The sequence below is a fragment of the Gorilla gorilla genome, chromosome 8, assembly GCF_029281585.2.
Source record: "Gorilla gorilla gorilla isolate KB3781 chromosome 8, NHGRI_mGorGor1-v2.1_pri, whole genome shotgun sequence".
Lineage (NCBI taxonomy): Eukaryota > Metazoa > Chordata > Mammalia > Primates > Hominidae > Gorilla > Gorilla gorilla.
Window position 1 is genome coordinate 93,108,098 of NC_073232.2, and position 144,179 is coordinate 93,252,276.

General features: G+C 39.8%; 1 long non-coding RNA gene and 1 pseudogene across 1 annotated transcript; one reads left to right on the forward strand and one right to left on the reverse strand.

Moving 5' to 3' along the window:
• Window positions 1-1,854: 1,854 nt before the first annotated feature.
• On the forward strand, window positions 1,855-86,294 carry LOC134759223 (uncharacterized). The gene is made up of 4 exons (XR_010135255.1): window positions 1,855-2,171; window positions 71,489-71,567; window positions 74,671-74,876; window positions 85,617-86,294. It is a non-coding gene; the product is annotated as an uncharacterized lncRNA (long non-coding RNA).
• Window positions 40,704-42,360, reverse strand: LOC101124267 (phenylalanine--tRNA ligase beta subunit-like; annotated as a pseudogene).
• Window positions 86,295-144,179: the final 57,885 nt, after the last annotated feature.

Sequence of the window (144,179 nt, forward strand, 5' to 3'; positions counted from 1 at the left end):
GTGTCATGGGCCATGGTCACTCATATTTGGCTCAGAATAAATCTCTTCAAATATTTTACAGAGTTTGACTGTTTCCATCAACAAAAATAAAAACACAAAGCCAAATTAAAGTTCGGTTGTAGACCATAAAGAACAGAAATGACACTGAAAAACAGTGATCAGTGATGCAGAGAACAGTTTTGGCAAGTTCCCCAACAATACAGAGGCAAATGGGTTTGCATGGTTTCTTGACCTTGGTAGGAGCTTAAGATAAGGTTTTCTTTCCTCTTCAGGTCAACATTTCCACTTTACCCTACTCACAACCACAGCTAGAGCAAGGAGGAACTGTATGGGAAATACCGCATGACAATGATTTCGTAGGGAGAGGCAGCTGGCTCACACTCACCATTATATTAGTAGAGACAGACTAGAATCAAGCTCTCAACTGTCCTTCTGGAAAAATAAAGTTCTAGAAAAATAGATCACTTTTCTGAGGACCTGCAAGCAAGATGATCACCAAAGCTTGTCCTGGAAGACTGTGACATCAGGAGCATCATGAAGTCTACATTTGTTCATTCTTCCCCATTCCTCCTCCCATCTACGCATTGATACCTGGAATTTTTGGGATTTGAGAATATAATGTTATTTCCTGATGCACAAGATTTCAGTGTCTCCCTTTGCCGAAGAATACTGTGGCAAGTCACGTAAGACAGTCAAACCCTCTCTAATTTTATAAATCCCATGTTCCCCAGGTTCCTCAACATTGGGTGCTTTTGTCCATTGCTAGCGGCCCAGTCCTACCCATTCCTCCAGACTCAACTCAAATGTCGCCTCTCCCATGAAGGCTTCCTTGATCTCCTTCCATATTTCATGGGTTCTCTCTCACCTTCTGTGTCTATTTTCTCACTCTGTTTTGAAATTTTACAAAGCCTGATCTGTGTTTCTCAAATGGTATTGGCATGTTTCACCTGGTGTTTATGTTGATGGATAATCTTTTCTACTAGGTTGGGGCTTTTGTGTTATATTATTGGATGTGTACTTCTAATAAGCAGTATATGTATGTGTGTGTGTATGCACACATATTTGAAAAACAAATGATATGTTTTCTCTCTTGGCAAATTTAATACATTTATACCTTGTATGATTACTGTTTACTTTTATTTTTATATCTAATTTTGTTTTTTTGCTTACCATACTTTCTTGTATTTATTTTTATCTGCTTTTCTCTTTTATCTGAACTGAAAATTTGAAAATCCCTTGTAGTCTCTCTTCTGTTTGGTTAGTTAATATTGGCTATATTTCTTGTAATATTCTTAAAATGTTAACATATACTGTATATTTCTTATATATTTATGTAATTTACTATCTCTCTTCTCTGCCTAACACAAAAAAACAGAAAAAGGCTTCAGCATACTTTACTACACACCGTTCTTCAATTCTGCCTCTTTTGTTGCTATTATCTAATACTTTGGGTCGGTGGGATATGGTGAGGTTTCTCTTCAAATAGCCTGATCAATCCTTTATTCTTTAATTCATAGTACCCCCGCCCCTTTTTCCTTTTTCTCTTTTTTTCTTCCTTTCTGCCTTTGTTACATGCCGAGACACGCCACAGTACCAGGCGTTATCAGTACCAGCTCACATTCCTTTCCTTATTTGGAAAGAAGACTAGCTCTCTAGCTCATTGCAGACACCCCTCCCCCTTTCCCCTCTCTCCCTTATGTGCCCACCTTATCTAAAAAAAGTTAAAATGTTTAGCCAACCAGGATTAGTTTAGATTGTATGGCCTGACTCTGGCCAATGGGGAAAGGGTACAGGGGCCGGACTTGCATCAGGAATAAAGGCTCTCAAGCCCCTTTGTTCGGGTGTGCTCTCATGGCGACTGGCCAAAGAGAAGCACCCCTCTGCGCAGAAGTAAAATTGCTTTGCTAAGAATCCTTTATTTGAGTGTTCAATTTCCTTAGGATTTTGAACGTTATTCCCAACAATTCTGGTGCCCAAATGTGGGACTCAAATATTCTCCTTCGGGAAGGGGGTCTTCGCTCACCCCACCCAGGGGGGATGCATCCCACTGTCTAGTTACAGTGGCCTGAGGGTGAAGGGAGATCAGGTCCCACGTGTTGTGACGAATAAATCTGGGTTCTCAGCAAAGTGGACAGGAGAGGCTTGCAAGACCACGGCAATAAGAGGACCAGGTAATTCTTGTGCACAGAATAAGATAGGAGACTTCACAAAGGCGACAAAGTATTTCCTTGGTGGTCGGGATAATTTGGAGGTTGAAAGTGTGTGAATGGGGCTAAGCATTATGGTTGTGTGGAGTGAGTGAGTCTTCTCTGTGGTTTTGTGCTGCCGTCTGTCGACTAGGAGCAGGAACAGTCAGAGTAGACAAAGAGAAGGGTGTAAGGAACCTCCAGAGCGGGTGAGCTATAGGATATGCAGGAAACCCTAACAGGAGGGGCTAAGCCTCTAGAAAGGGGGAGGTAAGACACCTCTAACACAAGAGGTTGAACCCCCTCTTAAAGCCTCAGCCTCTGGAAAGAGGGGTAGACACCTTTAACAGGAGAGGTTGACGCCCCCCATAACTCCTAAGATGGGGAATGTTTCAAGTAAGACAGGAAAACTAAAGAGTCAAGAGTGATGAAATTCCTTCTGATAGCCCCTTGAGGCTTATGCTAAAGTATTGGAAAGATAATGAGAAAACCAAGTATAAACGAAAACAGCAGATGATAAAATATTTTTGTTTTATTTGGGTTCAAGAACCCAACCTTAAACCCTCACTTTTCTTGCCAAAATTTGGGTCTAATGAGGAGCGAATTTGTCAGCTCTTAATTGAGCATGTTAATGATAAGAGCCCTGTCTCCCAGGAAGAAATTGATTACACCCTCTGCTGGCGGCAGGGACCTGTCCTCCTTTACCCTTTAGATTCCAGAGGGAGAAAGCCAGAAGCCAACCCCTCTGGAAGGGAAAGAGTTCCCATGTCTAGACAACCCACACCCACTAACACGTGGGACCCTCTAGATCATCTTCCTCCATTCGGTGCCCCCAATCCCGCCCTTCTGGGTCCCATTTCAGGTCCCTGCCCTGCTTGCATCACTCTTCTGGCGGACCCCGATCCCACCCCTCCAGTTCCCGTTTCCGTTTCAGGTCTCTCCCCTGTTTGCGTCCACTCTTCTGGTTGCCCCCAATCCCCCCATCTGGCTCCCATTTCCATTTCAGGTCCCTCCCCTGCTTGCGTCACTCTTCAGTTGTCCCCGATTCTGCTCCTCCGGGTTCCATCCCTCCAGCTGCGGTTTCGGGTTACTCCCCAGCTGTTTCAGGCCACTCCCTCACCTGTGTCACTTGGCCGTGTTCCATCCCCCCAGCTGCTGCTGCAGATCCCTACTCCACTTGTGGTGCCTCTACTCATATTGTTCCTCCTCCCTATAATCCCAACTTTGCAGAGTTACCAACTTGTGAGCCTGCCTCCCACTAACCTATTAAGTATCCCTCTTTAAAAGGGCTTTCTTGTGAGATAGAGCAATGTAAAAAAGATATTCAAAACTTTCCATTTCCCTCCACACGTAAAGAGCCAGATCCAACTTTCTTTCCTCTAAGAGAGGTTCCACAAGGGGGGTGGGGGCTATTGGGCTATTGGCTTTGTAAACGCTCCCTTGACTAGTTCAGAAGTCTGGAATTTAAAAAAGGAGCTTAAGCCATTACTGGATGACTCTTACGGAGTAGCAGATCAAATTGATCAATTTCTAGGGCCTCAGATATACACTGGACCGAGTTGATGTCCATCTTAGGCACCCTATTTTCAGGGGAAGAATGAAGTATGATTCAGAGGGCTGCTATGGCGGTTTGGGAATGCGAACACCCTCTCGGTCAAAATGTTCCTCCTGCCCACTATAAATTTCCCACCCAAGACCCTCAGTGGGACAATAACAATGCAAATCACCAGGAAAACATGCAGCACCTAAGGGAAATGATAATAGGAATTCAAGAATCAGTACCCCAAACTCAAAATCTTTCTAAAGCATTTGATATTCAACAGGAAAAAGATGAGGGACCTGCTAGATTCTTAAATAGATTGAGGGAGCAGATGAGACAATATGCAGGCCTTGATTTGGAAAACCCCCTTGGACAGGGAATGTTAAAACTTAACTTCATTACTAAAAGTTGGCCAGACATTTCAAGAATTTTCCAAAGATAGAAAATTGGAAGGACCGTCCCCTGAGTGAACTACTCAGGGAGGCTCAAAAAGTATATGTAAGAAGAGACAAGGAAAAACAAAAACAAAAGACAAAACTTATGTTATCTACCTTCCAACAGATGGCCCCAAATCCATATATCTCTAAGCAGGGCTTTCAAGGGGCCAGAGATTATAAGGGGCCTAAACCCTGCTTTAGAGGACCCAATCCTCCATCTGGAGGGTTGAGGTCCTCATTTAATAAACCCCCTAAGGGGTATAGGGGAGCAAGGGCAGAGAATGCTAAGACTAAGAAGGAAGAAGGACAAGATAGATGCTACAGATGTGGAAGAACAGGCCACTTCAAGAGTGAATGTCCTGAACTAAAGAGAGAGAAACTTTCACACTCATGACTTTTGAAGAACAATAGGGGAGTCAGGGGCTCTGCCTCTTTTATTATGAATCCCACCAGGAGCCCATGATAAATTTGGAGGTGGGACCTAAACATGAATTTACCACATTTTTAGTCGATTCAGGGGCTTCACCCTCCTCTGTTTGTTTCCCTCCACCTGGTCTTACCTGCTCTTCAGAAGAACTTTTAGTCTCTGCGGTAAAAGGAGAAGGATTTAAGGCAAAAATTTTAGAAAGCACAGAAGTCAGATATCAAGATCAATTTACTCATATTCAATTTTTATTCCTGAAGCTGGGACTAATCTATAGGAAGGGACTTAATGTTAAGGCTAGGTATAGGCCTTCAAGTGGGCCCTAAAGGATTCCTCACTTCACTACATTTACTCACTGCTGTGGATGAGAAATATATTCATCCTGATATCTGGTCAAAGGAAGGAAATAGAGGGAAACTCCAAATCCCTCCAATATATATCAAACTAAAAACTCCTGGAGAAATAGTAAGGAGAAAGCAATACCCCGTTCCTTTAGAGGGTAGAGTAGGGCTAAAGCCTGTAATTGAAGAGCTCATTAAAGATGGGCTTCTTGAACCCTGTATGTCTCCTTACAATACCCCAATCCTGCCTGTCAAGAAATCAGATGGGTCATATCGATTACTGCAAGACCTTAGAGCTATTAATCAAATAGTACAGACCACTCACCCCATTGTTCCTAACCCTTACACCATTCTTAGAAAAATTCTGTAAAACCATCAGTGATTTACAGTGATAGATTTAAAGGATGCCTTCTGGGCATGCCCCTTGGCTAAGGATAGCTGAGATATATTTGCTTTTGAGTGGGAAGACTCCCATTTGGGGCAGAGACAACAATATCAATGGACAGTCTTGCCCCAAGGGTTCACAGACTCCCCCAACCTCTTTGGTCAGATCCTAGAACAAGTACTAGAGAAACTCACAGCCCCTAAGCAAATATGCCTGCTTCAGTACATGGATGATCTTATATCTGGTAAAGATATAAAGGAAGTAGGTGACTTTTCTACACATATTCTCAATCACTTGCAATGCGAGGGATTGCAGGTCTCAAAAGGGAAACTTCAGTATGTAGAACCTGAAGTTAAATACTTAGGTCACCTAATCAGCGCAGGTAGAAGAATAGGACCTGAAAGAGTGGAGGGAATTGTTTCCCTACCCCTGCCTCAAACTAAACAAGAACTCAGGAAATTTTTAGGACTAATTGGATATTGCCATTTATGGATTGACTCATATGCATTAAAAAGTAAACTTCTGTATGAGAAAGTTGCCCCATGGAAGCCTGATCGTCTCTTGTGGAATTCTGAGGAAATCCAGCAAATTGAGGAATTAAAAGAGATGCTCATAACCGCCCCTCTTCTATCTCTACCCTCCCTAGAAAAGCCATTTCACCTTTTTGTTAATGTAAATAATGGGGTAGCTCTAGGAGTGCTTACCCAAGAGCAAGGAGGCCATCGACAGCCCGTGGCCTTCTTGTCAAAGGTCTTAGACCCAGTCACTCGTGGGTGGCCCCAATGTATCCAATCCATCATGGCTACAGCAGTATTAGTTGAAGAAAGTAGGAAGTTAGCCTTTGGAGGAAAATTAACAGTAAGCACGCCCCACCAAGTTAGAACTATTTTAAATCAGAAAGCAGGAAGGTGGATCACTGACTCAAGGATTTTAAAATATGAGGCTATCCTACTGGAAAAAGATGATTTAATATTAACTAGTGATAATTCATTTAATTCAGCAGGCTTTTTAATGGGGGATCCAAACTTAAAAAGAGAGCACACATATTTAGATCTGATTGATTAACATATAAAAGTTTGACCAGACTTAGGAGAAACTCCCTTCAAGATAAGGCGGCACTTATTCATAGATGAGTCTTCCCTGGTAATTGAAGGGAAAAGACATAATGGGTATTCAGTGATTGATGGAGAAATGCTTGAAGAAGTAGAATTGGGAACACTGCCTAATAATTGATCTGCCCAGACGTGTGAACTGTTTGCACTCAGCCAAGCTTTAGAACATTTACAAAACCAAGAAGGTACTATCTATACTGACTCTAAGTATGCCTTTGGGGTGGCACACACATCTGGAAAAATTTGGATGGAGAGGGGTCTTGTCAATAGTAAAGGCCAAGATGTAGTTCATAGAGAACTAATTGCTTGTGTCCTCAACAATCTCCAATTGCCGGAAGAGATAGCTATTGTACATGTTCCAGGGCATCAAAGGGACTTGTCTTTCACAAGTCGGGAAAATAATCTCACAGATCAGATAGCAAAGCAAGTTGCTGTTTCTTCCAAAATGCCTGTTTTTCATATAACTCCATGCCTGCCTTCTCCTACTGCAACCCCCATTTTCTCTTCCATTGAAAAAGAGAAGTAGGCTGGGCGCGATGGCTCACGCCTGTAATCCCAGCACTTTGGAAGGCCGAGGCGGGCAGATCACGAGGTCAGGAGATCCAGACGTTCCTGGCTAACACAGTGAAACCCCGTCTCTACTAAAAATACAAAAAATTAGCCGGGTGAGGTGGCGGGCACCTGTAGTCTCAGCTACTCGGGAGGCTGAGGCAGGAGAATGGCGTGTACCCGGGAGGTGGAGCTTGCAGTGAGCCAAGATCAGGCCACTGCACTCCAGCCTGGGCGACAGCGAGACTCCGTCTCAAAAAAATAAATAAATAAATAAAAAAGAAAAAGAGAAGCAAGTAAGAATAGGAACTAAAGAGAACACAGAAGGGAAATGGATATTACCAGATCAAAGGGAGATGTTGTCAAAACCTCTCATGAGGGAGGTCTTGTCTCAATTACACCAGAGGACCCATTGAGGACCCCAGGAAATGTGCGATGCAGTTCTCTGGGTTTGTGGGTGTATAGGAATTTACACCCAGGCCAAACAAGTTATAGATAGTTTCTTAATATGTAAAAAGACTAATAAGCAGATTCTAAGGAAATCGCCCCTTGGAGGAAGGAATCCAGGGCTAAGATCATTTCAGAGTGTTCAGATTGATTATACTGAAATGCCCCCAATTGGTCGTTTAAAATACTTATTAGTAATAATAGATCACTTTACCCACTAGGTAGAGGCTATCCCATTCTCAAGTGCAACCGCCAATAATGTAGTTAAAGCATTAATTGAAAACATCATACCCAGATTTGGACTAGTAGAAAATATTGATTCAGATAATGGAACCCATTTCACTGCACATGTCATTAAGAAGTTAGCCCAGGTACTAGATATAAATTGGGAATATCATACCCCTTGGCATCCATCCTCCTCAGGAAGATTAGAGTGGATGAATCAGACTCTAAAAAAACACTTAACTAAGTTAGTTTTAGAAACTCGATCGCCATGGACTGAATGTCTTCCTTTTGCTTTGTTAAGAATCCAGACTGCCCCTCAGAGACATATTGGCCTTTCCCTTTATGAAGTGCTTTATAGATTGCCCTACTTACACTCCACTGCTGACATCCCTACATTTGAAACAAAGGAACAGTTCCTCAAAAATTATATACTTGGTCTATCCTCTACTTTCTCTTCCCTTAAGACTGAAGGTCTCCTAGCACAGGTGCTGCCCCTGGAGTTTTCAGCACATCAGCATCAGCCTGGAGACCACGTCCTCATCAAAGGGTGGAAGGAAGGGAAACTCGAACTAGCTTGGGAAGGACCCTACCTAATGCTCCTAATTACTGAGACTGCAGTCCGAACAGTGGAAAGAGGATGGACTCATCACACCCGAGTCAAAAAGGTGCCACCACCTCTAGAATCATGGACTGTCACTCCAAGGCTCACCCGCACCAAACTAACTCTAAAAAGAGCTTAGTAATCACTTGTTTATTTTCTTTTTTTCTTTTCAACAGAAGGTCATCTTGTCATCAATGTAACTCAGGCTAGCCACCCTTTAACCCTTCAGTTTGATGCCTGTTCAGTCATCCCATGCGGAGACAAGCAAGCTCAAAGGAAGCTATCCCATGTTGATAAGTATCTATGTCCATACCGCAAAGAGTCAACCAAGTATAAGTATGGAGCTTTAAAAGGTCCCTGTAGTGACTGGGCAGATGTTTGGTAGACTACTAAGTACAAAGGGTGGACAGCTAGTCCCTCTGCTTCAAATAGGTTATGGGAACTAAAACAAAAACTCCAACTAGTCCGTGGTCCCACCCCACCAAATTGTAAGCCATTGCACTGTAACCCCTTGTTGCTGATTATAAATAATCCCCAGACAAAGGCCCAAGAACCCTCTATAGTCGAACGGTCTGGGTTAGGAGCAGATGCTGCAGGACAGGACCCTGTAGGAATCTTCTCGCTAAGGTTAGTTAAACCACTGGTTAACAGTAATAAAGGAATTCAGACCCAGAGTCTGGGACACACGTGGAACCCAACGCTGTCCCCAAGTATAGCGAGTCCAACGTCCTCCTCCCATCTCCAAAATGACCCAACCAGTTGTGGAGGTAGAAAACTTAAGGCAAACTATAGCTCTAGAGACAGGATATCAAGATGCAAATGCTTGGCTGGAATGGATTAAATATTCCGTCCACACTTTAAAGAAAAGTGAATGTTACGCTTGTGCGCATAGTAGACCAGAGGCCCAGATTGTCCCCTTTCCACTTGGATGGTCTTCCAGCCAACCGGGCATGAGCTGTATGGCAGCTCTCTTCCAAAACTCCTCAGCCTGGGGCAACAAATCATGCCAAGCTCCTTCTCTGCTGTTCCCTGAAGTTCGACACCCTGCGGGTCAGCCCCCGAGGGCCATTCAGTGTCCATCTCCCAATGCCAGTTTTACTTTGTGTCTCTCATGACGGGGAGAAAACTTGGGGTTCCTGGGAGCCTTAACAGAATGCAGTGAGCTTAAGCCCTTCCAAGAGCTTACGCATGTCTGCCCTTAGCCATCCTCGAGCAGATGTGTGGTGGTATTTTGGTGGACCAATACTGGACACTCTGCCAAGTAACTGGAGTGGAATTTGTGCTCTAATTCAATTGGCCATCCCTTTCGCCCTGGCATTTAATCAACCAGAAAGCATAGGAACCAAACAGTGTCAAACAAGAGAGGCCCCCGATAAGTCCTTCAATTCTCATGTTTATATAGATGCCATTGGGGTCCCAAGAGGGGTGGCAATTGAATTTAAGGCCTGAAATCAAATAACTGCTGGATTTGAATCTATGTTCTTCTGGTGGTTAACTGTAAATAAAAATGTGAGTTGGATAGATTACATTTATTACAATCAACAATGATTTATTAATTATACTAGAGATGCTATTAAAGGGATAGCTGAACAATTAGGACCCACTAGTCAAATGGCCTGGGGAAATAGGATAGCATCAGACATGATACTAGCAAAGGAGGGTGCAGTTTGTGTCATGATTGGGACCCGATGCTGTACTTATATCCCTAATAATACTGCTCCCAGCAGGACCATAACTAAAGCATTACAAGCTCTTACTGCCTTATCAAATGAGCTAGCCACAAATTCTGGACTAAACGATCCCTTCACAAATTTAATGAGAAATTGGTTCGGTAGATGGAAGGGACTTATGTCCTCAATCCTCATCTCTCTGGCCATCAGAATAGGGTTGCTTATTCTTGTAGGATGCTGTATTATACCCTGTGCCTGAGGACTAATACAAAGACTTATTGAAACAGCTCTCACTAACACCTCTTAGGATCCTCCTCCCCCTTATTCAAATGAGCTTTTCCCCCTAGAAGACCAAGTAGAACAGTGGAGCCAAATTATGCTAAAAAGATTTGAAGAGAAAGAGTTATAAAAAGAGGAGGAAAGCTGTGGGATATGATGAGATTTCTCTTCAAGTAGCCTGATCAATCCTTTATTCTTTAATTCATAGTACTCCCCCCATCCCTTTTTGCTTTCTCTCTTTTTTTCTTCCTTTCTGCCTTTGTTACATGCCGAGACGCGCCACAGCACCAGGCGTTATCAGTACCAGCTCACATTCCTTTCCTTATTTGGAAAGAAGACTAGCTCTCTAGCTCATTGCACACACCCCTTCCCCTTTCCCCTCTCTCCTTTATGTGCCCACCTTATCTAAAAAAAGTTAAAATGTTTAGCCAATCAGGATTAGTTTAGATTGTATGGCCTGACCCTGGCCAATGGGGAAAGGGTACGGGGCCGGACTTGCATCAGCAATAAAGGCTGTCATGCCCCTTTGTTCAGGTGTGCTCTCATGGTGACTGGCCAAGGAGAAGCACCCCTCTGCACAGAAGTAAAATTGCTTTGCTAAGAATCCTTTATTTGAGTGTTCAGTTTCCTTAGGATTTTGAACATTATTCCCAACAGGTCTATATATTTAGTATGAAAATCTTAATTTTAGTATGTTTACAGTCAATATTTGAGCTCTTTCTTTAGTCAGTGTTGCCTCCTGTGTTCACATCTTTTTGTTGTTGTTGAAATATATTATTTAGTAATTTTCAGTGAGGGTATGTGAGTGGTAAATTTTGTTAAGTCTGAAAATATACTTATTTTGCCATAACTGGTGAGAGGATTTTGTAAATATGAATTCTAAGTGACAATTATGTCCCCTTAACACTGGGAGATTTCAACCCATTGTCTCCTGGCATCTGTTAGAGCTTATTAGAATCTCCGAGCAATTTTGTTACCTTTCGTTATATCTTTTACGCTTTGCTTTCTTGATTTTTGCATTATCACCGCCACAGCTTATCTAGTTGAGGATTTATTTCGGTCCCTCTTGTTTGGCTTTTCACTCAGAAAAAAACAAAAAACCAAACCAAAACAAAAAAACCTCCTGTCTTTTTTAATGCTAGAAAATTATTGGCCATTATTTATTTGTGTATTTCTTCTCCTTAATTCCCTCTACTTTTAACTTTGGGGGTGCTTGTTAGACATATGTTGGAATCTTTTGATCTAGTCTCCATATCTCTTACTTCTTCAGACTTTTTAATCTTATTTTCTCCGGGTAAAGTCTTCAGAGAGCTTCTAATCCACCAATGCCAAGTTTAATTCACTAGTTCAATTGAACTGTCTGCAATCTGGAGTTTATTGTATCTGTCTCCATCCATTTTTAAAAAAATTTCAATGACCAAATTTTTACTATCCAGAATTGCAATGGACTTTTAAAATGTTCATTTCTTCTTCTTCTTTTTTTTTAATGGAAGACTTTTTTTTTTTTTAAATTGGACTACAAGAAGCCTCAAATGAAAACCCTGACCAGTCACCTTCATCATAGGCTGCTGTTTACAGCCTGACTTGGGAACATCCACTCCATGTTGTCACTGCCCTTCCATCAGCTGTAGGTAGGGTATGGGCACTAGAGTATAAGATTATATTAATTATGCCAACACTTTGGAAGAGATAATACAAGTTGTTGTACACGGCTACCAAGGCAACTCCACATTTTGATAACATGGGCTTATTTTGGATTGTCTTTAATTTTAAAAAGTGTGCTTGGACCACCCAGGTCAGAACTATCAAAACATCAATTCATAAATCTACTTATTCTAAGTTATTCCATTTTCAACTGCTGTGGCACTAATTTTATCTATAGGTAACAATCTTACTAGAAGTTAAATTATTTTATGTAAATCCCTGGTTTATCTGTTACTTAACTAAAAATTATAATAATTTGCCAAGCAAATGAAACACATCTGCTGAAGTTCTTTTGTCAGATTTTCTTAACTATAAGAATGTTATTGGAAACATGTCTACAAAATTAATAAAGAATTATGTATCTTCATGATTTTTAAAACTATCAATTGCCTACAAAACTAATCTTGCATTATTTTCAAATAACTCAGAAATATATGAGATTGCTTGTGAAGGCCATAGTTTCAGAAGTAATTTGAACCAAATTTAAGTTCTATAGTTCAGCTAGACTTAAGTAATGTGTTCCTATCTGAAGTTCTTATCTATATTCAGGCCTTTCTGGCCACAGCATAATCTTCAGTCACTGAACACATGAACGAAACATATATCCTGAATTGTATTTTCCTTCTATTTCTTGGCCCTGTTTACCTTCTGGAAACTTACAATCATCACAAACCTCCCTAGTTACTGGCAGCAAGAAAAGGTATCTGTAGAAGGCAATGTTTGAGCTCTGAGATGCCCATTACCTTTTCCATGATCCCACTGAGGTAGGAGGTTGGCAGGACTTGTTCTCCAGACCAGAATGAAGACAGCCTGTATTAGTCCATTTTCACACTACTATGAAGATACTACTTGAGACTGGGTAATTTATAAAGAAGGGAGATTTAATTGACTCAGTTCTGCATGGCTGGGGTGGCCTCAGGAAACTTACAATCATGGTAGAAGGTGAAGGGGAAGCAGGTACCTTCTTCACAAGGTGGCAGGAGAGAGAGAGAAAGAAAGCTCGCAGAGGAAACTGCCACTTTTAAATCATCAGATCTCCTGTGAAGTCCCTCACTATCACAAGAACAGCATGGGGAGACTGCCTCCATGATCCAGTCACCTGCCACCAGGCCCCTCCCTTGACATATGGGGAGTACAACTCGAGATGAGATTAGGGTGGGGCCACAGAGCCAAACCATATCACAGCCCCAAACCAGTAAGTGATGCTGAAGGCCACCTCTAGTTGCCCTTGCTGCCCATCAGCTTAAGACACTCCCACCAGCACCATGACAGTTTCCAAACATCATGGCAATGCCAGGAAGTTACCACCCATTTTCTAGCAATTTCTGAATAACCTGCCCCTTTATTTACATATTATTAAAATGAGCATAAATGCAACTGCCAGCCACCCATACACTGCTACTGTCTGCATGCTGCCTATGAGCTGAACTTGCTCTGCGGGAACAGTCACAGAGTTTACTGCCGCAAACTCAGTAAAGATGCATTCTTCCACTGCCAGCTCACTCTTGAATTTTTTCCCAATGAAGCCAAGAACCTGCCCTGCATCACTTCCTCAGGCTTCTGGGTGCTTTTACTACTTATGGCCATCTTAAGACTTATCTGTGGGCTATGATATAGCTGCCTTCGCAGTAGGCACAGAGAGAGGAAAGTGCCTGGGAGTTTATGCCAATGACTGGTTCGGGAGCATGAAAGCCCAGCTCCCTTGCCTCAGCACAGGAAAATCTCTGAGGTGTAATTTATATGAGATCCTACTGACTAACTTTGCCTGAAATTGCACCCTTGCCCTGTGGCTTCTTTTATTTCTGTGCTGCTCCCCACTCCTTACTGGTCTAGGAGTACTTCCTTAACACATCACTTGCTTATGATCTCTAGCTCAGAGTTGGCCTCAGGGGAACCTAGACCTATGACAGGGACCATCCTGATTGCAAACCGGTGATATTCATTTCTCTTCATATTTGGAATATCTGTGTTATAAGGAGAGGGGTGAGATTTTCAAATTTTATCATCCATGAAAAAAATAGGTGAAACTTGACCATGATTTTGGGAGGTTATCTTTTGAATGCTGTGGAGTGATCCTGCACAGGGCTAAGCACTGCACAGAATGAGAGCTGGAAAACCCAAGTTTCCTAGAAGAAACTTAGCTTCATCCATTTTCTGGGCTGGGGAGATGGTGAGTTTTCTATGGGGACTTTGAGTCAGAAATGACGGGTCCTTTGCTTGGGTACTCTCACTGGTCCGTTGTTGGTAGTGACCTGTTCTGTTTCATATTTTTTTTTTGTTGTTCTTTTAAAAGACGAATGTCGCCAGGCGCAGTGGCTCACGCCGTAATCCCAGCACTTTGGGAGGCTGAGGTGGGTGGATCACTTGAGGTCAGGAGTTTGAGACCAGCCTGGCCAACATGGTGAAACCCCTTCTCTACTAAAAATACAAAAATTAGCTGGGCGAGGTGGCGCATGCCTGTAATACTCGGGAGGCTGAGGCAGGAGAATTGCATGAATCCAGGAAGTAGAGGTTGCAGTGAGCCAAGATGGCGCCACTGCACTGCAGCCTGGGTGACAAAGCAAGACTCCATCTCAAGAAATAAAATAAATAAATAAATAAATAAATAAATAAATAAATAAATAAATAAAAGACGAATGTCATTCCTGCATGAACTCTTCCAAGATCTTAAAATATGCTTATTTTACAGCATTTGTGAGATTGTTTTGCATTGTGTTGGTAGTGAACTCATCCCCTTATTATTAATTTTCTTGGCCACCCTTTGTAGTTTGCGTTTCCTCTGGGCTCATACTGAGTAGGGTTTTTGTTTTCCCACTGTCTACGCTCACTTCTCCCTGCCCAGCAGTTTTATGGCCAAATGGAACTCCACGTGCAGGACTCCTATGCCATGTTGATATCACAGTTATTGTACACACAGGAGTTGGTTCTTCATAAACAGCATTCTCTTCTCCCTCCCAAAAGTGCTGTTGTTGATGCTTCAAGTTGCAGACCCAGGCATGGTTACAATTTGTTTTCAGCCTTCTTTCATCTGAGGGATCCAGTCCACATCCTGTTTTGTGTGGCAGATGGCTCTTTCCCTTAGTCACTGCTGGAGGTGGGTGGATGGGATCTCCATTATCCCTGTGGTGGAACTCTCAGCCACTTCTAGTTTTGACCTATAATCAACAAGGTTATGGGCTCAGAGCCTTCTTAGCATCTGATTAGGTTGGTTTTCTGTTTTTGGACTTCCACTGAGGAATTTCCTTTCTTGAAAAGTGGTATTGTATTAACTTTAAAAACTGCAATTAAAGCTTTTAAACGGAATTGCTCTGTTGAGAGTGTTGGGGTAGTTTAAAGCATAAACCTTGGATTAGAAGTCTAGCTTTGAGTTTCTTGAGGAAAATATTTGCATTCTCTCTTTAATCTATAAACACATACGGTTAGCAGCTAGCCTTGTAATGAGCTTACAATAAAATACTTGCTCAATAAATATTTGGTTGAATAGTTTTCTTTATTTCTTTTATTTAATTGTGGTAATAACGGTTAAAATGAGATCTACTCTCTTAACTTTTTTTTTTGAGATGGTGTCTTGCTGTGTTGTCCTGGCTGGCCTTGATCTCCTGGGCTCAAGCAGTCCTCCTGCCTAAGCCCCCAAAATAGCTGGGACTACAGGTACATGCCACCATGTCTGGCTACTTGAAAAAATTTTAAGTGCTCAATACATTATTGCTGACTATAAGCACCATGTTGTACAGCAGATCTCTAGAGCTTATTTATTTTGCTGAACTGAAACTTTATGCCCATTGATTAGTAACCCTTCATTTTCCTCTTTCTCTGGGTAGCTTTCAAACTTATTTTTCAGCACCGGAGCTTTTTTCTCCGAACAAAATTGTGTGTAAATGTCTTCGATATATTAAAAAAATACAAAATGATATTTTATTCATATGTAGGTATTAAGTTCACAGTTTTGACATTTACTTATTTTAAAGCCAATTATTGAGTTTAAGGAAACTTGGGAAAAATGAACTTTTTTTTCAGTTCCTATGGATGAAAAAAACCATTTTAGCCTCAGCTTCCAATTTCCTTTTCTCTGTTTCCTTTTTAAAACTTGCTTCTCTTTCTTTACTTTTCCCCCATCTCTCTCACTTTCTTCCTTTTTGTTTTTTTAGATGTAGTTCTATTTGTTTGTTTTTGCATTATCCCCTAAGCACTTCCACAAGTGGTAGGTTCTATGAAAATCACTAGAATCACAGTATCCTGGGAGGACAATTGAACACTTTTGCAGGTCACACTGTGAGTCAGTGTCAGAGGTGGAGTCAGACCTGGTCTTCTTCCTACATGGGAGCCTTTTCTCTTACTGTGGTGTCATTCCAATGAGAAAGGAAACAGCCTGCAGAGTGAGGTTTCACCACCTCTCCTGGTCTTACATGATTTGCAATGCCACAGGCAAAGCTTCAATCCTGTCTTTTTCATGCCCCTACTTTTCTCACTTTCCTTCAAGACTCTCTTGCTCAGTGTGAACAGTGGGAACAACAGTGAATAAAAACCAACAGTTCCTGACCTCAGGTGATGCGTGGCTCTGAACATCAGCAGAGGATGAATTTGAGCCCTCCTTCCTATGCAGAGCACACGTGGATAGACTTTGTGGTTAATGCTCAGTGACAGGGTATTGACGGTCATATTTTCTTAATGTTTTCTGTTGCTTTCTGAACAGAATCTGGCAGCAAGTATCCAGGGAGAGGGGAATGTGATGTGCTCATTTCAATGGGATTTCAGCTGGAGAGCAGCAACCACAGCCTGGTGTTGTGATGGGCTGGTAAACATTAACAACCAGTTCTCTGGAAACTAAAGCTTTTGTTTGTAGCATTTACAATTTCCATGGTATAAACACTCCCAGCATGGGCAATTTCAAGCTATCAAAAATTTGACAACTGGTTTTCTCAAGCTGATACAAGCTGGCCCTGACACACCTTTGGCTCAGAGGCATGTGGGTGAAGGGCATCCTGGCCACGTTCTCAGTGCTCTTGTTTTGTGTGGAGTTCCAGGTCAATGTATAAACCTCTAGCTCTTTTATCAGATTACTTTCTAGAATTCCTAGTTGTCCTCAACATCCTCACCCTTTGTCCCCTGCTGCTCCTTGTTGGAAGGTCCTTGATGGCAGGTGTTTAGATAAACAGTCATCACAATTGAATTCTGTTTTAGTTTTTGTTTGCAACTTGGAATGAGGGAAGTGACTTTTTATGAAGAGAAGCTGATATGGTTTGGCTGTGTCCCCACCTGCATCTCATCTTGAGTTGTAGTTCCCATAATCCCCATGTGTCGTGGGAGGGACCCACTGGGAGGTAATTGAATCGTGGGGGCAGTTACCCCCATGCTATTCTCATGATAGTGAGTTCTCATGAGATCTGATGGTTTTATAAGGGGCCTTTCCTGCTTTGCTCAGCACTTTTCTCTCTCGCTGCCATGTAAAGAAGGATGTTTGCTTTCCTTTCTGCCATGATTGTGAATTTCCTGAGGCCTCCAGCCATGCAGAACTGTCAGCCAATTAAATCTCTTTTCTTTATAAATTACCCAGTCTCAGATATTTCTTCATAGCAGCATGGGAATGGACTAATACAGAAACCTTATTTTTTAAAAATAACTTTTTGGGAAAGGGTGAGAGTAAATAAAATCGTACCAATTTGGATTACCCATGATTCTATCCTCTGGCTGCATAACATGGTAGAAGAAAGAGGGAGAAAATGGACTAGTGTCTTGTCACTCCATAAAGATGCTGTCCACGCTCAGTAATAGAGAAAAATTTTGAGTAACTAGATGAATAACATTGCCTTGGGACAATGTTTAACTTCAGGAGTTTCTTTTCTATTTTTATTGGTAGCTCTACCAATGTGTTTACAGAGAAAAACAGTCCCAGAAATCCAGTTGGTCATGGCATGATGGTGGCTTATATATAGTCAGTGACTCAAAGAAAGCAATTCAGGAAATAAAGCAAATGATGACTGGGACACTTGTCTTGAAATTCATTCTTTGCTGGCACAGATCATTTTAGAATTAGGTCTTTAAGTGAGGACAGTGTATTTGATTGTTAGCAATAATAACCAAAGAAAACCCTCATGAAACCTGTTTTCCTAAATTTTTGTGCTGATTTTAAAACACACACAGCATATGTTTATTGAATTTGTTGAAAGGGTACAGAAGAGGAGGTTAGTCTATAATTCTGCAAGATAATGATAGGAAAATTAGGTCATGATCAGGATGATTTCCTATATGTCCTCCACATTGGAAATTAAGAAACACTCTGATGATATTTTTATTATCTTTTTCATTCCATTATTCTCATTCACTGGTTGCAGATGCTATCAGCAAAATCATAGAATGCTAAAATCTCAGAATTGGGAAGGAAAAGGGAGATAGAAATGAAAAGGAAAATAAGCTATTATTTATTGAGCAGCTCCTATGTTCCAGGAAACTTTTACTAATTATATTCACACTATTTTGTGACTGAGGTGTGGAACACTGTACTACCTATTTTATTTTATTGTTTGAGATGGAGTCTCACTCTGTTGCCCAGGTTGGAGTACAGTGGCATGATCTTGGCTCACTGCATCCTCTGCCTCCCAGGTTCAAGCAATTTTCCTGCCTCAGCCTCCCAAATAGCTAGGATTACAGGTGCCTGACACCATGCCTGGCTAATTTTTGTGTTTTTTTTAGTAGAGACGGGGTTTCACTGTGTTGGCCAAGCTGGTCTTGAACTCCTGACCTCAAGTGATCCACCTGCCTCGGCCTCCCAAAGTGCTGAGATTACAGGCATGTGCCCGGCCTGTACTACCTATTTTAAATATTGATGGCCTCCTCCCACCCATGCCCCATTCCTACAGGGGCCCTTACTTAGTGCTTTTTCCATGAGAAGATCTTACAGGTTCTGTCATTGGAGTTAGCCTCAGCTGTGTGATTTGCTTTGGCCAATGCAACATGAGTGTAAATGACTTGTGCCCTTTCTTAGCAAAAGCTTTAAAAGCCATGCTGCTTCTGCTATCACTCTTCTCCATCTGCTATGAGAACAGGAGGGCTCAGATAGGGGCAGCTGATCCTTTAGCCTGCGTTCCAGAATGAAGAACATACCAGGAGCACAGGCACAGCTGATCTGCAGACAGCATGTATATGCATGAGAAGTAAACCCTTGTAAGTCACTAAGATTTTGGGGTTTGTTATGGTAGCAAAACCTAGTAAAAAGTTGACCAATATGGAAATTGGTACCATAAAAGTGATGTTGCCTAACAACAACAAAAACATCAACAAAATCTAAAATATGGGGCAGTGCCCAAACTAATGAACTTGTGGCTTTATGAGGAAAGTGAGAAATTAGAATGTTGTAGCGTGATTTGGTTGTTATTGGAAATGTTCTAAAAGACTGAGGTTAGCTCAGAAAAGAATTGGCCGATATTCAAGCAGAATTGAAAGGGAATGTAGAGGGTCTATAAATTTCAGGGTTTACATGGTTGGAAGATGCAATTGATTTTCACTTGTAACTCATACATTATAAAGTTAAGTGCATTGGTATGATTCAAGAACTGTGGGTGCCACTTTACATGTATTGTTGATTGGATCAAATGATAAAAAGCCACATTTTTGAGAGAGTCCTATAACCAAAAGAGACACTAGCATGTGTTAAAGAAACTGAGACTTTTGAGTATTTAAAATGGCCCTAGGGCCCTCCAGTCTTCTACAAGAAGTAGCTACCCGGGCTGTAACATGGGCGTATTCTCTAATGCCATTTTCAGAGACAGAAAAGAAGAGAGGATTTTCAAGAGGGGACAGCTGTTAAGAATAATGGATTCTAACTTCAGGTTAAAGGGCTTTTAAAAAAAATCTGTCCAGTAGGATTTCAGGAATTTATGTACCAGTATTAAGTGTGACCTCCTAGTCTTTCCCTTTCCACATAGAAATGCCTGTTTTGATCACACTGTCCCTCTTGCACCATTGAATGCTTGGTGAGTATGCATGTGTGTGTGGGAGGGATGTACTTGTGTGTGTGTAGATAACTTTTCTTCAGGTGCATAGATCTGTATATCATGATCTGTATATCAAGAGGAGCCAGGTGGATCAGATTCAGAAACTATTAACGATCTTGGGCTTTGGGTCTGAAACCATAATTAGCTAGGCCTTTGGGAAATATTTTTCCTTGGGGTCTGACAGAGTGTATTTTTAATGCAAAGGGAGGAAAGTGAATATCTGTGATCAGGAAGGCAGATTATGGAAGATTGTATAATTTGTTCAAAGGATTTGCTACCCCGTGCTTGCTGCCTTCTTTCAGAGACCCTTTCTTGTGCTCTTCTATCCTATTCTTTGAACCTATGACTTGCATTGGTCAATGCAACATGAGTAGAAGTGACATCAGGTTCTTCCCAGCTGAAACTTTGAGAACCATCGTAGTTTCCAACGCTGTGTTTACCTCTATTCCAGATAGTGACATATTCCTGTTAGCAATCTGGAACCTAGAGGGAAGAAGACACATGGAGCAATGTCCCAGCTAGCCTACAGCCAACACACATCATGAGTGAGAAATAAAACTTTACTGTCGTAAGCCACTGAGACTTTGGGGTCGTTTGCTACCACAACATAACTGGATGAAAGTTAACAGAAAAGAAGAGTGAGAGTAATATATGTGGCAATTTCAACTGCTAAGAGTGTAAGAAAGCTCTCCTATAACTACAACCATGCCAACCCTGGTATTCATTCTATTGTTTTTATATTTAACATCTTGATAGGCACGCATGTATTTTGTATTTTATCCAAATAGTCTCCATTTCCACAACTATTAGAGAAGCCAAACACTTTTTCACATATTTTCATTTTAATTTTGGGAATTTATTTTCTTTTGTGAATTATGTCAATTTCCTACTTTTATTTCATTACTTGCCTTTCTTAGTAGATTACAAGTGTATTTCAAAAAAAAAACTTACTAAGGACATTATCTTTATTTCCCATAGACATTGAAAATAGTTTTTCCTCATTTGTTTGTAATGATAATTTTTGATACACAGAAGTTTAGACATTTCATGTAGCCAAAAATTGCATGTACTTGATAGTCCCAGTAAGTATGTGCTTAATAAATCAATGGGCTGGGTGTGGTGACTCACACCTGTAATCCCAGAACTTTGGGAGGCTGAGGCAGGAGGATTGCTTGAGCCCGGGAGTTCAAAACCAGTCTGGGCAACATTGCGAGACCCTGTCTCTACAAAAAAATTTAAAAAATTAAAACATTAGCCGGGTGTGGTGGTGCTTTCCTGTGGTCCCAGCTATGGTTGTTGGGGGACTGTAGTGGAAGGATCACTTGAGTCTGGGTGTCAAGGCTGCAGTGAGCCATGATCATGCCACTGTACTCCAGCCTGGATGACAGAGAAAGACACTGTCTCAAAAATATATGAATGAATGAATAAATAAATAAATAGCTTATTTCTTTGCTTTTACATATTGAAAATGTTCCCTTATGTGGACATAAGATATTCATCTATATTTTCTTCTCATTCTATGTTTTGTTTAAATTTCTAGAACGAGAATTTCCACTTGCAGTTGTATGTTAGCATCAGTATAATTTGAGATTTGTAAAAGTATGGCTTTTCATACCTTCTGAGGGTGTGGTTTGGGATTCTATATTTTTATATAGCTTCCTTTTCTTTTTTCCTAGAATATTTGAATGCAGTTAATCTGGAGTTTGGAGATCACTCTTAAACACATTTTAATTTTGATGTAGTCTAATTTATCTATTTTTTCTTTTGTTATGCTTTTAGTGCAGTATCTAAGAAAGCTTTTCCTAACCCAAAATTACAAAGATTTATTCCCATTTTTCTTCTAAGAGTTTTATGGTTTTAGCTCTTATGTTTATGATCCATTTTGAGTTAATTGGTATCAGTTAGGTCTCCATACCAATTATTTTGCATGTGGATATTCAATTGTCCCAGAATAATTTTTCAAGAACTTTCTTTCCCCATTGAAGTGCCTTGGTATCCTTGTGAAAAATCGATTACCCTGAAATGTGAGGGTTTATTTCTTGACTTCAATTTTATTCTATTGATCTATATGTCTATCCTTATGCCAGCAACACATAGCCTTGATTAGTATAACTTTGTGTAGTAAGTTTTTAAATCAGGAAGTGTGACTCCTCCAACTTTGTTCTTTTTCAAGATTGTTTTGGTTCTTCTGGGTCCATATGAAGTTTGGGATCAGTTTGTCAATTTCTACAGAAACCAGCTCTTGATATCTTCTCCTGGCCACCCTGATCACAATGCTTTTGTTTTCCCTGGCCACAGGTACTACCTGACATGTTTTTATCAGCATGAATTATTTCCAAAGTAGATGGTAAGTTTTTCCAGTGTAGTTAGGATATCTTTAAATTCCGTAGTAATATGGAAAACTTAGACGTGTAATCTCTTGGAACTTGCTTTCTTGTCTATAAATGAAGGGGTTGGAACAGATCAGCAAGTCCAAGTGCCAGTGTGTGGACTGACTGGTCTGCACTGACCACGTGGTCCTCTTTACTGCCTTCATCTGTGATTACTGGCAATGCTCTTTCCCCTGCTTTTTTCATTGTTCTTCTCCCTTCCTTTGTGCTGGTGTCCCTTGGACTAGGCCTTGTCTCAGGTTTCTTCAGCTCTTTGAAGACAATGATTCAATGAAGAGGTCTCTGTTCAAGAAAGTCCCCTTTCACAATAATTGAGCTTTTTTTTTTCTTTTGAAAGTTATTTCCAACTATGGGATCTACTCAATTTCTTACTGTTGCATTGCTTGCAAGCCTGATATGCTTGCTTCTATGAAAATATTCATTAGCTGAGGCTATGTCTGTGCACCATTGATTTTAGCTGCATCATGCATTGCAAGAGTAGAGCAAGTGTCAAGGGATAATAGATATTTTATTTCCCCAGCATCGTGAGCTAGTGTGCATTTTTGATGCTTGGTTGTTTCTGAATCACCATAGCAGAGTTAAATCTAAGAGGGATTTACCAACTCAGAAGAGAAATCTCTGACTCAGGATATGCTCAAAGTCACTTTCACTAGGCTCTAAAAGCACCTTTTCAATCTCTTGGTAAGATTAGAATGTGGGAAAAGGTTTGCACCACAGAATCTGGCCTCTACCCAACCTGAAGCATTCCTCTGGCTGTGGACCTCCTGTCTATTGTCACCTCTTACATCTGTGAGAGCAGGGGTGGGATCACTGCCTGGCATCTAATAAAAGCTTAATAAACATTTATTAGATAAGTGAATGATTAATTCTGTGATTGCATCTTACATTTTACCAAGCACTGTGCTGTGCACATTTCACTTCATCTGCACTACAACCCTGTAAGTGCTTAATCTACTAACTGACTTTAATTCTCTTCATCTGGATATCACTTCCACATTCCCTATATTATTCAAATTTCATAATGTGCTATGACAGACATAATTGATTTTACCCCCATTTTACAGATACAGGATATAGAAACCCGGATGATGTTCAGTGTTTTAAATCAGTGTTTCTCCAATTTTAATGTGAGCATCAACCACCTGAGGTTCTGATTCAAAAAGAAATTCTGATTCAGCAGGTCTGGGGTGGGCCTGAGAGTAGCATTTGCAACAAACTCCCAGGTGATGCTGATGCTGCTGTTCTGCAAATTATACTTCGAGCAGGAAGGTTTTAAATAGAATCTTTTCTTTGCCTTTGTGAAGGTGAGAGGTTAAAAAAAAAATAATAAGATAAACAGCCCACCTCACCCCCACCAGCTCTGAAGAATCTAAGGAGCCTAAAATCAAACAATCAAACATGATTCACCAGAAAGAAATTCTGATGATGAAGTTTGATAAGTTAGACTTTCTTTGGGTCTGCAATATACCAAGCATACAGCATACTATAGACTAACGAAGTTGAAAGATTCACACTTCTTATTTCAAAACTTACCACAAAGCTACTTTTTAAAATCTAAAAGCAAGACTATATATAGAAAGCATAAGAAGGCCCTTGTGACTGTCTCCAGAAAAGGTTATTTTTAGTGAATATAATGCAGTGATTAATTTTCATAATATGCCTAGATATTTCCTTAGAGAAAAAAGGAACTTGAAAGCTGTAGTTAAGGGTAAAAATTGTTTTCATATTACATGTGGAAACCGAAAACTAACATCACTCTTGGGAAATCTTGATCATCTTCATGGGCTACCTATGAAAACAAGATTCTCCCAAAGCGTGAAGATAAAGGCTTGCTATTTATGACTGTGCACTTGATCAGTTACTAGGGCTTTTTATGTGGAACTCAACAGACATTCATCACTGCTGCTATTTCTCACAATCAGGATTCCTCATCTACCCAGACCAGATAATCTCATATCTCTTCATGTACTAAAGAGCTCCCATCTGACACAGCCTTTTTCCCTTAAAATGTGGAGATGCTTTGGAAAGTTAAGAGCAGAAGGCAGCAAGGAGATGCAGGCAGCAGATATCCCAGCCCTAGGCTGGTGGATTGTAGCAGAAGAAAGAACACTAAGTGAGGGCCATTGCACTTTGTCTATTAGAGAAAGATTTTAAAGCTAAAGGCCATTGGTTTCCTTTTTTTCTCCTCATAACAGTTGTTAGACGTGCTTCGTGGCTAGTGTTTTCCTAGGCATCGATGCTCCAGATTATGGGTATGTACCTCAGTTAAGCAAAATGGGTATTCTTAATTTTTCTTTTCTTTTCTTTTTTTTTTTTTAAGACAGGGTCTCACTCTGTTACCCAGGCTGGAGTGCAGTGGCACAATCTGGGCTCACTGCAGCCTTGACCTCCTGCTCAAGCAATCCTCCTGCCTCAGCCCCCCAGGTAGCTGGGACTACAGGTGTGCAGTTTTCGCTTTTGTAGAGTTAGGGTTTTGCCATGTGGCCCAGGCTGGTCTCAAACTCCTCAGCTCAAGTGATCTACCTACCTCGGTCTCCCAAAATGCTGGGATTACAGGGGTGCACCACCATGCCCAGCCAAAAGATAGTGGGGACTCTTAAAGAAAACTAGGATTGGAATTTTTTTTTTTTTGGAGACAGAGTTTCATTCTGTCACCCAGGCTGGAGTGCAGTGGTGTCGTCTCAGCTCACTGCCAGCTCCGCCTCCCAGGTTCATGCCATTCTCCTGCCTCAGCCTCCCAAGTAGCTGGGACTACAGGCACCCACCACCATGCCTGGCTAATTTTTTGTATTTTTAGTAGAGACGGGGTTTCACCGTGTTAGCCAGGATGGTCTGAATCTCCTGACCTCGTGATCTGCCTGCCTTGGCCTCCCAAAGTGCTGGGATTACAGGTGTGAGCCACCGTGCCTGACCAGGATTGGAAAATTTTAAAGAATTATTGGCTAAGAGAATGTCAGAGTGAGGAGAATCTTTAGGAATAAAACTTAAACTTCTAATTCAGGATGGCATATGAATCCCATGAAAGCATTCTTCCTGAATCCCTTTAAATGACATAGAATACAATCAACCCTCAAAAGATGCTGTCCATTCACCAGAATGTTGATGAATTTTTGGATGATAAAGTATAGCCAAGACTACAATGAGTGGACTAACTTGTGAGATGCTGCATACAAAAATAAAGCCCACCTGATAATTAATGGATAGGACTTCTAGTTGAAACTTTCTAATATCAAGCAGAGGGGCTAGAAGTAAGTATAGGATGTGGTGCTGTCTGTTGGTGGCAGTTTCCCATGCTAATGATATCCAAGGTTAACATGTGCTGGTGGAAATCCATGCCATGGCTGGACTTGATGGTCACTCCCAGGTTATACTTGGCTCAGCTGGGGTTCTTTGTGAGCTGGAAGCCACAGAAGTGGCTAAGGTGGCATTATCCAAGTTGGAGAAGGACATTACTGGTCTTCAGATTGCAACTATAAATAGGAAGTAAACTTTGTGCACAAACATACAGCAAAATGTCACCCAGTTGCCCTTTAGGAAGACTAGCTCCCTTTTTCCCACAGAAAACTAGACTTCTCATCTGGCAAAATAAAATCACAACTTTTGAGTGTCTAGGTGGAGCTGTGAGAAGGTGACAGAGTGTTTAGGTGGATCTGTTGGACCTCAGAGAAACCTGGGCTGGGGCCAGCAGTATGTGGGTGGTGAATGAAACCATGCTTCTGCGTGAAGTCTTCTGGGTAGAGAATAGGCTTTGAAGAGAAAGGGATTCCAGCATTGAAAAGGATTTCTCTGAAGTTGGACTGGGAAGGATAAAACCTCAAAGCACCCTGAGAAAGCACCTTCTTTCTCTCTGGAAAATCTAGAGAGAAAGAAGGAAAACCAGGATCATGGGGGTGTTTTGGATGCTCAGACATGAGTGTGGAATTGGCTGACATGATTTTGGAGAGTGGCAAGTCCACAATCTGCAGGATAGGCACAACTGGAAGGCTGGAGACCCAGGGAAAAGCTAGTGTTGCAGCTCAAGTCTGAAGGCAATCTTCTGGCAAAATTCTTTCTTTCTGTAGGGATTCAGTCTTTTCTCTAAGACCTTCATCTGGTTGGATGAGACCCACCCACATTATGTCATGCAATCTGCTTTACTGAAAGTCTGATTGCAAATGTTAATCTCATATAAAGAATATCTTCACAGCAACATCCAGATGTGTTTGACCAGATATGTAGATACCATAGTCTAGCCAAATTGGCATATAAAAGTAACCATCACAATGGTTCAGGTTGGATGAGGGTGGACAAGTTCTGAAGTGTTCACAGAAGAGGGTCAGATGTTGGACCAGGGCAGTATAGTCAGAAAGCTCTGAGTGCCATAAGCTCATCGAAGGGAAGCAATCCCAGATTTATGGCATTTCCTATTTGTCCTGTTGTCTGCGTTCTCTGACAGCAATTAACTGCTTGGGTGCAGGGTTAGAAAAAAGGGTCATCATTAAAATAAAATTTTTGTACTTTATTTTTTTGGAAGGAGTTTATCTTTTAACAGGTGTGTAATTGTGAGTGTGTGTGTGTCTTTACTCATCTGAAAGTCTTTCTTTCCATGCTGGTTACCACAGGTCACACGTCTAGTTTCTGCTGTGTTATGTTTTCTTGCTACTTTGCTCCCACTTAATTTTTCCTTCATTGGCTTATCCAACTACTCCTTGCATATCTTAAAGCACATGGAAGAGGTATTGCTATAAAATCATAAATATCTAAAATAAAGCCCATATTTAGTTTCTGCACAAAATGAACACAAAATATCTGCTCCTTTTTCCATGTTTGTTACACCTTTTGTGGGCAGGCAGGGCGGCTTCTCAGGGTTAAAGATGGTTCCTAAGGTTAGCTTTTCAATAACTGACCGGGAAATCAAATCCAAGGATCCCAGCTTCAAATCTTCATTTATCACACTGATTCTTTAAGTCTTATTTAAAAAATTAAACACTCTAAGTTCATTGTCCTAGGGATTTAAAGGTATAAGAATTAGAAAGAAAGGAAGTTGGCCAGGCGCGGTGGCTCACACCTGTAATCCCAGCACTTTGGGAGGCTGAGGCCGGCAGATCACGAGGTCAGGAGATCGAGACCATCCTGGCTAACACGGTGAAACCCCGTCTCTACTAAAAATACAAAAAAAAAAAAAAAAAAAAGCCGGGCGTGGTGGCGGGTGCCTGTAGTCCCAGCTACTCACGAGGCTGAGGCAGGAGAATGGCGTTAACCCAGGAGGCAGAGCTTGCAGTGCGCCGAGATCGTGCCACTGCACTTCAGCCTGGGCGACAGAACGAGACTCTGTCTCAAAACAAAAACAAAAACAAAAAAACCCAAAACAAATGAAAGAAAGGAAGTTGATGAATTCTTCACTCTCAGTTAACTTCCTAGGTTTTTTCCTAAGATTTTTGGGAGCAACAGAGTGTAGGGATTGAGAAGGGGTCTCTTGGCTGTATGGTTTAGGCACGGTTATAATTTCTGCAACTACCAAGTTACAGGTTAATTCATATGAAGGAAAGTTTTAAATTACATTCCTTTTTCACACAGAAAAAGTAAAGATTTTAAAAAGACAGGTAAAGGTTGATATGGGCCAGTTTTCTCTTTCTTGTCCTATTGAGTTTTGTGATATTTTGACAGGAGTAGGAGGAAAAAGACTGAAGGAAGACTGTTGGCATTCTCTCTTCTGGTTTTGTAAAATTTATCTCTGAAGTCTGAATGTCACAGTGTTATAGTAACTTGTCATGCCTTGCTGCACCATCCCTTGAAGGAATCACAATACAATATGTCCAGTTTCTCTTGAAATAGAACTACTTATTCAGAAGGGATAATGCATTATGACTGGCATAAGAACATCAAAGTTGACACTTTTTCATTTTGCAAATATCCTAAACTTCAGAAGAAATGAAATAATGCACATACACATATGCCCTTGTCTGGATTTTTCCTTAAATAAACCCTAACATAGTAAAGCCTATATTGTTTTATAATCAACCAATTAATTAGCTTTGACTGGAAATCTAAGTAGTGGTCTAATAGAGGCCAAAATATGGGATCAACTGTTTTTTTGTCCTAGTCTCAGTTTATGTATTTGTAGGATGGAGATGACACTATGTCACTTCTTCAAAGGATAGGCCACATAGTAAAGCTGTAAAATGGATATGAATTGCATTCAGGGCAGTCATTAGGCTCATATACTCATGATCGGCATAGAAAGCTTTCATGTGTTTGGCAAACCTGGTAATGTCAGCTGTGCCAGGGCAAAGTGGTGGCTCTGGGTGGCTCAACAAGGACTCTGTGCCTAAATCTCCCACGGTGAGGGTCTAGGGTGGTATGAGATGGTGAACAAGTGTGACACTGGGCACCAGTCATGGAACCTGTAGCCTCTGCCCTTGGTGACGACCTACACTGCCCAGTAAGGAGGAGAGGCCTCCTCTATACTTCCTTGTAGGTAGCAGGAGGTCTGGAGGGGCCTGGGGAAATGAAGCAGGGAGGAGGGCCTGCATTCCTCACTTTCCCCGACCTTGTACGTCAAAAATAGAAGCTTAGTTTCAGAATTTCTCAACTTATTTTCTTAAAGCATTGGTTGCAATAAGTTTTTGTTTGGATTTGAATGATGCGTACTGCTTTTGTGTTATTTTCATTTGTTAACTAAAATAAAGTCTTCCAAAATATTTACTACACATTCATCAAACTTACCATTAAAATGTGGGTAGAACAAACCTCAGAAAAGGAACAAATCACACCTGTGATAAATTCCAGTCACGGTGTTGAGCCCCTGGTTGACGAAGTGACCTCAGAAGCAGTGTGTGTGTCATTGCTCATGGTCTCCTCAAATGTGAGGTCCCCATCCACACACACACGCACACACACACACACACACACACAGCCCTCCCCCTCCTGTGTCTCCCCGTGCACTCCCATCTACTGCACTAGAGAAGTTGATCTCTTGGCCCATGGTGCACCTGAGTCTTTGCACCTCCACAAATGTGATCGGACTCTGTCCCTTGTGAGTTCATTTACACTGCCCCAGTTGTCAACATATTCAGCAGAAGATCTTCAAGGTGTATGCCACGTGGGCAGAGCCCTTTCCTAATTTTGAATACTGGTACGGATTCTTCTAACTTCTTGGTGTGTTTGGTCCTAGCATTCATCTTGAGTTGCAGAGGGAGTTGGATTGTCACCATTCCTTTAAGTCACATCAGCCTGTTTTGGTCTCATCCATCTCATGGTATTGTGATTATTTGCTTACTTGTGATCCTGCTGGCAGAGACCCAATCTTGTGCATATATGACCCTCCAGTATAAATCCATCAAAACATGTATGAGACTTGTATGCTGAAAACTACAAAACCCACTTTTGTTTTATTCCTTGTCTCTATTTTCTTTGTTTTCTGTGTCATTGATTTCTGTTCTTTATTATTTTATTCCCTCTGCTTGGTTGCATTTGTTTTGCTCTTTTTTTATAGGTTCTTGGAATGGGAACTTAGATGATTAATCTGAGATTTTCTTTTTAAAAGTTGTATGCATTTAGTGCTACAGATTTTCCCCTTGGCACTGCTGTAGCTATGTCCCACAAATTTGCATATGCTGTATTTTAAATTTATTTCAGTACAATGTATTTTATTTATTTATTTGTTTTTAGATGGAGTCATGCTCTGTCACCCAGGCTGGAGTGCAGTGGCACAATGTCAGTCCACTGCCGCCTCCACCTACTGGGTTCAAGCGATTCTCCCGCCTCAGCCTCCTGGGTAGCTGGGATTACAGGCGCCCACCACCATGGCTGGCTAATTTTTGTATTTTTAGTAGAGACAGGGTTTCACCATGTTGGCCAGGCTGTTCTTGAACTCCTGACTTCAGGCAATCTGCCCACCTCAGCCTCCCAAAGTGCTGGGATCACAGGCGTGAGCCACCATGCCTGGTTAGTACAACGCACTTTTAAAATGTCCCTGTGACTCTTAGAAGTGTATTGTTTAGTTTCTAGGTGTTTGGAGATTTTTCTGTTCTTTCAGTTATTGACTTCCAGTTTGATTCCACTACTGGTGGAGAATGCCGTTTGTATGATTTCCATTCTTTTACATTTGTTGAGGTTTCATGGCTCATATGATATATCTTGGTTTATGTTTCATAGGCACTTGAAAACATTGTGCATTCTGCTGTTCTGTGGTAGTGTGTGCTATAATTGTTGAGTAGACCCTGTTGGTTGATGGTGGTTGTTGAGTTCTTCTATATCCTTGCTGTTTTTTTGTCTAGCTGTCCTCTCAATTGTTGCAAAAGGTGTGTTGAAGTCTCCAACCTTAATTCTGAATTTGTCTATTCTCCTTTCAGTTCTGTCAGTTTTTATTTACTTCATCTATTGCTCTGATTTTTGGTGCATACATATTAAGGATTGCAATGTATTCTTCATAGATTGACCCTTTTATCATCATATAATATTGCTTATTTTCTCTGGTCATTTTCTTTGGTCTGAAGTTTACCTTATCTGATACTAATATAGCCACATCTGCCGCCTTTTGATTCGGATCTGCATAATATATTATCCCTCCCCAATCCCTTTTCTTTCAATGTTCCTATATTATTACATATGAAGCGAGTTTCTCATATGCAGCATATAGATGGGTCATATTTTTAAATCTCTTCTGCTTATCCGTGTATTTTAATTTGTGTATTTAGACCATTTACATTTCATGGAATTATTGGTCTGCTAGGGTTTAAGTATCCCATTTTATTTTTTGTTTTTATTTGTTCACTTTGTTGTTTTTATTTTTCTGTTTTCTTTTCCCGACTTTCTGTGGGTTACTCGAACATTTTTAGAATTCCCTTTTTATGTATGTGTAGTATTTAAATATACTTATGTAGCTTTTTTAGTGGTTACTCTAGGTATTTTGTTATATATATGCATAAATTATTACAGTGTACCGATGCCATTATTTTACCAGTTCAAATAATTATTGAAATCTTACCTCCTTTATCATCATTTTATTCTTCCCTGTCTATAATTATCTTAACTATTTCCTCTATATATGTTTAGAATCACATGATCTAGTAGTATAATTTTTGCTTCTATTATCAAACATAATTTAGAAAACTCAAAGAGAAGAAATGTCTGTTGTGTTTACGCATTTATTTTCTTATTAACTTCTTTCTTCCTGAAGTGCCAAGTTGCCTTCTTTTAATATTTCTTTTCTATTTAGATAACTTAATTTAGCCATTCTTTTGGGGCAGGTCTGCTAGTGAGAAATTTTCTTAGTATTCCTTCTTCTGAGAATGGCTTGATTCTCCTTCATTCCTGAAATCAATTTTCACTGGAGACAGAATTCTGGGCTGATGATTCTTTATTCTCAGCAATGTTAAATACTGTGCCCTTTCCTTTTGGCATCCGTGGTTTCTCAGGAGAAATCTGCTCTCTTTGAAATTGTTTTCCCCTTTAGGTAAAGTGTTGTTTCTCTCACTTCTCTTTTTTCTCGGTCTTCTGAAGTTTGACTATCTGTATCTTGATGGAGATTTGCTAGATTTATTCTCTTTGGGATACATTTAACTTCTTTAAATCTGTATGTTTATGTCTTTTGCCAAATATGGGAAGTTTTTAGCCAAAAGACAATAAAAATTTTCTACTCTTTAATTCAGCAATATTTCTTTCAGAATTTCATTCTGAGAAATTGATTGCTAATGTGTAAAAATTTGTTTATAGATGTAAACACTTACCATTATTTTTATACTGTCAGGAAACTGGAAAATTGTAAATGGTCCAAAACAATGGATTGGATGATGAGTCATTGCTCATTAATTAACTTTTACTTTCTAACGATTGTATAAATCATTAACTGGGATGTAGAATAATAATAATAAATAATGACATACAAATGATCAAAATATTTGGAATTTTAGCCCTACTAATATCTAGTGGTGTAATTTTCAGCCAATAACTTATTTATAATTCAGTTTTCTTATCTGTAAGATGGGGATGATGATAGAACTACTTCATAAGATTTTTGTGAGAAATTAGTGAGTTAATACACATCAAGAACTTTGAACAGTCAGTGCCTGGCACAGAGTAAATGACATACAAAGGTCAACTATTATTGCAATTACCATTATTACTGAAAAGTACTGAAAGTTGCATATCAAGCTGTTTACAATAGTTAGAATGATTTAGAGTTACGATTTCAAGGTGTTTCTTTTTGTGCTTATGTTTTTTAAGGTTTTCAAACAATATTAATAAAAGATTTTCAAATAAAACATGCATAATAAACCAAAATTTGAGAGAAATATTGATAGATAGCATAACATTGTGTATATACGTGTATATATATATATATATATATGCATGTAAGTTGGCAAAATGAGACAAAATCCTAGTTACACGTGAACACCAATGGCTGACTCAGCAATCTTTATCATGCTTCCCTAGCCCCACCTATTTTTTTGGATGAATGTTTGTGCATAGTTATAGACAGTGTGCATATTCATGCTGCCTTTTCATAGCATGCAATACATATTTTAATGTGAGAAAGCATACACATGCTATTTTACATTATAAAATAGTAATTTATAAAGTGGATGTAACCTACATAGCACAAATCACATGGATATGCTCCTATTACTGTAATCTTTGAATACTTCCAACTTGAGCTACTATAATTATCTTATCCTTTTAGCTCTTTTTGTATTTTATATTACTACAAAAATGGGAAGTAGCCTAACTGTAACACTTAAAAACATAGCTGTGAAATTTATTGCCAATTTTTTTTTTCCCGGAAGTCTCTACCAGTGTATACTGCCTGTAGAAAAAGTAGAAGACTACTGGTTTTCACATCTGCTAATGGTTTTGTCACATCTGCTAAGAGAATTGAACATCTTTTCTTAATCTTTTGCTAATTATTAGAAGAAAACCAGGAGCTTGCTATTTACATTTCTTTGTTTCTCGTAAGGCTGAACTTTTTCCCAACATGTTAGTTACAGGTTGTATTTTCTCTTTTGTAAATCTCCTGCTGATACCCATTTACCTTAATGTTTTTCATATCTATTGGCGCACACTCTTTGTTGAATAAGGTTATTTACCCTTGTCATATATCCTGCAAACATTATTTCAGTTTGCTGTTTGTGTTTATATTTTAGTTACTTTTTATGTTCAGAGGTTTTAATTTTTTTGTAGTCAAATCCTTCAATATTGTCCCTTGTAACACAGAAAACACAAGAACTGTATTACTGCTAGGTTGAGAAAATAATCTTTCTTTCAGGCTTTAAAAAATTTGTCATTCTGTTCTCTTGTTTTTCATTGATTTTTTTGAGAAAATATTTAACTCTTTAATCTATTTGAAATTTACCTTGATGAATTGAGAGAGGTGACGGGCAGTCCCACTCCACTCTGACCTACCCAGACCTTCCTTAGAGTGCTATTTTTATTCCATTCTAGATTTACTAGCCCACATTTGGAGGAAAATGCCTAGGATGACAAAAAGGAATGCAGTCCATGTGTTATGAGAAATGGCCTGAAGACCATAAGTTGAATGACAGCTGTTTAAAACCCTTACGTTATTTGTCAGCATGTGCAGTAGTTAAGAAGCTCTGGAGGCACAGGGACCTGGATTCGTGTCCCAGCCTCACCACTTACGGGTATGTGTTTTCTGTTTTGTAACTCTGCTGCTCCTTAAAAACATTAAGAGAAATGGGTAACAGCAGCAGATTTACAAACGAAAAAATACATAGGATAAGATGCAGATCCATGTTAAGCTTCAATTTCTTCATCTGTTAAATGAGAATAATAATACCTACCTCATGGTTATTATATGAAGATTAAATGGGAAAATACAGGTAAGCATTTAGCAAGACACTTGGTTCAGAGAAGGCACTCAATAAATACTGGTTGTCAGTGTCATTAATTTTGGTGTTTATTTTGTTTTGTGCTAGCCCAAAGAGTAAAGGATGCAGAATGACAAATTCCAGCCTCTATGAGGCAGGATTTGCTGATTTGCTGCGTTGTTTAAGGAGATAATGGCTCTTTTTCATGGGACAGTTTCAGGCAATGGCTGGGACAGGGCTGAGGCTTTCTGCGAATGGCTGGGCCACATGTTTTTCACAACCCCCTATGCTGTCACACTCTGAGCCCTGTGGAAGTTTGTGAAAGACTTGCTTCTTCCTGTCCCTGCCTTCCCTTGGCAGATTAGCTCAGAGATATAAATGAAATTGAGGCTTAGAACAGCCAGTGCAGAGTATTAAATGCTAATTAGCTTGTCAACACCACAGATGTTTTTGAAGAGAGGGAGATATGATGCAACCTACACTTTGTGAGGAAATGCATAGGGGATTGCCTGGGAGGGTGGAGATTTGAGGCAGAGAGAGATTTAAAGGAGGTTTGTCCACTGGGAGAGATGGGAAGCCCTCAATATTGGGGGTGGGTATTGGTTGGTGGGGGTGCAAAGAGAGGAAGGGCAGAGTTGGTGACTTGGGTCAGATTCAAGACACAATGAAGAGGAGAGCTGACAGGATTTGACCACTTTTACCTCTGTGTTGTCGAAGAGAAACAAAGCTGGACAGTAGTTAAAAGTGATAAAAACTACTTTATTAAGTAAAACTGACAGTAGCGGGAAGAGCTGAGCTCTGTTCAAATTTGTACAGAGGCGACTGGGCAATTTAAAGGGAGAATGAGGGAACAGGGAGTGGGAGCAAGCAGGGGCTCAGTAGTGTCAGGGAAGTGAAACAAAAAGGGCTAAGAGGGTTAGTCAGTGTAAATATGATGAGGCCAGCTGTGTTTGCTTGCTGGAAATTACTGAAGTTAGGATTCTATCCTCCTCCAGAGACTGGGGGACAGAAGCTCTATTTTTCTTGATAATTACATTTCAAAGAAATAGCTTTCAGGTCCTTGAGAAGGACACACCTAAGTTACAGGAGATACAGATGCTCTTCAACTTACTCTGGTGTTTTGTCTCAATAAACCCATTGTAAATTGAAAATATTATAAGTCAAAAATACATTTAATACAGCTTACAAAACATCATAGCTTAGCCCAATCAACCTTAAGTGTGCTCAGAAGACTTACATTAGCCTACCATTGGGTGAAATCATCTAACACCGGGCCTATTTTATAATAAAGTGTTGAATATCTCATGTAATTTATTGAATGCTGTACTGAAAGTGAAGAACAGAATGGTTGCACCATTCTGAAGTACAGTTTCTCTGAATGTGTATCACCTTCACACCATTGCCAAGCCAAAAAATCACAGATTGAACCATCGTAGGTCGTGGACCATCTGTATCTCAAAGGGACAGAGGGAGGATTTACAATCGTAAGCTATTTTTTTTTAGTAAATGCTCCAGTACAGTGGGAGTATCAGTGGCCTATCATCAGGTGTTGGCTAGATCAAAAGGTAAATTCTTTTGACAGCCTTGAGCAAGTCTTCAGATAGGAACTCAAAGCAGTGCTGGGTCGACCTAGGGATTGGCTTAGGCAAGCAGAAGCCAAGCCAGCATTGTTGGCCAAGTCTCAGTGCAGGGGTGGGAGCCCTCAGCTCTCTGTGCAGGGCATAGGACATTACAGAGAGGTAAAGAATTGGAGTGCTGGATTCTATTCCTTGTTCTGCAATTCAAGAATAGGAAAAACATTGCTTCTCTTTTATTGTGGTGATCAAAAAGGATAATATATGTAAAATTACTTGGACAATAGAAATATTTTTAATACTGAGAACCATAGTTGGAGAACTTGGCTCCCTCTCCTGTCATGAATTAATGTAGCAGCATAAATGGCCAGATCCTTCTAGGGAGGAACCCTGAAGGCGAGACTGGCAGACCTCCTTTTTCATTCCCTTTGTAAAGTGCTTGCTTACAACAGATGCATCATGCTTGTTTCCTTCTTTTTTTGTTTTTTTCTTTTCTCTTTGGACTTGCTTTTTCTGCTTAAGGCACTGCAACCCAAAATCCATTGCCAGCAGGGAAAACGCTTTAAAAGGAATGCTAAGTATGTTCAAAGTGTGACAAAGATTATTTTTTAATTTTAAAGGCTTTTTGGGTATTATTATATTAAAAAAGAAAGATGGAATTTGATAATTCTTACTACTTTTCTGCCCTGTATCCATGAGATATGTTACTTGGAAAATATTCAGTCCTCTGAAAAAGGCTGTGACGTCATTTCTTACTTTACAGGACTGATGGAAATATTCAAATGATGTACTAGTTTATCAACTTGAAACCTTAATTAATGTAAAACACTTTCTGAATTTGGTTGAAAACACTAGGTAAAGTTTCGTTTTTACCTTATGTGTACTTAATCTTCTCTCCCCAGGGGGGTAGTTGCTAGAGCGTCTTGCAGGGAGTGCTAAGGAATCATGTCTTGTTATTATAATACCTTCATCTTTTCAAAGTGCTTTTTGTTATCTCATTTGATCCTCACAACCAACTGTGGAACTTGTTAGGGCCAGGGCTAGCGTGCCAGATGCACGGATGAGGAAACTGAAGCCCAGGAATGTGTGACTGAGTGGTGGAGATAAAGACAGGGGCTGGATCTCCTGTCTGTTAATTGGAGGTGCCACAAAGTACCGCAGACCTGGTCCACAGCTAGCCGTTTTTGAATAGACCATGGCAGGGATGGAGCATTGTAAATCTAGTAGAAATTCATAATTAAGCTCTACGTGTCCAGTCAAATGCTTGGGGAAACCTTGTTTGGGGTTAAATTGAGATTACTGTTCAATGTGTTGTTGAATATCCCATATAGAAAAATTTTGGGAGGTTTAAAACTAAGAACAGTTTCTTTTGATATCAGGATGTTTCATTTTTTCAAAAAAATAGTCTATTAAAATATAATTTAAATACCATATGATTTACACACTAAAAGTGTACAATTTATTTTTTTTACTATATTCACATATATGTACAACTATCACCACAGTGCCCTTTTTTAAAAAAATATATATATATATTTTTAGAGACAGGGTTCTGCTTTGTCACCCAGGCTGGAGTGCAGTGATAACGATCATGGCTCACTGCAGCCTCAACCTCCCAGGCTCAAGCAATCCTCCCACCTCAGCCCATCACCCCAACCCCAACCAAGTAGCTGGGACCACAGGCACGCACCACTATGACTGAGTAATGTTTAAATTTTTCGTAGAGATGGGGTCTTGCCATGTTGCCAGGCTTGTCTCAAACTCCTGTCATCAAGCAATCCTCCTTCCTTGGCCTCCCAAGGCACTGGGATTACAGGCATGAACCACTGTGCCCAGCCTCACAGAACACTTTAGAATATTTTCATCATGTCAAAAAGAAACTCTCTACCCTTTAGTTATCACCCTTGTATTCCCCCATCTACCCCAACACTAAGCTAGAACTAATCTACTTTATGTGTTTGTAGATTTCCCTGTACTAGATTTTCATAGGAATGAAATTGTATAATATGTGGACTTTAGTGAGGGGATTCTTTCACTTAGCATAATGTTTACAAGGTTCATCTAAGATGTTACATGTGTCAGTGTTTCCTTCCTTTTTATGGCTGAATAATATTCTAGTGTATGGTATATCTTTATTAGTTGGTGGACATTTGGGTTGGTTCTACCTTTTGGCTATTGTGAATAATACTGCTTTTCATATTTCTGTACACAGTTTTGTGTGCACATATGTTCTCATTTCTCTTGGCTAAATACTTTGGAGTGAAATTACTGGGTCATATAACAACTTCATGTTTGAGGAGCTGCTAGATTGTTTTCCAAAGTGTCTTCACCATTTTACATCCCCACTAGCAGTGTGTAAGTGTTCCCATTTCTCAACATTCTTGCAAGCACTTGTTATCATATGACATTTTGATTGAGCCATCCTAGGAGACATGAAGTGGTATCTCATGGTGGTTTTGACTTTTATTTCCTTGAGGACTGATGTGAGCATCTTTTCATGTGCTTATTGGTTATTTGTATATCTTCTCTGAAAAAAAAGTCTAGTCAGATCCTTTGCCCATTATTTAGCTAGACTGTTTGCTTTTGAGATGTGAGAGTTTAAAGAATGTATTCCAGAGATAAGTCTCTTAGACATGTGATTTGCAAATATTTTCTCCCATTCTGTGGGTTTTCGTGTGGTGTCCTTTGAAGCACATGGTTTAAAATTTTGTGGAAAGCTACTTTACTTCCTTTTGTTGCTCATGCTTTGGATGCCATATGTAAAAATCCATTGCCAAACCCAAGGTCATGAAGACATACAATTTACTCCTGTGTTTTCCCCTAAGAGTTTTATAGTTTGAACTCTTACATTTAAGTGTTTGATCCATTTTGAGTTAATATTGTATACGGTGTGAAGGAAGAGCCCAGGTTAATTTTTGTGTAAGTGAATATCCATTTGTCCCAGCACTATGTGTTGAAAAGTCTATTCTTTCCTCTTTGAATGGTCTTAGCACTCTTGTTGAAATCAGTTGACTATAGATGTATGGTTTTATTTCTGGACTGACAGTTCTATTCCTTTGATTCATGTCTATCTTTATGCCAGTACCACAATATCTTGATTACCATTCTTTTGTAGAAAGTTTTGCCTGTAATCCCAGCACTTTGGGAGGCTGAGGTGGGTGGATCACAAGGTCAAGAGATCGAGACCATCCTGGCCAAGATGGTAAACCCCGTCTCTACTAAAAACACAAAAATTGGCCAGGCGCAGTGGCTCACGCCTGTAATCCCAGCACTTTGGGAGGCCGAGGTGGGCGGGTCACCTGAGGTTGGGAGTTTGAGACCAGCCTGACCAACATGGAGAAACCCCGTCTCTACTAAAAATACAAAATTAGTCAGGTGTGATGGTGCATGCCTGTAATCCCAGCTACTTGGGAGGCTGAGGCAGGAGAATCACTTGAACCGGGGAGGCGGAGATTGCAGTGAGCCAAGATCGCACCATTGCACTCCAGCCTGGGCAACAAGAGCAAAACTCCATCTAAAAAACAAAACAAAACAAAACCCACAAAATTTAACTGGGCATGGTGGTGCATACCTGCAGTCGCAGCTACTCGGGAGGCTGAGGCAGGAGAATCGCTTGAACCTGGGAGGCAGAGGTTGCAGTGAGCCGAGATCGCGCCACTGCACTCCAGCCTGGCGACAGAGCAAGATTCTGTCTCAAAAAAAAGAAAAAGAAAAAAGTTTGAAATCAGAAAGTATGAATCTTTTTTTTTTAATTTTCAGGACTATTTAACTATTCTTGGTTCCTTAAGTTCTATATGAATTTGATAATCAGCTAATTAATCTCCACAAAGAATTCAGTTGGGATTCTGGTAGTGATTACACTGAATCTCTGTATCAGTTTAGGGAGTATTGGCATCATGTTGTCTTCTGATGCATGAAGATGTGATGTTTTTCCACTTATTTAATGTCAATAATGTTTTGTAGTCTTCAGAGTTTTGAACTTCTTTTGTTAAATTTATTTCTAAGTATTTTATTCTTATTGATGTTATTTTGAATGGAATTGTTTTCTTAATTTCATTTTTAGATTGCTCATTTGCAAATGTACAAAATACAATTGTATAATTGATTTCTGTATATTGATCTTATATCTTGCAACCTTGCTAAACTTGTTTATTATAGTATTTTTTTAATGGGTTCCTTAGCATTTTCTATTTATAACATCAGATAATGTCATCTGTGAGCAGAGATAGTTTTACTTCTTCCTTTCATACCTGGATGTCTTTTCTTTTTCTTTCCTAATTGGCCTGACTAGAACCTCTAGTACAATGTTGAACAGAAGTAGTAAGAGCAGACATCCTTGTCTTGTTCCTGCTCTTAGAGGGGAAAACATCCAGTTTTTCATCAGTGAACATGATGTTAACTACTGGCTTTTCAGAAGCCCTTCATTATGTTGAGAAAATTCACTTCTATTCCTAGTTTATTAGTTTTTATTATGAATGGGCATCAGATATTGTCAAATCTGTTTTTTCATTTATTGGAATGATTAGATAATTTTATTTTTTATCGTATTGATATAATGTATTAAATTAATTTTCAGACGTTGAATCAACCTTGCATTCCTGGGATAAATTCCACATGGTAATGGAATATAATCCTTTTAATATGTTTCTGGATCTGATTTATTAGTATTTTGTTGGGACATTTTACATCTATATTTACAAGAGATATTAGTCTATAGTTTTCTTGTCATTTTTTTCCACCTGGTTTTGGTATCAGGTTAATACTGGCCTCATAAAATAATTTGGGAAGTGCTCTCTGCTGCTTTTTGGAAGAGTTTGTGAAAAATTAGTATAAATTCTTCTTTAAATATTTGGCAGAATTCGCCAGTGAAGCCATATGCGTTTGGGCTTTTCTTTGTGGATAGGTTTTTTGTTGTTGTTTTGTTTTTGACTTTACTAAACATTAAAGCACACATGAATGTTTTCTGTGGAGTAGGACTAAAGGACATCAGGGGAGGAGAAAGGGATACTTGGGAAGAGAATCACACAACAAGGACCTATCTTCACAAAAAGGGCTCAATATTGACTTCCAGGGAGGAACAGGGAATGGTCAGCTCAAATTTGGTGATAACATCAGGATGAAGAACTCCAAGCTTCCTGACATTTTGACTCCTGGCAAAGATCTCTGTGCATTGCCCAGGGAAGAAAGCGGTTTCTTTTGATGATTTGATCACATATCCCCCTTTATTTTCAACAGGAGGTACATTGCGCAGCTGTGTAATTCTGTCCAGATGCATATGGATGACCTTAAACCCAGGATTCTTGTTGTAATGAACAGCAAAGAGATGGCCATAGTTTTTTATACCTACATCTCTGCTAGAATCTTTTATTACAATGTTAGAGATTTCAAATAGTTTCAGAGGAAGGAGCATCTTCTGATTTGTTTCTATGGTCTTCAGAGCACCAAGAAGAAGGGTAATGAATGCCACCTGTAATTGAACTGTTTTAGTTTTACTTATGTGGACTGCTTTTGTTGCAGACATAATCCAAAACAAGTTTATCAGAAATATCCTCTTGGAGCAGAGAGCAAAGGTGAGTGCTTCAGTGAATCCATGTCTACCATGGATTCAGCTACCATGTCATGTCTGATAAATTTTTTGTGCTTATTAAGAGGAAATTGATTAGCTGTGGTGTTTATGGGAGAGTCATCTGAATATTGTTATATCCATAAGCAATAGCTGCATCTTCTACAATATCACATGCATGGATAATGTCAGCTGTGGTCAGAGGGATTTTATTCTTAATGTGATTCCCATTGCCGATGACTTTGGACTTCGAATACATCCTGGTCAGAAGCTAGGCAAGATTTTCTGGAGTTTCTCTGATTTCATTTTTTTGTTGTTGTTGTTAACGAAATCAGCTTTCACTATATCTTTTTGAACAATTTTTAATTAAAAATATTTTTATAAAGATGGGATCTCACTATATTGCCCAGGCTGGTCTTGAACCCCTGGACTCAAGCGATCCTCCCACCTCAGCTTCCCAAAGTGCTGGGATTACAGGTGTGAGCTACCACGCCCAGCCTCACTATCTCCTTTTGGTAAGCTAGTTCTGGAAAAGTATATGCTTTTCCATTAGGAAAATTACCCCAGTTGCTTCGATTGTAAATTGGTTCTCAATATAGTCACTGAAAATGGTGTCAAGATAATATCAAGAACTCTTTTTGCCTTACTAAAGTCACTTCCTGTGCATTTCATAAATACCTTTCTAGTATTTAATTTTGGAGTCATCCTCATTGGTGATGGAAGGCATTGAAAGGACGACACCCTTGCTATCATAGATAACTGGGTACAGGCGTTTATTTCCAATGACATGTTAATAGTGTTTAAGGTGGTTGTCAGTCTTGTACATGTTCATCGGCTCACAGACTATATACTCCTTGGCCTTATTTAGGGCTTGCACTTGATATCTAAAGGACACTTTGCACAGTACAAGTAAATGGGTGACAAAGTGTCCAGTGGGTTCCAGTAGCAACCAATGCTCTTTTCCAGCAAATATCCTGATGTAATTTCTCCTGATGTTCAATGAAGCTGTCATATTGATCTTTAGTAAGCTTTAGATTTTAGAGAACTGCTGCTACTGTAAAGGGCATACCTTAACTATCTTTTCTGTGATAATCAATTTCTGGATTTTTCCATTAGGCATTACCTGTTTATATGCCAGAGCCTTTATCCTTTCTTTGAAGACCTGAAGTCCTCAAATCAATCCTTCCAGATACATGAGGTCATATCTATTGACAGAGATGTCAATTTTGCAAAGAACATTAGAAGTCCCTTCTGCCTTTACATTATCTTGTTCACTACTTATTTCCTTCTCAAAAGTAATGTCATCAACTTCCAGACCAAATTGAAAACATAGTTCATCAAATTCTTCATCAGTGTAGGCCTGGCCCAGGGTTTGGAAGAACAGAAGGTGCTTCTTTGTGGGTAGATTTTGATTACTCATTCAATCTCTTTACTTATTACAAGTCTATTTATATAATCTATTTCTTCTTAAGTCAGTTTCAGTAGTTTGTATCTTTTAAAATTTCTGTCCATCTCATCTAATTTATCTGATTTGTTGGCGTACATTGTTCATAGTATTCCTTTATAGTTTTTTTTTATTTCTGTCAGGTCATTAGTAATGTCCCTCTTTTGTTTTTGTTTTTTTTTTCTTTTTCTTTTTTTTTATTATTATACTTTAAGTTTTAGGGTACATGTGCACATTGTGCAGGTTAGTTACATATGTATACATGTGCCATGCTGGTGCGCTGCACCCACTAACTCGTCATCTAGCATTAGGTATATCTTCCAATGCTATCCCTCCCCCCTCCCCCCACCCCACAACAGTCCCCAGAGTGTGATATTCCCCTTCCTGTGTCCATGTGATCTCGTTGTTCAGTTCCCACCTATGAGTCAGAACATGCGGTGTTTGGTTTTTTGTTCTTGCGATAGTTTACTGAGAATGATGATTTCCAATTTCATCCATGTCCCTACAAAGGACATGAACTCATCATTTTTTATGGCTGCATAGTATTCCATGGTGTATATGTGCCACATTTTCTTAATCCAGTCTATCATTGTTGGACATTTGGGTTGGTTCCAAGTCTTTGCTATCGTGAATAATGCCGCAATAAACATACGTGTGCATGTGTCTTTATAGCAGCATGATTTATAGTCCTTTGGGTATATACCCAGTAATGGGATGGCTGGGTCAAATGGTATTTCCAGTTCTAGATCCCTGAGGAATCGCCACACTGACTTCCACAATGGTTGAGCTAGTTTACAGTCCTACCAACAGTGTAAAACTGTTCCTATTTCTCCACATCCTCTCCAGCACCTGTTGTTTCCTGACTTTTTAATGATTGCCATTCTAACTGGTGTGAGATGGTATCTCATTGTGGTTTTGATTTGCATTTCTCTGATGGCCAGTGATGAGGAGCATTTTTTCATGTGTTTTTTGGCTGCATAAATGTCTTCTTTTGAGAAGTGTCTGTTCATATCCTTCACCCACTTTTTGATGGGGTTGTTTGTTTTTTTCTTGTAAATTTGTTTGAGTTCATTGTAGATTCTGGATATTAGCCCTTTGTCAGATGAGTAGGTTGCGAAAATTTTCTCCCATTTTGTAGGTTGCCTGTTCACTCTGATGGTAGTTTCTTTTGCTGTGCAGAAGCTCTTTAGTTTAATTAGATCCCATTTGTCAATTTTGTCTTTTGTTGCCATTGCTTTTGGTGTTTTAGACATGAAGTCCTTGCCCATGCCTATGTCCTGAATGGTAAAACCTAGGTTTTCTTCTAGGGTTTTTATGGTTGTAGGTCTAACATTTAAGTCTTTAATCCATCTTGAATTGATTTTTGTATAAGGTGTAAGGAAGGGATCCAGTTTCAGCTTTCTACATATGGCTAGCCAGTTTTCCCAGCACCATTTATTAAATAGGGAATCCTTTCCCCATTGCTTGTTTTTGTCAGGTTTGTCAAAGATCAGATAGTTGTAGATATGCAGCGTTATTTCTGAGGGCTCTGCTCTGTTCCATTGATGTATATCTCTGTTTTGGTACCAGTACCATGCTGTTTTGGTTACTGTAGCCTTGCAGTATAGTTTGAAGTCAGGTAGTGTGATGCCTCCAGCTTTGTTCTTTTGGCTTAGGATTGCCTTGGCAATGCGGGCTCTTTTTTGGTTCCATATGAACTTTAAAGTAGTTTTTTCCAATTCTGTGAAGAAAGTCATTGGTAGCTTTATGGGGATGGCATTGAATCTATAAATTACCTTGGGCAGTATGGCCATTTTCACGATATTGATTCTTCCTACCCATGAGAATGGAATGTTCTTCCATTTGTTTGTATCCTCTTTAAATTCCTTGAGCAGTGGTTTGTAGTTCTCCTTGAAGAGGTCCTTCACATCCCTTGTAAGTTGGATTCCTAGGTATTTTATTCTCTTTGAAGCAATTGTGAATGGGAGTTCACTCATGATTTGGCTCTCTGTTTGTCTGTTGTTGGTGTATAAGAATGCTCGTGATTTTTGTACATTGATTTTGTATCCTGAGACTTTGCTGAAGTTGCTTATCAGCTTAAGGAGATTTTGGGCTGAGACAATGGGGTTTTCTAGATATACAGTCACGTCATCTGCAAACAGGGACAATTTGACTTCCTCTTTTCCTAATTGAATACCCTTTATTTCCTTCTCCTGCCTAATTGCCCTGGCCAGAACTTCCAACACTATGTTGAATAGGAGCGGTGAGAGAGGGCATCCCTGTCTTGTGCCAGTTTTCAAAGGGAATGCTTCCAGTTTTTGCCCATTCAGTATGATATTGGCTGTGGGTTTGTCACAGATAGCTCTCATTATTTTGAAATATGTCCCATCAATACCTAATTTATTGAGAGTTTTTAGCATGAAGGGATGTTGAATTTTGTCAAAGGCTTTTTCTGCATCTATTGAGATAATCATGTGGTTTTTGTCTTCGGTTCTGTTTATATGGTGGATTACATTTATTGATTTGCGTATATTGAACCAGCCTTGCATCCCAGGGATGAAGCCCACTTGATCATGGTGGATAAGCTTTTTGATGTGCTGCTGGATTCGTTTTGCCAGTATTTTATTGAGGATTTTTGCATCAATGTTCATCAAGGATATTGGTCTAAAATTCTCTTTTTTTTGTTGTGTCTCTGCCTGACTTTGGTATCAGAATGATGCTGGCCTCATAAAATGAGTTAGGGAGGATTCCCTCTTTTTCTATTGATTGGAATAGTTTCAGAAGGAATGGTACCAGTTCCTCCTTGTACCTCTGGTAGAATTCTGCTGTGAATCCATCTGGTCCTGGACTCTTTTTTGGTTGGTAAGCTATTGATTATTGCCACAATTTCAGATCCTGTTATTGGTCTATTCAGAGATTCAACTTCTTCCTGGTTTAGTCTTGGGAGAGTGTGTGTGTCGAGGAATTTATCCATTTCTTCTAGATTTTCTAGTTTATTTGCATAGAGGTGTTTGTAGTATTCTCTGATGGTAGTTTGTATTTCTGTGGGATCGGTGGTGATATCCCCTTTATCATATTTTATTGCGTCTATTTGATTCTTCTCTCTTTTTTTCTTTATTAGTCTTGCTAGCGGTCTATCAATTTTGTTGATCTTTTCAAAAAACCAGCTCCTGGATTGATTAATTTTTTGAAGGGTTTTTTGTGTCTCTATTTCCTTCCCTTCTGCTCTGATTTTAGTTATTTCTTGCCTTCTGCTAGCTTTTGAATGTGTTTGCTCTTGCTTTTCTAGTTCTTTTAATTGTGATGTTAGGGTATCCATTTTGGATCTTTCCTGCTTTCTCTTGTGGGCATTTAGTGCTATAAATTTCCCTCTACACACTGCTTTGAATGCGTCCCAGAGATTCTGGTATGTTGTGTCTTTGTTCTCATTGGTTTCAAAGAACATCTTTATTTCTGCCTTCATTTCGTTATGTACCCAGTAGTCATTCAGGAGCAGGTTGTTCAGTTTCCATGTGGTTGAGCAGTTTTGAGTGAGATTCTTAATCCTGAGTTCTAGTTTGATTGCACTGTGGTCTGAGAGATAGTTTGTTATAATTTCTGTTCTTTTACATTTGCTGAGGAGAGCTTTACTTCCAAGTATGTGGTCAATTTTGGAATAGGTGTGGTGTGGTGCTGAAAAAAATGTATATTCTGTTGATTTGGGGTGGAGAGTTCTGTAGATGTCTATTAGGTCCGCTTGGTGCAGAGCTGAGTTCAATTCCTGGGTATCCTTGTTGACTTTCTGTCTCGTTGATCTGTCTAATGTTGACAGTGGGGTGTTAAAGTCTCCCATTATTAATGTGTGGGAGTCTAAGTCTCTTTGTAGGTCACTCAGGACTTGCTTTATGAATCTTGGTGCTCCTGTATTGGGTGCATATATATTTAGGATAGTTAGCTCTTCTTGTTGAATTGATCCCTTTACCATTATGTAATGGCCTTCTTTGTCTCTTTTGATCTTTGTTGGTTTAAAGTCTATTTTATCAGAGACTAGGATTGCAACCCCTGCCTTTTTTTGTTTTCCATTGGCTTGGTAGATCTTCCTCCATCCTTTTATTTTGAGCCTATGTGTGTCTCTGCACGTGAGATGGGTTTCCTGAATACAGCACACTGATGGGTCTTGACTCTTTATCCAGTTTGCCAGTCTGTGTCTTTTAATTGGAGCATTTAGTCCATTTACATTTAAAGTTAATATTGTTATGTGTGAATTTGATCCTGTCATTCTGATGTTAGCTGGTGATTTTGCTCGTTAGTTGATGCAGTTTCTTCCTAGTCTCGATGGTCTTTACATTTTGGCATGATTTTGCAGCGGCTGGTACCGGTTGTTCCTTTCCATATTTAGTGCTTCCTTCAGGAGCTCTTTTAGGGCAGGCCTGGTGGTGACAAAATCTCTCAGCATTTGCTTGTCTGTAAAGTATTTTATTTCTCCTTTGCTTATGAAGCTTAGTTTGGCTGGATATGAAATTCTGGGTTGAAAATTCTTTTCTTTAAGAATGTTGAATATTGGCCCCCACTCTCTTCTGCCTTGTAGGGTTTCTGCCGAGAAATCCGCTGTTAGTCTGATGGGCTTCCCTTTGAGGGTAACCCGACCTTTCTCTCTGGCTGCCCTTAACATTTTTTCCTTCATTTCAACTTTGGTGAATCTGACAGTTATGTGTCTTGGAGTTGCTCTTCTCGAGGAGTATCTTTGTGGCATTCTGTGTATTTCCTGAATCTGAACGTTGGCCTGCCTTGCTATATTGGGGAAGTTCTCCTGGATAATATCCTGCAGTGTGTTTTCCAACTTGGTTCCATTCTCCCCATCACTTTCAGGTACACCAATTAGACGTAGATTTGGTCTTTTCACATAGTCCCATATTTCTTGGAGGCTTTGCTCATTTCTTTTTATTCTTTTTTCTCTAAACTTCCCTTCTCGCTTCATGTCATTCATTTCATCTTCCATTGCTGATACCCTTTCTTCCAGTTGATCGCATCGGCTCCTGAGGCTTCTGCATTCTTCACGTAGTTCTCGAGCCTTGGTTTTCAGCTCCATCAGCTCCTTTAAGCACTTCTGTGTATTGGTTATTCTAGTTATACATTCTTCTAAATTTTTTTCAAAGTTTTCAACTTCTTTGCCTTTGGTTTGAATGTCCTCCCGTAGCTCTGAGTAATTTGATCGTCTGAAGCCTTCTTCTCTCAGCTCGTCAAAGTCATTTTCCATGCAGCTTTGTTCCGTTGCTGGTGAGGAACTGCATTCCTTTGGAGGAGGAGAGGCGCTCTGCTTTTTAGAGTTTCCAGTTTTTCTGTTCTGTTTTTTTCCCCATCTTTGTGGTTTTATCTACTTTTGATCTTTGATGCTGGTGATGTACAGATGGGTTTTTGGTGTGGATGTCCTTTCTGTTTGTTAGTTTTCCTTCGAACAGACAGGACCCTCAGCTGCAGGTCTGTTGGAATACCCTGCTGTGTGAGGTGTCAGTGTGCCCCTGCTGGGGGTTGCCTCCCAGTTAGGCTGCTCGGGGGTCAGGGGTCAGGGACCCACTTGAGGAGGCAGTCTGCCCTTTCTCAGATCTCCAGCTGCGTGCTGGGAGAACCACTGCTCTCTTCAAAGCTGTCAGACGGGGACATTTAAGTCTGCAGAGGTTACTGCTGTCTTTTTGTTTGTGTGTGCCCTGCCCCCAGAGGTGGAGCCTACAGAGTCAGGCAGGCCTCCTTGAGCTGTGGTGGGCTCCACCCAGTTCGAGCTTCCCGGCTGCTTTGTTTACCTAAGCAAGCCTGGGCAATGGGGGGCGCCCCTCCCCCAGCCTCGCTGCCACCTTGCAGTTTGATCTCATACTGCTGTGCTAGCAATCAGTGAGACTCCGTGGGCGTAGGACCCTCCGAGCCAGGTGCGGGATATAATCTCGTGGTGCGCCGTTTTTTAAGCCCGTCGGAAAAGCGCAGTATTCGGGTGGGAGTGACCTGATTTTCCAGGTGCTGTCCGTCACCCCTTTCTTTGACTCGGAAAGGGAACTCCCTGACCCCTTGCGCTTCCCAAGTGAGGCAATGCCTCGCCCTGCTTTGGCTCATGCACGGTGCGCACACCCACTGACCTGCGCCCACTGTCTGGCACTCCCTAGTGAGATGAACCCGGTACCTCAGATGGAAATGCAGAAATCACCCATCTTCTGAGTCGCTCACGCTGGGAGCTGTAGACCGGAGCTGTTCCTATTCGGCCATCTTGGCTCCTCCCCCCCATGTCCCTCTTTTGTTTTTGTTGTTATTAATTTGAGTCTTTTCTTTTTCCCTTGGCCAGTCTAGTTTAAGTTTGCTATTTTTGTTGATCTTTTCAAGGAATTGGCTTTTGTTTTCATTGATTTTCTCTGTTGTTTTCCAATTCTCTGTTTCATTAACTTCTGCTCTAATCTTTATTTCCTTCAATCTGCCTGCTTAAAGCTTACTTTGCTCTTCTTTTTCCAGTATCTTACACTGGAAAGTTAGGTTATTGATTTGGGATCTTCTTCTTTTTTTTGTTTTCTTAATTTAGGCACAGACTTGCCTTTGTTACAGAATTTCCTTAGGTTTTCTTGAATAGATGTGTTTTGATTTGCTGCTTGGTATCAGGCCCGCTTCCAGGGGCTTCACATTCTGTGTGTGTATACAATTTCAATAGTTTCACTAAGGAACAGGTCAGCTGAGCTCCTCATGTGGTCATGCCAGAAGTTGATTTCATGCTCCCTTTTTGTTAGACGACTTTAGGGGAGATAGAGTGTTGACTTTGTGGACACTACCAGAGGTAGGACAGAGTCAAAGGAGAGTGTACTTGAAGGAAGGTAGGCAGTAGATGTGAAGACCCGGGACACTGGACATGAAGGAGGGGTAAACATTTTCAGTGCAAATCTGAAGGTGGAATTTGGAATAATGGATGTAGGTTTAAGCTAAATATCAGGATGAACTTTTCAGAAACTGGAATTCTGTCAGTACATGAAACTGTCCCGTGTTTGGGCACCTGTAAGCTCTCGGAGATCATCCACATTGTCAAGGACACTGTGGAAAAGATTTCCTCACTGGTGGTATGATGGATGATGTGACCTCATTTCCTTGCAAGCAAAAATTTCAGAGATCATTGCATGACAGGGTCTCACAGATGGCTTTGGGGACAAGGGTTTGCATTTAGCAAGGATCACAGCACACCATGTTTTATGAGAAAGAGCAAATCTCTTTCTAATAAGTATAAAACACATCCCCAGATATATACATCTGTGTGTACAATTTATTTTTTGGTATTTTATTTTCAAGTAAAGAAGCCAAGGTATCTTCCAAAAACAATTAGAATTGATACAGTAAGATTTTTTTTTCTTGATACGTATTTTTAAAATATATTTTTCTTTTGAGAGAAGTACTATAGGAGCTTTTTGAAATTTGAGTGTTCGTAGGTGTATTAGTATACTAGCGCTGCCATAACAAAATACTACAGGCTGGGTGGCTTAGAGAACAGAAATTTATTTCTCACAGTTCTGGAGTCTAAATGTCAAAAATCAAGATATCCATAGCTGTGGTTTCTTTTGAGGCCCCTCTCCTTGGCTTACAGCTGGCCGTCTTCTCACTGTGTTCTCACAGGGTTGCCCCTTGGTCTGTATGTTGTCTGTGACTTAACCTCCTCCTTTTATGACACCAGTCACACTGGATTGGGGCCCACCCATCTGACCGCATTTTATCTTAATCACTTCTTTAAAGGTCTTTGTCTCAAAATATAGTTACATTTTGAGGTACTAAGGATGTGGACTTCAACAGATGAATTTTGGGGAGACACAATTCAGCTCTCAACACTAGCTTTTGCTTCCCCCTCCAATGCTGTTTCTGTTCATAGTTTTCCTTGAGTAGCGATCAGCTAGAGGGTACAGAAAACTCAGAATTAGAGAAATTCATGCTGTCACTACTTAACTATTGCCTACCTTGGGTCATAATAGATTTGGCTTTTGATTGTCAGATTGCTGGCACCAGCAAAGTCCCATGCCTGGCAGCTCATGGTTATTTCTGCAGAGAAATTAGCTGGAAGGAACAGATGCAGGATGTCCTTCCAGAAATCATTGTCAGCCCAGTTGCACCCAAGTGAGTTGAGACACAGTAGCCTTGCAGATATAATAGCCTTTCAACAGATCTTCCAGGGAAAACAACAGCACATCCACGTTTGTATTAAAGATCAAGAACACCTCTGATTGCTTTTTTGCTTTTTTTTTCTTGTGAAGCTAATTATGCTTCCACAAATCTAACTGCTTTGTTGACTCCTGCAACACATATTATCAGCTAATACATAATGCATCCTACTGAAGCCAAGTACGTGGATGATGTGGAGACCCTTATATCTATCCTACAATTTTACTGTAGACTCACTCCTTGGCCAGTTTATTTTATGAGGCAAAGTTTTGAATGAATAAAATGATATAACCGTATATATTATTTCATGAGATATTCTCACATATTTTTTCATGAGAATCTTACATATTCTTTCACTCTTGCTATCATAAGTGTTTTTTTTTCTCTCCTGTTCACAAAACACGGTTGTCATTTCAGCTAAAATGAGTCAACTCAAAATTTATTTTCTAATGACAAATTTAATTGTCAGAAAAGATAGAAAAGGACCAGGTGCGGTGGCTTGTGCCTGTAATCCCAGCACTCTGGGAGGCCAAGGCAGGAGGATTGCTTGAGCCCAGAAGTTGAAGACCAGCATGAGCAACATAGCGAGATCCCATCTTTACAAATAATAAAAAAATTAATTATGTGTGGTGGTGTGTGCCTGGGATCCCAGCTACATTGTGAGGCTGAGGTGGGAGGATCACTTGAGCTTGAGAGGTGGAGGCATGAGCTGAGATTGTGCCACTGCACTCACTCCAGCCTCGGTAACAGAGAAAGACCAATCTCAAAAAGGAAAAGAAAACACAGAAAAGCACAGCAGAAATAATAAAATCACACATAACTGCATTCCCTCAAAATAACCATTGTAATTTTTTTCACATTTTTCCCATCTTTTTTTCTGTGCATGACCTTTTATGTCTCTCTATATTTATGAAATTATAATAACAAAATACTATTTTATTTTCTTTTTAAAAATTATACAACATGGCCGGGCGTGGTGGCTCATGCCTATAATTGCAGCTACTCGGGAGGCTGAGGTAGGAGAATTGCTTGAACCCAGGAGGCAGAGGTTGCAGTGAGCCCAGATCATGCCATTGCACTCCAGCCTGGGTGACAACAGCGAAACTCCATATAAAAAAAAAAAGAAAAAAAATTACACAAAACTTTATTGTGGAAATTTTCTGAATATTTTGTCATATAATTTTGATGGTGAGTGGTATTCTAGATTATAGAACATTCAGGTAAAGAATACTAAGGTTATTACTTTTGCCTATATATGTTTGAGCATATATCTGATAACTTGTTTGCTTAGTCTTCACTAATTTGAAATGATATATTTAGTGTATCAAAAAATGCCTAGATGTAACAGGGGCTATTTATTGGTTTAACACTGGTTCACTGATTTGTCTCTTCTGGCATCAGCACTATTTTGCTGTAGTTAATAAAATATAAGTTCAGGTTAAACATCTTGCATTGTGAATAGGAAGTATTTTATTATCTGTTCTCCATATTACTGTTTTGGGTGAAATTTAATTTAGCAAACGTAATATCTATATCAATATGACCTAACATCTTTCTGTCTTTCCATATATCTATTTAATTTTTTAAAAACATTTTCTGGAACCTACATTATGGTATCACATAATAATGGTATTAGCAAGCTTCTTTATCTTATTCATACATTTAATGAAAATACTAATAATGTTTCTCTGTGAATTTTGTTGTTTACTGTAGGTTCTGGCAGATTCACTTGATCCGATTAAAGTTTTATTTTCTACCTAGTTTACTAGTTTTTTGTAGTAAGACTATGTACTGAATTTGATTTAAAACTTTTAACTATTATAGGGATCACACAGCTTTTTTGTCTTTAAATATATTTTGCTACGTTAAGAGATTTCATATGGTATCATAGTTGCATTGCTAAGATAAACCCTTTTGGCATACTCGTGGGTTCCATTTGCAAAAATTTCATTTAGGATTTTTGCATTTTCAGTCTTATAATATCCCATCTCTTTTTCCTACTTGCCTTCCCTCTTTGCTCTCCTGTTCTGATTTTGATTCAGGGGCACTGGGTTAATCTGTTTTCCTAAAGTGAGCTAAAAAGTGTTTCATTTCACCCCTGTGTGTTTTGGAAGAGCTTAGTAACATTGGAATTTTCAGATATTTGAAAGTTTATTAAAACTTGTCCTTAAAAACTCCTGATAAGACCCTGTACCATTTTAAAAGATTACATCTTTGATACCTTTTTAATGTTTTTCACTGATCTTTCCTAGAAAATCATGTTTTGTATAAAACCTCAAATTTATTATAAATTATACCTATTAATCTCTTATAATTAAAAATAACCTGCCATTTCTTTGACTTTTCTTGTTTCAAATGTGTTTGTGAGTTTTCACTTTGTTGTTCAGGCCTGTCAAAGGTTTGGTTTTAGTTTTTTCAAAGTTTTATTGATAATGTCTACATCTTTTGTTTTTTATTTTAACTTAAGTTTCTAATTTCCCCCTTTTCTATCTTAAAACAATCTTTTACTCCTAATTCAATAGCATCCTAAACTATATACTTCTTTTATTTTCAGCCTTTTCTTTTCTAATCTTTGCATTTGTAAATGTTTCTTTGAGCATCATCTTGGGCTTATCTCGCAATTTAGTAATGTAGCACTTGTAGGTCTTGATACCTGTGCTCTCAAAATCGATGATTTCTAAGTACATGCGCTTTCTATTCTTGTCTCTATTTTCATGGAAGATTTGGCGTTTTAGGCTTTTCTAGTGAGTGTAATTTTTCTGGCTTTTGTTTTTAATTTATTATACTGCTTACAGAGAATATGGTCTCCATGATTTCAGTTGTTTGGAAAGTAATGAATTTTTTCTCTAGGGCTTAATGGAGGATAAGATTTTATCCATGTTTTCCTGTGTGTTTTCAAGGAATGTGGTTGCTCAATTGGGTAGAGAGTTTCATATACCTTTGTCTTATCCATACTGATTTTTTTTGGTTATTCAAATTATGTTATCCTTTTGTTTACTTGATCTCACTGTGTGAGAGAGTTATAATTGCATCCCACTATTTTTGTTTTTCTATTTCCTTCTGTATTTCTGTCAATTTTTCATTTATTTTGGGAGCTGTGTTTAGTTCATGTATGTTTTCTTTTCCTTTTATATTTATGTCTACATGAATTATTACTTTTCTATTTGATTCTTTTTCCTCAGGTTATATTTTTCTGATATCAATATTTTTACACTTCCTTAATCTTTGTTAAGTGTTTTCATATCTTTTCATTTATTACTTTCAATAATCTTTTAAATATTTCTTTCAAATAACATATAGTTTTAAAAGAAATTGATTTGAATACTCCTATATTTCAATGCGGGAATTTAACTTATATTTATAAAAACTAACGTGGTTAGTCTTTAGTCTTATTTATGATTAATATTTACTTATTTTTAAAATTTGTATTGAGATAATTGTGGAGTGGATTCACATACAGTTGTAGGAAATAATACAGAGGGATCCCTTGTACTCGTTGCTCAGTTTCCCCCATTGATCAATTTTGCAAAACTATTGTATAATATTACAACCAGGGTATTGGCATTGATATTGTTTGCCCTTCTTTATCCAGTTTTCCTCATACTTATTTGTGTATTTGTGCTGGAGCCATTTCAGGCTAATGACCTCCCAATTAATTTTTTTGACAACCTTTATCACTCCCAGGTTATATTCGGTAATTATTGTGTGTGTGTGTGTGTGTGTGTGTGTGTGTGTGTGTGTGTGTGTGAGAGAGAGAGAGAGAGAGAGAGAGAGACAGAGAGAGAGAAATATCTGACTTTGGCAGACATCGCTGTTTTATTTAGTTTGGATTGTTTTATATCCTCTCAGTTCCTCATCATCACCTCATTTGCAGCATTTTAAGAAATAAGTACTCCGTTAAAGATGACAGTATTTAATCTTGGGCTCTCAGCAAGCCTGTGAGCTAGTTATGCTTGACCCTGAAGGAAACTGAGTCTTCGAGGCACTGTATGCTTCAAATTATTGCGCAGAACAATTACATGATAATCACTTCAATAATTGATTCTAATATACATAGTACTTAACTTGTAGCTGAGTGAATTCAAAGACGGTATTTTCAACCTTTTAAAATATACAAGGATAAACATATAATTTTCATGTGGGCCAAGATAGAAAATCATCTTTGCTTATAACATTCTGAATGAAATTTAAATTTTATAGTTGGAATAGTCTGAATGTTTGTGTTTCCCCAAAATTCGTATATTGAAACCCTACCCCCCAAGGTGATGGTATTAGGAGGTGATTGGTGCTCTTCTGAGAGAGATCCCAGAGAGCTGCCTTGCCCCCTTCTACCATGTGGGAACACAGCAAGAAGGTGCCATCTTAAGATGGCAGACACCCTCACCAGACACCTAATATGTGGGTGCTTTGGTATTGGACATCATAGCCTCCAGAACTGTAAGAAATAAATTTCTGTTGTTTATAAGCTACCTAGTTTATGGCATTTTTAGATAACAGCCTGAACAGACTAAGACAGTTACTTTATTGATGACTCAGATTTACAGAATTATCTTCTGGAATTTGCTAAATGTTTTAGTTATAACTTGTATCCACTCTCACTCTGTCTTTACCTTAAGATAGTCTGATCCTCCCAGCATCCAATAAATGTAAGCCATGTTGACTCTGAAGATGGTAATAGGAGTTGACTTGGAATGTCTGTTTCTGACTGCCTCTTGTTCTTATCACTTGCCTTCTGGCTTCTGAATCTGGCCTCAAAGTCATATTTGTGATTTGGGGGTTGTCCTTAGGATTTGGCATTTGAAAGTAGTCTCACCAGATTTTGATTCTGGGCTACCTTTCATGATCTTTAGCTCACACTTATGCTCCTTTCTTTTTTTGCATTACGATGTATGTTCATCTCTCCAATAAATATCCTGGTTGGGTCTAACTTTATTTGACGGTAAAAAGAAGACTGAATTTAGCCCAGGTTATACAGAGGATACCTGTAGATATCCTACAGAATACCATAGAAAAAATAAAGGGTATTGGGATGGAAACTTTGGGGGGAAAAATAAGTGGGGGTAGAGGGAACAGAGAACTAAAATACTTAGATTATTGGTAAAAGATAGAGAAAACTCTTGCTATTGGGCAAGCCATCATCAGGTGGACAAGGTTACCTGGTCTAGCACATTAAGAGGAGGCTTTCAGCCGGTGGCTCATACCTGTAATCCCAGCACTTTGGGAGGCCAAGGCGGGCGGATCACCTGAGGTTGGGAGTTTGAGACCAGCCTGACCAACATGGAGAAACCCCGTCTCTACTAAAAATACAAAATTAGCTGGGCGTGGTGGTGTATGTCTGTAATCTCAGCTACTCAGGAGGCTGAGTCAGGAGAATTGCTTGAACCCGGGAGGCGATGGTTGTGGTGAGCCAAGATCACACCATTGCCCTCCAGCCTGGGCAACAAGAGTAAAACTCCGTCTCAAAAAAATAAAAAAAAATAAAAAGAGGCTTTCTCATAGGTGTGGCTAACTATCACAGATATATAGTTTTTAAGCAAATTATGTTTTTTAAACAAATTAGAATGCCCTATAATTTAGGCTACATACATTAAGGAATACAGTGGGATATCACTCCTTTAATTCTTTCTGCCTAAGAGGCTGGTAACAATCTCTTGACCACCATTATTGCCAAGGAAACATTCTGTTACTGTCTGGGTAATTTTTAGACCTTATTTAATAAGTTTGTGCTGAGATGGTACCTTCCTTTCAGGCCTTTTCTGCTAAGATATTAAGTGTTTAATTTTATACTTGGTTAAAAGATGGGTCTCAATGTTCTTTTTTCCTCAGCTCTTGCTCCTTCCATCTTCACTGAACTACCTTTCAAAACTCTTCATGCTCGTGTAATCACATCCTAACATAAATTTGCCTTTTAGGAAGACTTTTTGAAAGGATGTTGACTTGTGCACAGGTGTCAAACTCCTCCCTCCCAGAATCCATCTGAAAAACAAACTCTTAGAAAAACCTGCATTGACCCAAAAATACTGTAGAGGAGCTACCAATATGCCAAAAAGTCTAATAAAATTCTGCTATTTATCTATAACTGCCACTAAACTAAGCGATGGTGCCAAGGGCTGCCAGGCTGCTTGCCTTCCTGAGAAAGCGAAAGAGTTATCACAGGAAATTATTAGAGGAGATGCTGGTGACCCTGGTCCCCTCTCATTCAGAGTGTGGGGCTGGAGAAGAGTACAGGCCATGGCCAGATTGGGAATAATCTGCCTGGAACCAGAATTCTGCCACTTTGAATCAATGGCATTTGGCAAAAACTCTTATAAGCCACTTAAGTGGTAAATCCCCAGAATGGTAAGGGGATTCCCCTGGATGACAGAAAGTAACAAAGTAGTGAATGTATTAGTCGGTTCTCATGCTGCTAATAAAGACATACCTAAGAGTCAGTAATTTTTAAAGAAAAAGAGACTTAATGGACTCACAATTCCACATGGCTGGTCATGCCTCACAATCATGGTGAAAGGTGAACGAGGAGCAAAGTCATGTCTTACATGGCTGCAGGCAAGAGGGCTTGGGCAGGGGAACTCCCATTTATGAAACCATCAGATCTCATGAGATGTACTCACTACCATGAGAACAGTATAGGGTAAACTGACCCCATGATTCAATTATCTCCACCTGGTCGTGCCCTTGACATGTGGGGATTATTACAATTCAAGGTGAGACTTGGGTGGGGACACAGTCTAACCATATCAGTGAGTGAGGCCTGATGTGGCCTTGCTGTACATTTCATGGGAAGCCAGGAGAAACTGGAGGCAAAGTGTCTAAGAATCAGCTCTCCATCTCAGAAATGTAGAAGTGGAGCCCGGGTGGGTAGTGATAGCCTATGGAGAAGTTATTCACATAATTTTGTGTTAAATAAAATGTTTCAATACATCCTGTTTTTGCATTCAAAGGTGATTAAATAAGAAAGTAAAAACTTTTTTTTTTCAGAAAACTGTGTCATTAAACAAAAGGAAAAATCAAATGATTATCTCAGTTAAAGGTCAAAATGTTCTTTGAGCAAATCCCATATCCATTCCTAACGAAAATAACTCTTAAATGGTGGGTATAAAATTATATTTTAAATGATTTTATATCTATCTTAAAGGTATGTCAAAGTGGTAATATGTATCAGAGCCTTAAAATGTGCTTATCTTTTGCCTCAACAATTCCATTTCTAAGAATTGAACTAATGAATAATTCAGAAGTGCACATGATATTTCCTTTTGAAAGTTGTTATCTATAATAGTAAAAATTGAGCACGACCTTCATATTCAACATTTGTAGCTTAGATCTTGACAGTACTGACACAAAAGAAAGATCACATCACTGTTTAGCCTTTGGAAGTCACACTGTAGAACTGGGGTTGGCAAACATTGTCTGTAAAGGGCCAGGTAGTAAATATATTAGGCTTTGGGGTCCATGTGCTCTCTAACTGCAATGATTTAACTTTGCTGTTGTAGTGAGAAGGCAGCCATACACAACATATAAATGAATGAATGTGGCTGTATTCCAGTAAGACTTATTTATGGACCTTGAAGTTAGAATTTCATACAATTTTCTTTCATCACAAAATCATATTTTCCCCCCGACCATTAAAAATGTAAAAACAATTCTTAGCTCACAAGCTACAAAAATGCATGCAGTAGGCAAGATTTGATCCCTGCTCTAGAGGAATATTTTGTAATAGCAAATAAGTTGATCATATATTGATAAATAATAAAATAATAAAATGCTGGAGAGGGGAGTAAGTTAGGACTCACCTCCAGAGAGTAGTACATAATAGTTGGTATCTGACACTGTGGTTTTGGTGCAAGCCGAGGCTTGAAATAATGCTCTCATGTTTCCTCTTTCTTTCTTGGACCCTGCCCTACCTAGGCTGGCCTGCTACAAGGATGTAAGGCATGTATGTAGAGCCAAGTTGTTCCACTCAAGGCTATCATAGAGCAGCCAGTGGCCAGGAACATACCAACTGAATCCCAATGCATGCATGGCCCCAATAAGATCATCTAAGCCCAGCCTCCATGAGCAGAACTGCTCCCCAATCCATAGACTTGTGAGAAGTAATAAATGGTGGTTTTTGTCAACCATTAAGTTTGGAGGTGGTTTATTATGCATCAGTGTTAGCTGAATCAGTTAGTTTTGAGTAATGGTACTGATGTCTAAATCTGCAGGTAATCCAACAGGACTCAGTGGGGGCAGGAGGACCAATGTGACAGATCATGGAGGTACCAGGGAAACCAGCTCAGGGCAGAGGGTAGGACTTCACATCTGTGGTGGGGGAGGCCCTAATTCAGGGGGACATTTTTTATCTGGTCTGCATGGCTACATGCCACCCTGTTATTACTCTTTCAAAGACCAGGAAATGGCCTTGTTAGCCAAGAACATGTTTTTCAGGAGGTATCTCATGCTTGTTTATAACACTCTTGGCTTAGAAAGTTAGAGCCATGGGAGCTTCCAAGGAATTGTGATTGCAGCCATCTTCAGTATTTGCTTCCAGATGCTAATTTGGAATTTGGGCCACAAATCCCAAAATGTTTTAATAGTTTCTTCTAGAAGAATGAGGGACTCTCCTGTAAATGAATGTCCCTGGGCTTGTCACAGATACTTCTGAGTTCCTAAGATGGATATGCATAGCAGGGCCATCTCTGACCCAAGTATTTTGACTGTTTGATCAGGAATGGTACCCTTTATTATTTTGTGCCAGAAGAGGGCATCTTACAATGCTGCATATACAGTTGACCCTTGAACAATGTGGTTTTGAACTGGGCCTGTCTACCTAACACGTGGATTTTTTTCAGACAAACCCAGATGAAAAATACTGTATTTGCAGAATCCAAAACCCCTGTATACAGAGGGCTGAATTTTCCTGTACCCAGGTTCCTCAGGACTGACTACAGAAGTCGAGTAAAGTGTGGATTTTGTTATACACTGGGGTCCTGCAACCAATCCCGGGCAATCCCGAGGGATGGCTGTGTATGCATAATGAATTCAGTAACTTGAAATTGCTTTGGTGAACATAAAACTTATTTCCCTCCTTTTAGTGAATCCTTTTCCATCCAGAAACTACAATCAATTATGGGATTTTCACCCTGCTGAGTAGAAATAACTTTAAATCCTTCACTTTTGCATGGCTCTTTACAAAACCCTTCACAGAGAGTACTCCATTTATTCTCATTACAATCATATGAGATACGCATTAGTATTCACATTTTAAATAAGAAGAAACTGAAGATAAGAGAGGAGAATAACTTATTCCAGGTTCAAGTTCATTAAGTGGCAGAAATGGCGCTTGAAACTCAGGTCCTTTGATTTAAAATCCAACTCCCTCTCCCTGACAGCACAACTTTCTCCCTGAGTGCAGCTTCTTAGGTTAGCTATGTATGATTGATTTAACCAATTTTCTCCCTCCAAGGCAGAGGAACTGGTTTCTGTAAAGCATCACTCGCTGTTTCCAGGGGTCCCAGCTACAGAGCAAGTGGAAAGATTGGTTGCTTGTTAGGCAGTCATACAAAACATCTGCAAAACCCCTCATTTGTGTACTGTGGGAATGTGATTTAGACATTTCCGTCTAGAATTATACTCTAGAGGTCCGTTGTGGAATGTGCATTAACTAAATTACAGAACTATGCTAGTTCCTTCTTTAATTTCCTTCTGTGTCCTATACTTCTTTTATTGGTGACATCATTTTTCACATTCCCTAGGACTTTTTGTTCCCTTTTACTTTTCCTCTCATTCTCATGTTTGAATGGTGGCGTCTAACCAGATGCCAAGCCGTGTGGGTCCCATCACCGTGATGTCATTAATCTCTCTTCCCATCCCTTCATTCCAGGGCTATGGCCTGATTGAGCCCCTTGCAATCTTCTACATAGGCCAGCTAGTGTACAGTCGCATGGGGAGCCTGTTTCCTTCTCCCTGTCTCTTCCCATCCTTACCGTGCATTGCCCCCAGATTAACCTTTGGAAGCAGAACTATATAACCTCTGTGTTTGTAGAATTCTTCAGTGGATCACTACTGATTACAAATAAAGTAGTAACTATGACTAGGCCTCCTAGGATTTTTTCTTTATCTTTTAGAACAGTATTAGATTCACAGCAAAACTGAGCAGAAAGTACAGAGTTCCCATGTACCCTCTGCCCCCTCCCATGCAGTCTCCCACACCATCAACACCTCACGTCAGATTGCTACATCTGTTATACCTGATGAACATGCATTGACACATCATTATCACTCAAGTTCTTAGTTGACGTTGCAGTTCATTTTATGGGTTTTGAAAAATGTATAATAACCATAATATTATCATACAGAATAGTTTCACTGTCCTAAAAATGCTCTGTGCTGTCTAGTCATCCCTTCCTCCCCACTAGCCTCTGGAAACCACTGATCTTTTTACTGTCTCCATAGTTTTGGCTTTTCCAGAATGTGATATAGTTTGAATCATGTAATATGCAGCCTTTCAGATTGTCATCTTTAAGTAATAGGCATTTTAGTTTCCGCCATATCTTTTCATGGCTTGTTAGCTTATTGCTTTTTAGTGCTGAATAATAATCTGTTATTCAGGTGCTGAATAATAATCTATTGTCAGCATGCACCAGATGATAGAATATCCCTTTTTCTATTCATTTACTGAAGGACGTCTTTGTTGCTTCCAAGTTTTGGCAATTATAAATAAAACTGATAGAGATATTTTTGTGCAAGTTTTCGTGTGGACATGTTTTCAACTTACCTGGGTGAATACAATAGAGCGTAAGTGCAGAATCACACTGGTAAAACTACAGTAGTCTCCCCTTATCTGCAGTTTTGCTTCTCATGATTTCAGTTACCCAAGTTCAGCCATAGTCTGAAAATAGGTGAGTACAGTAGTACAATATGATATTGACAGAGAGACAGACCACATTCATACAACTTTTATTATAGTTTAATGCTACAATTGCTCACTTTTATTAGTTCTTAATTTTAATCTCTTATGTGTCTAATTTATAAACTTTATCATAGGTATGTATATATGGGAAAAACATAGTATATATAGGATTTGGTACTATCTGAGGTTTCAGGCATCTACTGGGGGTCTTGGAATGTATCCTTCATGGGTAAGGGGCAACTACTGTATGTTTAATTTTGTAAGAAAGTACCAAAGCTATCTTCCAAAGTGACTGTACCATTTTACATTCCCACCAGCAATAAATGGGAGGTCCTGTTGCTCCACATCCTCTCCAGCATTTCTGGTACTGTCAATGCTCTGGATTTGACCATTCTAATAAGTGTGTAGTGGTATCTCATTGTTGCTTTAATTTGCAATTTCTTTAATGATAAATGATGTGAGGCATCTTTTCATATGCTTATTCATTATCTGTATACCTTTTTTTGTGAGGTGTCCAGGTCTTTTGCTCATTTTGAAAATTGGGTTCATGTTCTTATTGTTGAGTTTTAATAGTTCTTTGTATATTTTGGACAACAGTCCATTATTAGATGGGTCTCATGCAAAGATTTTCCCTCAGTCTGGCTTGTCTTCTCATTCTCCTGACGGTATCTTTCATAGAGCAGAAATTTTAAATTTTAATGAAGTCCAGCTTATCAATTATTTCTTTCACAGATCATGCCTTTGCTGTTGTATCTGAAAAGTCATTGCCATACTCATGGTCATCTAGATTATCTTCTAGGAGTTTAAAATTTTGCATCTCACATTTAAGTCTATAATACATCTTGAGTTAATTTTTGTTAAGAATGTAAGGTCAGTGTCTAGTTTCATTTTTGGTATGTGGAAGTCCATTTGTTACAGCACCGTTTGTTGAAAAGACTATCTTTGCTCTATTGCATTCCCTTTGATCCTTTGTCAAAGATCAGTTGACTATATTTATGTAGGTCCATTTCTGGGCTGTTCTGTTTCATTGATCAACTTGTCTATCCTTTTGCCAATATCACCCTGTCTTGATTTATGTAGCTTTATAATAAGCTTTGACGTCCAGTAGTGTCAATTATTCAACTTTGTTCTTCTTCTTCAATATTGTATTGATCATCTGGGTCTTTTGTCTCTTTGTATAAACTTTAGAATCAGTTTGTTGATATCCACAAAATAGCTGCTAAAATTTTGATTGGGATCGCATTAAGTTTATAGATCATCTTGGTAAATATTGAGTCTTTCTATTCTTTTTTTTTTGAGACAGGGTCTTGCTCTGTTGCCCAGGCTAGAGTGCAGTGGCACAATCTCGGCTCACTGCAATCTCTGCCTCCTGGGTTCAAGCGATTCTCCTGCCTCAGCCTCCCAAGTAGCTAGGATTACAGGCACGAGCCACTGCACCTGGGTAATTTTTTGTGTTTTTAGTAGCGATAGGGTTTCACCATGTTGGCCAGGCTGGTCTCGAACGCCTGATCTCAAGTGATCCACCCACCTCGGCCTCCCAAAATGCTGGGATTATAGGTTTGAGCCACCGCACTGGCCGAGTCTTTCTATTCTTAAACATGAAATATTTTCTGATGTGTTTAGTTCTTGGATTTCTTCATCAGAGTGCATAGTTTTCCTTATATAGATCTTGTACGTGTTTTCTTAAATTTGTACCTAAGTACTTTATTTTTGGGGGTACCAATGTAAATGACAGTGTTTTTTATTTCAAGTTCCACTTGTTCATTGGTGGTACATATAAACATTGTTGACTTCTGAAAATTAACTTTATATCCTACAAACTTGCTAAAATTATTTATTAGTTTCATAAGTATTTTTGGTCAATTCTTTCAGATCTTCACAGAAAATCTTGTCACCTGCAAACAAAGGCTGTTTAATTAAGATTTTCACAATTTACCCTCAACCTTGTCCTTAGCATTATTGTTTGCAGTTTACCTTCAATTATCCAATATTTTTTACTTTTCTGGTATGTTTTTTACCTCTTGAGATTACTCCCTTTTTCGTCTTTGTCCATATCCAGGGGAGGCAGTGGGTGCAGCGGCATCAGGTGCAAGCTCTGAAGCCAGGTTCCTCCTAGTTCTGTCATTTACCTGCTGTGAGGCCTTGGGCAAGTTACTTAACACCATTCATTTGTAAAGTGGAGATGAGTATCTTCCTGATATGTGCCAAAAAGATTGATTGAGAGAACGTGCAGGGCAGAAAGTGGGCAAATGCTTAGTAAATACCAGGTAAGATAGCAGACACTTTATTAAGATATTAAGTTTTATCATGTTTTCCTTTATATTCTTCTTCCTCCTATCAGGATCCGGGGGAGGAGATGGAGGTAGATTTTAGTTAAGTCTTTCTGGATTTTGTTTCACATAGACTGTGACTTTTGAGGGGAAGAGTGTTTGAAGAGCTCAGGAAGGCCTCTGAGGGAAAGGAGGAGAACAGGAGAGAATGCCTGCAGACAAAGAGAGGGTCTCAGGTAGCAGAGAGTCTGGTTCTTACAGGCAGTAGAAACCTACCGTTTCCCACCATGTAATGACTGGAGGAATGGTGGGACCTGAAGGAATGGATTCAGGCTAATTCTAGCCACTCCAGAGACTGTATCAAAAGCCTAGAAGGAAATAGCAAAATGAGAGCCTCAAGAGACCATGTGGGGAAAGACAGTCAGTGTGCAAGCAAGTATCAGTAGGGGTAGGGGACCTACTACTAAAGAGGTACCCTTGATACCTTGGAAGTTTTCAGGCCTTAGAACTTTGGCATAACCCTAGGGTGAAAGGATTGAAGGCTTAAGAGTGATTAAAGACGTATTTCCCATTAGCCTAGCAAAGGAGTTTGTGGTCATAAGTTGGTTTAGGAAAAATAAAGAAAATATTTATTGCACACCTGAGTTTGTTAACCGATACATAATAACTACACTATCATCATCTTCATCGCCTTATTATGATGTGATTTACACTCTCAGCAATGCAGTCTCTCCTTATGTCTATAAGCCCAAATACTATTCATGTTCCCAGGCCTACCTCCATTATCTTCTCTGTGAAGCATTGCCTGATCACTCATCTGGAATTGCTTCTCTCCACTGAACAAAAACTGGTAACTCCTAATGCTCATGTGTTGCTTCCACTAGTAGGCTGGGGAGTTCCTTCGTGTGGAATTCACTTTTTTGCCTTTTTAAAGAAAGTATACTTAGATTTACTACTTATCTATATGTATCTCTCTTGCTGTACATATTCATTTATTCCTGGTGCCTGTTTACATATCCTGAAGTCTAATAGTAACACAAAATGGAAGAAATTATGGGTCAAGCAGGAAACCTTGGAAATCTCCTTCTCTCCTCTGCTGCTAGGGGTTTGCCATTATCTTAGGATGCCAGAGCTTGAGACTCAGACATAGGTGTTCCTTTGGCTCATTCCCTTTAACAGTTAATTGTTTTAGGACATCTCTGCTAGTCCCTTGTATTATTCTTGGGCATAGCAGCTGAGATTATGCACTCGTATTTAAATGTTAAGTGATTTATAATCTTCAGAAGGAAGATGGAAGCCTTCATTTCAGAAATCCAGGCTAGTTTGCAATGTATGGAGGGCCCATTTGTACCACAACAAATGAAGATTAGGGGGAGAGGCTTCTATAATCTATATACATCTACATAAGTTTGGGGTGTTCCATTTTACTCTCCTTGCAATTAATTTGATGAGTTAACTTAGTAGTAGCCAGCATCAACTTGGTCTTATCTAGGTTATCTTAGGACCCAGAAGATGCTTTGGCTGCTGGGTATAAAAGTCCCAATTCAGTAATAGGGCCCATACAAGGCCTTGCAAAGTAGAGTGAATAGTGCCTCCATGCTCAAAGAATGGGCCACTTCAGTTCTGAGTAAGTTTACAAGGTCCTTCCTTTTAAAATCAGTTTATTTCTTCTTTCTTTAGAAACTTAGCTGTTAAGTCCCCACTGGCTTAAATAGCTGTGAAACATTGAACATTCATTTGCTTTTGAGCCCTAAGTGAATAGCCAAGAGAATCGGTTTCTTTAGAAAATATATAGTTTATTCTGCCCATTGCATCTAAATGAATCTACTGCAAAGCTGTGTTTACCCACATCCATATGCAAATATTGACTTATGCATTGCAACAAAGTAAGCTTGGTAGGTTTCAGAAGGAAAACACAACACAGATAAACATTTATAAGCAATTCAAATATTAAAGAGCTTAAACATTTCGAAAGACATTCAAATACGAGTTTTTCTGGGATGTCATTATGGTGCTGCAGTCATTTGCAAAATAGAGTTACTGAACTACATAGCTTTTATGTGTGAAAGTATGCCTTTATTTTTTGACAGCAATAAAATCAATATGTTAATATTCATACCATTCTTTATAGTCTTTCAGGAGATATAGTCAGCTCTATATTCTCTTTTAAGGTGATACTATAGTAAAATGAGACAGTAAATTTCATAAACTATCATAAATATTGCTAAATATTCCTGGTAATCATGGGTAAGGATTGTTTTCAATGTTTACTCTGATATTAAGAGGTATATTCACTTTGTGGCAGAATATGTCATTTTAGCCTTCTTGAGTCTGGTATTTGTTCCTTTAATATAACTTTTATTAAAATGTCATAGAACTCAGTTAGTGTATATGCCACTCCTTTGAATCCCAATAGCTGTTTTCTTTTTTTATACACAGTTACACTAAAATGCGGTTTTAAATTGCTCTGAGGAATGCCAAAAACTGGTAAATTCATACCTCAAGCAAACCCCAGAGATGCCAGAGTGGTCCTAAAGATCTGTTACTGCCCCTACTTCTACCACCCACCACCCCTGGGGCAAATCTGCTGTAATGATGCTTCACAATAAAACACACAGTACTGTTATGGATTATTAACTACTAAGTCAAGAGCAAGAACCTAAACTTTGTTTGCAAGCCTTTTCTTGCATCGCTTTTATTAAATAATAAAACCACTGTTATTGAAAGAAATAGAATCGACATTCAAAGATTCTTTTTGCTTTCAGTAGCAAAGCCAAGGAGAGACTGGGATAAATAAGTGACCATGAAATGCTAATTACCAGAAAGGTTCCAGTTAATTTATTTATTCAACAATGTTGATTGTGAACTGACTTCTGAAAGTCATTGGCTAAATCCTGTTTAGGATTCATAATATGAGACTGAGAGGCTGCTCTGCAGGGAACTGTGGTCTTCAAGTTGACTTATGACACTGCAGGCATATCAACAAGACACAACAATAAAATGTTACTTGTTCAAGGGAAATACAAATAAGACCTGAAAGAGTGCCAAGAAGGAAGAGATCATTTTTGACTAGGTGGGCCAGACAGACATAATGGAGGAAGTAGCATATAAGATGATCTTCAAAGTGTAATAGAAATTCCGTAGATGTGTTGATGGTGGCTTAGGAAGAGGAAATGACCCAAGGAGAGGTACGGAGATGGGGAAAAAGTGAAGCTTGTTGGGTTTTATTTTGTGGTCCATTCTGGGTTCCAGCAAAAGTTTCATGAAGGGAAATCATGGAAAATGAGACCAGAAATGGAAGACTAGATCCTATGTGGAGAGTCTGTTGTCTGTATGTTATTAATTAGTTTTGTTAAATAAGTATTTATAAAGTTCCCAGTCTGTGCCTGACACCGTGCCACTGTGCCAGGCACTGGCATTCATAATACAGAGGGCAGATGGGGTAGTCACACTCATGGTGTTTAAAGCAGAGTGGAAGAATCAGATGATGAAATGAGCAATTGCAATAGAATAGAACAATCCATGTTGTGCAGGACGTCATCTGTTTTCCCCTAATGATCCACTCTCCACCAGCGCCTTCCACCTTGCTGTGTGCTCTGACTTTTGTGAAATGCAGGAAAAGACTCCCTTGCCCGTGGCTTCTTGGGAGGTTCAAGAGTGGAGGGAGGATGAGGCTGGGACAATTGTTCCCCAGCTGTCCTTCTCCTGGTCACTTTGAGTTGGCCATGTCCTTCCATTGAAGGCCATGGCTCCTACTGGGGAGCCCTCTCCACACAGCCCATCTTTGAGTTCTGGTAACTGCTCTCTTTTCTTGCTCCCTCAGAAGCAGTGATGGCAACTTGGTGTCATAAGCCATGGAGCACTTCTACCTCCCCTCACCTGTGCCATCTGCTGCCTGATGGGCTCCTGACTGATACAGATGTGATAGTATATTTGTTTCCTGAGGCTGTTGCAACAAATTACCACAAATTTGGGGTCTTAAAAGAAATTTGTTCTGTGAAAGTCCCAGAGGGCAGAAGTCTGAAATCAGTATCACGGGGTGGAAATTAGGATGTCCTATGGCTCTGTATTTCCTCTGGAGGCTTCAGGGGAGTCTGTCTCTGGCCTCTTTCAGCCCCTGGGTGGCTGCTGGCATCCCTTGGCTTGTGACAAATCCCTGCCTCCGTTTTCACACCACCTCTTCTTCTAGGCGTGTCTTTCCCTCTTCAGTGTAAAATTTCCTTCTGCCTCCCTCTTATTCAGACACGTGATTGCATTTAGGGTCCACATAGATGATCCAGAATAATCTTCCTACTTCAAGATCCTTAATCACATCTGCAAAGACTCTTTTTCTGTATAAAATCAACAGGTTCCAGAGATTAGGACCCAGTATCTTTGAGCAGTCATATCCAGCCACCACAGAGAGGGAAGTGCAAGGTGCTAGGGAGGCACAGAGCAGAGAGGGCCCAACCAGTCAACTAGATCCAGGGATGTCTTCCTAAACAGAAAATACCTAGGCAAAGGAAATCAGGGCATGGAATTGAGTGAGGGGCTGTTAAAAGCAACAAATAGCTGGAGCAAAGGCCTGGAAGACAGAGCATGCCTGACCCATTTGAAGACCTAGCTGCCTTAGGGTTTGGCTGGCAGTAGAGCGGGGGGAGAAGCTGGTGGGGAGGTGGTTGGCAGGAGACGGGGCCAGGATATGAAAGGTCTTCTCAGTGACATTAAGGGATTTGGACTTGGCCCAGCTGGCAAAGAGCATACCTTACATACTTTTAAACAAGGGAGTGATATAAAAGTAGGGCTTCAGAAAGATTAATTTAATATTGAGACACAGGGCAGGTTGCAGCGAGGAGATCCTGGAGGCAGGGAACCCATTTGAGCCATGGGATGAAAATTTCACTGATGTTGGCTGCTCAGTAAACATCCAAGGGTATTAGATGCTGAGTAGAGTGGGCCCGATGTCATAAATTATTGATGAATATTTATTAACTTCCAAGAGCCTGTAGACTGTGAGTAGTTCAGGAAGATGGAAAAAGGGCCTGGTACATGGTCTAGAAGCATACATAAGGTTTGCAATTTAATTGCATTAAGCTCTCCTTCCTTCAAATCATTGTTTCCTATTTCAGAAATATTTAATCTACTTGTTATGAGTGTTTTGTTTGATAACACATTACTGATTCTACAAAGAAAGCTTAGTGTCTGAAATTTAATCCTGGAAGTCAAAGGCCAGGAATAAAACATCTGTGGGCTCTAGGAAACTATTTCCAATGAAATCTTCAATGACATTAAGTAGAAAAGTGTTAACCAGAGCATATGATTTTGAGTCATGCTAAAAAATATTGGAAGAAAACAAATGTGGCACAGGTGCTGTGTAATTTTAGAAGTATAATTTGGAATATCTGACACTTATGTACCATAATAATGGATAAACACAAAAGAATCTTCACAATGTGTTGATCTGGCAGAATGTAAACAATTGACTTTTTACTAAGCTTCTTTTTACTTATTGAAATATACTTTCCTGAAATGAAATAAATAGGCCAGGAAAATCTTATTAAGTTTTAAATAATATTAGGAAAAATAAATATGAAGTGTCCCAATTCTGCCCTCTCCCCCAATTATATCACACTGTAAAACAGTGTCTAACTTAAGGGGAAAATTGTCTATATTCAATTATCTATTATTCACTTTTAACAATTTCTTAATTACAGAAAGTGTGTATAGACTATGGGTAGCATGCAATTTGAGCTCTCCCAAAGAGAGAGTTGATGAGTTTGCTGTGTGCAGATGATTTGAAATGAAGTTTTCTGAAAATTAGAAAATTACAAAGTGATAATGGAAAGATAGCAATAAGGATTCCTAGAATTGTGCCTACAGTCAGAATTTAGAAGTGGAATTGAACTGAGATATGAACTTGCTTAGCCAACACCCACCCACCCAAGAAAACAAAAATGTGCATTACAGAAGGGTCCGCGCTTGACAGGGGAAAGCCATCGCGACACTGTGCTACTCCATGACCCGATTCAAACAAAACTGCAAAAACAGTGTACTGATAGAAGGTACTCATTAAATAAATTTTGAAAAGAGAATTGGAATGTATTTCATTCTGATAGAAAACAAGTAGCTACTAAGTCAATTTATCTTTTGGACAAAGCAGAAAGTGATGAGATGGAGGATTGAAGGGATGTAACTGTCAATCATTTTGGGAAAATTGTGGAGGTTTTGAGCTGTCCAAGTTAGCAAAGGTGGAGCTATTAATACATCTCTCAGAATTCTCTTCCCTCTGTGGTTCCAGGTGAAGGTTGGCCACAAGAGCTGCTCGTATGAGATTTGGAAGGGGAACTGAAGTGGCAGCTCATGTTCCTCAGATAGGGTGCACTTACACACGGCACTGACTAGCCCCTGGCATTGGTCTGGGACAGTGGCTGGGCTCAAGGCTCCAATTACAGCTTCTCTTTCACCTTTCTGACCATTTATTATTTCTTCTCCATCCCTCCCTTTGCATACCTTTCCCCTCCTATTCATACCGTGATGATTAATTTTTTGTGTCTAGACTAAGCATGGTTTCCGGGTGTGTCTATGAGGGTGTTTCCAGATGAGATTCACACTGATTGGTAGACTCAGTAAAGCAGATGGCCCTGGGCACTGGATGATTCCCAGTGTGGGTGGGCATTGTCCAATCCATAGAGGGCCCCCATAGAGCATAAGGTGGAGGAAGGAGGATGTGTCCCCTTTATTTTCTGCTTCACTACTTGAGCTGGGACATCTCATCTCATCTTCTTCTGCCCTCAAACTGGGATTCACACCATCAGCTCCCCTGCCTCACAGGGCTGGATCACTCCACTGGCTTTTCTGGGTCCCCAGTTTGCAGATGGCAGATTGGGGGACTTCTTAGCCTTCCTAATCTCTCTCCACACACACACATGCACATGCACACAAACCCCCTATTGGTTCTTTCTTTGGAGAACCCTGAATAATACAATATCTCTTTGCTTCTGGAATCCCAGTTCTATCTTGTTTTGGATTTTTCCAGGACACGGCCTCAGCTGTCATGAGAGTAGAAAAATTCCATATTAATAGATAACGAGTCAGACACAATGGCTCATACCTGTCTGTAATCCCAACACTTTGGGAGACCAGGGCAGGGAGATCACTTGAGGCCAGGAATTCAAGACCAACCTGAGCAGCATAGTGAGACCCCATCTCTACAATTCTTTTTTTAATTATCCAGGCATGATGGTGTGCACCTGTGTCTGAGCTACCTGGGAGATCACTTGAGCCCAGGAGTTTTGAGGCTTCAGTGAGCTGTGATTGCACCACTGTACTCCAGCCTATATGATAGAGACCTATCTCAAAAAAAAATTACAGATAACCTACAGCAGATTCGTAGCCCTCCTTATGCTGGTCATCCATCCATGGTTAAGAATAAGTTGACGGAAAATCTGGGGTAGCAAAAATGTTTTCCTCCACCAGTGCATGGGGCCAACAAAAAGTCTTGTTTTTTCCCCCAAGTACCTTTGCTGACCTTATTGATGAATCTCACTTTTCACAGGTGCTGATAACCAGATAGGATGGTGTTCTTGCTGTGTAAGCATGCTAGCCTTGGAAATGAATGCACTGTGGTAACCTAGGTTAGTGTCTCATCTTTTAACCTCTTATCATTAACTCACCTCACTTTGCCAAATTATCTGAGCTATTAACTGTATTTATATGGTGAAACAGCCAGGATTTCCATCCAGAAATCTCAGAGCCACCTGCTTCACAGCTCCCCTTGTTGAAGTTTTCAAGAGATACAAGCAGAGGACACTCAAGATAAAAACACACATTTCTGCTTGCTAAGGCAGGTAGCTCGCTAATCTCCCAAGCTATTGCCCCCTTGATCTTCTCTGGCTTAAGGCCTAGCTAGACTGTATTTATTGCTCATGGCATTTTTTTTTTTTTTTAAAACCTGTTTGGCCTTTTAATGGGGAAGAGGGTGACCTTTTCCTAGTCAGAAGAACAACAACATAGGTCCAGCTGACTGCAGCAGTTGATGCAGCTCTGTTGGAAAATGAGAAACAACCCTTCTTTCTTCCAAAAGAAAATTCTACACAGAAGACATTTAAAGTCCTTTGTTTTGCTTAGCCTAACTCCTACAAATGGCACCATGGCCTGGCAGTTCTTGATTTATACATTTCATTCATTCAATATTTATTGAGTGTTCCAAGACATAAGGGATACAGCAGTAAAAAATAGACATATTCTGTATTTTCATGCAATTTGTATTCTAAGTAAGACATGAACAAATACACATGAAAATATGTAATTACAAATTGTGCTGGGTCTCTGAAGGAAAAGTGAAGCTTGTGATTAGGGGTTTTAATAGGGTAACAATTCAGGAAGGGGAGAGAGAGAAGGATTTACTGAAGAAGTGATGTTTCAGCTGAGGCATGAGTGATGAATTTGAGTTAGGTTGTTAAAGAGTTGGTGGCGGGGACACATTCCAGGCAAAGAGGAAGAACATAGGTTGTATGTACAAAGGTCTTGGGACCACCACCTCCTCAGAAGAGAGCTGGTGTGTGAGTGGTATAAAGACATCATCTGATAATTTAGCAATTTGTAATTCATTTGGGTCACACCGAGTTACTTCAATATTTCTTAAAAGCATGTACAACTAACTGCAGGGCCCACTTTTGTTGCCTTCACTTGGGAAGACATGGCAATAAGGTAAAAGGATACAACATACCATGCTCACTTTCTGTCTTCCAGAATTTCAATGACCTCTCTACTTTGTTGAGCCTCTCACTTCCCATCTTTAATGCACTTTAAACACCATCAATTTCATGGCAAATTTCTTTCATCCTTATTTGGCAATGGGAGACATGTTAGCTGGGCAGGATGCACTGGACCTGTCATCTTTAACTAGAAGCCACTAAATATCTACTGAATTTGTTCATTTTTCACCTTTACCACCACTGGCCTAGGCCAAGACATTTTCACTTCTGCATCAATCTTCTTGCACTACTTTTTCTTCTTTCCATTCTCTGCCTCCTGGAAGTTAGTTACAGTTTTTTTCTTTTTTCTTTTTTTTAATATATACCTGACCATGTTGCAGCAGTACTTAAAACCCACTCTGTAAGATCACCCAGGACCACTTTTCAATTACTTTGTTTTAGCGATACTGGGTGATTTTCAGTTTCTGGAAGGAATCACATTCCCTGCCAGCTCTGATCATCACACTATGGTTTGTCTCTGCCTGGATGCTACAAGAAAGTATGTAATGACCTCGCTGTGTAGGCCAGAAAGAGTCTAAAGGATTGCTGGGGTTAAGCAATTGAAGAAGGGTTGGGGACTTTACAGTCACATGGGGAATAAAGTCCCCAAGGGAGGAGGGCATGAAACATATGAAGCTTCCCTAAGAAGTGTCTGGAGGTGCCAGGAGGGTGTGAGGAAACATATGAAGCTTCCCTAAGAAGTGTCTGGAGGTGCCAGGAGGGTGTGAGAGGTCGTATTAAGGATTTTAGTCTTTCATTTTAAAGGCATTGGAAACCACCAAAGATGAAAAAGCAGGCCAGGTACGGTGGTCACGCCTGTAATCCTAGCACTTTGGGAGGCCGAGGTGGGCAGATCACCTGAGGTCGGGAGTGCAAGACCAGCCTGACCAACATGGAGAAACTCCATCTCTACTAAAACATACAAAATTAGCTGGGTGTGGTGGCACATGCCTGTAATCTCAGCTACTCGGGAGGCTGAGGCAGGAGAATTGCTTGAACCTGGGAGGCAGAGGTTGTGGTGAGCCAAGATCGTGCCATTGCACTCCAGCCTGGGCAACAAGAGCGAAACTCCGTCTCGTAAGTAAGTAAGTAAGTAAATAAATAAATAAATAAAATGTCCATGGAGGTTGCTCCATTGTCCAAGAATCATAGCTAGTGCCTAAACCCAGGAAAAAAGTTGTCATTTGCCCATATTCTAAATTCAGAAATCTACCAGCTGACAGTCTTTTGAAAGGTTTGAGTCTTAAAATAAGCCCTGCCAACAACTCTAGCACATATACTAATAATGGTAAAGAAACAGGAGGCAGGAGAACTTCAAGAGAATAATTTCTAAATACCAGGAGTGAAGGTGGGGCAGGGAGGTGGAGGGTTTGTTATTTAGCTTTTAAATTGTTTCCAATATTTTGCCTAAATATGAACATATCACTTTCCCTAAATGTAAATATTCTTCCCATGCAAATGGTGTGCATTTGTATGAATTCCTAGAATTGGACTTCTTGGGCCAAACATGTACACATTTTTAAGGCTTTTGATAGGCACTGTTTGCCTGCCTTTTTTTTTTTTTTTTTAGAGGTTTTAGAACTTTTGCACCAACAGAAAAGAATCAAATGACTGTTTCACTGCACTCTTAACAACATTGGATGCTATATTTCTACATATTTATATAACATATTTAGTTTAATAGTTTGAATAAATAATGATACATTCACACAATATAATCCTATGTAGTTCATTTAGAATGTATATTTTGTAAAAATGTTTAATGATATGGTAAAAAATTTAAGAGAAAAATAGGCAAAAATTTTTTAAAATCCATGTAAGTATAATTCAATTCTGTATACACATTCTCAGACACAGAAAAGAATTGGAAAGAATGAACCAAAATGCACAAAGTAGTCATCTCTGAGTGATAGAACTATGAACCATTTTCTTATAATTTTTTTTCCAAATTTTCTCTAATCAATAGGTTTTGCTGTTTCAGAATAAATTTTTATTACAAAGAAAATGCATTTACATCTAGAAAATGAAGACAAAAGAGAAGAAAATTAAAATGTCCTGCAGGCTGGGTGAGGTGGCTCATACCTGTAATCTCAGCACCATGGGAGTCCAAAGCAGGATTGCTCAAGACCAGACTGTCCTGGACAACATAGCAGGATCTCATCTCTACAACAACAACAACTTAGCCAGGTGTGGTGGCATATGCCTGTAGCCCTATTGACTTGGGAAGCTGAGATAGAAGGATCACTTGAGCCTGGGAGTTTGAGGTTGCAGTCAGCTATCATGACTCCACTAAACTCCAGCCTGAGTAACAGAGTGAGACAACATCTCAAAATTAAAAAAAAAAAAACAACAACAAATCTCCTGTAATCTTGAGCATTTAAGGTTCATAACATTTTTTATAGCCCTTCATCATATGTATGGGTATATATGCCATATGTATGTATGAAGATACACACACACACATAAGCTGTATTCAACAGTGATAGGGTTAAATTTGCACCATGATGATTCAGAACCATCTTTCCATAAAATGGTCAGATATAAACCATTAACTGGGCCGGGCGTGGTGGCTCACGCCTGTAATCCCAGCACTTTGGGAGGCCGAGGCGGGCAGATCATGAGGTCAGGAGATCAAGACCATCCTGGCTAACATGGTGAGACCCCGTCTCTACTAAAAATACAAAAAAGCCGGGCATGGTGGCAGGCGCCTGTAGTCCAAGCTATGCAGGAGGCTGAGGCAGGAGAATGGCGTGAACCCAGGAGGCGGAGCTTGCAGTGAGCCGAGATCGCGCCACTGCACTCCAGCCTGGGCGACAGAGCGAGACTCCGTCTCAAAAAAACAAAAACAAAAAACCCATTAACTGGAAAATAAGCAAAATAAAATAAGCAATATATGCAGAGGGAAATTATAGGTGTATTGATCTGTGGCTGTTGACATGTGTACACTCAAAAATACAATAGATATAACTTAAGATAATACTCTACAGTTTTTTTTAACACATTGTAACTTCCTGTACTCCGTATTCGTTTCTGATGCCTGCTATATGACATTGAGCGACTTGATCTGAACACATCAAAGCTCATCATTTATTAATGAGGAAACTACTTTTGCACCAATGGTTCTCAAGGTTCGTTGTGTATTTTTGTATATTTAAATTACCTGGGAAGTTTTCAAAAACACTGATCAGAGATGGAGTCCCAGAATGTTTTTTAAAAGCACCCCAATGTGTTTCAAATGCAAAGCCAGGATTATGAATCAGTGAGGAAGATGTGCCAGTTTGACATAATATGTGTTAGATCCAGCTAGGTTCCCTTTTCAAACAGCTTATCCAGTTTCCCCATTCTCTATCCTATAATTCCAAATACCCCTTGCTTTTGCTGTGCCCCAACTTGTCGGAATATGCCTAGGCATGCCTGAACTTGCTACAACCCCACTCCACATTCCTTTCCTTATTAGGGAATAGGTTACCTTCCTACTCCCTGCCGCCTCCTGTAAATGACCCTCCTTCTCTCTTTTCTCACCTCCCTTACGTGCTTACCTTATCTAAGAAAGTTTAAATGTTTAGCCAGTTGGGACTAGTTTAGATTGTGTGGTCTAACCCTAGCCAATAGGGGAAAGACACAGAAGCAGAAGCTGCATTAGAGATACTAAAAACCCCTGCTTTCCTTTGTTCTGTGTGCTCTCACCACTGCTCCATATGTGAGATGCACCCTTCTGCGGAAGTAAATTTGCCTTGCTGAGGCATTCTCAGTCTGAGTGCTTGTTTTCTTTGTGACTCAGAGGTCTTATTTGTAGGGAAAAGAAAGAGAGATCAGACTGTTACTGTGTCTATGTAGAAAGGGAAGACATAAGAGACTCCGTTTTGAAAAAGACCTGTACTTTAAACAATTGCTTTGCTGAGATGTTGTTAATTTGTAGCTTTGTCCCAGCCACTTTGACCCAACTACTTTGACCCAACCTGGAGCTCACAAAAACATGTGTTGTATAATATCAAGGTTTAAGGGATGTAGGGCTGTGCAGGACGTGCCTTGTTAACAAAATGTTTACAAGCAGTATACTTGGTAAAAGTCATTGCCATTCTCTAGTCTCAATAAACCAGGGGCACAGTGCACTGTGGAAAGCCGCAGGGACCTCTGCCCTTGGAAAGCGGGGTATCGTCCAAGGTTTCTCCCCATGTGATAGTCTGAAATATGGCCTCGTGGGATGAGAAAGATCTGACCGTCCCCCAGCCCGACACCCTTAAAGGGTCTGTGCTGAGATGGATTAGTAAAAGAGGAAAGCCTCTTGCAGTTGAGATGGAGGAAGGCCACTGTCTCCTGCTTGCCCCTGGGAACTGAATGTCTCGGTATAAAACCCGATTGTACATTTGTTCAATTCTGAGATAGGAGAAAAGCTGCCCTGTGGTGGGAGGTGAGACATGTTTGCAGTAATGCTGCCTTGTTATTCTTTACTCCGCTGAGATGTTTGGGTGGAGAGAAACATAAATCTGGCCTACGTGCACATCCAGGCGTAGTACCTTCCCTTGAACTTAATTATGACATAGATTCTTTTGCTCACATGTTTTTTGCTGACCTTCTCTTTATTATCACCCTGCTCTCCTACTACATTCCTTTTTGCTGAAATAATGAAAATAATAATCAATAAAAACTAAGGGAACTCAGAGGCCGGTGCCGGTGCAGGTCCTTGATATGCTGAGCGCCGGTCCCCTGGGCCCACTGTTGTTTCTCTATACTTTGTCTCTGCATCTTATTTCTTTTCTCAGTCTCTCATCCCACCCGACTATAAATACCCACAGGTGTGGAGGGGCAGGCTACCCCTTCACTTATTCCCAACAATATGGGAGAAAATGGGTGCACAAATATAAGACTTCTAACTTGGCACTTAGGGACAGGGTTCAATTCACAACATGGATAATTCTGAGCCATCTTCCCATAATGATCAGACATGACCATGAACTGCAAATAACAAGCAGTATATGCAGATGCAAATGATAAGCAAATTGATTTGTGGCTATTAGACATACCAAACAACAAGGAGTTATTTCTTGCCAGGAGCCAATTAGTAAATACATGCAAAATGTATCAAGTGAGGTCAGCTAACAGAAACAGTCTTGCTTTTCCTCAAACCGCTGTTGGTGAATTTTTCTAGCAAGCTTTCAAAGATGCTGAAATTCAGTTTGTGGAATTCTCAGTTTCTTGGAAAAAGAGTTTCTTCCTCAGTACAGTAGTATATTTAACCAATATACCATATTTCATCAATTCTAAGATGTACATTTTCATATTTTAATATCTGAGATTTCAATGTGTCTTAAAATTGATAAAAAATAATATTGTTTAACTGGTAGCATTGTTTTCTTTCTTAGTGGCACATAAAACAGTGGGACATCTTAAAATCAATGATGCAGTATAATATGATATGTGAAAAATATTCAGAATCTGACCATTTCTTAACGGCATTACTGCCATTTTCCTGGGATAAACCTCCATCATCTTTTGCTTATGTTATTGCAATAGCCTCCTAACTTGTCATTTTGCTTCTACCCGTAGCCTGACTTCAGTTCATTCTAAACACAATGAACAGAGTGTTCCTGTTAAAACTCAAGCCTGGCCTTTGCCTCAGGACCCTGCTTCCTGGCAGCTCTTCCAAAAGTGGCTCCCTTCCCTCACACAGTCTTCACAACCATGGACCTCAAAGGTGGGGAAGTGTCCTTCCTGCTTCTCATGGCAAATTCTTACCATTCTTCCTGCTTCCTCCATAAAAACCCTGAGCTTTGCATGTCAACATTAGACTATGGGATTGGCCAATCAGAATTCATCTTTTTCTTTTTGAGACAGAGTCTTGCTCTATTGCCCAGGCTAGAATGCAATGGCATGATCTCAGCTCACTGCAACATTCGCCTCCTGGGTTCAAGTGATTCTCCTGCCTCAGTCTCCCAAGTAGCTGGAATTACAGTGCCTGCCACCACGCCTGACTAATTTTTGTATTTTTAGTAAAGATGGGGTTTCACCATGTTGGCCAGGCTGGTCTTGAACTGCTAACCTCAGGTGATCCACCTGCCTCAGCCTCCCAAAGTACTGGGATTACAGGTGTGAGCCACTTTGCCCGGCCAGGATTCATCTTCATTGTGGCCATCTATGGCTGCCAGGTCATGTCCATGAAGGTGTTGACTTCCAGTCACTGTCATTCTGTCTGTTACTCCTATTGTAATTTTTGGTGATTTAAACACACACTTGGATAATCCTTCCAATTCCTTGGACTTGTGGTGCCTTACCTAACCTTTTCTTTAGTGATCTTGTCCTTTTCCCTATATTGGTATTCACTTTCGTGGTAAGCCACGATCTTGCCCCAAAACTTCATCCCCTCTAAAACTGTGACTTCAAGCACTTTACAAATCTCCCACCAGCTTCCCTGCTCATCCCTTTTAGTACTTGGCTTCAGTAATTTCAGTGTCCACCTAGACCCTCAATTCATTATCATCTTCATATCTCTCCCTCATGAGCTAAGCTTCAATTCTGTGGTCAGTCACTCAACGGTTCTCTTGCATACAGCCTCAACTCTCTTGACTCTTTTCAGTTTGTCATACTGCTCAGTAAAACCACTGATGAAATGCCTCCCAGACCTGGATCCACATCTGAAATGGCTGTAGTAAAACATGGAACCATGCTCATTGCTCTCACTTTGCATCCATGATCAATAACCTCAAGTGTACCTTTACAGCTGCCAGGTGATCTTTGCATCCATGACCAATAACCTCAACCTCAAGTGTACCTTTAAAGCTGCCAAGCGATCACATCATATTTTCCAGGTTAATTTTCCTTCCTACTATCTTAGATAGATGTTTCTTACTTTCTTTACTAGCCTTAAACCTCCTATATTTTCTCCCTATCTTCACTTAGTTGATGATACCGAGAAAAGTGAATAAGAATACTTTTAAAAAGTGAATAAGTCAAAGAGCTCCCACAAACTCCTACCACTGCATCTAACTCCTTACTTGCATAGGTGTCTACATATTTTATATATTTTTTGTCATTCTGGATGAATTGTTCATCTTCCAGCTGAAACAAGGCTCTCTTCCTGTGCAGTAGATCCCATCCTCTCTTACTCACATCCCTCTAGGAATTTTCCCATCTCTCTCCTGCGTCATCTTCCCTCTTTCTTCTGGGTCATTCCTATAAATGCAGCAACATGCTGTTATTTCTCCCAGTTTAAAAAGCAAACAAAACTTCCTTGACCTCATCACTCAATTTCTTTCTCTTGCTATTTGCCGAAAAGCTCTAGGGAGAATCATCTATTCCAGTTGCCTCTATTTCTCTTCAGTTCTCTCTTGAACTCACTCCAAACAAGCATTCCCTCCAAGCGTCCACTCTGAGTGCTCTTGTGAAGCTCACAGATGACCTCCACTTTGCACAATCCAATGCTCTCTCTCCATTTTTACTTGAGTTATCAAAATACACAAACGTCCTCTCAGAAACACTTCTCTTGGCCTCTAGGATCCCACTCTTTGTTTTCTCCCCCTTTACTGCCAGCTGCTCCTTTTCAGGCTCCTTTTTTTTTTCTCTCTCTCTTTCCTAACCTCAAAATGCGCTCCAGAGCTTAGTCTAGGAATCTGTCCTTGTTGTAGTTTACATACATGAAATCCCTAGATGATCTTATATGCTCCATGGCTTTAAATATACTAAAGGCTGAAGACTCCAGAAATTTTATCTCCAGCCCAGAACTTTACCAGAACTCTAGATCCATATATCCAACTTCCTACTGACATCTCCATTGGAATGATAATGGGTATCTCAAAGGTAACAGATCTCAAATGTAATTTCTGATATTTCTCCCAATACTTGTTCCTTATGGGAAAATATGTATTTAAAAGGATACTGAATCTTACATGACAGAATACGGAAGAAAAAAAGTGGCTTATTCAGGTAAAAATACTATGCTTCTCACACCAGAGGGAGAACATTTTTTAAAACTTTAATTAATGCTGTGGGTGGATTTATATATTTGGAATTGTAGCAATTCCATCAAAGAAGAAAATATATTTTTACCTCCTTTGAACATCTGTGGGTTTAAAAATTCCATTTTAACAGGGGACTCAGAAAAAATAGGATTTTTCTTTACTTGCTTTATCAGCTTTCTGTGTCTTGCATTTTTTATTTGCAAGATGATTTATGCCATTTAATGAGCTATTTCTTTTAATTTAGGCTATTGGGCCATCTTTTGATTATTCATATAATCCAAAACAATACAAACCTCCCTCCTTCTTTCTCACTTGAAGATGAAAAACAATGTGAGGAGGGATGGAGTTAATGTCTGTGAAAGACTCAATTATTATTTATACAAAAATCCACAAATAAAAACATTTTTCCAGCCTGGCCAGCATGGTGAAACCTTGTCTCTACCAAAAATACAAAAAAAAAAAAAAAAAATTAGTTGATGCACGCCTATAGTCCCAGCTACTCAGGACACTGAGGCAGCAGTGAGCCCAGATTGCACCACGGCACTCCAGCCTGGATGACAGAGTGAGGTTCCATCTCAAAGAAAACAAAACAACAACAAAAAAGTTTTTTACTGTGTGGAAGTTACCTGAAAAACTCTTGGAAAATATTCATGGAATTCACATAGTTTAGGTTATATAATCAGTACAGATTGCACTGATTTAAGTCAAAACAAATGCACCTTTTAGTACCACAGGTCAAGGTAAGTACGGGATCCCTTCTCTTCTTGCTTACTCTTACTTGCTTATTGAAGGATAAAACTTCAGTAAGTACTCTGTTGTATTAAGCACTTTTTTCTTTACTGCATTTTCTCATCATATAATATGGTGTAATATTTCCAACTTAGAGTGAAAAACAACATTCCCTTACTACTTTACCCTTTCCTGTGACTATCCCATTTCTCTGTACTTCTGTATTTAAAAACTCCTCAAAAACGTATTGTACACATTCCTCCCATTCTTACTTAAACCCACTTGTGTCCATCACTATTACGTTTGACTGCATATAGTAGAAAATACAACATAAAAGTAAATGAAAAGATAGTCATAATTTCTCTTTCTCATAAAACAAGGTCAGAGGTAGTTTGGTTAGGGTTGGTATGGTGACTCCATGGACATATGGGATACACCTTTCTATTCTACCATCTTAGCTTAGTGCTTCTAAGGTCACATGGTCCACAAAGGCTGCTGGTACTCCAGCCATCACATTGGGTTTTAGTGCATAGAAGGCATGACCAAAAGAAGGTGTATTCATAATGCCTACTCCCACTCCTCTGCCTCAAAATGGCTTCACAATGGGTGGAGAGTAATAACCCTCTTCACTGACTTTGGGCTCAGACGTGCGAAATCTTTGGCCAATGGGTAGAAGTGACCATACAGGTTCTGAGCGGAAGTATTAGGAGTCTTGGCACGTTTCCATAAGCCCTCTTGGAGCTTCCAGCCCTACCAATGGGAACAGCATGCTTTTCTTCCAGTCTGGTTTTGAAGCAGCCCAGATCTGATCCAAAGCCTGGAGTGCAGGCTCACCCATTCAAGCCTATTAACCTCAGCTCAGATTAGTTAAGCCAAACTGCTAATCCAGAAGCATGAGGTAAAATGTTGGTTGTAAGCTATTGATGTATTTTTGGGTTGCTTCATAGTATTATCACAGTAAAAATATGACTAATGCAGAAGGGCATGAGGTGCCTCATGGCTAGATTAGTTGGCTTCTTAGGAATGCCCCACACACCTCTGCTTATTACTTGTCATATAGTCATACGTTGAAGAGAGAGAGATTGAAAAATGTAACTGGGTACATTTTAAATAAAACTAGAATTCTTGTTACCAAAAAAGAACAGCACATGGCTTTTGGGTGGAGTCCAGTTACTTCCACATGAGTTCAATCAGGCATTTTCTCCAGCCCTCCAATGAGACAGCTCTTGTCACATCAATCCCAGTCATTGGCCTGTCAGCAACCTTTGCTGCAGTTTATTCCTTAAAACACTTTCCTATTTTACTTTTCACACACCATTTGGTTCTTTTCCTACCTCATTAGCCACGCCTTCTCTATGTCCTTTGTATTTTCATCCACCTCCCTGAGCTTTCAATGTTGCTAGGAGCTCAGTCCTCAGTCTCTTCTATTCTCCAGCTACCTTCACCCTCTGATAGATCTTGTCCAGACCCAAGGTCTGGATACATCTATACACACTGAAGACTCCCAGATGGGTATCTTCATCTCAGAGCTATCTCCTCACTTCAGATTTGCATATCCAGCTGTCTTCTCAGCCTCTCCACTTGGTGTCTAGTAAGCATCTCCTATGTAGCATGCTCCAAACAGATCTATTTTCCACCTCATTCACCTGAAATTGTTCCTCCTACAGCCTTCTCCATTGTAATTCCAAGCCTTCTAACAACTCAGGCTAAATATTACTTCTATCTTTCTCAGCAGTTTAAGTTCTGGGATACATGTGCAGAACGTGCAGGTTTGTTACATAGGTATACACGAGCCATGGTGGTTTGCTGCACCCATCAACCCATCATCTAGGTTGTAAGCCCCTCATGCACTAGGTATTAGTCCTAATGCTGTCCCTCCCCTTTTCTCCTACCCCCGACAGGCCCCATGGTGTGATATGCCCCTCCCTGTTTCCATGTGTTCTCATTGTTGAACTCCCACTTACGAGTGAGAACATGCAGCATTTGGTTTTCTGTTCCTGTGTTAGTTTGCTTTCTCAGCTTTTTCAAACCATCAGCAAATACTATTAGCTATCTTTAATATATAAATAAATAATGCTATATTCATACAATGGAACAGTACACATTAATGAGAAGGAATGAACCCACTGCTTATGGGAACATAGATGAATCTCACAGACTAATATTAAATGAAATATGCCAGGTATTAAGGCATACATATTATATTATTCTGTTAATATAAAGAATATAAACAGACAAGCTCAATCCTTACTCATGGAGGTCAAAATAGTGATTATCTCTAAAGAGAATATTGACAGAAAGGGCCAGGAGGGACTCTTCTATTAATATGTGATAAGTATACACATACACATACATATATAAGTATACACATTTTCACATACACATATGTGAAAATGAGCAAATGAAGGTTCACTTAAGATTTGCACAGATTAATGTAAGCTATACTTCAATAAAAAGAAATATTATTGGTTTATATTATTGGTTTCTTACCAAGAACTTATAAACTATATATTCCCTATGATATATGGATAAAAATTTAATTAAGTTATATTTGTAGGTACGTCTGTATCTACATAGTGTCTTTACAGAACTGGCCACTTTTTAATATATCCACTGCTGGTCCAAGACATTATGACTTCTTGACCAGATTATCAAAATAACCTTTTAGTTAGCATCCCTACTTTCCCCTTTATCTCCCCTGCAGTCTATTTAGCAGTAAGAGTATGGCTTTAAAATTAAAATCGGATACACTCTCTCTCTCCCTCTCTCTCTGTCTCTCTCTCTCTCTATATATATTTTTTTGAGATGGAGTCTTTCTCTGTTTCCTAGGCTAGAGTGCAGTGGTGCAATCTCAGCTCACTGCAACCTCTGTCTGCTTCCTGGGTTTAAGTGATTCTCCTGTCTTAGCCTCCTGAGTAGCTGAGATTACAGGCATGTGCCACCACACCTGGCTAATTTTTGGATTTTTAGTAGAGACAGGGTTTCACCATGTTGGCCAGGATAGTGTCAAACTCCTGACCTCAGGTGATCCACCCGCCTCGACCTTCCAAAGTGTTGGGATTACCAGTGTGAGCCACCGTGCCCGGCTGAAATCAGACTATATTATTAATCCTCTGCTGAAAACTCTCCAAGGATTACCCATTTTACTTAGGAGAAAAGCCAAAAATCTACATGGCTGTATTTCATTTCCTTCCAGTGAGAGGTGACAACCTGCTGGCAGTCCTCGCAGCCCTCACTCGCTCTAGGCGCCTCCTCTGCCTGGGCTCCCACTTTGGCGGCACTTGAGGAGCCCTTCAGCCCACCGCTGTACTGTGGGAGGCGCTCTCTGGGCTGGCCAAGGCCGGCGCCGGCTCCCTCAACTTGCTGGGAGGTGTGGAGGGAGAGGCGCCGGCGGGAACTGGGGCCAACGGGAGTTCCGCGTGGGCATGGTCTCGGTGGGCCTGCACTCAGAGTGGCTGGCCGACCCACAAGCCCCAGGCAGTGAGGGGCTTAGCACCTGGGCCAACTGCTGCTATGCTCGATTTCTCACCGGGCCTTAGCTGCCTCCCCGCCAGGCAGGGCTCCCGACCTGCAGCCCGCCATGCCTGAGCCTCCCCACCCCTCCAGCTCCCCAACCTGGGCTCCTGCGCGAGGGAGCCTCCCTGACAAGCGCTGCTCCCTGCTCCATGGTGCACAGTCCCATCACCACCTAAGGGCTGAGGAGTGCAGGCTCAGGGCACTGGCCTGGCAGGTGGCTCCACCTGCGGCCCTGGTGCGGTATCCACTGGGTGAAGCCAGCTGGGCTCCTGAGTCTGATGGGGACTTGGAGAATCTTTATGTCTAGCTAAGGGATTGTAATACACCAATCAGCACTCTGTATCTAGCTCAAGGTTTGTAAACACACCAATCAGCACCCTGTGTCTAGCTCAGGGTTTGTGAATGCACCAATCGACACTCTGTATCTAGTTAATCTGGTGGGGACTTGAAGAACATTTGTGTTGACACCCTGTATCTAGCTAATCTAGTGGGGATGTGGAGAACTTTTGTGCCTAGCTCAGGGATTGTAAATGCACCAATCAGCACCCTGTCAAAACGGACCAATTGGCTGTCTGTAAAATGGACCAATCAGCAGGATGTGGGTGGGGCCAGATAATAGAATAAAAGCAGGCTACCTGAGCCAGCAATGGCAACTGGCTCTGGTCCCGGTGTGGAAGGGTTCTTCTTTCACTCTTTGCAATAAATCTTGCTGCTCCTCATTGTTTAGGTCCACACTGCCTTTATGAGCTGTAACACTCACCGCGAAGGTCTGCAGCTTCACTCCTGAGCCAGTGAGACCACTTAACCCACCAGAAGGAAGAAACTCCAGACACATCCGAACATCAGAAGGAACAAACTCTGGACACGCCACCTTTAAGAACTGTTAACACTCACTGCGAGGGTCCGTGGCTTCATTCTTGAAGTCAGTGAGACCAAGAACCCACCAATTCTGGACACACTAGTCCCTGCTTGAAAGCCACGTAACCAGTGAGGACCCCCATGACAGCCCTGGATAAATAGTACCCCTCCTACCTTCCTGACACTTCCTAATCCCTCTGACTGCTTTAGTTTTCTTCATAACTCAAATCGTCTTATGTATTTAGTGGCTTTTTTTTCCTCCCTTCCCTACTAGAATATATGGCAAGGTCTGTGTTCTTTTCCCTTGGATATAGATGGACCTTCTGACTGCTTGACTAATAGACAATGGTAAATGTGACCATATTGCTGGGACCATGGTCCAGGTTGCTGGGACCAGGCCTTAAAAAATTGGAGGTTTCTTCTTCCTTTTTTTGAGATGGAGTCTCGCTCTGTCACCCAGGCTGGAGTGCAGTGGCGTGATCTCAGCTCACTGCAAGCTCTGCCTCCTGGGTTCACAACTTTCTCCTGCCTCAGCCTCCCAAGTAGCTGGACTACAGGCACCTGCCACCATGCCTAGCTAATTTTTTTTGTACTTTTTAGTAGAGATGAGGTTTCACCATGTTAGCCAGGATGGTCTCGATCTCCTGACCTCATGATCCACCTGCCTCGGCCTCCCAAAGTGCTGGGATTACAGGCATAAGCCACCGCACTCGGCCCTTCCTGTCTTTTAGTACATCCTCTTTGGTATCCTTTAGTGACCATATAAGAAGTCCAATTACCCTGAGACCCCCATGTAGGAAAGTTCATGTATACGTGCTCCAGTGGTCCATCCAGCTGAGCCCAGTCTTCCAGCCATGCTTGTCAAGGTGCCAAACATGTGAATGAAGCCCCTTGAACCCTCTAGACCAGCCATCCCCAATCTGAATTCCACCAAGTGACCTTAGCCAAGGCCACATGGAGCAGGAAAAATGTCCGTCTGAGCACTGCCTGAATTCCTGAGCCAGTAATCATGAGAAACAATAAAATGGCTGATTTTTTAAACCACAGCATGTTGAGTAAATTGTTAAGCAGCAATAGTTAACAAAACAGAAGTTGTTGGGGGTGTATGTGGTGAGAGTAGGGGTACTGATTAGCAGGTTTCATTGCAGGATGTACTCCAACAAGGAGCAGGTAGGCAGACTTCCTCCCCGCCATCAATGTGAAAACCCAAAGGTTGGCCAGGTGTGGTGGCTTGCCTGTAATCCCAGCACTGCGGGAGGCTGAGGCAGGTGGGTCTAGGAGTTTAAGAGCAGCCTGGCCAACACGGCAAAACCCCATCTCTACTAAAAGTACAAAAATTAGCCGGGCATGGTGGTGCCTGCTTGTAATTCCAGCTTCTCTGGAGGCTGAGGCTGGAGACTCACTTGAACCCAGGAGGCAGAGGTTACAGTGAGCTGAGACTGTGCCACTGCACTCCAGCCTCGGCGACAGAGTGAGACTCTATCTCAAAAAACAAAACCAAAAACCCAAAGGGCTTTACCCTGTGCACCAACACCCAGAACACTGGCTCCCTTCAGGCAGATCGTGCATTTTCACTGAAGAAGAGATTTTAGACTTCAGCAGGGGACAGGTTTGAACTGCTGCCAGTCACTTTGTATGTGTGTGGTGCAGACGATATATCCCAGGTGTCCCATATGCACTCCTCCATTTATCTTGATCACCAATTGGAGACTCGGAGGGGTTGTCAGCAGAATAGAAAAGTACCATTGGCATTCTCTGTGTGATCTGGGCTGCAGCTCTCTGCATTCTGGTTTGTTGTTTGATACACTCTTCTCCCCTTTCTTTCCTACAGAAATTTCATCAAAGTGCCTAAGTCTGTCTACTCATGGTTCTGGTTTTATTATCAGAGCAGTAGCAGGTTTATTCCTTTCTGTGCATCTTTGCTGTCATTTCAGTGGGATTTGGGAGTGAGGGGAGGGAAAGACATGAGTTTCATTGTTCCTCTTACACCCAAACATATATTTCTACATTAAAAAATATATGGACGGAATTCTTTGAATGAAAGGGACTTCAAAGAAGCATGTGTGTCCAGGTGTGGTGGCTCATGCCTGTATTCCCAGCACTTTGGGAGGCCGAGGTGGGTGGATCACCCGAGGTCAGGAGTTCAAGACCAACCTGAACAACATGGCGAAAGCCCATCTCTACTTTAAAAATACAAAAATTAGCTGGGCTTGGTGGCAGGCACCTGTAATTCCAGCTACTCGGGAGGCTGAGGCAGGAGAATCACTTGAACCCAGGAGGTGGAGGTTGCAGTGAGCTGAGGTCTCGCCATTGCACTCCAGCCTGGGCAACAAGAATGAAACTCCATCTCAAAATAAAGAAGCATGTGGGGATCGGGCAGTATGGCCAAACAGGAACAGCTCTGGTCTGCAGCTCCCAGCGAGACCAGCACAGAAGGCAGGTGAGTCCTGCATTTCCAACTGAGGTACACTGTTCATCTCACTGGGACTGGTTAGGCAGTGGGTACAGCCCACAGAGGGCGAGCAGAAGCAGGGTGGGGTGTCACCTTACCTGGGAAGTGCAAGGAGTGGGGGTCTCCCTTTCGCAGCCAAGGGAGGCTATGAGGGACTATCCTACCCAGTCCAGATACTATGCTTTTCCCATGGTTTTTGCAATCCGCAGACCAGGAGGTCCCCTCGTGTGCCTACACCACTAGGGGTGTGGGTTTCAAGCACAAAACTGGGCTGCTGTTTGGGCAGACACCAAGCTAGCTGCAGTAGTTTTTTTTTTTTTTTTCATACCCCAGTGGTGCCTGGAACCCCAGTGAGACAGAACTGTTTACTTCCCTGGAAAGCAGGCTGAAGCCAGGGAGCCAAGTGGTCTCACTCTGAGGGTTCCATTACCATGGAGCCCAGCAAGTTAAGAACCACTGGCTTGAAATTCTTGCTTCCAGCACAACAGTCTGAAGTTGACCTGGGATGACTGAGCTTGGTGGGGAGCGGCACATCAACATTACTGAGGCTTGAGTAGGTAGTTTTCCCCTGACAGTGTTAAGGAGGCTGGGAAGTTCAGACTGGGCAGAACTCAACACAGCATGCCAAAGCGGCTGCAGCCAGACTGCCTCTCTAGATTCCTCTTCACTGGGCAGGGCATCTCTGAAAGAAAGGCAGCAGACCCAGTCAAGGCCTATATATAAAACTCCCATTTCCCTGGGACAGAGCACCTGGGGGAAGGGGCCGTTGTGGGTGCAGCTTCAGCAGACTTAAACATTCCTGCCTGCCAGCTCTGAAGATAACAGAGGATCCTGACAAGGAGAGTTCTCCCAGCACGGCACTTGAGCTCCGCTAAGGGACAGACTTCCTCCTCAAGTGAGTCCCTGACCCCCATGCCTCCTAACAGGGAGAGACCTTCCAAAGGGGGTTGACAGACACCTCATACAGGAGAGCTCCAACTGGCATCAGGCTGGTGCCCCTCTGGGACAAGCTTCCAGAAGAATGAGCAGGCAGCAATCTTTGCTGTTCTGCAGCATCCGCTGGTGATAACAGGCAAACAGGGTCTGGAGTGGACCTCCAGCAAACTGCAGCAGCCATGCAGAAGAGGGGCCTGACTATTAGAAGAAAAACTAACAAACGGAAAGCAATAATACCAACATCGACAAAAAGGACCCCCACACAGAAACCCCATCCAGAGGTCATCAGCCTCAAAGATCAAAGGTAGATAAATCCATGAAGATGAGGAAAAGCCAGTGCAAAAATGCTGAAAAATTCCAAAAACCAGGATGCCTCTTTTCCTCCAAATGATCACAACTCGTCTCCAGCAAGGGTACAAAACTGGACAGAGAATGAGTTTGAGGAATTGACAGAAGTAGGCTTCAGAAGGTGGGTAATAACAAACTCCTCTGAGCTAAAGGAGCATGTTCTAACCCAATGCAAGGAAGTTAGAACTTTGACAAAAGGTTATAGGAACTGCTAACTAGAATAACCAGTTTACAGAAAAACATAAATGACCTGTTGGAGCTGAATAACACAGCACGAGAACTCCATGAAGCATACACGAGTGTCAACAGCCAAATCAACCAAGCAGAAGAAAGCATATCAGATATTGAGGATCAACTTAACTGAAGTAGGCCAAACTTATTTGAAAAGGCCAAAACTATGACTGATTGGCATCCCTGAAAGTGACAGGGAGAATGGAACCAAGTTGGAAAACACACTTGAGGATATTATCCAGGAGAACTGCCACAACCTAGCAAGACAGGCCAACATTAAAATTCAGGATATCCAGAGACTACCACAAAGATACTCCTCGAGAAGAGCAACCCAAAGACACATAACTGTCAGATCTCCAAGTTTGAAACGGAGGAAAAAATGTTAAGGGCAACCAGAGAGAAACGTCAGGATACCTACAAAGGGAAGCCCATCAGACTAACAGCAGATCTCTCTGCAGAAACCCTACAAGCAAGCTGGAAGACAGTGGGGACCGATATTCAACATTCATAAAAAAAGAACTTTCAACCCAGAATTTCATATCCAGCCAAACTAAGCTTCACAAGTGAAGGAGAAATAAAATCCTTTACAGAAAAGCAAATGCTGAGGGATTTTGACACCACCAGGCCTGCGTTACGAGAGCTCCCAAAGGAAGCACTAAATACGGAAAAGAAAAACCAGTACCAGCCACTGCAAAAACACACCAAAATATAAAGACCAAGGATAAAATGAAGAAACTGTATAACTAATGTGCAAAATAACCAGCTAACATCATGATACAGGATCAAATTAACACATAACAATATTAACCTTAAATGTAAATGGTTAGATGCCCCAATTAAAAGATGCAGACTGGCAAATTGCATAAAGGAGTCAAGACACATTGGTGTTCTGTATTCAGGAGACCCATCTCACATGCAAAGACACAAATAGGCTCAAAATAAAGGGATGGAGGAAGATTACCAAGCAAAAAAAAAAAAAAAAAAAAAAAAAAAAAACAGGGGTTGCAATCCTAATCTCTGATAAAACAGACTTTAAACCAACAGAGATCAAAAAAGACAAAGAAAGGCATTACATAATGGTAAAGGGATCAATTCAACAAGAAGAGCTAACTATCCTAAATATATATGCACCCAACACAGGAGCACCCAGATTTATAAAACAAGTTCTTAGAGACCTACAAAGAGACAGACTCCCACACAGTAATAGTGGGAGACTTTAATACCCACTGTCAATATTAGATCAATGAGACAGAAAATTAGCAAGGGTGTTTAGGACTTGAACTCAGCTCTGGACAAGTGGACCTAATAGACATCTACAGAACTCTCCACCCCAAATCAACATATATACATTCTTCTCAGCACCTCAAAGCACTTACTCTAAAATTGACCACATAATTGGAAGTAAAACACTCCTTAGCAAATGAAAAAGAATGGAAATCATAACAGTCTCTCAGACCACAGTGCAATCAAATTAGAACTCAGGATTAAGAAACTCACTCAAAACTGTACAACTACATGGAAACTGAACAACCAGCTCCAGAATGACTACTGGGCAAATAACGAAATTAGGGCAGAAATAACAAAGTTCTTTGAAACCAATGAGAACAAAGATACAATGTACCAGAATCTTGGACACAGCTAAAGCAGTGTTAAGAGGCAAATTAATAGCACTTAAATGCCCATATTAGAAAGCAGGAAAGATCTAAAATCCATACCCTAACATCACAATTAAAAGAACTAGAGAAGCAAGAGCAAACAAATTCAAAAGCTAGCAGAATACAAGAAATAACTAAGATCAGAGAAGAACTGAAGGAGATAGAGACACAAAAAACCCTTAAAGAAATCAATGAATCCAGGAGCTGGTTTTGTGAAAAGATTAACAAAATAGACCACTAGCCAGATTAATAAAGAAGAAAAGAGAGAAGAATCAAATAGAATAAAAAATGATAAAGGGGATATCACCACTGATCCCACAGAAATACAAACTGCCATCAGAGAATACTATAAACACTTCTATGCAAATAAACTAGAAAATCTAGAAGAAATGGATAACTTCCTGGACACATACACCCTCCCAAAAGAGAGCTGGTACCATTCCTTCTGAAACTGTTGCAAACAATAGAAAAAGAGGGACTCCTAACTCTTTTTATGATGTCAGCATCATCCTGATACCAAAACCTGTCAGAGACACGACAACAAAAGAATTTCAGGCCCATCCCTGATGAACATCGATGCAAGAATCCTCAATAAAATACTGGCAAACCGATTCCAGCAGCACATTAACAAGCTTATCCACCATGATAAAGTTGGCTTCATCCCTGGGATGCAAGACTGTTTCAACATACGCAAATCAATAGATGTAATCCATTACATAAACAGAACCAATGACAAAACCAATGACAAAAATCTATTGAGATAAAAAATTATCTCAATAGATGCAGAAAAGGCCTTCAATAAAATTCAACAAGCCTTCATGCTAAAAACTCTCAATAAACTAGGCATGGATGGAACATATCTCAAAATAATAAGAGCTATTTTTGACAAACCCACAGCCAATATCATACTGAATGGGCAAAAGCTGGAAGCATTCTCTTTGAAAACTGGCACAAGACAAGCATGTCCTTTCTCACCACTCCTATTCAACATAGTATTGGAAGTTCTGGCCGGTGCAATCAGGCAAGAGAAAGAAATAAAGTGTATTCAAACAGGAAGAGAGGAAGTCAAATTGTCTCTGTTTGCAGATGACATGATTGTATATTTAGAAAACCCCATCGTCTCAGCCCCAAAACTCCTTAAGCTGATAAACAACTTCAGCAAGGTCTAAGGATACAAAATCAGTGTGCAAAAATCACAAGCATTCCTATACACCAATAATAGACAAACAGAGAGCCAAATCATGAGTGAACTCCCATTCACAATTACTACAAAGAGAATAAAATACCTAGGAATACAACTTACAGGGGACCTGAAGGACTTCTTTAAGGAGAAGTACAAACCATTGCTCAAGGAAATAAGAGATGACACAAACAAATGGAAAAAAAATCCACGCTTATGGATAGGAAGACTCAATGTTGTGAAAATGGCCATACTGTCCAAAGTAATTTATAGATTCAATGCTATTCCCATCAAGCTACCATTGACTTTCTTCACAGAACTGGAAAAAACTACTTTAAATTTCATATGGAACCAAAAAAGAGTCCATATAGCCAAGACAATCCTAAGCAAAAAGAACAAAGCTGGAGGCATCATGCTACCTGACTTAAATCTCTACTACAAGGCTACAGTAAGCAAAACAGCATGGCACTGATACCAAAACAGATATATAGACCAATGGAACAGAGCAGAGGCCTTAGAAATACCACACATCTACAACCATCTTTGACAAACCTGACAAACCTGACAAAAACAAGCAATGGGGAAAGGATTCCCTATTTAATAAATGGTGCTGGTAAAACTGGCTAGCCATATGCAGAAAACTGAAACTGGACCCCTTACTTACACCTTTTACAAAATTAAGATGGATTAAAGACTTAAACATAAAACCTAAAGCCATAAAAACCCTAGAAGAAAACCTAGGCAATACCATTAGGACATAGGCATGTGCAAAGGATTCATGACAAAAACACCAAAAACAATTGCAACAGAAGCCAAAATTGACAAATGGGTTCTAATTAAACTAAAGAGCTTCTGCTCAGCAAAGGAAACTATCATCAGAGTGAACAGGCAGCCTACAGAATGGGAGAACATTTTTGCAATCTATCCATCTGACAAAGGGCTAATATCCAGAATCTATAAGGAACCTAAAGAAATTTACAAGAAAAAAACAACCCCATCAAAAAGTGGGTGAAGGATATGAACAGACACTTTGCAAAAGAAGACATTTATGTGGTCAACAAACACATGAAAAAAAGCTCATCATCACTGGTCATTAGAGAAATGCAAATCAAAACCGCAATGAGATTCCATCTCACGCCAGTTAGAATGGTGATCATTAAAAAGTCAGGAAACAACAGATGCTGGAGAGGATGTGGAGAAATAGGAAGGCTTTTACACTGTTGGTGGGAGTGTGAATTAGTTCAACCATTGTGGAAGACAATGCAGCAATTCCTCAAGGATCTAAAACTAGAAATACCATTTGACCCAGCAATCCCATTATTGGGTATATACCCAAAGGATTATAAATCATTCTAATATAAAAACACATGCACACATATGCTTATTGCAGCACTATTTACAGTACCAGTGACTTGGAACCAACCCAAATGCCCATCAATTAATAGCCTACCAACCAAAAAAAGCCCAGGACTACACAGATTCACAGCCAAATTCTACCAGAGATACAAAGAGAGCTGGTACCATTCCTTCTGAAACTGTTACAAACAATAGAAAAAGAGGGACTCCTAACTCTTTTTATGAGGCCAGCATCATCCTGATACCATATACTGGATAAAGAAAATGTGGCACATATACATCGTGGAATACTATGCAGCCATAAAAAAGAATGAGTTTGTCCCTTTACAGGAACATGGATGAAGCTTGGACCCATCATCCTCAGCAAACTAACACAGGAACAGAAAACCAAACACCGTACATTCTCACTCATAAGTGGGAATTGAACAATGGGAACACATGGACACAGAGAGGGGAACATCACACACTGGTGACTGTCAGGGGCTGGGGGGCAAGCAGAGGGAGAGCATTAGGCCAGATACCTAATGCATGCAGTTCTTAAAACCTATATGATGGGTTGATAGGTGCAGGAAACCACATGGCACATGTCTACTTATGTAACAAACCTGCACTTTCAGCACATGTATCCCAGAACTTAAAGTTTAAAAAAAGTGAAAAAAAAAAAGAAGCATGTGTGAGGAAACATTGAGTTTTGGTCATTCTAGAATCCGCTCCTTTGCCTCCTGTTCAGATGCACCCTTAGAACCAGCTGGATCCAGCTAACCAGGCTTTGACAATGCAACCTCAGTCGAAAGCTGCCTTTTCTGGTTGGGGAAGGGGGAGAGAGAGTGGAGAGGGAGAAGGAGATGGAGAGAAGAAGCTGTCACCAAACCAAGTTCCTTAACAAGGCTTTCAGTCCAGGCAGTGAATCTGCCCCCACAGAGTTGAACTTCATGGAATGGAAAGTCTAGGTGAAGCATATGTATATTTATTCTCAGATCTTATTTATTTTTTTGAGACGGAGTCTCGCTGTCGCCCAGGCTGGAATGCAGTGGCGCAATCTCGGCCCACTGCAGGCTCCGCCCCCCGGGTTTCACGTCATTCTCCTGCCTCAGCCTCTCGAGTAGCTGGGACTACAGGAGCCCGCCACCTTGCCCAGCTAATTTTTTGTATTTTTAGTAGAGACAGGGTTTCACCGTGTTAGCCAGGATGATCTGGATCTCCTGACCTCGTGATCCGCCCGCCTCGGCCTCCCAAAGTGCTGGGATTACAGGCGTGAGCCACCGCGCCCGGCGCTTATTATTTAATTAACTGAACTGCACACATTATTACTGTGTAATTTAGAGGAGCATATATATTTTTATTGCACAGCTAACTAAAATGTTCATTAAGCATTTTTAATGATGTGAGAAAACGCTTATGTTAAAACATTGAGAATGAAAGCAACAAAGCAAGCATCATTCAAAATCTTAGCTAGCTTATGACTTCAAGAACGTGAAAAAGCATAGAACAGGATGGTGTGTGAAAACACTAATTTTATTTGCTTAGTAGGATTGAGGATTTTTTAATTTTAAAAATTCTTCTGTGTGATTTAAATAAACCTATTTTTTTAAGGCGAGAATATGTGTGACAGGATATATAGGGCTTCTCTAAATCTGGTATGAAATGGATAAGGGTATATGCCTAGGGCTATGGCTGGCTAATAATTCAGACTGACCATGCCACTGAAAATAACTAGAAATACTGGATAAAAAAGTTAAAAACATCTTAAAAGCATGTAAAGTTGCCAAGATAGTAAGGAACTGACAGGTCAAATTTCAGTGAAGGTGGCACTTTGGGAGGTCAGTGAACACCAAAGCCTCTGGCTCTTGCCCTGACAGCTTTGCTGAACTTGCCAAACTGACTGGCAGTTTTTGAGACTTGCTAGGTAAGGGAGAGAGAAGCCCAATATCCATCCAGGTTGGAGAGGCTAAGAGGAGAACATTTCGTAGAAAACCAGGACCCTAGAATCCCATACTCTCTAGGGGACTGCAAAGACTTATCTTTGTTTTCAGCTGGGAAGGGATTAAAAATATCCCTAAAAAATTATAACCACAGGGCTGGGCTCGGTGGCTCATGCCTGTATCCCAGCACTTTGGGAGGCCGAGGCGGGCGGATCACCTGAGGTCAGGAGTTCGAGACCAGCCTGGCCAATATGGCAAAACCTCATCTCTATTAAAAATACAAAAATTGGCCAGGAGCGGTGGCTCACGCCTGTAATCCCAGCACTTTGGGAGGCCGAGGCGGGCGGATCACGAGGTCAGAAGATCGAGACCATCTCGACTAACACGGTGAAACCCTGTCTCTACTAAAAATACAAAAAACAATTAGCTGGGCGTGGTGGTGGGCGCCTCTAGTCCCAGCTACGTGGGAGGCTGAAGCAGGAGAATGGCGTGAACCCGGGAGGCAGAGCCTGCAGTAAGCCGAGATTATGCCACTGCACTCCAACCTGGGTGACAGAGCCAGACTCTGTTTCAAAAAAAAAAAAAAAAAAGAAAGAAAAATATTAGCTGGGTATGGTGGTGTGTGCCTGTAGTCCCAGCTACTCAGGAGGCTGAGGTGGGAGAATCGCTTGAACCCAGGAGGCAGAAGTTGCAGTGAGCCATGATCATGCCCCTGCACCCTAGTCTAGTGCCTAGGGCACCAGAGTGAGACTCTGTCTCAAGAAAAAAAAAAAAAAAAAAAGAAAACAAAAAAGGAAAACAAGAAATTGTAATCATATGTCTACCTTTACTGGGATTCCAGTTACAACTTTCACCTAACCTGGGTGCCAGATGGATCTAGATTTTGTAGGAATTGATGCTTATATGATTTGGGGGTGGGGACCTCATTAAAGGAAAAATATACAATTAAAATACAATAATTAAGTTCAAATATGAACATTCATTTGGAAGAGAAGCCACAACACATTCCAAATTTTAAAAGCTCAAAAATATCACAAACATCACAAACTCCAGAAAAGTAACATATTTTATTAGTGGCTTGACAGCAATAGAACCCCTTTTTCTTCCTTTTTTGGCTACTTTGATAGCCGCTTTATACGACAATGATTTTGTAATATAGCTTTCTATACAGAGAACATAAAGATGATTTAGTGTCTACTCTAGCATGGGTGATAGAAATTTATTTTGTTACTGATGGCTTAGAAAAATTTCTTTAAGATTCATAACTCATTACTGGTAATGTCACACATTTTTAGGATTATTATCAAATTTGGGAAGTTCTCTTCTAAGTTTCTTTCATATATGAGCTATAAAATTTCAGGTTACCTCAAGTTTTTGAGGATAGTGACTCATCTTAAATACTCTTAATGACCCCTCCCCCATTAACCAGTTTGTTGATGACATCTGGTTTGTAGTGACGTATGATCAGTTTTATGTTATTTTAGTTGGTGCCAGTATTTTGCTTCAAATTGGCAAGAAATTTAAGTCTTTTTAAATGTGTTTAGATATTTCACTCTTTCATTAATTGTATTTCAAGCTGCCCAAGAATTCATTTCTTAATTTTATCTGAAATTTATGTCTTTCTCTCTATTATTAACTGCTCTTGGTATAGTCTAAACATTTCTTTGGCTACAGTTTTTGCTGAAATTTTTTGCTATTTTTCTTGATGTCAGAATAATTTTTATTGATTTCATCACTCATCTTTATTGCCTTTGTTGTATATTTCATTAATGTTTTATCAAAATTCCCTTCCAGTTCTTTTGAAATAAATTTAAAGATGACGAGAGCTACCCATTACATGGATCTAATTCAGGACTGTAATTTATCATTTGTTTTACTGAAACATTCCAAAATATTTTTCCAAATTGCAGTTAAAATGGCACATTTAAACTTTTTAAATAAACTTTTTTGTACCTCATTTGTGTTTTATCTTCTGAATCTTTGAAAATGTGTTTGAATCCTTAAAATGTTGCTCTATTTGTGATCGAAGATTGAACAGTTTTATATGGGCAAGGGGTCTCATTTTTTAGATTATTTAAAGAAAACTATATTGGAGTGACATCACCAAGATGGTAAAATAGAAGGTAACCCATTGATATCCCCCAACAGCAAGAATTCTGCACCTATCCACAGTTAGTCATCCTGCAGAAGCCCCAAGACTCAGGTGGGAGCTTGTGAAACCCCAGTGGAACCCAAGACTTAGGAGGGTCATTTTGAGAGTGTAGACTGACACCCATGTGGCTGATGTACCCTGCTGAGGTTGCTTCTGGGTTCAAGCCTGAAAACAGCCTAGTCCCTCAAGGGTTTGGGCTACAGCCCTGTCTGGTCTTGAGTCTGCAACCAAAACCATCTGTTAAGGGATTCAGAAGGAATCACACACAGTGGGGCCTTGATGGAAAGGCTATTCTGCCTGCTGACATCAATCTTAGGAAGTGAACCTGCAAGTTGTCCTGAGGTGCTGCTCTAGCTTTTCCAAGCTGGAGTCCCACCTCAGAGCTGCTTGCACAAGAACCCAGAGGAACACTTGCCAATATTTCACCACTGGGACCCTGGACCTCCCTGATGGTCTTGCCAACCTCTGTCCCACAGCAGATCCTGAAGGGGCCTGAGAGAATCTCAGCTGCAGCCCTTTTCGTTACAGTTATGTAACTATCCCATCTGTGCTGACACCTGCTGGAATATGCGTATCTGTCTGTGCCAAGGAGGTGGGCTCTCCAGCCTTCATCGCACAGCAGATTTTAAGGGGACCTAGTCTCAGCTCTGGCTCCCCACTACTGCAATCAGGGCAGTATCCCATCATCTGTATGGGGACTTGATAGGAGACAGGTGCCCCTCTAAACCAATGAGACTGGGCTTTCTAGTCTCAGTTTGGCCCCACAGCAGATCCCTAGGAGGCCCAGTCTCAGCCCCACCCCATCCCAATTCAGTTAGGGAACTATTCTGTCTGTGCTGAGACCTGCTGGGAGATACATGCCCTTCTGGATGAATAAGAAAGGCTTTCCAGCCTCCGTCCCACGGTAGATCATAAGGGAGCTCAGCCTCAGTGCCAGCCCCACTTGCTACAGTCAGGAAACTATCACATCTGTGTAGGAATCTACTGGAAGATAGATGTCCATATGAGGTAATATGATAGGGCAGGCCAGCCTCCATCCCATAGCAGATCCCAAAGGGGCCAAGTCTTAGCTTGAGTCCTTTTTGTTGTAGTTCCTCAACTACACACAAGTACAGGGATCTAATGGGTGACACATACCTGTCTGACCCAGCAAGATGAACCCACCAGCCTCCTCCCCACAGCAGATCCCATAGGGGCCCTGTTGCAATTCTAGCCCCTCTTGCTGCTGTTGGGGACCTATCTTATCTGTGTGGAGATTTGCTGGGAGGCACATACATCTGGGCCACTGGAACAATCTTCTGAACTCAGGTCCCTGACCAGCATTCCCACATAGCCCCAGTACCCTCCTTGCATCTTCCTCAGGTCTATCTGGGCTGGAAAGCTGTATTAACCTTAGAGCCCTTGTGAGTCTTGCAGCAAGTGCAGGTTTAGAGTGTTTTCTAGAGCTGAGATGGCTGCAGGAGTCACAAGCCTAGGGAATACAACAGTCAGTTGGCTTAGAATCCCTGGAAGGCCCTCTGCAGGAGGACAGGCACAAACAATGCCAGAGTGCAAAGACTGAAATAACCACTGAATCCCTCAATGCATAGACATTCTTACACTTCCATAAGCATCAAGATTATTTAGGGAAATATGACCTCACCAAATGGACAAAATAAGGTGCCAGAGACCAGCCCTAAAGTAATGGATGTGTGTGATCCCACAGACAAGGAATTCAAAATAGCTGTTTTAAGGAAGGTCAGTGAACTTCAAGAAAATGCAGAGAATCAATTCAGAAATTTATGGAGAAATTTAGGAGAGGTTGAAATTTAAAAACTCAAAGAGAAATCCTGGAGGTAAAAAATACAATGAATAAAATGAAAAATGTGATAGAGGGCATCAGTAGCAGAATTGATGAGGCAGAAGATAGAATAAGTGAGCTCAAAGATAAACCATTTGAAAATAAAGTCAGAGGAGGAAAAAGAATGAAAAGGAATGAAGAAAGCTTACAAAATGAAACAACATCAAAAGAGTAAATATTTGGGTTATTGGAATTGAAGAAGGAACTGAGAAAGACAAAGGGGTAGAAAGATTACTCAAAAAAATAAGAGAAAACTTTCCAAAGCCAACAATATAAATATCTAGGTATAGGAAAGTCAAAGGTCACTAATCAGATTCAACTCTAATAAGAATACCCCCAAGATACAATCAAACTCTCAAAGGTCAAAGACAAAGAGAAGATCTTGAAAGTGGCAAGAGGAAAAAAAAATTACATGTAATAGAGATCAGATACACCTGGCAGTATACTTCTCAGCAGAAACCCTACAGGCAAGGAGAGGGCATGATATATTCTGAGTGCTGAAGTGGGAAATAAATTAACCAATAGTACTGTACCTAGCAAGGTATTGTTCAGAAATGATGAAGAGATAAAGACTTTCCCAGACAAACAAAAGCTGAGGTAATTTATTGCTACCTGACCTGTTGAACAAGAAATGCTAAAGGGAGCTCTTCAAACTGAAAGGAAAGGACAATAATGTGATCATTATACTAATATTATAAAGATAGTGTTTAAACCACATATCTTAAGTAAGAATACTAAAAGACAAAACTATTTAAAAAATTTAAGAGATAGGCAAGATAAAAAAAATTTAAACTGTGACCTCAAAAATTCATAATGTGTGGGGAGAAGGGAGTTAATATGCACTTGTTTTGGTTTCTTTCTTTTCTTTTTGTGATCAAAGTTAAGTTGGTGTCAGGTTTAAATACGGGGGGGTGGAGCCAAGATTGCCGAATAGGAACAGCTCCAGTCTACAGCTCCCAGCGTGAGCGACGCAGAAGACAGGTGATTTCTGCATTTCCAACTGAGGTACCGGGTTCATCTCACTGGGGAGTGTTGGAAAGTGGGTACAGGACAGTGGGTGCAGTGCACTGAGCATGAGCTGAAGCAGAGTGAGGCATCGCCTCACCTGGAAAGTGCAAGGGGTGAGGGAATTCCCTTTCCTAGTCAAAGAAAGGGAATCTCTGGGACACATTCAAAGCAGTGTGTAGAGGGAAATTTATAGCACTAAATGCCCACAAGAGAAAGCAGGAAAGATCTAAAATTGACACCCTAACATCACAATTAAAAGAACTAGAGAAGCAAGAGCAAACACATTCAAATGCTAGCAGAAGGCAAGAAATAACTAAGATCAGAGCAGAACTGAAGGAAATGGAGACACAAAAACCCTTCAAAAAATCAATGAATCCAGGAGCTGGTTTTTGGAAAAGAATCAACAAAACTGATAGACCACTAGCAAGACTAATAAAGAAGAAAAGAGAGAAGAATCAAATAGATGCAATAAAAAATGATAAAGGGGATATCACCACCGATCCCACAGAAATACAAACAACCATCAGAGAATACTACAAACACCTCTATGCAAATAAACTAGAAAATCTAGAAGAAATGGATAAATTCCTCGACACATACACTCTCCCAAGACTAAACCAGGAAGAAGTTGAATCTCTGAATAGACCAATAACAGGCTCTGAAATTGAGGCAATAATTAATGGCTTACCAACCAAAAAAAGTCCAGGACCAGATGGATTCACAGCCGAATTCTACCAGAGGTACAGTGAGGAGTTGGTACCATTCCTTCTGAAACTATTCCAATCAATAGAAAAAGAGGGAATCCTCCCTAACTCATTTTATGAGGCCAGCATCATCCTGATACCAAAGCCTGGCAGAGACACAACAAAAAGAGAATTTTAAACCAATATCCCTGATGAACATCTATGCAAAAATCCTCAATAAAATACTGGCAAACTAAATCCAGCAGCACATCAAAAAGCTTATCCACCATGATCAAGTGGGCTTCATCCCTGGGATGCAAGGCTGGTCCAACATGCACAAATCAATAAACGTAATCCAGCATATAAACAGAACCAATGACAAAACCCACATGATTAATAGATGCAGAAAAGGCCTTTGACGAAATTCAACAACGCTTCATTCTAAAAACTCTTAATAAATTAGGTATTGATGGGACGTATCTCAAAATAATAAGAGCTATTTATGACAAACCCACAGCCAATATCATACTGAATGAGCAAAAACTGGGAGCATTCCCTTTGAAAATGGGCGCAAGACAGGGATGCCCTCTCTCACCATGCCTATTCAACATAGTGTGGGAAGTTCTGGCAAGAGCAATCAGGCAGGAGAAGGAAATAAAGAGTATTCAATTAGGAAAAGAGGAAGTCAAATTGTCCCTGTTTGCAGATGACATGATTGTATATCTAGAAAACTCCATCATCTCAGCCCAAAATCTCCTTAAGTTGATAAGCAACTTTAGCAAAGTCTCAGGATACAAAATCAATGTGCAAAAATCACAAGCATTCTTATACACCAGTAACAGACAAACAGAGAGCCAAATCTTGAGTGAACTCCCATTCACAATTGCTTCAAAGAGAATAAAATACCTAGGAATCCAACTTATAAGGGATGTGAAGGACCTCTTCAAGGAGAACTACAAACCACTGCTCAATGAAATAAAAGAGGATACAAACAAATGGAAGAACATTCCATGCTCATGGGTAGGAAGAATCAATATCGTGAAAATGGCCATACTGCCCAAGGTAATTTATAGATTCAGTGCCATCCCCATCAAGATACCAATGACTTTCTTCACAGAATTGGAAAAAACTACTTTAAAGTTCATATGGAACCAAAAAAGAGCCCTCATTGCCAAGTCAATCCTAATACAAAAGAACAAAGCTGGAGGCATCACACTACCTGACTTAAAGCTATACTACAAGGCTACAGTAACCAAAACAGCATGGTACTGGTACCAAAACAGAGATATAGATCAATGGAACAGAACAGAGCCCTCAGAAATAATGCTGCATATCTACAACATCTGATCTTTGACAAACCTGACAGAAACAAGCAATGGGGAAAGGATTCCCTATTTAATAAATGGTACTGGGAAAACTGGCTAGCCATATGTAGAAAGCTGAAACTGGATCCCTTCCTTACACCTTATACAAAAATTAGTTCAAGATGGATTAAAGACTTAAATGTTAGACATAAAACCATAAAAACCCTAGAAGAAAACCTAGGCAATACCATTCAGGACATAGGCATAGGCAAGGATTTCATGACTAAAACACCAAAAGCAATGGCAACAAAAGACAAAATTGACAAATGGGATCTAATTAAACTAAAGAGCTTCTGCACAGCAAAAGAAACTACCATCAGAGTGAACAGGCAACCTATAAGATGGGAGAAAATTTTCACAACCTACTCATCTGACAAAGGGCTAATATCCAGAATCTACAATGAACTCAAACAAATTTACAAGAAAAAAACAAACAACCCCATCAACAAGTGGGCGAAGGATATGAACAGACACTTCTCAAAAGAAGACATTTATGCAGCCAAAAAACACATGAAAAAATGCTCATCATCACTGGCCATCAGAGAAATGCAAATCAAAACCACAATGAGATGCCATCTCACACCAGTTAGAATGGTGATCATTAAAAAGTCAGGAAACAACAGGTGCTGGAGAGGATGTGGAGAAATAGGAACACTTTTACACTGTTGGTGGGACTGTAAACTAGTTCAACCATTGTGGAAGTCAGTGTGGTGATTCCTCAGGGATCTAGAACTAGAAATACCATTTGACCCAGCCATCCCATTACTGGGTATATACCCAAAGGATTATAAATCATGCTGCTATAAAGACACATGCACACATATGTTTATTGCTGCACTATTCACAATAGCAAAGACTTGGAACCAACCCAAATGTCCAACAATGATAGACTGGGTTAAGAAAATGTGGCAGGTATACACCATGGAATACTATGCAGCCATAAAAAAATGATGAGTTCATGTCCTTTGTAGGGACATGGATGAAGCTGGAAACCATCATTCTCAGCAAACTATCCCAAGGACAAAAAACCAAACACCGCATGTTCTGACTCATAGGTGGGAATTGAACAATGAGAACACGTGGACACAGGAAGGGGAACATCACACACTGGGGCCTGTTGAGGGGTGGGGGAAGGGGGGAGGGATAGCATTAGGAGATATACCTAATGTAAATGACGAGTTAATGGGTGCAGCACACTGACATGGCACATGTATACATATGTAACTAACCTGCACATTGTGCACATATACCCTAAAACTGAAAGTATACTAAAAAAAAAAAAAAAAAAACAAATACGTGTCACAACTATGGGATGTGTTTTTTGTAAGCCCCATGGTAACTACATAGCAAAAAACTATAATGAATTCACCAAATGAAAAGCAACGAAATAAAACATACTACCAAAGAAAATCATTTAACCACAAAGGAAGATGGAAGAAAGGAAAGAAGGAATTAGACAACTAGAAAAGAAGTAACAAAATGTCAGCAGTAAGTCCTTACCTGTCAATAACACTGAAAGTAAATGGAATAAATTCTTCAATTAAAAGACATAGAGTGGCTGCATGGATTGAAAAAAAAACAAGACCCAATGATACGCTGCCAAGAACAAACTCACTTCTATGAAGACACACAGGAATTGAAAGTGAAGGGATGGATAAGACTATTCCATGTAAGTGGAAACCAAAAAAGAACAGGAGTAGCCATCCTTATGTAAAATAGACTTTAAGTAAAGAACTGTAAGAAGAGAAAAACAAGGTTATTGTAGAATGATAACAAGGTTATTGTAGAATGATAACAAGGTCAATTTAGCAACAGGATATAACAATAATCAATATATATGCACCCAACACTGGAGCACCCAAATATATAAACCAAATATTAATGGGTCTAAATGAAGATATAGACTGCAACACAATAATTGTAGGGAACTTCAATACCTCACTTTTGACAATGAACAGATTATCCAGGCAGAGAACCAACAAAGAAGCATGGGAGTTAAACTACATTCTATTAATAGACCGCATTGATCTAAGAAGACACTTACAGAACATTCATTCAACTGATGCAGAATACACGTTCTTCTTGTCAGCACATGCAACATTTTCCAGGATTAACCATATGCTAGGACACAAATCAAGTCTCAGCAAATTCATGAAAGTAGAAATCATACCAAGTATCTTTTCTTATCACAACAGAATCAACCTAGAAATCAGTAACAAGAAGAATGTTGGAAACTTACAAATACATGGAAATTAAACAACATGCTTCTAAACAACCAATAGGTCAATGAAGAAATTAAGAAGAAAATTTAAAAAATTTATTGAAATAAATGGAAATGGAAGCACAACATACCAGAATCTATGAGATACAGTAAAATTGGTATTAAGATGAAGTGTATAGCAATAAATGCCCACATCAAAAAAATAGGAAGACTCCAAATAAACAACCTAATGATGCACCTCAAGGAACTGGAAAAGAAGAAATGAAATCCCAAATTAGTAGACAAAAAGTAATAATAAATATCAGAACAGAAATAAGTGAATTTGAGACTAAAAAAATACAGAAGATTAACAAAATGTATAGTCGGTTTTTTGAAAATATAAACAACATTGACATACTTTTACCTAGACTGATTAATAAGAAAGAGAGTAGGTGCAAAATAAATAAAATCAGAGACAAATAGAAACATTGTAACTGATGCTACAGAAATACAAAAATCATTAGAGACTACTACGAACAATTACGTGCCAACACATTGGAAAACCTGGAAGAAATGGATAAATTCCTGGATACATACCACCTACCAAAATTGAATCATGAAATAATTAAAAACCTTAACAGATCATTAATGAGTAACAAGATAGAAGTAGTAATAAAAATCTTCCATCGAAGGAAAGCCCAGAACCCTACGGCTTCACTGCTGAATTCTACAAGACATTTAAAGAAGAATGAATATGAATTCTACTGAATTCTTCAGAAAATTGAAGAGGTGAACTACTTCCAAACTTATTACATGATACCAGCATTTCCCTGATGCCAAAGCCAGAAAAGAACACAACAACAATGTTCAGACTAATCTCTCTGATGAACATACATGTTCCTCAAGAAAACACCAGCAAACTGAATTCAACAACACATTAAAAAGATCATTCACCATGATCAAGTGGAAATTATCCCATAGATGCAAAGATGGATCAACATAAGCAAACAAATAAACATGATACATTATCAACATAATCAAAAACAGAAATCATATGGTCATTCAATCATATTGAAAAAGCATTCAATAAAATTCAATTTCCTTTTATAAGAACCCTCAATAAATTGGGTATGGAAGAAGCATACTTCAACAACATGATAAAGGACATATATGATAAGCCCACAGCTAATATCATACTAAACGGGGAAAAATTGAAAGTCTTTTGTAGGAAAACAGCCTGTTATATGGCAAAGAGTGATGCCATCAGGACTGATTTTTCTTTTTAATTATACTTAAGCTCTGGGATATATATGCAGCACGTGCAGGTTTGTTACATAGGTATACATGTGCCATGGTGGTTTGCTGTACCCATCAACCCATCATCTACATTAGGTATTTCTCCTAATGCTATCCCTCTCCTTACCCCCTACCCCCCAACAGGCCCCAGTGTGTGATGTTCCCGTTTCTGTGCCCATATGTTCTCATTGTTCAACTCCCACTTATGAGTGAGAACATGCAGTGTTTGATTTTCTGTTCCTGTGTTAGTTTGCTGAGAATGATGGTTTCCAGCTTTGTCCATGTCCCTGCAAAGGACATTAACTCATTCTTTTTTATGACTGCACAGCATTCCATGCTGTATATATACCACATTTTCTTTATCCAGTCTATCATTAATGGGCATTTGGGTTGGTTCCAAGTCTTTGCTACTGTGAATAGTGCTGCAATAAACATATGTGTGCATGTGTCTTTATAGTAGAATGATTTATAATCCTTTGGGTATATACCCAGTAATGGGATTGCTGGGTCAAATGGTATTTCTAGTTCTAGGTCTTTGAGGAATCACCACACTGTCTTCCACAATGGTTGAACTAATTTACACTCCCACCAACAGTGTAAAAGCCTTCCTATTTCTCCACATCCTCTCCAGCATCTGTTGTTTCCTGACTTTTTAACGACCACCATTCTAACTGGTGTGAGATGGTATCTCATTGCAGTTTTGATTTGTGTTTCTCTAATGACCAGTGACGATGAGCTTTTTTTCATATGTTTCTTGGCTGCATAAATGTCTTCTTTTGAAAAGTGTCTGCTCATATCATTTGCCCACTTTTTGATGGGTTTGTTTTCTTGTAAATTTGTTTAAGTTTCTTGTAGATTCTGGATATTAACCCTTTGTCAGATGGATAGATTGCAAAAATGTTCTCCCATTCTGTAGGCTGCCTATTCACTCTGATAGTTTCCTTTGCTGAGCAGAAGCTCTTTAGTTTAATTAGATCCCATCTGTCAACTTTGGCTTTTGTTGCAGTTGTTTTTGTTTTAGTCATGAAGTCTTTGCCCATGTCTCTGTCTTGAATGGTACTGCCTAGGTTTTCTTCTAGGGTTTTTATGGTTTTAGGTTTTACGTTTAAGTCTTTAATCCATCCTGAGTTAATTTTTGTATAAGGCATAAGGAAGGCGTCTAGATTCAGTTTTCTGCATATGGCTAGCCAGTTTTCCCAACACCATTTATTAAATAGAGAATCCTTTCCCCATTGCTTGTTTTCATCAGGTTTGTCAAAGATCAGATGGTTGTAGATATGCGGCATTAATTCTGAGGCCTCTGCTCTGTTCCATTGGTCTATATATCTAGGTAGCAGTAACAAGCTGTTTTGCTTACTGTAGCTTTGTAGTATAGTTTGAAGTCAGGTAGCACAATGCCTCCAGATTTGTTCTTTTGCTTAGGATTGTCTTGGCTATATGGGCTCTTTTTTGGTTCCATATGAAATTTAAAGTAGTTTTTTCCAGTTCTGTGAAGGAAGTCAATGGTAGCTTGATGGGAATAGCATTGAATCTATAAATTACTTTGGGCAGTATGGCCATTTTCACAATATTGATTCTTCCTATCCATAAACATGGATTTTTTGTTTCCATTTGTTTTGTCCTCTCTTATTTCCTTGAGCAGTGGTTTGTCATTCTCCTTGAAGAGGTCCTTCATATTCCTTGTAAGTTGGATTCCTAGATATTTTATTCTCTTTGTAGCAATTGTGAGTGGGAGTTTACTCATGATTTGGCTCTCTGTTTGTCTGTTATTGGTGTATAGGAATGCTTGTGATTTTTTAACTTTCATTTTGTATCCTGAGACTTTGCTAAAGTTGCTTATCAGCTTAAGGAGTTTTTGGGCTGAGATGGTAGGGTTTTCTAAATACACAATCATGTCATCTGCAGACAGAGATAATTCGACTTCCCCTCTCTTTTTATTTAAATACGCTTTATTTCTTTCTCTTGCCTGATTGCGCCGGCCAGAACTTCCAATACTATGTTGAATAGGAGTGGCAAGAGAGGGCATCCTTGTCTTGTGCTTGTTTTCAAAGGGAAAGTTTTTGCCCATTCAGTGTGATATTGGCTATGGGTTTGTCATGAATAGCTATTATTTTGAAATATGTTCATTAATACCTAGTTTATTGACTGTTTTTAGCATGAAGTGGTGTTGAATTTTATTGATGGCCTTTTCTGCATCTATTGAGATAATCATGTGGTTTTTGTTACTGGTTCTTTGATGGATTGTGTTTATTGATTTGCATATGTTGAACCAGCCTTGCATCCCAGGGATGAAGCCAAACTGATCATGGTGGATAAGTTTTTAATGTGCTGCTGGATTTGGTTTGCCAGTATTGTATTGAGGATTCTTGCAAAGATGTTCATGAGGCGTACTGACCTGAAATTTTTTTTGTTGTATCTCTGCCAGGTTTTGGTATCAGGATGATGCTGGCCTCATAAAAAGAGTTAGGGAGGAGTCCTTCTTTTTCTATTGTTTGGAAAAGTTTTAGAAGGAAGGGTACCAGCTCCTCTTTGTACCTCTGGTAGAATTTGGCTCTGAATCTGTCTGGCCCTGGGCTTTTTTTGGTTGGCAGGCTATTAACTACTGCTTTAATTTCAGAACTTGTTATTGGTCTACTCAGGGATTTGACTTCTTCCTGGTTACTCTTGGGAGGGTGTATATGTCCAGGAATTTATCCATTTCTTCTAGATTTTCTAGTTTATTTGCATAGAGGTGTTTATAGCATTCTCTGATGTTAGTTTTTATTTCTATGGGATCAGTGGTGATATCCCTTTTATCTTTTTTTATTGTGTCTATTTGATTCTTCTCTCTTTTCTTCTTTATTAGTCTGGCTCGTGTTCTATCTATTTTGTTAATCTTTTCAAAAAACCAGCTCCTGGATTGTTTTTTAAAAGGTTTTTTTGTGTCTCTATCTCCTTCAGTTCTTCTCTGATCTTAGTTATTTCTTGTCTTCTGCTAGTTTTTGAATTTGTTTGCGCTTGCTACTCTAGTTGTTTTAATTGTGATGTTAGGGTGTGGATTTTAGATCTTTCCTCCTTTCTTCTGTGGGCATTTAGTGATATAAATTTTCCTTTTAACACTGCTTTAGCTGTGTCCTAGAGATTCTGGTACATTGTGTCTTTGTTCTCCTTGGTTTCCAAGAACTTATTTCTGCCTTAATTTTGTTATTTACCCAGTAGTCATTCTGGAGCTGGTTGTTCAGTTTCCATGTAGTTGTGTGGTTTTGAGTGAGTTTCTTAATCCTGAGTTCTAATTTGATTGCAATGTGGTCTGAGAGACTGTTATGATTTCCATTTTTTTGCATTTGCTGAAGAGTGTTTTACTTCCAATTATGTGGTCAATTTTAGAATAAGTGCTATGCAGTGCTGAGAAGAATGTATATTCTATTTATTTGGGGTGGAGAGTTCTGTAGCTATCTATTAGGTCTGCTTGGTCCTGAGCTAAGTTCAAGTCCTGAATATCCTTGTTAATTTTCTCTCTTCCTGATCTGTCTAATATTGACAGTGGGGTGTTAAAGTCTCTGACTATTATTGTGTGGGAGTCTAAGTCTCTTTGTAGGTCTCTAAGAATTTGTTTTATGAATCTGGGTGCCCCTGTATTGGGTGCATATATATTTAGGATGGTTAGCTCTTCAAGTTGCATTGATCCCTTTACTATTATGTAATGCCCTTCTTTGTCGTTTTTGATCTTTGTTGGTTTAACGTCTGTTTTATCATAGACTAGGATTGCAGCCCCTGCTTCTTTTTGCTTTCCATTTGCTTGGTAAATCTTCCTCCATCCCTTTATTTTGAGACTATATGTGTCTTTGCCCATGAGATGGGTCTTCTGAATATAGCACACTGATGGGTCTTGACTCTTTTTCAATTTGCCAGTCTGTGTCTTTTAATTGGGGCATTCATCCCATTTACATTTAAGGTTAATATTGTTATGTGTGAAGCTGATCCTGTCATTTTGATGCTAGCTGTTTATTTTGCCCATTAGTTGATGCAGTTTCTTGATTGTTTTGCTGGTCTTTACATTTTGGTATGTTTTTGCAGTGGCTGGTACTGATTTTCCACGTTTAGTGCTTCCTTCAGGAGCTCTTGTAAGGCAGGCCTGGTGGTGACCAAATCCCTCAGCATTTGCTTGTTTGTAAAGGATTTTATTTCTCCTTCACTTATGAAGCTGAGTTTTGCTGGATATGAAATTCTGGGTTGAAAATTCTTTTCTTTAAGAATGTTGAATATTGGCTCTCACTCTCCTCTTGTTTTCTAGGGTTTCTGCAGAGAGATCTGCTGTTAGTCTGATGGGCTTCTCTTTGTGGGTAACCCAACCTTACTCTCTCTCTGGTTACCCTTAATATTTTTTCCTTCATTTCAATCTTGGTGAATCTGATGATTATGTGTCTTGGGGTTTCTCTTCTTGAGGAGTATTTTAGTGGTGTTCTCTGTATTTCCTGAATTGGAATATTGGCCTGTCTTGCCAGGTTGTGGCAATTCTCCTGGATAATATCCTGAAGTGTGTTTTCCCACTTGGTTCCATTCTTCCTGTCACTTTCAGGGACCCCAATTAATCGTAGGTTTGGTCGTTTCACATAGTCCCATATTTCCTGGAGGCTTTGTTCATTCCTTTCCATTCATTTTTCTCTAATCTTGTCTTCATGCCTATTTCAGTAAGTTGATCTTCAATCTCTGATATCCTTCCACTTGATTGATTCAGCTATTTACACTTGTGTATGCCTCATGAAGTTCTTGTGCTGTGTTTTTCAGCTCCGTCAGGTCATTTAATGTTCTTCTCTAAACTGATTATTCTAGTTAGCAGTTCTTGTAACCTTTTAACATTTCTTAGCTTCCTTGTGTTGGGTTAGAACATGCTCCTTTAGCTTGGAGGAGTTTGTTCTTACCCACTTTCTGAAGCCTACTTCTGTCAATTCCTCAAACTCATTATCTGTCCAGTTTTTTTCCCTTGCTGGTAAGGAGTTTTGATCCTTTGGAAGAGAAGAGGCATTCTGGTTTTTTGAATTTTCAGCCTTTTTGCTCTGGTTTTTCCTCATCTTCGTCGATTTGTCTACCTTTGGTCTTTGATGTTGGTGACCTTCAGATGGGTTTTTTGAGTGGTTGTCCTTTTTGTTGATGTTGATGCTATTGCTTTTGTTTGTTAGTTTTTCTTCTAACAGTTAGGCCCCTCTTCTGCAGGTATGCTGGAGTTTGCTGGTGGTCCACTCCAGACCCTTTTTGCCTGGGTATCACCAGGGAGGCTGCAGAACAGCAAAGATTGCTGTCTGCTCCTTCCTCTGGAAGCTTCGTCCCAGAGGGGCACCTGTCACATGCCACCCGGGGCTTTCCTGTATGAAGTGTCTGTAGTCCCCTGCTGGGAGGTGTCTCCCCATCAGAGGCACGGGGCTCAGGGACCCACTTGAGGAGGGAGTCTGTCCCTTAGCAGAGCTCGAGTGCTGTGCTAGGAGATCTTCTGCTCTCTTCAGAGCTGGCAGGCAGGAATGTTTAGGTCTGCTGAAGCTGTGCCCACAGCTGCTACTTTCCCCAGGTGCTCTGTCCCAGGGAAATGGGAGTTTTATGTATAAGTCCCTGACTGGGGCTACTGCCTTTCTTTCAGAGATGCCCTGCCCAGAGAGGAGGAATCTAGAGAGGCAGTCTGGCTACAGTGGCTTTGTGGTGCTGCAGTGGGCTCTGCCCAGTCTGAACTTCTCGACAGCTTTGTTTACCCTATGAGAGGATAACGGGCTACTCAAGCCTCAGTAATGGTGGACGCCCCACCCCCACCAAGCTCAAGTGTCCCAGGTCAACTTCAGATTGCTGTGCTGGCAGCTTGAATTTCAAGCCTGTGGATCTTAGCTTGTTGAGCTCCATGGGGGTGGAATCCACTGAGCAAGACCACTTGGCTTCCTGGCTTCAGCCCCCTTTCCAGGGGAGTGAATGGTTCTGTCTTGCTGGTGTTCCAGGCACCACTGGGGTATGAAAAAAAAAAAAACTCCTGCAGCTAGCTCATTGTCTGCCCAAACGGCCTCCCAACTTTGTGCTTGAAACCCAGGGCCCAGGTTGTGTAGGTGCCCGAGGGATTCTCCTGGTCTGTGGGTTGCAAAGACAGTGGGAAAAGCATAGTATCTGGGCCAGATAGCTCCATCCCTCACAGCACAGTCCCTCAGAGCTTCCCTTGGCTAGGGGAGAGAGTTCTCTGACCCCTTGCACTTCCCAGGTGAGGCAATGCCCCACACTGCTTCTGCTTGCCCTCTGTGGGCTGCACTCACTGTCTAACCAGTCCCAGTGAGATGAGCCAGGTACCTCAGTTGGAAATGCAGAAATAACCCCCCTTCTGTGTTGGTCTCACTGGGAGCTGCAGACCAGAGCTGTTCCTATTTGGCCACCTTGCCTGGGCAACCATGACTGGTGTTTGACTACTGCTTACCAAAGCATTCCTGTAGCATAGATTATCCTTTTAAGTGTACTACGTTCCAGCTATGCCTGCTATTCATAAATTAAATAATTGAAAGCTGAATGCTTTCTTTGCCCTACTTATTAAAGGCGTTGCAACAGTTTGAATATATAACCTTTCAAACCTCATGATGAAACTTTATTCCTAGAATGGGTATGGTGGCTCATATCTGTAATCCCAGCACTTTGGGAAGCCAAGGCGGGGAGGATCTCTTGAGGTCAGTAGTGCAAGACCAGCCTAGGATAAAATGTGAGATCCTGTATTTACAAAAAATAAAAATAAAGGTGAAAAATATTTTAAAAATTGATCCCCCTTGTTGGAGGTGGGGCCTAATGGGACACTTTTGGGTCATGGAGGTGGATCCCTCATGAATGGCTTAGTGCTGTTTTTGTGGTAATGAGAGAGTCCTCACTCTATTAGTTCCCACAAAATCTAGTAGTTGAAAAGAGCCTGGCATAGGTGCATGGCTCACGACTGTAATCCCAGCACTTTGGGAGGCCGAGGCGGGTGGATCATGAGGTCAGGTCAGGAGATCGAGACCATCCTGGCTAACACGGTGAAACCCCGTCTCTACTAAAAATACAAAAAAATTAGCCAGGTGTGGTGGCGGGTTCCTGTAGTCCCAGCTACTTGGGAGGCTGAGGCAGGAGAATGGCGTGAACCCGGGAGGCGGAGCTTGCAGTGTGCAGAGATCGCGCTACTGCACTCCAGCCTGGGCAACAGAGCGAGACTCTGTCTCAAAAAAAAAAAAAAAAAAAGAGCCTGGCACCTCCCTTCCTTCTTTCCTGCTTCCTCTCTTGCCATGTGATCTCTGCACACCAGCACCCCTTCACCATCCATTATGAGTAGAAGCAGGCTGAAGCCCTTACCAGAGGCAAATGCTGGCACCATGCTTTTTGTACAGTCTGCAAAATCATGTGTCAAATAATCCTCTTTTCTTTATAAATTACCCAGCCGCAGGTATTCCTTTATGACAACACAAATTGACAAAGACAGGGCTTAAGTCAGTAATCTAATTAAGAAGCAAGCTAAACTGAAAGAAAAACCATGTATAAAACTAAATTGGTCTCTAAAATACAACTTTCTGGCATTTAGCTGGCTATTTTGAAACTCTTTGTAAAAGGAATTCACATCTATAAAGCAAATCTGCAGTTGTAAGGGCATCTCCCTCTCCACACCTAAAGCACTAGAAACTATTACAGTGGGGAAGACAGAAGACATTGGCTTAAAGTTTACATAACAAATCTTGTTTTTATTTAAGATATGTTTCCTGGCAATCATGTCTTGACTGGACTTTTGTCTATGCCCTTCTTTGTCTCAGCAGATTGTGGTGTTTAGAGCTAAGTTCTGTGCCTTTATGATGTAAATTTTTACCCAAGAGTCATGTCTTGGGAAGTATAAACTTAGGGCTGCCTAGCTAACAATTGTTTAGAGCAATTGAACAGGTAATTAAAAGATGGATACTGTAAGGGGTGGGGAGATACTATTTGAACACAGGTAAATGAAGAATCTTATAAAGTTATTATGATCGGCTTCCATGTGTCTGTGTCTCTATATGTTTATATGTGTCATGTGTATATGATATTTCACTACCAAAATATGGAAAGAAGCTCTAATAATTGGCTTAAAGGAAAGGTAAGCAATTAAATCAAATATTTTATCAGGAAAAATAGAAACTCACTGAAATGCCTTTTAGTTCATGTGACTTTAGTAATCTTTGGTAAATATAACTAATTTTTAAGTTGTTAGTAAAATAGAAATGTCTTCAGAATTGTCAGAATTAAATATAACTCAGATATTTTTACTTGGATCTACTTGTTGGACAGGTTTAGGCTATCTCTGCTGGATTTTCTCAAGGTCATAAAACTTGCTTCTGTGATTTTCGATACTTGTCAGACTTGTCTGTGACTTTTTTATTTTATTTTGAGACGGAGTCTCACTCTGTCGCCCAGACTGGAGTGCATGGCGTGATCTCTGCTCACTGCAAGCTCCGCCTCTCGGGTTCACGCCATTCTCCTGCCTCAGTCTCCCAAGTAGCTGGGACTACAGGCGCCCGCCACCTTGCCTGGCTAATTTTTTTGTATTTTTAGTAGAGACGGGGTTTCACCATGTTAGCCAGGATGGCCTCCATTTCCTCACCTTGTGATCTGCCCACTTCGGCCTCCCTAAGAGCTGGGATTACAGGCGTGAGCCACCGTGCCCGGCCTTGTCTGTGACTTAATGTCTTAGAGTCATTAGATTCAAGGCTTTAAACAAATGGCCATGGTAAGGCGTGGGGATGTATATGGAGTTCTCTCTGGCCCACCTGTGCCTCCTGGCTATGCTGGGAAAGGTTAGACGTTATCTTCACAACTGTTTTCTCTGTTCTGAGCTCTACACTTGGTGTATAAATTTAGGACTCAGAGAAGTCCTGACCTTTACAGTCATCCTTGCGTGCGACATGCGTACTTGGGACCCATGGTGACTAAGGAAGAGATTAGGGAGGGTACCTGTGTCATAGTTTCAAAATTCTTTTTATTAATTAAAAATATTAAAGTCATGTTATGTTAAATTAAGTAATAGAAAATCATTAAATGTCGGAGTCATTTGTATGGTATAGAAAAGCTAAATATGGTATGGGAAAGCTAAATATAAATATTGATATGAAACAGTTCAAAATTACTTCCTCCTAGTTAATATTTGTAATTAAAACTATCAGATATAAGAGAGACAATTCTACATACAGAGTGTGAGAAAGCAAGATGTGTTTTTGGTGAAGAAGTTTATCAAAAAGACATGAGGATGTGGTTTTTGCTAAAGGAAAAGTAATTTTATATAGTGTAGAGGTTAAAAGTTGTTTCATAATGATAAAGAAAATCTTACACATAAAAGTAAATGGACAAAAAGAGAATAGGTAAAAAGAAGTGGAAAAGCTATGGGACTCATCCCAACAGGGTGAGAATCTTTAGATGGCTGTTAAAAAATTGAATGAATAAAATAGAAATTGAAAGAGTTAAAACAATAGTCTTAATACAACACTGTTGAAGTTTGTGTGAACCAAAGGAAGCCTATCCTGGTTCCCCAATGTTTAAAGGCCCCAAACCAGTTTGCTGCATTTCTCCTAGGCTGGAGAAATTTTAAAAGCTGTAAGACCAAGATTATAATGAGAAAGCTGACCCAGAATTTCTTACGTCAGTGCTGAGGCAGGTTAGTCGAGATAAAGATTGACAAAAGGGCCATGGTTACTTGGCTTAACCCTCTGCTATGGGCCCAAAGCCTTTTGTACAAGAGAGAGTAAAATGATCTGGGGGTGGAGAGAAGTTTTTGAGACTAGAACATAAAAATGTAAGGGTTGACAGGATTATAAAAGTTGGAATGTTTCAATAGGCTCTATATATGGTAGCTATGTCTCCTTTATGTAAATTTTTTAGATAAAGGCCTGACACCTTGTTTATATGAGTCTCTTACAAGGTTTTTGACCTTGCAGTTAATTAAAGAATTTCACTTTCTGAACCAAAAAGGAGCCTGAATAACCAAAGCAATTCGAAACAAAATAATAAAGCTGGAAGCATCACATTACCTGACTTGAAATTATACATGTCTATAGTAACCAAAACAACATGGTACTGTTATAAAAATAGACACATAGATCAATGAAACAGAATAGAGAACCCAGAAATAAAGCCACATACTTATAACCAGTTGATCTTTTGCAAAGTTAACAGAAACATGCACCAGGGAAAGGAAATCCTATTCAATAAATGGTGCTGGGAAAATTAGCTTGACATATGCGGAAGAATGAAACTGGACCCATCTCTTACCATATACAATAGTTAACTCAACATTCATTACAGACTTAAATGTGAGTTCTCAAACTAAAAATTTTAGAAGAAAACATAGGAAAAAGTCTTTTGGACATTGGCCTAGGCAAATAATTCATGACTAAAACCTGAAAAGCAAATGCAACAAAAACAAAAATAAACAAATGGAACTTCATTAAACTAAAAAGCTTCTGTGTAGCAAATAAAATAATTAACAGAATATAAAGACAACTTTCAACAAAAGACTAGTATCCAGGATCTACAAGGAACTCAAACAACTCAACAGGAAAAAACCAGCAAACAAGTTAACCCCATTAAAAAGTGGGCAAAGGATATGAACAGATATTTTCAAAAGAGGACATACAAATGGCCAAGTGTACAAAAAAGTGTTCAACATCACTAATAATCAGAGAAACACAAATGAAAACCACAGTAAGATGCCATGTCATATCAGTCAGAATGGCTATTATTAAAAAGTCAAAAAACAACAAATGTTGGTGAAGATGCGGAGAAAAGGGAATGTTTACACCCCGCTGGTGGGAATGTAAATTAGTCCAGCCTCTGTGGAAAGTAGTATGGAGATTTCTCAAAGAACTAAAAATTGAACTACCATTCAATCCAGCAATCTCACTACTGCATGTCTACCTAAAGAAAAAAAAAACATTATATCAAAAAGATGCCTGCACTCATATATTTATCACAGCACTATACACAACAAAGATATGGAGTCAACCTATGTGTCCATCAATGGAGGACCAAAGAAAATATTATATAAAATATATATATACACACACACGCACACACACATTATACTACTCAGCCATAAAAAGAATGAAGTAACATCTTTTGCAACAACATGGATGAAACTGGAGGCCATTATCCTCAGTGAAATAACTTAGAAATACTCAAATAGCACATGTTCTCACTTATAAATGAGAGCTAAATAATGCATACACATGGACATAGAGAGTGGGATAATAGACACTAGAGACTTGGAAGACTGGGAGGGTGAGAGGGGAGTGAGGAATGAGAAATTACCTAATGGGTACACTGTACACTATACAAATGATTATGTTAAAAGCCTAGATTTCACCACTACACAGTGTATCAATGCAGTAAAGTGCATTCATATACCCCAAATCTGTATAAACAAAGAATGTCACTTTCTGACAGGCCCAGGAACCTCAAGATATTTCTGGACCTCAAGAAGAGAGGAATTCACTCAATTCATACAATTATAAGCACAGTCTCATACAATTATAAGCACAGTCTGATGATACAACCTTGGCTTGGCTTCCTAGTCTCAAGGCTTTTGACAGTCTAATCTAAAATCCTTATGAAAGCTTCAGCAAAGCCAACACAAAAAAGTTTGATATGGTCAATCACTATTCTTGCTGCACTTTATGCAAATAATCAGGCCGAATTATTATTATTATTATTATTATTAATTATTATTTTTTTGAGACGGAGTCTTGCTCTGTTGCCAGGCTGGAGTGCAGTGGTGATCTCGGCTCACTGCAACCTCTGACCCCCTGGTTCAAGTAACTCTCCTCCCTCAGCCTCCAAAGTAATGGGATTACAGGCACCCACCACCCCCAGCTAATTTTTGAATTTTTAGTAGAGACAGGGTTTCACCATGTTGGCCAGAATGGTCTCCATCTCCTGACCTCGTGGATCCACCCGTAATCAGGCCAAATTATTTTGGAAAAAAATTGATCTATGATTTCTCTTTGATAGAAAAGGGGGACTGGAGAAGGAAAAATTATGTTTCAGAATAAAACTATAGCCTACCAGTTATTAGATTTCAGCCCTAACCATTATTTTTGAGTTTTTATTGTTTTCCTACAATTTAGACTGACTCCTGAATTATTTCCTGGCTATACAAAGAAAAAATAATCAAGCTTTAATTTTCTTCATGATATTTTCAGTTGGCTCCCTAGTAGAATAGGTTCTTTTAAAAATTCTGAGGCATGAATAGCTGACATAATTTTACCCTAAAAGCTTGCTATATAATGGATAGTTTCTAAGGGACAGGTTCTGGACCCACCATCTCTCGGCCACCAAAGACATTGCTGTTGTTTACAAGTAACTAAGACATGTTTCTTTCTGAGGAACTGGATTTGTCAGCCTCTTTCTTTAGCCTCTCAGCTACCTCAGACTTTGGGGGTAGGCTTGCATATACCTGCTCACAATGAAACACTTTCCTGCTAAAATCTGGAACAAAACAAGAATTCCCGCATTCACCACTTTTATTAAACATAGTACCGGAAGTCACAGCTAGAGCAATTAGGCAAGAGAAAGAAATAAAGGGCATCCAAGTTGTAAAGAAAGAAGTCAAATTATTCTTATTCCAGGTGACATGACCTTGTATGTAGAAAAACCTAAAGGCTCCACCAAAAAAACTCTTAGAACAGATAAATGAATGAATTCATTAACATTGCAGGATACAAAATCAACATAAAAATCAATAGCATTTCTATATGCTAACAATGATCAATCTGAAAAATAAATCAAGAAAGCAATCTCACTTACAGTAGCTATGAAAGAAAAAATTTACCTAGGAATAAATTTAACCAAAGAGATGAAAGATCCCTTGAAGGGAAACTATAAAACACTTATGAAAGAAATTGAAGATAACACAAAAATTGGAAAGATATCCCATGTTCATGGATTGGAAGAATATTGTTAAAATGTCTACACTACCCAAAGCAATCAACATATTCAATTCAATCCCTATGAAAATATCAATGATATCTTCATGAAAATAGGAAAAAATCCTAAAGTTCAAAAGAAATTACAAAAGACCTTGAGTAGCTAAAGTAAACTTGTGTAAAAAGAATAAAGCTGGAGGAATCACACTCTCTGGTTTCAAATTATACTACAAAGCTGTTATAACCAAAACAGCATGACACTGGCATAAAAACAGAAACATAGGCCAATGGAACAGAATAGAGAAGCTAGAAATAAATCCATGCACTTACAGCCAATTCATTTTTTATGAAGGTGCCTAGAACATACATTGGGAAAAGGACAGTCATTTTAGTAAATGTTGCTGGAAAACTGGATAGCCACATAAAGAAGAGTGAAACTAGATACCTATCTTTCCCCATGTACAAAAATCAACTCAAAATGGATTAAATACTTAAATATAAGACCTGAAACTATGAAACTACTAGAAGGAAATATTGGGGAAATGTTATAACACATTGGTCTGGCCAATTTTTTTTTAAGACCTCAAAGGCACAGACAACAAAAAGCAGAAATAGACAAATATGATTAAATCAAGCTAAAAAGTTTCTGCACAGTGAAGGAAACAAAAAGTGAAGGGACCTACAGACTAGGAAAAAATATTTGCAAAGCATCCATCTGACAAGGGATTAATCATCAAAATATATAAGGGACTCAAGTCAATAGCAAAAAAACAAATGATTCGATTTAAAAAATGGGCAAAAGACCTGAATAGATATTTCTCAAAAGAAGACATAGAAATGGCTGACAGGTATATGCAAAAATGTTCATCATCACTAATCATTAGGGAAATGTAAATCAAAACCACAACGAGATATCACCTCATCCTATTTAGAATGATTATCCAAAAGACAAAAAATATTAAATGCTGATGAGGATGAAGAGAAAGGAATGGTCAGGTGAGAATGTAAAGTAGTACAGTCATTATGAAAAACAGTAGGGAGGTTACTCAAAAAATTAAACATAGAAGTACCTTATGATCCAGCATTCCCACTACTGGGTATATGTCCAAAAGAAAGGAAATGAATATACTGAAGAGATATCTGCACTCCCATGCTTATTGCAGCACTATTCGCAACAGCTAAGATGTGAAATTTGCCTGTGTCCATCAACAGATGGATGTATTAAAAATGTGGTACATATACACAGTGGAATATTAGCCATAGAAAGAATGAAATCCCATCATTTGTGGCAACATTGTGGGAACTGGAGGACATTATGTTAAGTGAAATAAGTCAGGCACAGAAAGACAAATAGTACTTTTTCTCACTCATATGTGGAGCTAAAAAAGTGGATTTTATGGAGGTGGAGAGTGGACTGGTGGTTACTAGAAGCTGGGAAGGGAGTGGGGGGATCAAGAGAAGCTGGTTGATGCATACAAAAATATTGTTAGACGGAAGGAGTAAGGTATAATATTTGATAGTAGAGAAATTGTAGTTAACACTAATTTTTTTGTATATTTCAAAAGAGATAGAAGAATTAGGTTTCCAACACAAAGAGAAACATTTAAAGTGATGGATATACTATTTACCCTGATTTGATCATTCATGTTGTATACATGTATCAGAAAATTACATGTACCCTCAAAATATGTACAACTATGATATATCAATAAAAGTACATAAATAACTAAATAAAAAATAAAAAACTCCACATTAGCACTCATATTTAAAATACTCCACCTAAAGGACAACTTAAAAAGAAAAAGTGTAACCGTTTCAAAATACCAAAGCAGTCAGTGATTTTAGGAACTATGGGAGGCAGCTTTTTATCAGATAAGACTAAGGGAATATTGCTGGTAGATGTATTAAGGCACTTCAGCCCTGCACCCAGTGTTCCTATGTATTTGTCTGTGGTTATTATTCAACAGCAGGTTATACATCTATAAAACTTGTTTCAAGTTATTAAATAAACTAAAAGAAAATTTTCAGTTGACATAAAAGTTATAAAGCATGCTGAGTTTTTTTGCTATGTTCTTTATCCTTAAATAGAGTTTAATTCCCCACTTATTAGTGTTTGTCCTATATGGTGACAAATCTACAATAATGTAATAGTATTTGCTATTTGGTTTATTTATAATATAAAGTTATAGAAATATAACTTTATTTTATATACATTTATATTATTTTTACTAAGTATTCATAAATGGTTTTATTTATTTTTGAGACAGAGTCTTGCTCTGTTGCCCAGGCTGGAGTGCAGTGATGCAATCTCGGTTCACTGCAACCTCTGCCTGCCGGGTTAAAGTGATTCTCCTGCCTCAGCCTCCCAAGTACCTGGGACTACAGCTGTGTGCCACCGTGCCTGGCTAATTTTTGTATTTTTAGTAGAGACAGGGTTTCACCATGTTGGCCAGGTTGGTCTCGAACTCCGGACCTCAAGTGATCCATCCACCTGGGCCTCCCAAAGTGCTGTGATTACAGGTGTGAGACGCCATGCCCAGCCTATAAACTGTTTTAGATAAATTATGCCTGTTCATTTGGCATTTTGCAGGTGCTCATGCAAAAAATATATCAAATCCAGCAGGTAGATGATTTCAGTGACATTTCTATTATTTGAAGAATATTGTTATTATAAAAATACTGTTTTCATAATCACCTCTGAAAACTTTCATTTAAACATTAAACATAATTTATTTAAACATTTTAATACCTGCACTACACTTTAGACCACTTAAAAATAATAAATGTTCTATATTTTCTGTTTGTCATTTTTCTCCTTTATGTTAAGATTTTGTTAAATTATTTTCCCTAGGTGCTTCATAGTTTTGGATGCTAACGTAAATGGTACTTAAAATTTTTTTTGTAGCCTCTTTTTTCATTGCTGTGTTGAAATGCAATAGATTTTTTGCCTGGTATTATATCGGCTAAATTCCCGTTCAAATAATGTGTCTGTAGATTAGTATAAGTTATCTCTATATATCATGTCATCTATGACAGTTACAGATTTGTTTTCTTTTTCTACCCACGTGGTTTAATTTTTATTCTTGTCTTGCTGGCTATGACTTCAGAACAGTGTTGAATTGGTGGTAATAGACAACTTGGTCTTCTTCCTGACCTTGAGGGAAACATGTTCAATATTTCCCCACAAAGTATGATGTGTGCTGTAAAATGTTTACCTTATAATTGTTCAACCTATTGACATTCTGAGATGGAAGGGTCTGCAGGGTCCCAGAACTAGAAGAGGAGGCTAGCAGTATGGCTGCTACCCAAGATTAAGTGGTGATGGGCACTCTCATGGGGTCAGGAAGAACAAAAAAGCCTGACATTAGAGTAAATGGGTCAGTGGGGGTGTTGATAAGATGTTGAAAGATGATAGAAGGGAAAGCAGGCAGTGAGAGGCAGGGACAGGGACTGTTGGGTCACTCTCACCAATCCCAGGATTGATCTTTGCAGGAAACCTCGATGCCTGGACAGGAGTTCCTATACCTCTGCAGAGGATACAGAGATAGGATGATTAGCACAAGGGGCCATTCCTCATTTCTGCCCACATCAGATTCTGAATCTGTCCTGTTTATTTCAATTATACCAAATGTGAAATAATCACTGAACTTTCTTTGGGGTTGCCAGGCTGGCTTTCCTGGCAGATAGTGGGAGGTAGATGACCGCACACCCCAAATTGTCAATAACTGAGCACACTTCTCCATGAGCAAAAGGGTTTCAGAGATCCAAGAACCATTCTAACCATTGGGAGTAAAGGAGACTAGTACATGCCTTTCATTTTCTTTAGACCTATTTTGTTTTAGAGTTTTAGAATATGTTTTTGTTTTTGTTTTCTTGTTAAGACGTTAAGAAATTTTAGACAAGGCTAAAATCCCTCTGACACATCCTCCCTGATCCCTTTCTCCTCTCACTCTACTCCTCAGAGGAAACCACCAAACCACGATCATTAGTTTGTTGTATCTCCTTCCAGATGTTTCAGTGAATTTGTACTCATATGACTACAGAAAATATATAGTGTTATTGTGTGTGTGTGTTGAATACTATCACGTTAAAGTTACATTTTCCCCGTTTACCTTTTGGAGTGTCGGTATTTTTAGAGAAAATGTTGCAAGAACCACAGTGAAACACTTTTTCTGGAAACGTTTGTCAGGGATGATAACGAACATGGAGGAGGAAGATGCTAATGCCATTGAAACTCAAGACTAAGAAAATTGAAAAAGGCTTAATTTATAGTGGGAACTGCACGGCAGAGAAAAGAAAAACAGCTGCCCTGAATTTCATCCATCCTTGCCCAATTCCCACAGGACACCCACACATCTTAGCAACAAGGAGTGCAAGTGAGGGCTCTGGTTGGCATCAAAATGTCTATTGTTTCCTCTCCTTAAGATAAAATCTGAATGAAGAGACTAAATGAGTTTCCTTTAAGCATGGAAAGGCTCTTGTTCCATTACGATAGGACTGCTGCAAAGATGAGGGATGAATATGAGGTGTGTGTTTTAAGGACTCTGCTTCCAATTATTATCATTCCTTTATTGTTGAGAAGCAGTGTCTGTATTAGAAGGATCAGGGACTGAATACTCTTCAGAAATTCATTATATTCAGCAGCCACTTTTTAACCTTTGCCTGTGAGTGATTTTTGTAATGCACTCTTAGTGGACGATTTTTAAATTCTAAAGGTGAATGAAATGGCATTGTCAAAGTGGTAATGTCTATGGTGATGAGAACACTAGTGCCTGGAAATTGAGTTCTTCAGGGGAGGGATATCATGGGAAGAGTTAGAAAGAATTGTGTCTTGATTTCCAATATATTAATTTATTCAAAGAGCTTCATCTACTTATATATCAGAATCACAGAATATTAGATCCAAAAAGACATTAGAAATAATCCAGCTATTGAAATAAATTTTATGGAGATAACAAGAGAGGCAGACAGACTACATGAACAGTCCAAGGTCACACAGCTGGTTCATGGAAAGAACAAGAAAAATCCAGGCTTCCTGAACTGAGATGGGTGCAATGGGCGTTCTCTGCAGTGTGTTGCCTCCTTAATTTGGCCACGTATCGATCCATGTATTGATTGAAGAATTCCCATAGAATGAAGCTTTTGAGAGATGGTATGGGGTAGAGGAAGGGACATTAGTTATGGGATTAGATGCTTGAATTTGAATTGTGAATCTGTCACCTGTGACTGTAGGTAAATCCCTTTACTGGCCAACCTTAGTTTGACTACCTGAAATCTTATCTTGCAGGGGTCTTCGGAGAACTAAATAAAACTCCAGGAAAGTGCCAACACAGAGCCCAGCACATTGAAGGCTCTTGAAAAACTATAGTTTCCATCTTCTCTGTTTAAAAATATGTCAAAAGGGAAGAAATAAAGGAACAGAAAAAAAAGTGAAACCTAGAAATATAGTCATGTGCAGCATAGTGACAATTTTTTCAGTGACAGGACTGCATATAGGACAGTGGTCCCATAAGATTATTATACCATTTTTTAATTGGACCTTTTCTATGTTTAGATACACAAATACTTACCATTGTGTTACAATTGCCTACAGTATTCAGTATAGTAATATGCTGTACAAGTTTATAGCCTAGGAGCAACAGGTCAAACCATATAGCCTAAGGATGCAGCAGGCTATACCATTTAGGTCTGTGTTAAGTTCACCCTGCGAAGTTCATGTAATAAAAAATCACCTAATCATGTTTCTCAGAACATATCCCTATCATTAAGTGACACATGAATTCAATTCTTATTGGAAATATCTCTGATCTTGGGATATCTATATTTTTCTTTTTTTCTTCCTTTCCTAATCTACTAATTGAAGTCACCAACAGTAACTCCAGTTGTGCCTCATCTGCAAAGTGACCTTGGGAACTTTGGCTTGCCAGGGAAGGCTGCGAGGGGTCTAATTTTATACAATGACCCAAGAAATGGTGAAGAAAGCTCTAGAACTTGTGTTTGGGCCCTGGATCACTTAGATCCAGGGATTCAGAGGGAGAGAAGGTGAAGGTCATCTCTGATTTCTGAGGAACTGCCCTCAGTGCACAGGAAATTCATTTTGAAAATGCAGAAAAATAGTTATTGTGTTTTTCCCAAGGGTGATTATTTGTTGTGGGTATAAAGGTGTGGTTTTTCATGTGCTACTTGCTGGGGACATCAAAATGCCCGCTGATTGATCCTAGCTCCTACAGGTTTGATGCATGATGCAGGTTTGACCATGTTTAAACCTGCCCTCTACTAGCTGTTTGGGAGTCAAGGATAAACAAGCTACATTCTCACATTTGGAGAAAATGGTCTCAATCCTTGATAGAAGGGCTGTGAGAAACCAAGCTAGAAAATCAATATGAAACAAAGCAGCAGAAACAAAGACTTATGCCTCCATCTCTACTCCTGTGACCCTGATAGAAACGTGAAGGAAATGTAAATATGCTTTCGTTTAGAGAAGGGGATTTTCATTTAGAGAAGCTGCTTGAACTAGCGGCACTGTTGTGGGACCAGATGCTGGAAAGGACCCACAGCACTTACTCTGAACCCTCCTCTGAAGAAAGTGGCAAAACCTCAAGACATTCCAGGAAGGAGAGAGGATTCAGGCCATGAACTATGAGGAGAAGGTGTCCCTCAGATTATAGTCTGGAAGCAATATGTCAGGTGAAGGTAGCAGCAGCAGAGGCATTTTTACTGATTTCAAGACTTTCTCTGCAAATGAGGGTGGAAGAACCTGAAAGGAAGCTTGAGAATTCCCAGGGGTTCTTGACCGGGAGGCTGGGGAGGGAGGGGTTGGCTCACAGATTCCCTGGCAGATGAACAGCAGATGGCAGAAACGAGAGACTGCTGCAGATTCTGGGTTTCTCTCTCAGCATTGAACAGAGGCACAGCCATGAATGGGATTTACAGAAAACCCACAATGAATGTTACATAGAACTGGGGTGCTGCCCCACCACAGTGTGAGGCGGAAACGGGCCCCAGGCAGGTACAGTTGCACTGGGAAGAGTCTGGCCCTACCGGCTCTGGCACCTTCCTATAAGCATCAGTGCATACTCAGAAGAGGCACAGGAGTTGCTGGGGTGAGGGTGATGACCAGTGGGGTGGGGGTTGGGGGTACCCATGACCCCATGACCATCCCACTGGGGAAGCATCTCTCTGGTTTCAGGAGAATGTTCAAAAGTGTTCTCTAGTTTTCTAGCAATAGCTGTGGGGCTTTTAGTTGATTCTTCATACACTTGCACCAAATGTTCCATGTCTTCTATCCTGAGATCTAGATCGTGTCCCGGGGTTGGGATCTGGCAAACGTGGATGAGAATACCACAGGGGACATGAAGGCGGAGTGGAGAGAATGAATAGACATTGACTTTGATGTTAATGATGATAAAAGAGAGAAGAAAACTTGGCCAGAATCTGCTTTTACATGGCAGAAATAGTAACTGATAGCAAACTGGTACCAAAGCTGCTGGGAAGTCTGCTGGGGGAAAAGCTGTATTTGTACAGTGAAGAAAGGTACCTGCTCTCAGAGTAAGAAGGAAATAGCTTAACATGGATACTCATGGGCCAGCTAAGAGGAGTGGAAAGCCCCAGGCACCTTCCTCAGATAGCTTAAATGCCTCATGCCTGGGGGCACGCTCCCTTTGATTGGAGCTGTCTCCTTGGCCTCCTCCGCCACCTTGCTGTCCCATTAGCTTTGCCTCCTTCAAGCAAATGGGTTCTCCTGGCATCTTTTCTTTATCTCTTATGCAGGTTTTTCCTTCCCACACTGTGGGCTGGCCAACCCTTCCCTCAATCTGATCCTACCTGTGATCTAGTGGAACTAATAGACATTTCTGGCTTGTGGTTTAAGGCTGTAGGAGTATGTGTTTACCTTTAAATATTTAATGGGTTTTGCCTCCCTTATACTTTTCTCTGTTCTGGATAGGGAGAAATTGTCAAATATTTAGGCACATAGTAGGAGAAAAAGCCCACTGTACACTTATATTTGGAAAGCACCAATTATAAAAAACAAAAAACTGCCTTTGCAGAGAGCAACCTAGTGGGGAAAAATGATAATGATATTCTGCTAATTCTAGCTTTTTCCAATTGTTTTAGTCACTCTGTACTTCTTATTCTGTAGGTTTGCTATTGTTTTTCATTTGCTTTTTGACTTTCCACCTCTTTAGTTGACATTTTGTTTCTGTTTTTCTGTTCCTTGTTCTGTTTGAACTATTGTTCTTTTTTATGTATAATTACAGTGTAAGCCAGAAGTCCAGATAACGTTAAGCTAGAAAGCCCCTATTAATATGCATTTGTACCACAAAAAGTAATGAGCGCATTTGTATGACAAACGAAAATGTGTTATCTTGGAGAATAGTGAACACGAAGGTTAGGCAATGTGAAGATTCAATGACGTTTTCCCAAGTTCAAGGATTGCATTTGGGAACTATATTTGCCCTGGGTTAGAGGTGGGTGTTAAGTAGAAAGAGAATTGGAAGCTGATAAAGGAATTACTAACACTGCCATTTGTTTTACAAATTTCAATTAAAGGATTTAATATGATAGTTAAACTATAAATTACATTTAGTAAAGGTACAAGATGGGCATTTCCCTTAATTTAATATTCCTGCCTAATGGCAGGGGGCATTAATCCCTGAGTCACTGGGTGGTCTCAAACTCAAACTAAAATCCTGGTATTTATGATTCCCGGTTAAACAATACTGTGCGTCAGACAGCAGAGTCGAATAAAGTAGTTTTTTCTTTAGAGCCTAGAATTTGATATGATCCCATTGCACTTGAAACATTTAACAGATCTAGAATGAATCAAATGTTTGGATAAACCACTGCAGTTTATCTTTCATTTGCTTGACAATTGCAAATGAAGTATGACTTGATTTTGTTGGGTTTCAAAGCCAATATAAAGGAACATTTAAGGAAAAAGAGCATCAAGACATGAATGTATACTTAATGTTATCAAATTATAAAAACTTAACAAAATCAATTTTGCAGAATTTATAGAGAGTTCCATGACATTTCCAATTAGGTGAAAAGAGCTTATCTTTTTCAATCACTAAGCTTAACATACTTTTTCTAGTGCTTCGCATTTTTAATTTACACTCTGTTAAAGGGCTAACTCCAAGTTGATTTGTGTGTGTGTATGTATACATGATATATATATATATATACACACACACACACACACACATATATATATGTATATAATAAAGGCTTTTGAATCAAGTGTTCCATGTCTTCTCTTACTGGAGGTCCAGATAGTGTTCTGGTGATAGGAATATAATATAGAATATAATTCTACAGAGAAGAAATGAATGCAGAGTGGAGATGATGCAGACATCAACTATGATATTAATGACCATGAAATAGAAAAGAAAACGATCAGAATTTGGAAGAGCTTTAGCTAAGAGGCACAGAATCAGCTTCTACATGGAGTTTGTGAAGCTATGAAAATTTGTTCGTGGTTTATTCAGCATAAATGGTAGCAGGCAACAGCCTGATAAGAATACTTCTCTACCTAAAATTCTTCCACAGATGCCACTGCTCTTATGATCAAGTTCTTTATAGTCATTTTTTGGCCTTGGAAATTTGGCTACTTTTTATGCCCTGGCCTCTTGCTCTCCAGCCACACTGTTTTAATTTCTTTCAAGTATCTTCTTTCTGCTCCTTAGAACTCTGCATATAACTTGCTGCCTCAACCCACCTAATTCCTTGAGCTCACTTGCTCCTGCTGCGTTTCCAGTTCTGCAGGGAAGGCTTCCCTTTCCAAGGACTAAGTTAGGGATTCTTGTTATATGCTCTCATAACACCCTCTGTCACTAACATTGTAGTCAGTTACTACTTTGTTATTTCTTTAGTGCCGGTCTCCCTCTTTAGACTGGTATTTCCATGAGTAGGGACCATTATCTGTCTTGCTTAAGCATGTTGCATGGCACATAAGAAAAACAGTTAATTGGATGAATAAATGAACAAGGCAGAAACTTGTTATTGTGGGTTTGTATGCCCTCCCCACAACAAAACAAAAGATATGTTGAAGTCCTTAATCCTCAGTACTGTGAATGTGTCCTTACTTGGAAATAGGGTCTTTATAGATATAATCAAGTTAAAGTGAGGCCATTAGGGCAGGCCTTAATCCAATATGACTGGTGTCCTTATAGGAGGAAAATGCCACAGGAAGACAGAGACACATGCAAGAAACTGCATAGGGCGACAGAGGCAGAGGCTGGGGTGATGCTTCTATAAGCCAAGATCACCATGGATTGATGGCCTCCACCAGAAGCTAGGACGAGAAAAGGAAGGATTCTAGTGAGTCTTAAAGGTGAGAGGTGACAGCGTGCTGGCAGTCCTCAGAGCCCTCGCTTGCTCTGGGCACCTCCCCTGCCTGGGCTCCCACTTTGGTGGCATTTGCGGAGCCCTTCAGTCCCCCACTGCACTGTGGGAGCCCCTTTCTGGGCTGGCCAAGGCCGGAGCCCATTCCCTCAGCTTGCAGGGAGGTGTGGAGGGAGAGGCACGAGTGGGAACCGGGGCTGTGTGAGGCGCTTGCGGGCCAGCTGGAGTTCCGGGTGGGCGTGGGCTTGGTGGGCCCCGCATTCGGAGCAGCCAGCCAGCTCTGCTGGCCCCGGGCAATGGGGGACTTAGCACCCGGGCCAGTGGCTGCGGAGGGTGTACTGAGTCCCCCAGCAGTGCTGGCCCACCGGCGCTGTGCTCGATTTCTTGACGGGCCTTGGCTGCCTTCCCGCGGGGCAGGGCTTGGGACCTGCAGCCCACCATGCCTAAGCCTCCCACCCACTCCATGGGCTCCTGTGCCGCCGGAGCCTCCCCGACGAGCACCACCCCCTGCTCCACGGCGCCCAGTCCCATCGACCACCCAAGGGCTGAGGAATGCGAGCGCAGGGCGCAGGACTGGCAGGCAGCTCCACCTGCAGCCCCTGTGCAGGATCCACTAGGTGAAGCCAGCTGGGCTCCTGAGTCTGGTGGGGACGTGGAGAGTCTTTATATTTAGCTCAGGGATTGTAAATACACCAATCAGCACCCTGTGTTTAGCTCAAGGTTTGTGAGTGCACCAATCGACACTCTGTATCTGGCTGCTCTGGTGAGGACATGGAGAACCTTTATGTCTAGCTCAAGGATTGTAAATACACCAATTGGCACTCTGTATCTAGCTCAAGGTTTGTAAACACACCAATCGGCACCCTGTGTTTAGCTCAAGGTTTGTGAGTGCACCAATCGACACTCTGTATCTGGCTGCTCTGGTGAGGACATGGAGAACCTTTATGTCTAGCTCAAGGATTGTAAATACACCAATTGGCACTCTGTATCTAGCTCAAGGTTTGTAAACACACCAATCGGCACCCTGTGTTTAGCTCAAGGTTTGTGAATGCACCAATCGACACTCTGTATCTAGCTGCTCTGGTGGGGCCTTGGAGAACCTGTGTGTGGAAACTCTGTATCTAACTAATGTGATGGGGACATGGAGAACATTTGTATCTAGCTCAGGGATTGTAAACACAGCAATCAGCGCCCTGACAAAACAGGCCACTCGGCTCTACCAATCAGCAGGATGTGGGTGGGGCCAGATAAGAGAATAAAAGCAGGCTGCCCGAGCCAGCATTGGCAACCTGCTTGGGTTCTCTTCCACGCTGTGGAAGCTTTGTTTTTTCGCTCTTTGCAATAAATCAAGCTACTGCTCACTCTTTGGGTCCACGCTGCTTTTATGAGCTGTAACACTCACCACGAAGATCTGCAGCTTCACTCCTGAGCCCAGCGAGACCACGAGCTCACCGGGAGGAACGAACAACTCCAGATGCGCTGCCTTAAGAGCTGTAACACTCACCGTGAAGGTCTGCAGCTTCACTCCTGAGCCAGCGAGACCACGAACCCACCAGAAGGAAGAAATTCCGAACACATCTGAACATCAGAAGGGACAGATTCCAGACATGCCACTTTAAGAGCTGTAACACTCACCGTGAGGGTCCACGGCTTCATTCTTGAAGTCAGTGAGACCAAGAACCCACCAATTCAGGACCCAAAGGGAGCATGGCCCTGCTCACATCTTGATTTCAGCCCTTTAGTCTTTAGAGCTGTGAGAGAGTAAGTGATTGTTGTTTAAGGCTACCCAGTTTAAAATATTCTGTTAGGACAGCCCTAGAAAATGAATACCTCTGGTTGTCAGAGCTAGTGCTGAAGAGTACAATAGAACCAGCAGCAGTGGCACTGACTTCTAGGTTGAAGGGCAGTGGTGCTCAAGGTCATGTTTACTCTTGGCAGAGCCTGAGAAAGGACACTCATGAGGAAAGCTAACAGTTACTACTTAATGGTAGTTACATACACTAACATCATGTAAACACTATACTTGCATTATTTTATTTACCCCTGGGGATATCTAATGAGTTAGATTCTATTATCCTTATTTTATAGATGAAGAAACTGGAAATCAGTGAGGTCAAGAAATGGCAAGGCCTTCATTTGAACACAGGCAAGGATAGATGGCAGGAAAAGGCATCCTAGAAAATGCCAGTTTGTACACAGTTACTCAGTTCCCAAAAATATTAAGAATTCATATGGGTCAAACTTTCACAGGCTGCTGCTGTGTACTGACATCCAGCCTATTTCAAAACTGTTATTGACATATAGGTATATACTTTCTATTTTTAAGTTTGTTTTTGACAATACTGTCAATCAGCTTATATGTTTCATAACACCCTAGGCAATGCAATGTGATGTGTCATCACATACAAAATTTTTATTTTTATAGCCACCTCATTAAAACTCAGAGGTACTTATGACATTTTAGTGCTGACTCCTTCTATTATAGGTTCTTTTTCTTCTGCTTCCAAAGTAGGTCAACCAGTAGCCCAGGCTCAGAGAAGAAAAATGCAGAGACATCAAAAGTTGGAAAGAATCTTGATGGGGAAAGATATCATTAATTCTCTCTCCAAGAGGGAATTGCATCTCTCAAAAATGAAATCAATTCTTGGAGTTCTCAAGAGAAAGAGATTCCATTGAGTCTCTGTGTGTAGAGAGAGTGAGATATTGGAAACGGAGCCCAGCTTCAAACCTGAGTCTCCCACAATCACCCCAAGTTGCTAACTCTCCATTTCCTCACCTGTGAAATGCAGCTGAGAGTTGCTCACTTGCTGCCAGAGTTTTTGTGAGACAAAAGTTGAGAGTATGTAGAGGAAGGTGTCAGGGCAATTTCACTGAAAAAGTTCTATGAGGAGAGAGTGTCTTTTCTTCATTTTAGAAACATTTTTATTATTGAGTCCCAGGCATCTTTACCCTTTGCTTTTCTGGCTTTAAAACAAATTTTGTACCCTCCATCATCTCTACTGCTCTTTTGCATCTTTTTGAGTTTTCAATTGCTATATAGCAGGCAGAAGCTCAAACTGCACAGAACATCGATACCCTCTGCTGTGCAGACCAGATAAGGCACACATGTACACTTTAAAAGAAATGCTGTTTAGAGGAACTTTGTATACTCTTTATTTGATAGTGGTTTACTAGATCCATAGGTTAATTTTGGTAGTTTTGGGCATGTCAATAATTTCCACAGCTCATTTTTCCTTGTCTAGATCTACTTCTCAGACTTCTCTTTTCCTTTAACTTGATTTTGGAAATTTCCTTTTTCTTGTTATGATAATCTCAGATACGAATGGTATTATCCCCAAATGTAGACGATCCTCTAAAAATACTGTGATATTTGCCCTTTAGAGAAGTGTTCATTATACAGATCACAGGTTCAAATAACATTACCATTGATCCCAAGGAGTGACCTCTGAAAGCTCTGTCCAAAATTGTATAAGAATGTCAACAAGTAAGTACTAAAGGTTAATGGTAATAATAATTATAAGATTCCAGATGATTCATTGAGGCTACATTATATGCCAAGCACTGGGTTCTGTATTACCACAGGCATCCTCAAAGGATTTTACTGTCCTTACTCTGCAGAGAAGACTGAGGTTCTCATAAACTAAGTAAACTGCAGAAAAACAATTGAAGGAATTTAGGTTCAGGCACTCAAAAGTCCATGCTTTATCCTCTGCTCCTGACTGCCTCCTAAGGATGTTATAGTTTATTAAGGATCCAACAGCCCCTTTTTTTTTGGAGCCTGCATGCATACAGGATCAGGGCATCAGAACACGGTGGAATCTTCTTCCTAATATCTGTGAAAATCTGCTTATTTGCCCTTTACAGTCACTGATACATCCATCTGTTCACAGTAAATTTCTTAATCACCTCTGGCGATGTGATTCTGACTCCTTAAGTATTTTGTCCCTGCCCGCATGGGGAATTTATATTGTTAAAGCATCTGCTCACCCCATTCCTCCAGGTAGGTAAACTCCAAGGCAGAGAATTCACTGAAGGGTTTTTAGCAACATCTGCCCTTTCTGGCTGCAAGGGAAGTTGCTCTCTGTCAGTGATCATGGACTATCTTTCACTGTCCTCCTGCATTTAATTTCCTGGACTGAATGTTCCCATCCTTACCCATCCCATTTACTCCGGTGATTTCTGGCCTCTCCTTACACAGATGGTTAAGAAACTGTAATTCATCCAGGAAGGACTAAGGCTATGGTTTTCAGCAAGGCAAATAATATATGCTACAATAATATGACTTTGCTTTTCTTAAGAGCTGTTATATTATTTGTGCTTATTATAATATTTTCTTTGAATTTACTTATAATAGGGCATGGGCCATCTGAAATCTAGTCTTCAAAAGTGTAGGTAAGAAATCTCTCTCTGGTCATTCCCTTTACTGCCCTGGAAGCTCAGCATTTTTGTATGAATAGATAATTTAGAAAGATGTAATTGTACCTTCACGTAAGGGGTTGGCTTTTTATGATGGTTGACTTTTACTTTGAAGAATTGAATTTAGATGAATATGCCTTATTATCTGCTCTGCAAATGCATGCTTTCCCTCTTCTTAGAAAAGCCGCCAAGATGATCATTGCTAAGTTGCATGCGCATTTCTCATTTTAGATAAATTTTAGCATTTCAGCACAGATTTGGTTAATAACACCCTGTACATAAAAGCACAATCTAAAGACGGTCAATATACAAAATATCAAATTTTCTGACATGCACTTATGGAAAAGTTTCATGAACAATAAAAATCAGCACAATTAATACATGTGCGAAAACATGACACTCGATGAATCTCTGCCTTTATTTTCTCCAGGATAGCTGAGCCTGGTGATATTTTCATTATTCGGTAGGCTAGGAAAGTCAGTCTTACCCAGTTTCCCTCTCCAGCTTAGGATCTGTTGCTCCCCTCTTCATTTTCAATTCTATGAATTTCCTCCTCCATATTATTTTAAGATTTAAGCATCCAGATGGGTATCAAATTCCTTCCTCACACCTGGTTTCCCGAGCAAGCAATGAGTTTTTGATTTTTTACTGGGCATAAGCCATCTCTCCTGGCCTGCTTTTTGTAACACACAACACTTTTTCCCTCCCTGGTTTTAATGGCTTAAGGGTCTCAGAATTGGTAGCTCTTGAGTATCATTTACCCAAGTACCATTAAGGTTTCAGTGGAGAAGGAACTGAGAGAAATAGAAAAACACAGTCCCATATTTCTGTTCATCTTCAGCCAACCTTATCACACTGCCCTTTCAAGGATGGCTTTGTAATTAATACGGGTGCCAGAGAGGCCAGCAGTACCACTGGCTGCCCAAGCAAGTCACCTTAATGCTTTTATACTGTTAATAAGACATAAGTGTGGCTAATAGCAGCATTTTCATATTGCGTTAATGCAACACAATTTCTGAATATGATATGAATCTTACCTAATTAGTCACTTTTCAAATGCCCTCAAACCTGTTTTTTAAGGGGAATTTGATGCACTGAAAAGAGAATCAGGAGGCAGAGACCTGGAATTACTTAATTTCCCAAGATGTTTCAGATACCCCTATTTGGGAAATTTGAGTATAAAAGTTCTCAAGTATTTTTTACCCCAGTAGAACAGTATCTCAGACCCCTTCTATCATCGTTCCCTTCCATCCATTAGCTAGAAAAACAATACATATCACCTGGAGTTTTTCTCCAGCTTAAGGTACTCATAATTTCTGATACTTTTGTCATGGTACAACATATGAAAAAGCCTGAAAGAGAGCCAGGGATGGTGTCAATTATGAAGGAGGTTAGCTAGAGGCTGGAGTTTCTAATGGCTCACAGTAACCACTCAAGCTCTTTAGCCAAAAATATTATACATCGCTTAGCCATTTTGCCTTCTTCCCTCCTGTCTCTGCTCTCCGTATGTATTTTGATAGTCTATTTCTTCCTTTCTGTATGCCTGTTTTATTTCTCAGGGACCTCAGATATCGAGAGATGAGGTAATCATCCCTCAGTTCATAATTCATTAGCATAAATTGTTTTATCTTTTTATCCTTTATTACCTATAATACATTCATTTCTCTACCTTTTATAGGCACCCAGCATAGATCAGTTAATGCCTATACTTAGATAAGTACCAGTGAAAAGCAAAGTTTTATTTGGCAAATGCGTCTTTTAAATATATATAAATTGTATTTTGTTAACAGAATTTATTTTATTTATTTACTCAATCCTTTTTTTAATTACACCTTAAGTTCTAGGGTACATGTGCACAATGTGCAGGTTTGTTACATAGGTATACGTGTGCCATGTTGATTTGCTGCACCCATCAACTCATCATTTAAATATTTCTCCTAATGCTATTCCTCCCCCAGCCTCCCACCCTACGATAGGCCCCGGTGTGTGATGTTCCCCACCCTGTGTCCATGTGTTCTCATTGTTCAATTCCAACTTATGAGTGAGAACATGCAGTGTTTGGTTTTCTGTCCTTGTGATAGCTTGCTGAGAATGGTTTCCAGCTTCATCCATGTCCCTGCAAAGGACATGAACTCAGCATTTTTTATGGCTGCATAGTATTCCATGGTGTATATGTGCCACATTTACTTAATCCAGTCTATCATTGATGGGCATTTGGGTTGGTTCCAAGTCTTTGCTATTGTGAATAGTGCCACAATAAACATACGTGTGCATGTGTCTTTATAGCAGCATGATTTATTATCCTTTAGGTACATACCTAGTAATAGGATTGCTGAGTCAAATGGTATTTCTAGTTCTAGATCCTTGAGGAATTACCACACTGTCTTCCACAGTGGTTGAACTAATTTATACTCCCACCAACACTGTAAAAGCTTTCCTATTTCTCCACATCCTCTCCAGCACCTGTTGTTTCCTGACGTTTTAATGATTGCCGTTCTAACTGGCATGAGATGGTATCTCATTGTGGTTTTGATTTGCATTTCTCTGATGGCCAGTGATGATGAGCATTTTTTCATGTGTCTGTTAGCTGCATAAATGTCTTCTTTTGAGAAGTGTCTGATCGTATCCTTTACCCCCTTTTTGATGGGGTTTTCTCTTGTAAATTTGTTTAGTTCTCTGTAGATTCTGGATATTAGCACTTTGTCAGATGGGTAGATTGCAAAAATGTTCTCCCATTCTGTAGGTTGCCTGTTCACTCTGATGGTAGTTTCTTTTGCTATGCAGAAGCTCTTTAGTTTAATTAGATCCCATTTGTCTATTTTGGCTTTTGCTGCCATTGCTTTTGGTGTTTTAGTCATGAAGTCTTTGCCTATGCCTATGTCCTGAATGGTATTGCCTAGGTTTTCTTCTAGGGTTTTTACGATTTTAGGTCTTACGTTTAAATCTTTAATCTATCTTGAACTAATTTTTGTATAAGGTGTAAGGAAGGGATCCAGTTTCAGCTTTCTACATATGGCTAGCCAGTTTTCCCAGCACCATTTATTAAGTAGGGAATCCTTTCCCCATTGCTTGTTTTTGTCAGGTTTGTCAAAGATCAGATGGTTGTAGATATGTGGTGTTATTTCTGAGGCCTCTATTCTGTTCCATTGGTCTATATATCTGTTTTGGTACCAGTACCATGCTGTTTTGGTTACTGTAGCCTTGTAGTACAGTTTGAAGTTAGGTAGTGTGATGTCTCCAGCTTTGTTCTTTTTGCTTAGGATTGTCTTGGCAATGCAGGCTCTTTTTTGGTTCCATATGAACTTCAAAGTAGTTTTTTCCAATTCTGTGAAGAAAGTCATTGGTAGCTTGATGGGGATGGCATTGAATCTATAAATTACTTAGGGCAGTATGGCCATTTTCACGATATTGATTCTTCCTATCCATGAGCATGGAATGTTCTTCCATTTGTTTGTGTCCTCTTTTATTTCCTTGAGCAGTGGTTTATAGTTCTCCTTGAAGAGGTCCTTCACGTCCCTTGTAAGTTGGATTCCTAGGTATTTTATTCTCTTTGTAGCAATGGTGAATGGGAGTTCACTCATGATTTGGCTCTCTGTTTGTCTGTTATTGGTGTATAAGAATGCTTGTGATTTTTGCACATTTATTTTGTATCCTGAGACTTTGCTGAAGCTGCTTATCAGATTAAGGAGATTTTGGGCTGAGACGACGGGGTTTTCTAGATATACAATCATGTCATCTGCAAACAGGGACAATTTGACTTCCTCTTTTCCTAACTGAATACCCTTTATTTCCTTCTCCTGCCTGATTGCCCTGGCCAGAACTTCCAACACTATGTTGAATAGGAGAGGTGAGAGAGGGCATCCTTGCCTTGTGCAAGTTTTCAAAGGGAATGCTTCCAGTTTTTGCCCATTCAGTATGATACTGGCTGTGGGTTTGTCATAAATAGCTGCCATTATTTTGAGATATATTCCATCAATACCTAGTTTATTGAGAGTTTTTAGCATGAAGGGCTGTTGAATTTTGTCAAAGACCTTTTCTGCATCTATTGAGATAATCATGTGGTTTTTATCATTGGTTCTGTTTATATGATGGATTATGTTTATTGTTTTGCATATGCTGAACCAGCCTTGCATCCCAGGGATCAAGCCGACTTGACCATGGTGGATAAGCTTTTTGATGTGCTGCTGGATTCGGTTTGCCAGTATTTTATTGAGGATTTTCACATCAATGTTCCTTAGGGATATTGGTCTAAAATTCTTTTTTGTTGTGTGTCTGCCGGGCTTTGGTATCAGGATGATGCTGGTCTCACAAAATGAGTTAGGGAGGATTCCCTCTTTTTCTATCGACTGGAATAGTTTCAGAAGGAATGGTACCAGCTCCTCTTCGTACCTCTGGTAGAATTCGGCTGTGAATCCATCTGGTCCTGGACTTTTTTTGGTTACTCAGCCCTACTTTTTAAAAGATTTAATTATATTGTTGTTTGTAAACCTCTAGCTTTTTCTCACTGCTATATTCATCATCTATTAAATGTCTATGCTATATTTTAGTTATTCATTATTTTAATGATGGCCTCTAGGTTGATGACTTTAGTACCCCATAAACAATATTACAATGAATATCATTATACATGTTTACTTATGTTCCTATGTGAGTTTCCCTATGAACGAGTAAAATGGCTAAGGTTGTAGGGTATGAATACTTTTAATTTTGCCAAGTTTTGGCATTTTTTCCTCAAAAATGTCTTAAGTGATATCTGTACCCCCATGTGTATTGCAGCACTATTCACAACAGCCAAGATATGGAATCAGCCTAAGTGTCCATCAACAGAGGAATGGATATACACACAAAGGCATACTATTCAGCCATAAAAAATGAATTCCTGTCATTCATAGCAAAATGGGTGAGTCCAGTGGACATTTTGTTAAATGAAATAAATCAGGCACAGAAAAATAAATACCGCATATTCTTACTCATACACGGGTGCTACAAAAGCTGAGAGTATAGAAGTAGACAGTAGAATTGTGGTTATTAGAGGCTTGGTAGGTTAGGGTGGAGGGAAGGATATGGACAGTTTGGTTAATCAATACAAAATTATAGCTAGATGGGAGGAAGAGGCTCTGGTGTGTAATAGCACTGCAGGGTAACCATAATTAACAATAACTTACTGTATATTTTTAAATAGCTAGAAGAATGGAATGTTCCCAACACACAGAAATGATAAATGTTTGAGATGACAGATATGCTAATTGCCATGACTTGATTATTATACATTATATATTTTGAATATTACTCTGTATCCTAAAATATATACAATTATTACACGTCAAGTAAGCACAAAAAATAAAAATTTTCTTGAACAAAAACTGCATAAATGTTCTTACAATTTTTGCTACTGCTTGGTATTATCTGATTATCAGCTCAAAGTCCAGATTCTCATAATCTAAGTCAGGTCCAGGTGAGTGTGAGGCTTCCTGGATAGAGTTCTTTAAGTATGACTCCTGATTGCAATTCTTCTTGAACTGTGAAATTAAAGAGACAAGCTGTTCATCCCCCACATACCTGACAATCAAGATGTCACAGGCACAGGGCAACCTCTGAAGGTATTCCTGTTCAAAAAAGGAGGCACAAAGAGTCAAGGGGAGCTGACCAGAGATGCCTGGTGTTCATTTCCTCCGCAAGAAAAGACCAACACAACGAATAAATAGCTAAGATTTGCCTGGAGAATAAAAGGGAGAGCACTGAGTGTAGTGGGGGAGTAGAGAGAGACCTCTCTACTACTACATAATAATTCGCCAGTAATAGACCTTTATCATAAGGAAATATACCAAATGCTAGAAAAGGAATTCAAAATAATAACCTTAAGGAGACTCAATGATATGTAAGAGAATATAGATAGGCAATTCAATGAAATCAGGAAAATGTTTCCTAATTTGAATGAGAAATTTAACAAAGAGATAAAAGTCACAAGTCACAAAAAACTAAACAGAAATCCTAGAGTTGAATAATTCAATTAGGAAATAAAATATAAAATTGAGAGCTTCAACAATGGAGTAGACAAAGCAAAGATGGAATTTCTAAACTTGACGACAAGTCTTTTGAAGTAACACAGATAAATAAAAATGTATAAAAAAGAATCAAGAAAGCCTACGAGATTTATGGAACACAATTATACAAACAAATGTTCACACTGGGGCACTCCTGAGGAAGAGGAGAAAGGAAAGTTCTAAAAAAACATATTTAATAAAACAATAGCTGAAAAATTCCCATTTTGTGGGTGAGATGGACATGCAGATACAGGAATTGCAAAGAACCCCAAATAGAGTCAATCCAAACAGGTACTCTCCAAGGCACTGGGCTCCATTTCCATCTCCAGCAATGGAGATGGAGATTATAATTATAGTCTAATTATCAAAAGTCAAAGATAAAGACTTCTACAAACAGCAAGTGAAATGTATCAAGTCACATATAAGTAAATTCCCATTAGACTAACAGTGGATTTCTCACAGAAACCTCACAGACCAGGAGGGGCTGGAATGATATATTCAAAATATTGAAAGAAAAAAAAAACTGGCAGCCGAGAATATTACATCCAGAAAAGCTATCCTTCAGAAATGAAGGAGACATAAAATATTTTACAAACAAGCAAAAACAAAGAATTCATTACCAAGGGACTGGCGTTATGAGAAATGCTCAAGGGAGTCTTGCATCTGGAAGGAAAAGATGATAACCACCATTATGAAAACATGCAAAACTACAAAATTCACTGGAAGAGCCAATACACAATGGAGAAAGAGAAAGGAATTAAACATTTTCACTATAGAAAACCATCCAATTGCAAAAACAAACAATAAAAGTAAAGGATGTACCAAAAAAAAAAGCAGAAAAGGATCCAAAAAATGACAAGAGTAAGTCCTCACCTATCAATAATAACCTTGAATTAAAACAAAATAAATTCATTAAAAAATATAAACTGAGTGAATGTATAAAAACTCAAGACATAACTATATGCTACCTGCAAGAAACTCACCTCGCCTCTAAAGACACACACAGACTGAAAGTGAAGGGATGGTATTTCATGCAAATAGAAACCAAAAGTAAGCAGTAGTAGCTATACTTATATCACACAAAATACACTTCAAGTCAAAAGGTGTAAGTGATAAGGAGACTGTATTCTAATAATAAACCAATCAATTCAGAAAAAGAATACAACAATTGTAAATATATGTGCATCCAACCTTGCATCACCCAGAGATATACTGGGGTCTAGCTCACCCTTTAGAGTTATTGGGGTCTATTGAACTAAAGGGATAGATAGACTCCAATACAAAATAGCTGGGACTTCAACACCCTATTCTCAGCATTTGACAGATCATTTACATAGAAAATCAACAAAGAAACATCAGATTTAAACTACACCATAGATGAAATGGAACTAAAAGACATTTACAGAACATTTCACCCAACACCTGTAGAATACACATTCTTTTCACCAGCACATGGAACATTCTCTGGGATTCACTGTAGGTTAGGACAAGAAACAAGTTGCAAAAACTTTTTAAAAATTCAAAATAATATCAAGTATCCTGTTTGAGCACAATGAAACTAAACTAGATGTAAACAACAAGAGGAACACCTGAAACTATACAAATATATAGAAATTAAACATACAACCCAATGATGCATCTCAAGAAACTAGAAAAGCAAGAACATACCAAACCCCAAATTTGTAGAATAAATACCAGAGCAGAAATAAAATTTAACTAAAAAATACAAATGATCAACAAAACAAAAAGTTGGTTATTTGAAGTGATAAACAAAATTGACAAACCACTAGCTAGATAAGAAAGGAAGTGAGAAGACCCAAATAAATTGAAATAAAAAGAGCATACACCACAATGGATACCACAGAAATACAAAGGATTGTTAGAGACTACTATGAACAACTATATGCCAATAAATTCAAAAACCTAGAGGAAATAGATACATTCCTGGTTACATACAACCTATCAAGACTGAACCAAGAAGAAGGTGAAAACCTGAAAGACAATATAAGTAATAAAATTGAATCAGTAATAAAAAGTCTTTCAAAAAAGAAAAGTCCAGGACTGGATGGCTTCACCACTGAATACTACCAAACCTTTAAATAATATCAAGTCTTCTCAAAGTAATCCAAGAAATGGAAACAAAGGGAACTCTTCCTAATTCATTCCATGAGGTAAGCATAACTCTGATGCCAAAACCAGACAAGGACACAACACAAAAAGAAAAATACAGGCAAATATTTCTGATGAACATAGACATAAAAATTCTCAAAATATTAGCAAAGTAAATGTAACAATACATCAAAAAGATAACAGATAATGAGCAAATGAGATTTGTCCTAGGAATGCAAGAATGGTTCAACATATGCAAATCAATAAATGTGATATGTCACATCAACAAAATGAAAGACAAAAACCATATGATTGCCTCAGTAGGTGCAGTAAAAGCATTTGGTAAAATTCAACATCCCTTCATAGTAAAAATTCTCCAATAGTTAGGTATAGAAGGAAGGTAACTCAACACTATAAATGCCATATATGACAAACCCACATCCTGTAGTAACATCCTGTAGGAACTGGATGAAGAGAAGGATGCCCGCTCTTGCTACTTTTATTCCACACAGTACTAGAAGTCCTAGCAAGAACATTAGATAAGGGAAAGAAATAATGGGCATCCAAATTAGAAAGTAAAAAGTCACATTGTTCCTGTTTGCAGACAATATGATTTTATATATAGAAAATCCTAAAGACTACCAAAAGTCTTTTAGAATTGATGAATGAATTTAGTAAAGATAAAAAAATTAACATATAAAATCAGTAGCATTGCTATTCATGAACAACAAAATAGCTAAAAAAGAAATCAAGAAGATAATGCCATTTACAATAGCTACAAAAAATGAAATACCTAGGAATAAATTTAACTAAGAACTGAAAGGCTTCTATGAGGAAAACCACAAAACACTGACAAAAAAATTGAAGAGGATAAAAACAAATGGAACAACATCCCATACTCATGGCTCCAAAAATATTGTTAAAATGACCATAGTACCTAAAGCAATCTACAAATTAAACACGATCCCTATCAAAATACCAATGACTTTCTTCACAGAATTAGAAAAGTCTTAAAATTTGTATAAGGCCAAAAAAAAAAAAAAAAAGTGGAATAGCCAAAGCAATCCTGAGCAAAACACAGAGCTGACACTACAAGACTTCAAAATATACTACAAAGCTGTAGTAAACAAAACAGCAAGGTAATGGCATAAAAACAGATGCATAGGCCAACAGAGGAGGCTAGAGAATTGCAAAATTAATTCACATATATAGAGCCAACTGAGTTTTGATAAAAGACACCAACAACACCTATTGGGGAAAGGAGAGTCATCAATACATCAAACTGGGAAAACTGAATATCCATGTGCAGAAAAATGAGATGAGACCCCCATGTCTCATCCTATACAATAATTAACTCAAAATAGATCAAAGACCTAAAGGTAGGACCTGAAACTATTAGACTACTAGATGAAAATATAGGTGAAACACTTCAGGAAATTGGTCTGGTAAATATTTTATGAATAAGACCTCAAAACATAGGCAAGGAAAGCAAAAGTAAACAAATGAGATTACATCAAACTTAAAAACTTCTGCATAGCAAAGGAAACAATGAACAGAGTGAAAAGACAACCTACAGAATAGGAAAAATATTTGAAAACTATGCATCTGACGGGATTAATATACAGAATGTACAATGAACTCAAACATTTTAACAGCAAGAAGTAAACAATCCCATTAACAATAGGGAAATGATCTAAATAGACATTTCGCAAAAGAATATATACAAATGGCCAATGAATATATGAAAAAAATACTCAGCATCATTAATTATCAGGGAAATGCCAATGAAAATCACAATGAGCTATCATCTTATCCTAATTAAGATGGCAATTATCAAAAAGACTAAAAATAACAAATGCTGGTGAGGGTGCAGAGAAAGGGGGAATATTTCTACGCTGCTATTGGGAATGTAAACTAGTATAGCCACTTGGAGAACAGTATGGAGGTTTTAAAAAAAATCTACAAATAGAACTACCATATGATCAATAATCTCACTA